The sequence below is a fragment of the Pan troglodytes genome, chromosome 22 (assembly GCF_028858775.2).
Source record: "Pan troglodytes isolate AG18354 chromosome 22, NHGRI_mPanTro3-v2.0_pri, whole genome shotgun sequence".
Classification (NCBI taxonomy): domain Eukaryota; kingdom Metazoa; phylum Chordata; class Mammalia; order Primates; family Hominidae; genus Pan; species Pan troglodytes.
Genome location: NC_072420.2, coordinates 42,689,182 through 42,832,698, shown reverse-complemented (window position 1 = coordinate 42,832,698; position 143,517 = coordinate 42,689,182). Strand labels below are relative to the sequence as shown.

The 143,517-nt window shown below is 51.3% G+C and overlaps 1 protein-coding gene across 3 annotated transcripts; it reads right to left on the bottom strand.

Moving 5' to 3' along the window:
• Positions 1 to 24,737: 24,737 nt before the first annotated feature.
• UMODL1 (uromodulin like 1) lies at positions 24,738 to 97,227 on the bottom strand. Of its 3 annotated transcripts, XM_016938574.4 has the most exons (22): positions 97,049 to 97,227; positions 92,169 to 92,411; positions 84,497 to 84,658; positions 83,325 to 83,446; positions 80,278 to 80,464; positions 78,323 to 78,463; positions 69,519 to 69,773; positions 66,140 to 66,252; positions 64,318 to 64,537; positions 58,752 to 58,889; positions 56,740 to 57,570; positions 54,621 to 54,878; positions 52,325 to 52,437; positions 49,013 to 49,226; positions 47,098 to 47,235; positions 45,170 to 45,489; positions 41,836 to 41,981; positions 41,082 to 41,318; positions 40,437 to 40,596; positions 38,461 to 38,545; positions 30,897 to 31,099; positions 24,738 to 25,851 (listed from the first exon to the last, which is right to left on the bottom strand). In XM_016938574.4, exons 1-21 carry the CDS (start codon positions 97,122 to 97,124, stop codon positions 30,918 to 30,920), a joined length of 4,341 nt encoding a protein of 1,446 aa, XP_016794063.3. In that variant the 5' UTR covers positions 97,125 to 97,227; the 3' UTR covers positions 24,738 to 25,851; positions 30,897 to 30,917. The 3 variants fall into 3 exon arrangements, with proteins under 3 accessions (XP_016794063.3, XP_063659767.1, XP_054531296.1); XM_063803697.1 differs by lacking the exon at positions 97,049 to 97,227 and having other exon boundaries at positions 24,739 to 25,851; positions 92,169 to 92,539; XM_054675321.2 differs by lacking the exons at positions 78,323 to 78,463; positions 80,278 to 80,464; positions 83,325 to 83,446; ... (1 more) ...; positions 92,169 to 92,411; positions 97,049 to 97,227 and adding an exon at positions 76,716 to 76,916 and having other exon boundaries at positions 25,768 to 25,851.
• Positions 97,228 to 143,517: the final 46,290 nt, after the last annotated feature.

Sequence of the window (143,517 nt, the reverse complement as noted above, 5' to 3'; positions counted from 1 at the left end):
GCTGGCTAGGAAGGCACCGTGCAGAATCCAAAGCTCGGGAAAACTTGGTCCCCAACCTCGAGTTGACAGGCTAATTAATGGAGCTAAGTTCTGTGCACTTGCACACACACGCTCAGACACACGAACACGCATGGCCACTCGAGCATCCAAAACATGGCCAACATTTAAGCAGCGTTTGATCAAATGTCCATGTTTTGCAGAAGCCCAAAGGAGACAGAACTTGCTGTCAGATGGAGCAGGACGCCTTCTGGATGGAAGAGAGGAGTGTGTCATGTCTATATTGGGGTTAAATCTTTAGAGTCAGGGAACCTAACCTTGCTCCTTTGCTCACTTGGCCATCCGCTTGCAGATGTATGTAGGGAAGAAGCCACTCAGCCGATGGCCAAGTGAGCAAAGGAGCAAGGTTAGGTTCCCTGACTCTAAAGATCTAAAGTGGTTTGTTAGTGCTTCATAAAGCCAACTTCAATACTGTGGTCTGAGGTCATTTCTTAGTAAAATAATCATATTTTAAAAATCCACATGGTAGCCAAGAGAAAGCATGTGGAGCCAAGAAGTTGAGAAGCTTCGAAGGGAAGTTGGAGTGATCGGGAGGCTTCTGTGCAGGCAAGTGGCTTGGGTGAAGGGGTGCAGAGAAGTGCTTGAGGGCCACTGGGAAAATGGTTTGACATTTTTAAGGCCATTGCCAGGAAGAGTAAGGACATCCATGGAACTCCTCTGCAGGAGGCATTCCTGGCAGGTTGAAGTTCAGTCTGTTAAGCAATTCAAATAGCCAAGGACAGTACGTGGAACAGTAGAAATTGCCAAGACGTTCCAGTGTTAAAAAACTCACTAGAGGCATTGAGGGATGACTTGGCTAAATCTCTCGGAACTTTCCTTCCTTCCTTCCTTCTTTCTTTCTTTTTTCTTTCTTTTCTTTTCTTTTTTTTTGACAGAGTCTTGCTCTGTCGCCCAGGCTGGAGTGCAGTGGCGCGATCTCGGCTCACTGCAACTTCCACCTCCTGGGTTCAAGCAATTCTCTTGCCTCAGACTCCCAAGTAGCTGCGATTACAAGCACTTGCCACCACATCCAGCTAACTTTTGTATTTTTAGTAGAGATGGGATTTCACTATGTCGGCGAGGCTGGTCTTGAACTCCTGACCTTGGGTGATCCACCCACCTCAGCCTCCCAAAGTGCTGGGATTACAGACGTAAGCCACTGTGCCTGGTCTCTCAGAATTCTTGAAATCGAGTTTGAAATGTATATTGCTAGAACAAATGGCCTATATATGAAGAAATAAAGCCAGACTAAAAGCTAAACACAATCAAGGCAGTAACTACAGAGACAGCAGGCAACGAGGTTTTAAAATAAAACAGTATATAGTTATACATTTATGTATTGAGACCCAGCCTTGTTCCAGGGAGGATTAGGAGGGTATCATTGGCGCTATTCGTAGGGCTGTCAAGATTAAGGTCATTTAAGACATTAACTAAGGGCCAGAAAAACAGGGGCTGGTGAGTTTTGTGTGTACAGTACCCTTTCGTGCCTTTCTGATGTCAACCAACCCCTTTTCCCAAGAGGGATCGTTTCCACCTGGCCCAGATGGGGCTGGCATCTTGCCAACCATATGGTCCAGACCTGACCAATCAGAGCACCCCACCTCCTGGCTATGGTATTGGTTTAAGCCCACTCACGTGACTCAGGCTGGACCAATCAGACTCTCTCCTGACCAGCACTGAGCCAATGGGAAAAGCTCTCTCCCTTCATTGATGTGTTGCACCAAGGAGAATGTGAAACCCAAGGGTCCACCTGCCTCCTCTCCAGCCTGGCCCAGAAAGCACCTTTGAAAGGTAAGAGGATCGGAAGGGGCTGGGGGAGACTAATGACATCATTAAAGCCTGGCCAAGGGCCGCTTGGGTGCACTCTGGGCTTTCCATTTGTGTCAGCCAAGGGGCTCCCTGTTTTGCTTAGGCCGGTTTGAGGCGGCTGCTTCTCAGACTAATACAACCTTTAACCATAATGGGGTGATAAACGGCATTTTAAAGAAACTACAGCTAATAATTCCCCAAAATAGAAACAGAACTGGCTGTTAATTCAGGCCACCGAGAGAGGAATGAGCTGCATTTTAGAGGTGTAGAGAAACCTTTGCATTTATACATTATTTCTCCAAATTAGCTCTCTGTGTCTCTCCTTCTCTCTCCCACCCACACACATTTTAGCGAGTGTTATGAGATGAAACCAATGTTCTCAGGTGCTGGAATGTCATTAAATACTCCAGAGTAGTCATTAACTAAATGGTACCTGATCATTTTGGAAGAGTTCATGGAACTTCTAAAACAATACCTGGTTTGCTTTCTTAGAGTAGTTTTTGAATTGGTTGAATCAGGCTGAACACTTCTAGAAAACTCTAAGCTCTGGGGTGATGACCTCTTTAAAGGCAAAGGAGATACTGACCCTATCTTCTGTGATAGAGTCATTGGGGGTCTTAAATGATGATCTGGAATGTTCTGGAACAGATGGGTTGCCTCTCCTCTTTGATGAGCCACATGGGGTGTTTTCTGCGGAAAAAGTCCTGTCCCGATTCCCCTTGGAGGATCTCCTGGGCTCACTGCCATTCCCTGGGCAACCTCTAAACGAGAGGTCCCCTCTCCCGTGCCATCACACCTGGCAGGTCTCCACACTGGCCAGGGCCCAGATGGACCGAGAACAGGCTTACTCGCGGGATCCTAGCCTTAGCCTTCAAGCTCAGAGAGGTTCTGGGTCCCAACACCCCCTGGATGCTGGCAGCCCTGGCCACTAATTCAGCGGGTCACCACTGCTCAGCTGGCCGGGGTGTCACCCACGTGCTCAGAGGTGCTGGCGCTTCTCAAGGCATGCCCTCTCCTCCACACCGCCACTGCTGCCCTCTCCGAGAATGCGGGTGCAAGGGAGACCACACTGGCCCAGGAGTCAGAAGACCCCTATCGAGGCCAGCTCTGTCTCGGCAAGGGTCGAGGGAGGGGTGCATGGGACCTTGGCAGGCCACAGAAGCTCACAGAGCCACAGTTTCCCCTTGTTTAAATGAAGGCAGTAGCCGAGGTCAGTGGTTCTCCACCGCCCACCGCCCGAGTCTCGGGAGAACAATGGGGAGGTGGTAAGAGGCAGAGCCATGAGCCCTGCCCCACTGCTACTACCTGCGGCTCCACTTGGATCACTGCGCAGCAGGCCCCCGGGCTACAAAAGAACGCCTGAACCGCCGTGGCGCGTGGCCTTCAAGGGCTTGCTGGTTCCGTGATGCAGTGGCAGCAGGCATTTCTACATGAGTCCGATCCATACATGTGTGGGAAACACAGAAGCACGTTGAGAGCAAATGCTGATCACTTGGCGGAGACTTTCCTGCCTCCCTTCAAGCAAGTCACCCCATCGGTCTTCTATCAGAGTCACGGATGACAAAACCCACCTCTCCCCATCAAAAATGCAAAAGAAATCCGTGCTCAATAAATGAAACAGGAAGGCTGTTGAACTTAATTTTAATTTTACATTTGAAAGAAAATTCTTTAGCTTTTTAAATAATGTTATATATACCTTAAAGATCCCTCTATGAAATAAGTCATCTTCAATAGAAAGTTAAAACTAGCTGGGGGCTGGGCACAGTGGCTTACACCTGTAATCCCAGCACTTTGGGAGGCCGAGGCAGGCGGATCACCTGAGGTCAGGAAATCGAGGTCATCCTGGCTAACTCGGTGAAACCCCGTCTCTATTAAAAATGCAAAAATTAGCCGGACCTGGTGGCGGGCGCCTGTAGTCCTAGCTACACGGGAGGATGAGGCAGGAGAATCTCTTGAACCCGTGAGGGGGAGGTTGCAGTGACCCGAGATCAGGCCATTGCACTCCAGCCTGGGCGACAGAGTGATGCTCTGTCTCAAAAAAAAAAAAAAAAAAAAAAAAACTAGCTGGGGAGGGGGAGAGTATTATTTTATTATTTTTGGTTTTTTGTTTATTTATGGAGAAACATTTATTAAAGCACATTGTGAACATTTTTCTAATCATTCCAACATTCAAGGATTAAAAAATTAGAGAAAGGTCAGTAAAGCAGAGTGAAGTATAACATAATGCTATCATTGTTCTGAACTCAAAATGCTAGAAGAGAAATACTTCCACATCCTCATTTTTAGAACTGAGAACACTGTTGTACACTGTGAGGCAGCTTTAACTATTCCTGAGGCACACAACCGCTTTAGAAAGCGTTTGGGGTACGACTTTAAAGCTCTAGGCATGAAATTTTTATATCCCAAACAATTAACACCCACATTATTAAGCAGTCAATGCTCCGCTTTAGTTGCAGAGAATTATTTGCAGTTGGGGCTGCTGCTGAGATGTCTCAGTTTGCCCAATGAGATCAGGAGCAAGCATGGGCTCTGGGACAGTTTCCAGGCCCAGCTAGAACACGGATCCAGAGTGACCCACTCTCTGTTTCCAGACCTCACCCACAGTCACATTTGTTCACAATACAGACACACCCAAGGCCTCCAGACACAATGACGCACCCAACAGGGCCACGTTCAGCAGCTCCTGGCAGGCAGCCAAACTTAGGGTCCGCCTGAGTCCTATTTGTGCGTTTTAAAAGTCCATTCTCTTTAAGGCACTCTTTGATGGTCCATGATTTCCTCTTTCCTCTTGCCAAATTTTAAATGAGAAGCTGAACATTGAGAGGTGAGGACAGAGGGGAGGAGGCGCACATAAAAGTTATCAAGGGGGCGGGTGCTTATCTGGTTGCGTGTGCTAGAGCCTGCCCAACCTGCGTGTGGTATGTGTGTTTCCGCAGGCTCATCATTCCTTCGTTCAGTCAGTCAGTCACTTGGACAGTCAGGAAATCAGTGATGGTACAACATTTGTTGACCTCCTGCCGAGTGCCAAGCATTGTGCTAAAGTTATGAGATGAATAGATATTGTTTCTACTCTCAAGGGCCTTATTGTCTAATGCAAGAGAAAGACAAATAAATAATAACAGCATAAAAATGCTGCAACTGAAGTACAAACAGTACATTCTAGAAGCAAGAGGAAGAAGCCGTGTAGTTGCTGTGTTATTTTGACATCTTATGTTAATGATATTTGTATTTAAAAATTACTTTTCTGTTAAGTTGTGATCGTAAAAGAAGTGCTTAAAAATGATGTGGAATGTATTGTAGGGCTCATGTGTATCCTACATGTGTAAAAGTAAAATGTATGAAAACAATAATACAAAGGGAGGGTGGGGAAATGAAAGTACACAGTTATAGTTGTAAGGTTCTTATACTACATGGGGAAGAGGTGTCCTGTGATTTGGAGATGGCCTGTGACAAATGAAGATGCCCTAGAGCCTGATACTAAAAAGCAACAGAGCGACCACTAAATAACAAAAAAAGTACAACCAACGAGCCAGTTTTGGCGATAAAATGAAACACTAAAAAACAATTTAAATTTTAGGTTATGGGTATTTTACCATGATTTAAAAAAAATACTGAATATTCAATTGATCAAAATAGGAGAGGAAAAAAGGAAAAAGAAACAAGTAAATGATGGGACAAATGAAGCAAATTACAAGATAGTAGACTTAAACTCAACCACACCCAAATTATCTCACATATAAACGGGCTAAGCACTGCAATTAAAAGACAAAGACTGTCAAACTGGACAAGAAAGCAGGGCCCAAATTTATGCTGTCTACAAGAAACTGACTTTAAATCCACATAATGACACAGATAGATTAAAGATTAAAAACATGAGAAAAAATATGCCATGCATATACTAGGCATGAAATTAGCTGGCATAGCTATGTTAACATCAGGCAAAGTAGACTTTAGAACAAGGAATATTACCAGGGATAGGGAGGGACATTTCAGAATGATAAAGGAAGAAATGTATTATGAGGATATAACAATTCTAAATGTGAATGTACCTAATTATAGAACTCCAAAAATACATAAAGGAAAAGCTGACAGATCTCAAAGAAGGAACAGACAAATCAGCAATTAGAGTTGGCAATTAAACATTCTTCTCAGTAATGGATAGAACAAGTAGACAGGAAGTTAGTAAGAATATGTTCCTTACTCAGGAACAAAGTACTAGCCACTATCAACCTGCTTGCCCAGTTCACAATTACTGACACTCCACCCAACTACTGACAAATAAATACACATTCTTTCCAAGTACATGTAGCATGCTTACCAAGATAGACCATATTCCAGGCCATTAAACAAATCATAATAAAGGTAAAGTGGTTCGAATTATGTAGTATTTGTTTTTTAACCATAAGATAATTAAACTAGGAATCAATAAGAGAAAAATATGTGAAAAATCTTTCAAGTATTTGGAAATTATAACACACATTTAAATAGCCCATAGGCTAAAGAACAAATTACAAAGGCAATTAGAAAATATTTTGAATTGAATGAAAATAAAATCACACCATATCAAAATTTGTGAAATGCAGCTAAAGTAGCACTTAATGGGAAGTTGATAGCATTAAATGTTTATGTAAAAAAAAGAACAAAGGCCTCAAATCAATTATCCATATTTGCAACACAAGAAGGAAGAAAAAAGCAAATTAAACTCAAATTATGAAAGGAAGAAAATGATAAACCTGAGGGTGGAAATCAACGAAACAGAAGAGAAAAAAGGAATAGAAAAATCAATGAAAATAAAACCAAGTTATTTGACAAGATCAACACAATTAATACATCTCTAGATAGGAAAATAAAAAAATTTTTAAAAAGGAGAAAAGACAGAAGTCACCAATATCAGAAATTATAAAGAGGACATTACTATAAATACTACAAACTTTAAAAGAATGATTAATAAGGGAATATTATGAATAACTTTATGCCAATAAATTTGACAAGTTAATTGAAAAACATTTCTTGAAAAACACAAACTACCATAGCTCACTCAAGAAAAAAATCAATAACCTGAATATTCCTGTATCAATTAAAGAAATTGAATTTGTAGTTAAAAGCTTTCCTCAAAGAAAACTGTAGCCCCAGATGGCTTCATTGGTGAATTCTACTAAACATTTTAGGCAGAAATAACATTAATTCTGCAAAACTCTTTAAAAAGCTTAGCATTCTTTTTTTGTAGAAATTGATAAGCTGACTCAAAAATTTAATATGGAAATGCAGAGGATCTAGAACAGCCAAAAGTTTTTTGGAAAATGAATAAAATTAGAAGACTTCCACTACATACTTTTAAGGCTTATATCAGGACATTGTAGTATGGATATAAACATAGACATAAAGATTCATGGGACAGGACAGAGAGTCCAGAAATATACCCTCAATTAATTGTTGACAAAAAATGCTAAGGTAATTGAATGGGGGAAGGAGGGATAGTCTTTCCAACAAATGGTACTGGAACAACAGGGTGTCCATATGAGAACAAGAAAACGGAACCTCAAACCTTCCATCAGGACATATGCATTGAACTGTATACTTACAATGGGTGCATTGTTGAATGTGCAAATTACATCTCAATAAAGTTAATTTTTAAAAAAGAGCTGTTTATTTTTAACCAATTCACTGATTATTCCAGTATTGTTTTTTGTGTATTTGCTCACAGATGAATGTTTCAAGACTATTATTCTTAGTCTTACTCATCTGTGAGCAAATACACAAATGTTCACAGTGAGCAAATACACAAATATTGATACACAAATGTTCACAAGAACATTTAGATGACAAGAATCCATCTAATCTTTTTTTTTTTTTTTTTTTTGAGATGGAGTCTTGCTCTGTCGCTCAGGCAGTAGCACGATCTCAGGTCACTGCAACCTCCACCTCCCAGGTTCAAGAGATTCTCCTGCCTCAGCCTCCCAAGTAGCTGGGATCACAGGCGTGTGCCACCACGCCCAGCTAATTTTTGCATTTTTAGTAGAGATGGGGTTTCACCATGTTGGCCAGTCTGGTCTCAAACTCCTGACCTCAGGTGATCCACCCACCTCGGCCTCCTAAAGTGCAGGGATTACAGGCATGAGCCCATCTAACTTTTTACTTTACGAAGGAAGATACATGATGTCCAAAAAGCACATGCAAAAATCATCAACATCAGGAAAATACCCATAAGCCACAAAGAGATCACAACAGAATGGCTAAAATTAGAAAGAATGGCAACACCAATTGTTGGGAATGATGTAGTATGATGAGAACTCTCACACGTTGGAAGGCAAAATGGCACAGCCACTTTGGAAAAATGTCCAGCAGGATCTTATAAAATTAAATATGCAACAGCCCCATGAGTTAACCTCCCACTCTTAGATATTTACCCAAGACAAGTCAAAGCAAATCCTGGACTCAGCTTGTGTGTCTGTCACCAGGAGAGCGAATTGACAAGCCATGGTGCATTTGTACAGTGGAACAATACTCATCCATCAAAGGCTTGGCCTACCTACCATTGCATGCAACAGTGTGATCCTCAGAACACCATGCCATGTGAGAGAAATCTTACACAAAGGAGTACAGACTGTGCAACTCCATTTATATGAAGGTCTAGAGCCAGCAAAGCTCATCCCCAGGGAAGAAAATTCAACACTGTGGTTGCCTTAGTGGTTCCATAGTGCCTGGGAAAGGTCACAGGCATCTACTATGTAGGAAATGTGCTAGATTCTGGGGCACAAAAGGAGAGTTTTATGGCCCCACCAACGAGGCAGCCAGGGGCCAGTCCTAAACACAGAGAAGCAAGCACGATTCCCGCAGGGTGCAATGGGGGAAAACCCGGGACCCCCAGAACACAGAAGGACACTGACCCAACCCAGAAGCCAGGACAGCCTCCTGGAGAGAACAGCCTCCTGGAGAGAATAACTGCTGGGCCGTGCCTGGGGGACCAGTAGGATGGGCCAGGCAAGGGGAGAGGATGGTTGGGATGGGTCATCCCATGCTGGGCAGAGGGCATCGGTGCAGCAGGAAAGCTCTGGAAAGTGCTCGTGGCTCAGAGGACGAGAGCACAAAGTGTGGGGCCGGGAAGGTGAGGCTGGCGGGGTGGGGGTTGCGGGGGGGAGGCAGTGCTGTGCTGGCAAATGTTTAACAACAAGCTCTCTGCAGAAAAGATGTGTGTGTAAACATCTGTACATCAGTCCACTCTAAATTTTATTCATGCAAAGGAAGCACGCAATTTACAAATAATAAATATACAGGACTTTTTATCATAAATTCCATAGAGCCAACTGGTCCACACGGATGCTTTTGTCGATTTTGGCCAAACTCTCATATTTGTAGCCAGCCTACAGCTGCAATTCAACTACGATTTGACAACGTTTTATGCTATTTACAGTGTAACAGTTATAAGCATAGCACACTTGTAGATTAATCTGCATTCATCGAAGATTTTCATCATTTCCTTGAGTCTAGATAATCAATAAGACGATAAAATCAAGCCTCGATTTGTAGCACATGCTGATTTCTGTGACGTAAATGCTCTTGCAATGGTGGGTTCAAGCTGTGGACACGACGAAGCTCAATGCAGAGACCGGTGTGCCCTAGCAAACCTCCTGTTACACAGGATTTCTGCCATACAGATGCAACAGAGGTAATAACTGCCACAGCATGATGATCGTAAAATTATATCACAATAAAATTATATCATAATAATACCATAAAATGTACAATTAATAAATTGTATTAAAACAAAGGTAACAAATGCTCAAAACTCAAGTTACCTTTGTTTTAGTGCAATTTATTAATTGTACATTTCAGCCGTTCCCCACTGGGCTCTCAGAAGCCGGCGTGAGCTGACTCCAGCACCTGTCCCTGCCAGCAGGGACGACTCCAGGACTGCCAGGCCAAGACACAGAAAGGCCATAGAGAGCACACATCTGAATGCGTCAACCCCGGCTGAAGCCCTTTCTGCCTCCTAATCCTGGAACCTGTGACTCGGTTGCCTTACCTGGCAAAGTGAATTAAGGTATCAGGTGGAATGAAAATTGCTAATCTACTGACCTTAACATCAGGAGTTTATTTTGGATTATCCTGGTAGGCCCAAAGTGATCACCAAGATCCTTAAATGTGAAAGAGCAGGCGGAAGAGGAGCTCAGGGGATGAGATGTGAGAAGGCCTCCACGCCAGTGCTGCCTTTGAAGAGGGAGGAGGGGCCGAGGGTCAAGGCCTCAGGGCGGCTCTAGAAGCCGGGAAAGGCAAGAAGTGGACCCTCCCTAAACCCAGCCTCTGGGAGGAACCAGCCCTGCAGTACCTTGATTTTAGCTCAAGGAGACCTGTGTAGGACTTCAATCTCTAGACCTTTAAGAGAATAAATGTGCATTGTTTTAAATTACCAATTGTGTGGTCCTCTGTGACAGCACCTAGAGGACCCTAGAGCAGGAGCCCTCTGCATTTGTATGTCCCGTTCTTTTACCGCTGTGACCCCAGGCTCTGTGGGCTAAGGGCTGGGAGTCTCAGGCTGACCCTGCCCCATGCCAATCTATCCTGGGGCCCTGGGCAGTTCCTCAGCTTCCTGAAGGGGAGCGGTGACGGTGATATTGACCTTGCCCGATTGTTACGAGGATTAAATGAGATTATAAATGTGTAGGGCTCAGTACAGGATGGAGCGCTATGAAGCTCTCCACGGCCGTGAGCTGTGATTATCATGAGTACAGAAGGGTTGTGTCCTTATTAAGCCCGCTTCTCTGGGAAGACTGGGCTCTCTTTTTCCAGAAACAGCAGTGATCGAAAGGCAGCCTGCGTCCTCGGGACAAGGGCCACTGTGCATTGTTTCCCAACAGATGCAGCAGAAGTCTGCTCAGCCCCGCAGGCTTCATGGCCCAGAGCCAGCCAGGCTGATGGTGTTTTCGTGTTTGCCTTTGTCTGTCCATGACTTGGGAGAAAGCCATCTTTGGGTGTTATTCCCTTCAAATAGATCAGCAAAGTGGAAAATGCCCCTTTTCTCGGCCACAGCTGGACTGTGGGTATCAGGACTCCCACATCTGGAGTCCCCAGCTGCCCGCATTCTAGGAGGATCTGCAGGTGTCTGCCTCCAGCCTGACCTGCATTCTCACCTGGAAGAAGGTTGGGGAGGCAGGGCTGGTGCCCTCAGGACCCAGGGGCAGAGGGGAGCACCTGAAGAGCAGACCTGTCTTCACAAAACATCTGCGGAGACAATAAGGGATAAAGACCCAAAATCCAGTCTTCTGTGTCCAGGGCACCCCACACCCCGCCTTGACAGACTCCACCCTTTACCCTCTAGTCCCTGCTAAGTTGGCGATCCCAGGTCCTTCCAGATCAAAGATTTGGGCCTCAAAGTCTGAAAAAACTATGGACTGGACTTGCTGCCAGCAGTGTAGACCGAGGGCAGCCACAGCTGGGGGTCTCAGGTTCCCCTTTTAGTTTGTTTGTTTGCGTTTTGAGATGGAGTCTCCCTCTGTCCCCCAGCCTGGAGTGCAATGGCGCAATCTCAGCTCACTGCAACCTCCATCTCCCGGGTTCAAGCAATTCTCCTGCCCCAGCCTCCCGAGTAGCTGGGGTTACAGGAGACTGCCACCACGCCCAGCTAATTTTTGTATTTTTAGTAGAGACAGGGTTTTGCCATGTTGGCCAGGCTGGTCTCGAACTCCTGACCTCAAGTGATCTGCCCACCTCGGCGTCCCAAAGTGCTGGGATTACAGGCATGAACCACTGCGCCTGGCAGGCTCCCCTTTTTGCATCTGCCTCCTGGCCCCTCCTCCGCCCACCCTGGGCTAGTGTCTCTGATCTGTTCCTCTCTCCAGTCTAATCAGCGTCCAGGCAGATCCGAAGTGAAGGTGGTTTGGGAGGGAGGACAAGCTCCGTGACCCTGTGTGTGAGAATCTGGGGGCCACCTCTCCCTCGCCAGCAGGTGGATGAATGGCCTTTTCTCCAGGGGGAGGCTGGGCCTTAGGAAGAAGGTGAAAGCTTTGCCTGGGGAGGCCATGCGGATGGACCTTATGTGAAATTTTCTGCATGTTAATTTATTTCTTCACACCGTTACTTCCTTAGAGTTTCGTTGCTGTTGTTTCTCTCTCGCTCTCGCTCTCCCAAAATCCACAGAGAGAATTTTGGTGTGCACTGGTGAATGTTGGAATATTTGATGCTTCTCTGGAAAGACTCACAGACCACAGAAGTCACAGTTTCTTACAGCAAAAGGAGGCAGATTAAAATCAGCAAATGAGAAAGTCACACAGGGTGGGGAGGGACCGGGCGCAAGCTTTCAGCTCCTCTCGCAGTGGGGTCACCAGTCAGCACCCGTTCCCTCAGCGTCGATGTGTGGTGGTATGCACTGGTGAACGCTGGAATATGTGGGCTTCCTGGCATCATCGCTGTGCAACAGAAGCCCAGGCAGATAGTGGGTCCGGGCCCGAGGAAGGAAGCCTGGCTGAGCGGTGCCCAGGTCTGCGGCCCTGGGTCCTAGTTGGGTAAAGCCCCTCCCTAGGAAGCTAGTGGTGGCCTCAGGAGACCAGCCCGGGCACCAGCAGCTACAGCCCCTGTCACTGTTGAGGCTTCCCAGGGGAAGGGCAGACACCTGCAGGGAGCCTGGAATTCCAACCACCAGCAGCTGTGAAGAGTTTCAATCAGATCTAGTCCACCTTCAATAGAACCCAGCGTTTAGAACCACGCCTGCACCCCTCTGTGTCCGCCTGAGATCATTTCTGCCCAGGGCTGGAAGGCTGAAGTCACCATGGTTACTGATATGTTTATTTTTGCTGGGTTGATGGCGATTTCTGCTACTTGAAAAAAAAAATTATAAACACCTTCGGAGATGCGTAAAATATGATGCATCCAAAACCAATGAGGGGCGTCTCCTCTCAGCTGCGCGCCGTCAGCTGCACGCACCAGTTGTCCCTCCAGCAGGCGCTCATCGTTTCTGCACAGCTGAAGTCAAGGAGCTCTGAGCTTGAGCTAATCCCCCCTTGACCTTTAGTCCAGCTGCACCTGAGTGCCTGGGGTGGGGCAATTTCCCCACCCTGCAGGGAAATCAGAGCCAGACACAGGAGGGGCTGACCCCCAACAGCCGGGACACGTCTTTATGAGACGTCAGTGCTCAGAGGGCGGCTCCATGGACACAGGCACCCTCAGACACTCATGCCCCTCCCTTCCAGACCACCTGTCCCTTGTGCGGGGAAGGGCTCACTCAGTGGGGCTGGGTGTCCAGACCCTGCACATTCCACAGGACTGGCTCCTGCTTGGCCTGGTGATGACCTCTAAGCCCTTGGAATATCCCCCCCGACAAGCATGTCTTTGTAGACCTGGGACCTGGGGCCCTGCTGGACGGTTTACCCTAACCAGGGGATTTAGGGTAAAGGTTTGGCTTGGTCTTCTGGGGTCCTGGGTCACAGTTTTGACCTCTTGGGGGCTGGGGGCTGAGAAGCCGTGGGCAACCATGTGGGTGCTCCATGCTTTCATGGCTGACCCCTAATAAAAATGTGGACACCAAGGCTCAGGGCTCCCAGGGTGGTGGCAAGGCACCGTGAGTGTTGTCACACATCAACGCTGAGGTAACGGGTGCTGACTGGTGACCCCACTGCGAGGGGAGCTGAAAGCTCGCACCCGGTTCCTCCCCACCCTGTGTGACTTTCTCATTTGCTGATTTTAATCTGCCTCCTTTTGCTGTAACAAACTGTGACTTCTGTGGTCTGTGAGTCTTTCCAGAGAAGCATCAAGCCTAAGCGTGGTCCTGGGGGCCCCCAGCACATCCTTCTTCCCCCATAAACTGCCCCTGACTACAGCCTCTGTTGGAACAAACAGGATGGAGATGATCCTGCCCCTTTATGAGAGAAGGATTTGCTGTCTGAGATTTGACACATTGTATCCTAATGGGGTTTGGGAGGAGGTAGCCATGAGGTGATGAATAAAAGGACGCACTGGTCCCCAGTCCCCACGACCTCCTTCCCCTGCCACTGAGACCTGAGAGAGGGCCACACACACTCAGCCCAGCTCGGGTCCCAGGGCTCAGAGAATCAGGGCATCAGCTCTCCTGTCCCATGTTCCAGGGCTTAGTCCCACACAGCCTGATGCTGCTCCTGCTGCTGGGCCGGGGCTCCCCAGCCTGGTTCCTGAAGCACAGAGCCTTGGTGACCTGCCCAGGTGTGGCGTGCTAGGTCAGGCCTGACACCGCTCACGGACGACCTTGGCCAAGCTCCCTTCGCTCTGCGCTCAGTTTCTCTGGCTGAAGAATAAGGAAAACGCTTCCTGCCGCCAAGAGCACATTCAAGGGCATCATCTCTGTGAAGTACATGGTTCACCACCCAGCACATAATAAAAGTTCAACAAACATTCATGTTAGAAACCTTGCCTCTGCCCAAGCCAGGGAATAGAGTCTCACTCCTGCATCCCAATCAGCCAGCCTGGCAGTGGACAGTGCTGCCCCTGGACAGGTGTCCCCAGCTGCCTGCCTGCCTGGAAAGCTGTGCTGCTGCCCCCTCCAGCTGCAGCCTGGGTGCTGAGTGTTGGACACACTCCTTTCTTGCAGTGCCACCCTGCGCACTCTGACTTGACGTGGCCTTCTGTACAGTGGCCACTCTGCTGAGGACCGAGTCCTGCCTGCAGCTGGGGCCACCCCCAGGATTTGTCCTGATAGAGCTCACCCACCCTGCCTCCTCCAGGTGCAGTTAAGCAGGGCACCTATAACTGTGTCCAAAGTCACTGCAGGCAGCGATGCCGGGGCTGACGTCAGGGGAAACGCAGCGCTGCAGAGGCTAAGCTCAAGCTCTGGGGTCAGGGTGCCTCAGCTGGAATCTCAGCCTCACCGAGCTGCTCATCCTCTGTGAGGTCCTGAGTGCCCATTTGTGAGACGGGGGTGGTAACAGTTCCCAAACCGTGCTATTCTTGGGGGGCATCATTGAGATCATGTATGTAAACTTCTTAGTACAGCATCCAGCTCTAAGAACAGAACCAATCAATATCCGCTCTTGCTATCGAGGTTCTAAGGGTACTGGTTATGCAGTTTGATGAGGCCCCTTCACGTGCCTTGGCATCAATTCCCCACCTATGAACCTGGGAGGATGCCTGCTAATTGCACAGCCTTTGTGAGGATCAATGATCAAATGTGTATGAAGGTCTCTAAAGCCCACAGTCCTATACAGCCAACCAGTTGTGCCACACTCTCTAAGTACACGTGGACAGACTGGGTGGTAGGGTTTGGTTTTGAATAGGCCAAACGCTCCTTGCAAGAGCACAGGTAGGGCCAGGGCCACAGTGGAGGAGCTAGAGCCAGATGCTAAATCAGAAGCAGATCAAGGGGCAGCCCAGAGCACCAGGCAGCATCACAGCCCAGAAACCACCTAGCTGGGCAGAGCACAAAAGACATGGAGACTCTGCCTGTGAGAGTTGTACCCCTGCAGTTCAGAAGAGCTTGAAAATAACTTGAAAGAGAAGCAGAGAAGTTGAATCTAATCAGTTGTACTTCTCCAGTTCAGAAGAGCTTGAAAATAACTCGAGAAGAAGCAGAAACATTGAATCTAATCAGTGGTGAAGTCACCGGGCAATGGGCACAGACTAATCTGATGGAAGGATCCGGGAATGATTTATCTGAACCAGGTCATGCCTGGGAGACTGGCCCCTCTGGAGGATGTGGAGGTCTGTGTCAGGGCAGCTTCCAAAGTTCTCATCAGTGGCATCACAGAATCATCCAGAAGGCCTATGATCCCAGGTCTCAAGCCCAGACCGAAATCACGCACACTTAGAGAAAGTAACCCCATTCTTGCTACAGGAAATTGCTTCCACAGTGGAGAAAGCACTTCAACTCCAGGAATGTTTACCATTGTTTGCAGATGATGAAGTAAATCAAACCTATCATATTAATACTTTCCTGCTGTGTTCTGGAACAGTCTGTGTATGTGTTTGAAAGTGTTTACAGTGTGTAAGAGAATGAGGCATACTAGCGGCTCCCACAGCACACACTTTCCTAGTTTATTCCCCAGAACAGCTGATTCTAGTTTAAAATGCGCCATTCTCTACAGACTAGTGATTCTAAATTGAAAGGTGTGAGCAAAACAAACTAGATATATAAGTAGAATTGGAATGTTTCCTGGACTCTGGGAGCTGCCTGTTTACAAAGGTGTCAGTGGTTTTCTCAGAGTCCTCTGAAGTACTTGGGTCAGGCAGCTGAAGTGTCTTAAAAAGAAAATCAAATAAATTTCTAAGTTCAGTGTAAATGTCTGAGGGAATTTAATTAACAGAATTGACTGTTCATGAGGGTTTTTTTCAACTGAGTTGGTCAAACATTAATCAAAAGTCCCTCTGAAAGAGATTGCCAAAAGCTCCCAGATGAATATAAAACAAATAAATAAGATTCATGAATTGAGTTTACTTAAGGAAAACTAATTGTTTTTTTAAATTAACCTCAATAAATTATATATTAAATGTTCAAGCAGCCATGAAGGTGTTTTCTGTGTACAACAGCCTCCTGGAACAACTAAGCCCCTGACGGCCCTGGGTAGCCCCAGGCAGGAGGCTGGAGCCAGGAAGCCATGGAACTGAGGGCCAAGGAGAAGCCCAGGAGCCAGTGCAGGGCAGCGGGGAGGCCGGGATGGCGACAGGGATCCTGGGGCCACCTCCTCCCCCAGCAGATCTCACCTGCTCAACTGCAGAGGGGCAAGTATGGGAGGCACCCGGCAGAGGGACCCAGCGGGCTTGGAGGGTGTAGCCGTCACTTTCATGCCCCATGGATGACCCAGCGCCTGCCTCTCCCCAGCAAGGAGGGGAGGTCAATGAGGGATCTGTGGCTGGGAAGCCAAGGCATCTGGGCTGTGGGGCTGTCCAGAGGGGGAACCGGAAGAATCCCTGCAGATGAACAGGCCGCCAAGGAGGGCTCGCCTGGGTGTGTGGGGTCCTGTCTGCCTGCACAGGGATGCAGCCAGCCGTTGTGAAACCTCAGAGTTTAATGTACCTTCCAGGAAGGAAGAGGATTGCCCAGGAGGGGCCTGATGGGGCAGATATTAGAAATTAGACTCAGTCCCAGGAAATGCTGTGCGTGATCAATAGGAGGAGGTCACATCATTGTGACGCCGATAAAGTGAAAGCGGGCCGCATGAGAGGGGCCTGCCCCTGGGGAAGAGCGGACCTGCTCTGAATGAGGCCAATGTCTGCATTGGCGTGGGGGAGCTGCAGGAGCCGAAACCTTCCCAAGGCAGCTCCAGGGCACAGCGTGCAGACAGTGGAGGCCAGAAGCCACCCCAGCCACCTGGTGATGCTGGCTTCCTGGAGGGTTGAACAGAGAGTGCCTGCTCCATCCTCAGCCAGAGCTCCAGCGCTGGCTTCCCCCTAGGTTACCAGCCTCCCTGACCAGGGCTCCCGCTGTGTTTGGGGGACTGGCGGTCCTGGGAAGGGGAAGTCCCAGCAAGGACCCCCCCCCCCCCCGCCGGAACTGTTGCCAGGCAGGCTCCATCCCTCTGCCCAGCCCCTGGCGGATCATGGCTGTTGCCAGGCAGGCTCCATCCCTCTGCCCCAGCCCCTGGCGGATCATGCCAGGTAGTGACCCCCTCCCCACCTGTCCTAGCTCTATCCTGGGTAGGAGGGTCCCAGAGCCAGGGCAGGCATGGATCCAACCTGTACCAACCTGTACCAAGGCCCCACATTGTGCACGCCCCTGTGTTATGTCTTTAATATTCTCAGCCACTGCCCCAAGCACTCAAAACATGTCTTTACAGAGACTGAGAGTGAAGGTGGAGGCGCAGCGTAGCCAGGTGGGAGGGAGGCCCTGGCCTACCATGCGGTACAGGGGCAGAAAATGCCGTCATCAAAACCAGTGTGGTCTTGTTTAGCCCAGACTCCCACTCAACGATGCCCATGAGAAATGGTGCCTAGGACATGACCGCGGGCAGCCTGGGCTCTGGTCTGGCCCCAGCTGTGTGATCTGAGGCAGGTTACTAATGTCTCAAGGCCTCTGTCTTTGTCCTACCATGTGGGGGTGCCAGCACTTGTCCCCCAAGATGGTCTCATGGAGAAACGTACATGTGTGCAGCTCAGCAGCTTTGGGCCCTGGAGAGTGTGACCTAAGCGTCATTGACCCCTTTGAGGATGAGCACAGGTGCTTGACGCTGAGAGGAAGTGACTTCCTTGGTATCGCTCAGCTGCCAAATGCAGAGTTCAAAGAGGACTCAAGTAGATGACACCAGGTGCCCCCAGACCCTAGACATACCTGCCTCTGCCATCGTCAGGGGCTCCCACCTTCATTCAGGGCTTCTAAGTAGGAATCAGAATGCTCCTCACAAGAACAACCCAATAAGAAGGCACCGCTCGCCCGCCCAGTGCATTCTCAAAGCACTACGTGACTAGGCTCTGCTATCCTGCTTTCCCTGGCTCCTGGAAAACGTCCTAGGAGATGGAGCCTTCGGAGGTCAGAGAAGCAAATATCAGTGTAGACCCATTCAAAAGACACTCAAGTCCCCTCCTCCATGTTTGGGTGCAGGCTTGGGTGCCGTGAACCCAAAACACAGAGCCTAGTCTCTTTCCCTGGCATGTCACCTTCCTGTGGCTTCTCACTAATGAACCAACAGCATGAGGCCTTTCCCTTTGAAACTGCAAATAGCCCAGGCCTCAGCCTATCAGGAGCACCCAACATCCTCCTGGCCAGAGCGACAGGTTCGGAGTTGGGGACATCACGTAAGACATTTCAATCAAGAGATGATGCTAACCTTTTTAAATTTTATTTATTTATTTATTTATTTATTTATTTATTTATTTATTTTGAGACGAGTCTCGTCTCACTCTGTGGCCCAGGCTGGAGTGCAATGGCATGATCTCGGCTCACTGCAACCTCTGCCTCCCAGGTTCAAGCGATTCTCCTGCCTCAGCCTCCAGAGTAGCTGGGATTATACGCACGTGCCACCACGCCCAGCTAATTTTTGTATTATTAGTAGAGATGGGGTTTCACCAATTGGCCAGACTGGTCTGGAACTCCTGACCTCGTGATCCGCCCGCCTCGGCCTCCCAAAGTGCTGGGATTATAGGCGTGAGCCACCGCACCTGGCCTAACCCAGCCTTTTAATCAGTAGTTGGGGGAAGACCTGTTCTGTCTTCAGCTGGACATGCACAAATGAGCAATTAGTCCTGATTACTGCTCGCAGCCATTTGGGAGCTAAGAGGGAGCTTTGGGTTAAACTAATACCATGGAACGCAGAGCAAAAGGCAGACAAAATCTGGGCCATTGAGAGCTGCAGGAGCAAGCCACACCTGAGCTCCACCCTGGCCTGGACTTCTCACTTGCAAGGGGTCATAAATTGACTTTATCCTTAAAGACTGTTGGAGTTGACATTTCCATTGCTTGTTGCCCAAAGTTCCCTAACCAATGCTAGCAACAGCTTCAATTCACAGGTGGGGTAAATATGAGGAAACAGGGGCTCAGAGAGATTGGGTGACATGCCCCACATAGGAGGGCTGAGATTCAACCTCCAAACTCTCACAACCACAAAGCCCATGCCCTTAGCCTCCCACAGTCTCACACTAGTTTGTGGGATGCAAACTCTAGCTATTCCCTGGGTTAGGAACCTCCAGGTCATCTGTCACTTTCTTTCCATCAGAACTGAGACAGGAGAATAGGGATTAGGGTGACCAAGGGTTAAGGGATAAGCAAAAGAACAGCAGGTGCAGCCAGTTCTAGGCAAGATTAGGCAGCACACGGGCCACATCCTCACTCCAGCGATAATAAGACAGAAGTTTCCACTTCAGCTTCTGATTGGTCACAGGCCAATCCTTCATAGGGTCTGACTAATTGGAGGCTTCTAAAGGGTGCCTAGGGGTGTCACCAGATTATTTGAGCTTTATAAAAACCCTAAAGAGCATTGTAATGGGGGCTCTTGAGCCACCTGCTCCAGCTTGCTCCCACTCTGTGAAGTGTACTTTAGCTTCAATATACCTGCACTTTATTTACTGTTATTTTGTTGCTTTGTCTTTCGTCGCTTCCTTCTTTTTTGCTTTGTTTATGCATTCTGTTCAATTTTTTGTTCAACACAAAGAGCCTGGATGACACACAGTCAAGACCTTTTATCCAGTAACAGAAGTGCTTTGGTGTCCTGGGTGTCGCAAGTGAGGATCTACAGTCCTTGATGAGGGGAACAATTTCTGCCCACCCAAGACTCAACAGTCCAGTCCCAGGCCACCCCCAGGACCCATGGCTCCCCTCGGTGTCCACACCGTGGTGCTTGCCCCTCTGGTGTCCACTCCACTCCTTGCACGTCTCCCCTGCCTGACCTTGATGCCAGGGCACATGGATCTCTGTCGACTCAGAGGGGCATCCAGGCCAGAAGCATGTCCATGCTGTGTCCCTTGTGAGAGCCTGTGGAGTCATGCTGCCCCTTCCCTCTAGTCCTCATTGCTCCTTCCCAGGAGTCCCACTTCGCACAGGCCATCTCCTGCTATAGGGACAAGCCTCGCAGAATCAGCCTGCCTGGGTGATTGTCCCTACACCCTAAAGCTCTTGGGAATCCCCAGGGCTCTCCTTGGCTCCTTCTCCCTTGACAGGCATCTGCTGTGTGTCCACAGCCGGGCATTCACCAGCAACAGTTTACAGACCCTCCAGCATCTGCCAGCCAAGGGCCTTTGCTCTGCCCGGGTGAGGTGGGGTGAGCTCCAGGCCAGCACAGACACCAGCAGTAGCAGGGGATGGAGAAAAGATCAAGCCTCATTAGCTGAATGATGACTTCCACTTCAGCCAGTTGCCCAGTCCAGCTATGTTTCTGACCACACTTTGAAATCTGCCAGGAGATGAGGGGCCAGACTCTCGCCCCTTGCCCACCCCCGTGCTGGAGCCCATGGGCTCCTGGGGGCATGCAGGGCCGCAGATGCGTAATGTCCTTCTCCCGGAAGGCTGCTGGGCCCGGCCTGCCGCGAGCTTCCCGTGAAACCTGGGCAACTTTGGCAGTGCTGGACGCGAAGCCCAGAGCCCACAAGAGGCACTCGGCACCCGACACCGTACGCAGGAGAGGCCCACGGGCCCGTCTGAGGGCACCGCTGCTGCTGTGACTTTGGCAGCAGGATGTGTGCTTCATCACCTTAGGAGCCTGTGTGCTGGGCCCTCGGTGGGCAACACTGATCCTTACAAGAGCCTGCAACACGGCCCCATTCCACAGATCGCAGAGCCTCAGCACAGGTGAGCAGAGAGCTGGGAGGAGCCTGCATCGTGGGACTCCCACTGCAGCCCTCCTCCCCAGGAGGGACAGAGACGGTGTGCGGGGGGTGACTCCAACCTCAGCCCTCCTCCCCAGGAGGGACAGAGACAGGGCGTAGTGGGTGACTCCAACCTCAGCCCTCCTCCCCAGGAGGGACAGAGACAGGGCGCAGTGGGTGACTCCAACCTCAGCCCTCCTCCCCAGGAGGGACAGAGACGGGATGCGGGGACTGACTCCCACTGCAGCCCTCCTCCCCAGGAGGGACAGAGACGGGATGCGGGGACTGACTCCCACTGCAGCCCTCCTACCCAGGAGGGACAGAGACAGGGCACAGGGGGTGACTCCAACCTCAGCCCTCCTCCCCAGGAGGGACAGAGACAGGGCACAGGGGGTGACTCCAACCTCAGCCCTCCTCCCCAAGAGGGACAGAGATGGGATGCGAGGGTTGACTCCCACCACAGCCCTCCTCCCTAGGAGGGACAGAGACGGGGCTTGGGGGGTGAACAGCAGACATTTAATACTCCCTCTCTGGGACAAAGCAGGTGCTCAAGCTAAAGAGGGTTGCTAGCCACCTGGTCACAGCTGAGGACAGGCTTGGGGAGCCCCTGTCCAGCCCCTCTTATCTGATGACTTATAGCATGCAGGGCCGTTTTGCATACTCACTTCTGGTTTAGGTGCTTATGTGGCTACCTCAGCAGACTCCGTCACCCTCCACAATAGACAGAGGTGTCACTGGGCATTGCGGGCATCCCTTCCACATGCACAGGTCCTCTCCTGGGCCACAGGGATCTCACCTGGGCCTCCCCAGCACGAGCTCCTGGGGCTGCTGGCTCTCTGTCACCTGTCTTACTCACCTGTCCATCTGCCCCTTTCCTCCCAGAAATGGGAAGGGAGGGAAAAGTGTCTCCCATTCTTGGGAAATCCAGATGGGAGGGTGGACGTCTGTGCTGTGGCCCCCACATAGACTCATTTGTCCTGCACTTCGCAATCACTCAGTCTCTGAAGAAGACCAGCCTCACTTTCTGAGCTATTTACAGGGCCTCCAGGGGACCACCTTTGCACACATGTGCCCCGGAGCCTGCAGGTCTGCAGAACAATTTCAGACACGCAAGAGGCTCAAATCCAGTGAAAGAGAACAAACAAGAGAACCCAGGGATGTGGTTGCTGCGGAAACTCGGGACACTCGGTTTCCAGCGTGGACTCCAGCTAATGTCGCCATCTAGTGGCCAGCATGGAGAGATGCAACCTCGGCCAGAGGGCCCATGGAAAGCCCCAGTAATTCTCCAGTTCCATCAGACCCTCCCCCGCCATCAGACCCTCCTCCATCAGAGCCTTCACCTCCATCAGACCCTCCTCCATCAGATTCTCTTCCATCAGACCCTCCACCTCCATCAGATCTTCCACTTTCCAGTGATTCACAGCTTGGGATCCTGGGCCAGGAAGATTGAGATCCCAATAGTGTCTGAACATGAGAACCTCCAGGGACCCAGAACCCCAGGAGCCCAAGGCCCACTGGCCTTGGGGAACCCCTAAGCCCTCTTCCCACATCTCAGAGGTACTCTGAGTTCTAAAGTCTGCAAAGACCCTCCTTCCCATCCCCCACAGAAAGCAGAGGGTGGCATGAACTTTACACCCAATGAGCTTGGTTTAAATTGCAGTTCCTTCACTGGCCAGCTGTTTGGCTCCAGAAAAGTTGCTAACTGTCTCCATTTCCTCAACTGCACAGTGAGAACAATCATTTGTGGAGGGCTTATAATGAGGCTTGTATAGAATATGTCTGTGTCAGTCTCCCCGCTTCCACAGACAGGAGGATTTGAGTTGCTCACTCAGTCTGTTAAGAGATCTTCTGGGAAGTCTCCAAGGCCCTGAAGTCTGGCCTCACAGGTTGTGCACTGCACAACCCTGGGGTGACATCTGCACTGGAGAGCAGTGAACAACTTCTACAGACATCCAAGGGCCACCCAGGGGCCCTCCCTTCCTCCTTCTGTTTCCATACACTTTGGATTTAATCCCTTAAGCCATGCCAGTGGAAACAGTCTAGGATTGGAGGGTTTAAGCTGCAAGCAATATGCATGCTGATAATATTCTTAAACAGCAGTCATGACACAGCAGCATCCCAAAGCCCTTCCAATGAAGTAATGGGAACAGGTGCACAAGTCCATATGCATAGACGTGCATTTTTCTGTTTCTCTCTCTTCCTTCCACCAGAGGCCTCCCTGTATTTACTGCATGTATTATAGTATCCACAGGGGTTTTTCTTCAGATGGATTGTGAATACTTGAGGGCAAAAACTCTGCCTCATTTTTCTTGTCTTCCTCATGTCAGTATATAAACTGGGACTCAATACACATTCCTTGGTTGGATGGATGGATGGATGGATGGATGGGTGAATGGATGGGTGGGTGGATGGATGGATGGATGGATGGTTGAGTGGATGGTCAGTCAGATGGTTGGGTGGATGGGTGGGTGGGTGGATGGAGGTGGATGGATGGATGGAGGGGTGGATGAGTGGGTGAATGCATGGGTGAGTGGTTGGATGAACGGATCGATAAATGGTTGAGTGGATGAATGGATGGATGGTTGAATAGATGAATGGATGGTTGGATGGATGAACAGACAGATGGATGGGTGAATGGGTGGATGGGTGGGTGGGTGGATGGATGGACAGACCAGCGGATGTGTGAACAGGTGGACAAATGGGTGGGTGGGTGGGTGGGTGAATGGATGGGTAGATGGTTAGATGGTTAGATGGGTGGATGAAGGGACCAGGTCAGGGGCATCTCACAGCACACATGCAATCATCACTTTCAGTACTTACCATGGCTGTCATCATCTGACTTCAGCGTCTCCCTCCCCCACAAGACCGTGTGCTCTGTGAGGGCAGGGCTTGGTCTGTCCCTCTCATCACTTCGCCCAGAGCACTAAGCTCAGGGCCTGGAGCACTGTGAGTGCTCAGGAAGTGTTTGTCGAAGAATAGACTTGGATGGGGGAGGTAGGATGACAGGAAACCAAGTTTTCATTATTACAGAAAACACAAATGAACAGACGTGGCACATGTATTAAGATTACATGAGGCCAGGCGCAGCGGCTCATGCCTGTAATCCCAGCACTTTGAGAGGCTGAGGCAGGTGAATCACCTGAGGTCAGAAGTTCGAGACCAGCCTGGCCAACATGGTGAAACCCCATCTCTACTAAAAATACAAAAATTAGCCAGGCGTGTTGGCAGGAGCCTGTAATCCCAACTACTCAGGAGGCTGAGGCAGGAGAATTGCTTGAACACGGGAGGCGGAGGTTGCAGTGAGCCGAGGTCATGCCATTGCACTCCAGCCTGGGCAACAAGAGCGAGACTTTGTCTCAAAAAAAAAAAAATTACTTGAAAACTGTAGATGAAGTTTGAAAGACAGGGTTTTTAAATATATGTCAATGACTTTATCTGAAATCCAAAGAGCCACACAGTCATGGGGCTCAACAGCTGGTTTTACTGAATATGTGTCATGCTCTTCCAAGAAAGGCAAGTGAAAGCTCCTCAGCTGACATCAGAACAGCGGGACATGACTTGGGAAGAACCAGAGATGCGTTTCTGGCCTCCCCAGCGTGCCCAACACAGCACCGGCCCTCGTTGGATGCTCAGCGAGCCTGTGATGGACCATCCCAAATGGAGCATCCAGCACAACCAGCCACATTTCAGTGTCTTATGCGATTGATTCTACTTGATCAGAATCTGTGATCCACACATATTACCCACTGTCATTCTTTACTGACTCTGAGAATATCCAGTAAATCAAAATACTCCTTTCCCCAAATGTTCTGTATGAATGACAATTAATTATATTCAACAAAATTAGTATCATGGGTTGAAAACTAAGGCCATGTTATAATTCTAAGTTCATTGAGGAAAAACACTCTACTTTCAGGTGTGAGCTATCTAATACAATTCTAGTTTATTTCAAATGAAGTACAGAGCATTATCTCTTAGGATGATATAATGGAGAAAATTCTAGACTAAAATACTTAGATTTTAGAACCATTTTCTTGCTAATTCATTCTGTGACCTCAATTAAGTAACTCATCAGCTCCTCTGGTTTCTCATTGTGTAATGGGTAAATCACACCTCCCACTGTGGTCAGATTATATGAAGAAACGGCTGTGAAAATGCTTAGAAAAATGTAAAGAGTGATGTGTACCTACGTTATTTCTACTTATTGAAAAGGTTGTCACATTAATCGAGTGCCTTTTGAGTCGCTGTCGTGTAAATAAAAGCAATACCTTGGTACACAGGAGAAAAGTCAAAGAGCATAAACATCCACTAAAAATAACATTAGCAGTATATTTCTAAGACTGACCTATTTTCAAAAGCATCAAGAGCACGGTCGGGTCTCTCTGAGAATGTGAAATATTCTATATTTGCCAAAGGGTGACGGACGCCAAGGGAGGGCAAGCCCAGGAGGGTTCTGAGGGCTGGTGTGGAGGGTCACAGGCCTGGGAGGTCTGGGCTGTGGGGGCCGCGCGGGTGGTGGTGTAGCCGCAGCACCCCCAGGACTACCCCCGTCTTCCGCAGCCCCTTCATCTGCCCGTGGGCTGTGGCTCCTCTAGGACCTACAGGACGGCCTGCCTCTTCGGGGCAGACGGTGGCTGCTGTCTTCCTTTCTGGGCTCACCCGGGCTCTGGCAGAGCCCACCCGTCAGAGCAGACCTCCGTTAAGGCTTGAAGAGTTAAGAACCGAGGGATGGGTGGAGGCGCAGAGAGACACTGGGGATCCCGGGGGAGCCCACCAGGGAAGCTCTGAGGTTCTGGAGGCAGGTTGACTCACGGCGACCTGTGTGGAGAAAGAGGTCACCTGGGTCAGCTTGCACGCGGGAAAGGTAAAGTTAATACAGAAAACCCCAGGAGGATGGGTAGTGGAGGAAACACCAACCCGAGGACATGGCGTCTATGTTTACTGGAGACGGACAGATCAAGCCCCTAATGAAAAGGCAGCCACTCCCAGAGTGCCCAGTGGAACGGGGACCATGGGGCTGTGCCTGCCCTCAGGCGAGCGATGCTCCTGACACGCCAACTGGTGGGGGTGGCTGGTGCCGATACCTGAGCCGGACGAGCATAGCTGGGGCCCCTGCACCTTTGCACCATCCGTGGAGAACCCACCAGGACTCTGGGAACATCTCTGAGTGGGGCTGCCCAAGGGTCGACCTGGTGGGGGTGGGTGGGTTGGCTGATGGTTTTCAAAGAGCAGATGTCTGCAGGAACTTTAGAACTGGTGAGACAGTTCTCACTTCGAAAGACAGCAGCCCCAGGAGAACAAGGAAAGACGAGAGGCCAATTTTCCCTCGGATGTTTTAATTTCGAGGAGGGGACATCCAGCATGACCCAGCACCAACCCACCAGATTTCCTTAGAAAGCTAGAGGGATAGTGTTGGCCTCATCGCTGGGATTCACATCTTAAATACTAAGTAAAAGGCACTGACATTTCCTCGTAACTCTATCTAGGGAGGTGACTGGTCTCTAGCACTGGTCCCGTCTATGCTGTAAGGGTTCTGAGACCCCAGAATACTGCACACATTAGTTACCAGGAGTCCTGGCAGGAGAGACGGGAAAGACAAAGCTAACACAAGCATCCCCCTCACATGGGCAGAATCACTTCCACAAGCGGGTGGCATTTTCTTTGAAGTTGCCCAGCAAGGGCAGCATGGAGGTTGCCTTTTGGAAACGTGTGCTGTAGTCTGGGCTTTGCTGGTGACCTGGTAGGATTGGCTTGAGTTCTCTGGGCCCCATTTCCTCATTTTAAGATTGGAGCCAGTGTCTACTACACTTTGCTGAGTTGTTTCCAAAATCTGTTATCTCAAGAAAATAAGGACCTGAGCACAAGAAAGATGGGCTGGGCTGGAGAAGCTGCCTGCCTGACGAAGAGGGGGTGGGCTGATGTTGACAATGTCTGTTGTTTCCCAACATCCCCGTGAGGTTGTGCTGTTATTAGCATCCTGTGTTATAGATGGGAATCCAGGGCAGAAAGGGATAGGTGTCCCAGGTCACGTGGTTGGGAGGTCCAGAGCAAGAAGGGATGGACGTCCCAGGTCACGTGGCTAGGAGGTCCAGGGCAAGAAGGGATAGGTGTCCCAGGTCACGTGGTTGGGAGGTCCAGGGCAAGAAGGGATAGGTGTCCCAGGTCACGTGGTTGGGAGGTCCAGGGCAAGAAGGGATAGACGTTCCAGGTCATGTGGCTGGGAGGTCCAGGGCAAGAAGGGATAGGTGTCCCAGGTCACGTGGTTGGGAGGTCCAGGGCAAGAAGGGATAGACGTTCCAGGTCATGTGGCTGGGAGGTCCAGGGCAAGAAGGGATAGGTGTCCCAGGTCACGTGGTTGGGAGGTCCAGGGCAAGAAGGGATAGGTGTCCCAGGTCACGTGGCTGGGAGGTCCAGGGCAGGAAGGGATAGGTGTCCCAGGTCACGTGGCTGGGAGGTCCAGAGCAGGAAGGGATGGACGTCCCAGGTCACGTGGTTGGGAGGTCCAGGGCAGGAAGGGATAGGTGTCCCAGGTCACGTGGTTGGGAGGTCCAGGGCAGGAAGGGATAGGTGTCCCAGGTCACGTGGCTGGGAGGTCCAGGGCAAGAAGGGATAGGTGTCCCAGGTCACGTGGTTGGGAGGTCCAGGGCAGGAAGGGATAGGCGTCCCAGGTCACATGGCTGGGAGGTGGCCGAGCTGGGGCTGCATGGGATTTCCGTTTGGCTCTGGGGTCAGCTCTCTTAGCTACCAAGCTTACAGCCTTTCTTACACTAGTGTTCACATGACTGATGGACCCTTAGAACCATGCCCCTTGCCTTTCCCCTTCATCAGAGACCCGGAGAATTTGTATTTTAGCAGCTGTGCAAGGGGATCCACAATTCTTAATTCTTGCAGTGGGGACACCAGCTGTCCCAGTTGAGAGGCAGCAACTGTTGTGGTTACAGGGAAGGAGCCTTCCCAGGACCCCTGAGCCTCCCCGGGAGGCAGGCGCTGCTGCTCAGTTGTGGTCTGCGTCCTCAGCTACCCCCGGGGATCCCAAAGGGGCAGGGAACAACAGCGAAGTTTCAGTTCAACTTTACACTCTAATAGTGAAAAATAAGGAAGCTTCCTCAGTTTGGTAGCTTTTGGCCTCTGGTTTGGGGCCCATGGGGTTTGGGCCATGAAGACCCCCTCCTCACCAACCCCATTGCCTCCCATCCTGGGCAGGAGACATTGTCAATACCAGCCCGCCCCCTCTTCGTCAGGCAGGCAGCGTCCCCAGCCAAGCCCGTCTTCCCTGTGCTCAGGTCCTTATTTTCTTGAGATAACAGATTTTGGAAACAACTCAGCAAAGTGTAGTAGACACTGGCTCCAATCTTAAAATGAGGAAATGGGGCCCAGAGAACTCAAGCCAATCCTCCCAGGTCACCAGCAAAGCCCAGACTACAGCACACGTTTCCAAAAGGCAACCTCCATGCTGCCCTTGCTGGGCAACTTCAAAGAAAACGCCACCCATTTGTGGACGTGATTCTGCCCATGTGAGGGGGATGCTTGTGTTAGCTTTGTCTTTCCCGTCTCTCCTGCCAGGACTCCTGGTAACTAACATGCGCACGATTCTGGGGTCTCAGGACCCTTACAGCATAGACAGGGCCAGTGCTAGAGACCAGTCACCTCCCTAGATAGAGTTACGAGGAAGTGTCAGTGCCTTTTACTTAATATTTAAGATGTGAATCCTAGCGATGAGGCCAACACTATCCCGCTAGCTTTCTAAGGACATCTGGTGGGTTGGTGCTAGGTCATGCTGGATGTCCCCCTTCCTCGAAATTAAAACATCCAAGGGAAAATTGGCCTCTCGTCTTTCCTTGTTCTCCTGTTGGCTGAGAGGGTGGGCAGTTGATATGGTGTGGATCTGTGTCCCCACCCAAATTTCATGTTCAATGTGATCCCCATATTAAAGGTGGGGCCTGGTGGGAGGTGGTTGGATCATGGGGTGGATCCTTCATAAATGATTTAGCACCATCCCCTTGGTGCTGTCTCATGATAGAGCTCTCATAAGATCTGGTTGATTAAACATCTGTAGCACCTGCCCCAACCCCTTCCTCCTGCTCCAGCCATGGAAGATGTGCCTGCTTACCCTTGGTCTTCTGCCATGATTGTAAGTTTCCTGAGGCCTCCCCAGAAGCCGAAGCCGCCATGCTTCCCTTACAGCATTTGGAGTCAGCAGTCTCACACGCTGCCAGATAAGCCTCATGATTGCTTCTCTTCTTCTTTTATTAGTATTTATTTATTTTTGAGGCAGGGTTTCCCTCTGGAGTGCAGTGAGGCAGTCTCGGCTCACTGCAACCTCCACCTCTTGAGCTCAAGGGATCCTTCCACCTCAGCCTCCCAAGTAGCTGGGACCACAGGTGTGTGCCACCACACCCGGCTTATGTTTGTATTTTTTGTAGAGATAGAGTCTTTCTATCTTGCCCAGGCTGGTCTGGAACTCCTAAGCTTAAGTGATCCTCCTGCCTTGGCCTCCAAAAGTGCTAGGATTACAGGCATGTTCTTTTTTTTAGAAAAATCTCAAAATTTGGCCGGGCACGGTGGCTCACGACTGTAATCCCAGCACTTTGAGAGGCCGAGACGGGTGGATCACCTGAGGTCAGGAGTTGGAGACCAGCCTGACCAACATGGAGAAACCCTGTATCTACTAAAAATACAAAACTAGCTGGGTGTGGTGGCGCATGCCTGTAATCCCAGCTACTCAGGAGGCTGAGACAGGAGAATCGCTTTAACCTGGGAGGTGGAGGTTGTGGTGAGCCAAGATCGCACCACTGCACTCCAACCTGGGCAACAAGAGCAAAACTCCATCTCAAAAAAAAAAAAATCTGAAAATCTTTACAAAAGTCCCAGTCTTGGCGTTTCCCACTGAAGGTTTATACTAACCATACTGCCCTCCATAATGCTTGTCATTCGTTTGTGGTGAACTATGTGCAGGCCCAGGAAAAACAAAAGTCCACAGGGCAGATCAGAGAAGTATCTTCAGCCTCAAAAGGTCATACGTAAGTCGGGGCTGCGGGCAGGAGCAGCAAGGTGTGGGGGGTCCACTGTGGCATCCACACCACACGTGACAATCCCTACGAGCACCAGGTTTCAGAGACACTCGGCCGAGGACCATCGTTAGGATCCACCAGCAATTGAGGGCGTCAGACCCCATAGCGGGGCCTCTTGGGCATCTTCCCATTTAAATCTCACACCCTCCACGCGGCTGGAAATGTTACCATGGTTTCTTTTACAAATGATGAAACTGAGGCACCAAGAGGCTCAGGACCTTGCCCGGGTGGTCAAGAGAGTGGGTGGCAGAGATGGGATTTGTGGTGGGCCCCTGGGTCCTGTGGTCACCCACATAGCACTGCCACTGGTATCGTGGAGCCAGTCCAGTGGGTATGTGAAGCGATCGAACCTTCACCAACCTACCTGTAGTTTCCCCTCTCTGCCTGCTCCTGGTTGCTTTTTCAGAAGGGAGGCTGCACGCTCCGTAAAGGGCCACAAAACACAGACACACACATATCCACCCTTGGCTGAATCCTGCTGGCCGTCCCCATCACCATGGATGGCAAGGCAGGACATGCACATCAGATGCCCCCACTCCGCACCCACCTTCTTGTCAGCCTGCACCTCCTACCCCACTCTGCACCCACCTTCCTGTCAGCCTACACCTCCCACCCCACTCCGCACCCACCCTCCTGTCAGCCTGCACCTCCCACCCCACTCCACACCCACCTTCCTGTAGCCTGCACCTCCCACCCCACTCTGCACCCACCTTCCTGTCAGCCTGCACCTCCCACCCCACTCCGCACCCACCTTCCTGTCAGCCTGCACCTCCCACCCCACTCCGCACCCACCTTCCTGTCAGCCTGCGCCTCCTATTCATAGAACACCTGGTAGCTGAAGTTGTTGGACTGGATTTTAAAGTTGTATCTCCCATTCATTCTCTGGTAGCGCATGATCAGAAGGGTGGCTGTTCCCGCCACCAGCACGAAGATGGCCACCATAATAAGGACCACATAACCGGCACCCAGGCCTGCTTCTGCATGTGGAGGCTCACCTCGGGGAGGAGACAGGCACAGGTGAGAGATCTGCGCAAACGGGAGGAAGGCGATAGAGCAAGCCCTCCACCCAGATCCGGGGCTGATGGATCTGAAGCACGGGGAATGCAAGGCCCACGTGTGCACCCGTGTGCCTGTGGGTTACCAAAGCCGAGGAAGGTGTCCAAGCCCAGGACAGCATTGCAGTAAGGACAGTGCAGCCTGGGGAGGCCTGGGCCATGAGGGTGGGGCTGCGTGGGACCAGCAGGTCCTCCTGGTGGGAGGGGGAGAGCCCAGTCAGATTCCCTGCATGGACACACGGGTTGGGCCTACACAGGCTCCACAACACAGAGGAATGAGCCATCCCCAGACCCAGAGGAGCAATTAAAAAATAGAGAGTGCGGGCTGGGCGCAGTGGCTGACGACTGTAATCTCAGCACTTTGGGGGGCTGAGGCGGGCGGGTCACAAGGTCAAGAGATTGAGACCATCCCGGCCCACATGGTGAAACCCCGTCTCTACTAAAAATACAAAAATTAGCCGGGCATGGTGGTGCATGTCTGTAGTCCCAGCTACTCGGGAGGCTGAGGCAGGAGAATCACTTGAACACAGGAGGCGGAGGTTACAGTGAGCTGAGATCGTGCCACTATACTCCAGACTGGTTACAGGGCAAGACTCGGTCTCAAAAAAGAAAGAAAAAACAAAACAAAACAAAACAAAAAAACAAGAAACAAACAAAAAAAAAGAAAAACAGAGTGCGGACCCTAAAAGATGTGAAAACTGATTCAAACAGCTATTTGCACACCCCTGTTCACAGCACCAGCCAAAGGGTGGCAACAACTTAAGTGTCCACCAACAGGTGAATGAATCCATACATTGTGGCCCCACCGTGCAATGGAACATGACCCAACCATGAAAGGAGTAAAGCGCTGACCCACTGCAACGTAAATGAACCTTGAAGATGTCACGCTGAGTGAAAGCACTGAGTGAAGGAAGCCAGGCCCAAGAGGCACCGATAACATGACACTGTTCATAGGAACTACCCGGAACTGAACAGAAAGCAAATGAGTGACTTTCAGGGACAGGGGGAAGGTGGATGGGGAGGGACTCGTGCGTATGAAGTTGCATTTAGGGTGAGGAAAATGTTTTGAAACTACATGGAGTTGGTGGCTATACAACACTCTCAATGTACTAAACACCACTGAGTCGTTTACTCTAACACAGTTAGCTTGAGGTTACGTGAATTTCATCTCAGTTTAATTTTTTAAAAACTGTGCTGCCTGAGAAAGATGCCAGCTGCCTGCTGGCTCTCTGGCTGGCCCCTATGAGCCCAGGGGGAGATGTGACCCTCTGCCCACCGTGTGTGGGTATAATTCGTTGTCAAGGGCGTCTATAGCCAGGTCACAGCCACATCCTGCACCACCCAGTCCCCTCCATCTCAGGGTGTTCATCCCCACATATCAGGGAGGTCTGCATTGGAAACAGCCTTTCTGTGCAACCAGGAGCATCTGAGATCCCATTTTCATTCCCTGTATTGATTTCCGGGCAGTCTGCCCAGAGTGGACGCTGCTGTGTGTCCCCCAGGGAACAGCATGGAGCGTCACCATCAGCAAAGCCATCCAACAACGGCACTGTGGGATCCCTGGGGTGGAGCCAGCTAGAACCACACCATCCCTCCTCCAGAGAGAGGGACAGGGAACACCTCCCACCCTCCAGCCAAAGTGACTCCACCCTCCCCAAGCAACCGAGGCCCCCAGATCCCGGCCGGCCACTTCCCCAGACAACTCCTAAATCACGATGGACACTAAATCCAGCCCCCAGGGGCTCTGTAGTGGACCTTCCTCCTGGGCCTCGAGTGACGGGCCACCTTGCCAGCACAAGGGGGGGTGCCGCCCTGAGGATGCGGAGCAGAAAGACCAAGGAGACCCACTCTTGCTGGCCCTTTGCAGCCCGGAATGGCCCTGGATTCTCAGCCCTGGGAAAGACCCATCCCTGTTCAGTTGCCACCTCTCCAGCTAGGTTTCTGTGTGCTCCGAACTGAACCACTAGCTCAGGGCTGGCCACAGGGGGTCCACAGGCCAGTGCTGCCCACTGACTGACACCAAAGTCCAGGAATGGTACTCCCCATGGCCAGATTAGCTAGAAGTGGAGAGCAAGCTCTGAAAACTGTGGATGGTAATTTCCCACAGCCACTGGTGAGGCATCCTGCCAAACAGGGCATCTATCTCCCTGTTCAGGGAGGCTCCATGCATGTGGCGTGAGCTGTGTATGCATCGTGACCGTCGGACCACATGTCAGTCCACGATGCGGGGGAAGTTTAAATGACGGCTGAGACTCAGCAATGGCTGCTTTTGTAAAGGGGGATATAACCCAGTGAGGGAAAGGGAAGAAGGCGTGTGAGGCTTAAAACCTAGATGATGGGTTGATGGGTGCAGCAAACCACCGTGGCACATGTACACCTATGTAACAACCTGCACGTTCTGCACATGTATCCCAGAACTTAAAGTAAAATAAAAAATTGCCAGGCAAGGTGGCTCATGCCTATAATCTCAGAACCTTGGGAGGCTGAGGCGGGCGGATCACAAGGTCAGGAGATCAAGACCATCCTGGCCAACATGGTAAAACCCCCGTCTCTACTAAAAAAAAAAAAAAAAAAAAAAAAAAAGCCAGACTTGGTAGTGCGCGCCTGTAATCCCAGCTACTCAGGAGGCTGAGGCAGGAGAATCACTTGAACCCGGGAGGCAGAGGCTGCAGTGAGCCGAGATTGCACCACTGCACTCCAGCCTGGGCAACAGAGCGAGACTCAGTCTCAAAAATAAATAAATTAACTAATTTTAAAAATTAAAAAATTAAAAAAGAACCCAGGTTCAGAGGAAACAGGGCCTTTCCAGGGGTTTGAGTTCCAGCTCAGCCACCGCCTCAGTCTCCTCACTGCTGAGCAGCTACAGTAATTGCTCCAGGCCCTTCCTGCTGGGACACTGAGCACTCCCTGGACACTATCCTTGAAATTTCCTGGCCTTTTGGCACAGGGACATGCTCATGAATGTGAAATAAGTGGGCCAGCTGGGAAAAGAAAGGCCATGGAGGAGTTCCAAAATCTGAATATGCAAAAATTATCATGCTGATGTACTATTTGTTGGTGGCAGACGTTCAGGGAAGATGCCCAAATGGATTCTTTCTTAAATTGTCAATATACAGGGTTACCTATGTGTTGAATTGTGAACCCCTCACCCCCTGCAAAAACAGATATGTTGACACTTTGGGAGGCTGAGGTGGGTAGATCATGAGGTCAGGAGATCGAGACCATCCTGGCCAACATGGTGAAACTCCATCTCTACTGAAAATACAAAAATTAGCTTGGCGTGGTGGCCCACAACACCTGTAGCCCCAGCTACTCTGGAGGCTGAGACAGGAGAATCGCTTGAACCTAGGAGGCAGATGTTGCAGTGAGCCGAGATCATGCCACTGCACTCCAGCCTGGCAATAGAGTGAGACTCTGTCTCAAAAACAAAACAAAACAAAACAAAAAACAGATATATTGAAATCCTAACCCTTAGTACTGTGGGGCATGGCCTTATTTGGAAATGGAACTGTTGCAGGTGCAAGTAGTTAAGCAGGTAGATAGGCCCCTAGTCCAACATGACTGGTGTCCTTATAAAAAGAAGGCCATGTGCAGACGGGGGCAGAGACTGGAGGGAGGCAGCTGCAAGCCAAGGTCCACCAAAGATTGGGCACATCCAGCAGAAACGAGGAAGGGGCAAGGGAGGACTCGGCCCTACAATGTTGTGAGGGACTGTGGCTTTGCCAGCACCTTGATTTTGGACTTCTGGCCTCCAGAACTGAGAGAGAACAGATTTCTGTTGTTCAAGCCACCCAGGCTGTGGGACTTTGTTGTGGTGGTGCCAAGACATCGTGAGTGTGATGTGAGGGCTGGGGTGGAGGGAAGCCTCAAAATGAAGCCAGCTCAGTCCCCAGGAGACAGAGAGAGGAGAGTGGGTTATGAGCAGCCTGGATCTGCACTCGCAGGCCCAGCTCGTGCAGGTACCAGCTGTGTGAGCTTAGGCACATTCCCTAAAATCTCTGAGTTGTTCTCATTTCTTCCCTGAAATGGAGGTGATGGTGATGGCAGGGACAGAGCGTGGGAGCTCAGAGGCCGCGGATAGCGGTGAGGTCCTGAGGAACCTGTCTGCCAGCCTCCTCTCATCTCTGCAGTCTCCAACAGTGTTTCTGTTAATATACACTATTAAAATGCAGCCGAGTCCCCACCAACTGGGAGATTCCATGTGTCTAAATGATTTTGCTGTGTATTTGTATGATAGTCATAGATCAAACAAAAGCTACTAACACAATGAGAAAGAATGTTGAACAACATGAATATTTACAGTCCTTGTTCTTGAACCTGAGCAATTACACCCTTATTACATTCGGTGCTTCCTGCTTTGGTTATGCCAGTGTAGTGCTCTACTGGTTACAAGTGAAAAGTAGCACTTATTCAATAACTTCTATGGGCCAGGCTCTTTATGAAGTAGGAATTATTATTATTCCCTTTTCACAGATGAGGAAAATAAGGCACAATTCATATGCAGCATGCACAAAGCCACAAAATTATTAGGTGTCAGAGCCAAGTTGTGAATCCAGGGAGCCTAGTTTCAACCTCACAAATCTTAGCCTCACAAAGAATTCTTAGTTACCATTAGACACTCACAACAACCTTATGAGGTAGGCAGGGCATGTTGCAAAGAAAAATCAGAGTATCTGAAACATAGTAGATGAATGAATTAATGAATAAGTGGGTGGATGGATAGATGGATGGATGGGTGGGTGGATGGATTAATGAACAGATGGATGGATGATGGAGGATGGATGGATGAATAGATGGATGGATGGATGAATGAAGGGATGACAGAAGGATGAATGATAGATGGATGAATGGATGATGACAGATGGATGATGGATGGATAGATGGATGATAGTTGAATGGATGGATGGATGACAGATGAATGTATGGTTGGATGAATGGATGGATGGATGATGGATGGTTGATGGATGAATGAATGGGTGGATGGATGGATGAACAATGGATACATGGATGGATGGATGATAGATGAATAGATGAATGAATGGGTGGATAGATGGATGACCAATGGCTAGATGGATGGGTGGATGATAGATGAGTGGAGGGATGAATGGATGGATGGATGATAGATGGATAGATGAATGAATGGGTAGATGGATGGATGGATGGATGGAAAAATGATAGATGGAAAGATGAGATAGATGTATGGGTGGATGATGGATGAACCATACAGCTCATAAGTGTCAGAACCTATAATCAAATTCAGGTGTCCCAAGTCCAAGTCTAGTGCTTTTCACCCCCTAGTCATGACATTCCCTATGATATCAATGAATGAAGGAGGAAGTTTAATTTCTATTCATGAAAGAACACATTACCTATTAATGAGAACATATTTCACACATATGCTATTTCTTATAGGGTGAAAGAAATAGGCTGACCCGTTCTTCCCAGGAAATTAAGAAAATGAAGAGTGAGGAGAAGCAGGTTGTCCCAGCACCTTGACCAACAGTCACCTGATGACCAGCTCAGGGGCCTGGGACCCAACTCTAGAGATTCTGAGTGTGTAGGCCTGGGGTGTGGCCTGGGACCTGTGTCTACTCTTTTAGTTTCCCAAATGCTTTAAATGAGAACCAGCAGTTGAGTCACTGGCCAAGACCTCCCTCCTCCTGTTCCCCAGCTTCATGGCCAAGACCTCCCTCCTCCTGTTCCCCAGCTTCATGGCCAAGACCTCCCTCCTCCTGTTCCCCAGCTTCATGGCCAAGAGCTGAGCAGCATTCAGATTCTGGCTCACACCCTGAATCCAAACGCCAGAAGTTCTCATACAGGGAAAGACAGAGAAGGGAGAGGGTCATCAAGATTAGGGAAAAAAACAACAAAAAAAGGAAAAACAACTAGGATTAGGCTCAGCAGCAAGCAAGAGAAAAAAATCAAAATAGCAGTGGCTTAAAGGACATGGAAGTTTCTTTCCTTCTGTCATAAAAGTGGGGGTCAGTCCGGGAGCAGTGGCTCATGCCTGTAATCCCAGCACTTTGGGAGGCCGAGGCGGGCAAATCATGAGGTCAGGAGATTGAGACCATCCTGGCTAACACAGTGAAACTCCGTCTCTACTAAAGATACAAAAAATTAGCCGGGCGTGGCGGTGGGTGCCCATAGTCCCTGTTACTCGGGACTGAGTAGGAAGCAGGAGAATGGCGTGAACCCAGGAGGCAGAGCTTGCAGTGAGCTGAGATCACGCCACTGCACTCCAGCCTGGGCAACAGAGAAAAACTCCGTCTCAAAAAAAAAAAAAAAGTGGAGGTCAGAACCCAGGCCTGCCTTGGCCACTTGCCCAGTGTCCTGGGGAAGCCAGATCCCTCCAAGGACTGGGCCCCACAGCCCTAAAGAAGAAAGAGGCAGAGGGTAGGCACAGACGTCTTTTAAGGAGGGTGCACCTCTAAAAGTTGTCACATGACTTTCCCACTTACATGTCATTGGTCAGAACTTACTCACATGGCCACACTTAGCTGCCAGGAGGTTGGAATTACAGTTTTTATTCCTGGCAGCCATGTACCAGCAAAACCTGGGGACGCTATTTCTATGAAAGGGGAGGAGAAGAGATACTACAGGACAACTAGCGGTTTCTCTCTTAATACCCAAAGCACACAATTTTCCCCAAACCAATGTATTTTTTTTTTCAAAATAAGATGATGGACCATATAGAAAATAAAATGTTTTTCTGGAAAGTTGATGTGGGGTTTTGAAAATACATGCAATGTAATTGGCTAATGGAAGTTTTAAACTGAGGGGGAACAGACATGCCATTTTTTGCATCTTTTGAATAAAATAGCTTTTCCTTGTGCATGAACATTCGTGTGCACACACACACACACACACACACACACAAGTTGACATGGCCTGATTATAGCTTGAGTTCTTATCTCTTAACAGCCCACTGGATGTATTTACCCAGTGTCAGAAAACTTCACCAGCTTGATATTATGCAGCTCAAAACACTTCATTATGTAACTTTGTGCCTGGCCTCTTGAAGCCTCAGTCTTTTCATCTGTAGCATGGGTATGGTAATAGCTCATGCTCCATAGGGTTGCTGAAAGGAGCATATTACATTCTGCATGTAAAGAACTTAGTGCCAGGCTGACACGTAGCAGCTCTCAGTGAATACTAACTATTAGTATTTCTGTTATGATAAGCCTCTTAGAAGTCTCTCAAGAGTTCTGCATTTCACAACAGTTGCTTTTTGGTTTACATGCTGGTGAAAAGGAATCGGTTGCATCTTTTCTTTCATTGTCTAAACCAAGTCATCAACTCACCTTCAGACCGGATGAGGGGTCCCCAGGACATCTGGTGTGTGGCAGAGGTTTCACTATTTTGCAGCAACCGAAAGTTATTGCAATTCTGTTTTTTTTTTTCCAAGAAGAGAAACGTCAAATTAATTGAACAACATTTATGAGAAAGGAGCTACTATCAAGGATGCTAACGTGATGTATGCGATTTTATCCTGCTAGAAGTTGCAAGGCAAGGGGGCTGAGTTTAGACAGAGGAGTGGGAGACCTGGTGAGACCAGGGTGGTGGGTCCCGGTGCAACTAGAGGCAGGCCCAGGCGTCAGCGGGGAAGGAGGTGAGGTCTTCAAGAGCAGCAGGCTGGAGAAGACCCCTTGAGCTGCTTTTGGTTGCTAGAGCTGCTTCCTTGGGTCCCTTGAGGACTGTGTCTTGGTCACAGCCCTCAGAGTCCCTCTGTGTTCTCCAAAGGTTGCTGCAGCCATTTGTTCCCCTTTACACCTTTGCCTTACAAAAAAGACTGCCTGGCTCAGTGACATGGTGGGATCTGCTCACTAGATGCCTGAGATGGGCTGCAACATGTCCTCCAAAAAGGGATTGAAGTCCTAAATCCCAGCACCTGTGCATGTGACCTTATTTGGAAACAGATCATCAAGCTGAGGTCATCAGGGTGGGCCCTAATCCACTATGGCTGGTGTCCCTCTGTAAAGGGGAAATTTGGACACAAACACAGATGTGTACTGAGGGAAGGCAACACAGAGAGACAGGGCAAATGCCGTCTACCAGCCAAGGAACGCCCGAGGCCACCAGAAGCTGGGAGAGAGGCCTGGGACAGATCCTTCCTTTAGAACTCTCAGAGGGAACCAGCCGGCTGACACCTCCATCTTGGACTTCCTGCCTCCAGAACAGAGACAATAAGTTTCCACTGTTTAAGCCGCTCAGTTTGTGGTACGTTCCTACAGCAGCCTGGAAAGCTCATACACTACCTATCCATCCTAAAGGAGCTTGAAAAACACACTGTGTGCCGCTCCTCTTGTAAAGAATTCTCTTGCAGAGAACTTGAGAGCCAGCCGCTCCCTGCAGAGACGAAGCCTGGCGGTGGCCGTCCGTGCTCCTGTCATCTCTGAGGCTCCAGTGGAACCAGGGGCAGGCTCCTCGTGTGTGGCCCTCAGCCTGCTGTCATTAGGACCTGAGGTTCCTTCTGTCCCATTGCTTAGGAAGATCTAGTGTTTGAGCAAAACAGACACGAACAGAATCAGCCTTCCTTGTGTTGCTTCTCTATCCACGTCCTGCAGACGCTCAGAGCTTGGTCACCCAGGAAAACAGCTGTGTTCTGCGACGCATGCTCAGATGAGAGCAGGAACAAGCATTCCCTCCGAGGAGAGAGAAGCATTCGGTCACTGAGCAAAAAGCAGCGGAGCTCCCTAAGCTGTCCCCTGCCTCAGACAACAGGCGACCAACATGTGGGAACCTCATGTACTTGTCTGTGGTATAAAGCACAGTTTTCAAACCTCAGGATTACAAAGCATATTTCAAATTCAAAAATCTAAGGAAACAGGAATGTAAAATTATCCCTGCATGATTGTTGAAGGGGAAAAAACTTTTATTAAATAACAGAGTGGCTGATATTTAGTATGTTCCATCAATGTTGTTAAAAATAATATTTAAAAAATATTTTTACACCTATAAATCACCTTAGAAGCACTAGGTATCATGGCAAGGCAGTGCCGATGCGACAGCCGGTTGAATATTATGGGCTCAAGAAGGAACTTAGCTCAGCCATTGAGAAATGGGAAATGCCCACCAGTCCACATGAGTCCTCCGTCCAAGGGCTGCCTGCTGTGGAAATACCATTTCAGACGCGGAGTCTGCAGGACAGGCACAGCGACTCCTCCCAGAGGTTGGCCCCGAGCCACTCGAGCCCTAGGCTTTTATTAACAGAGCCTTGAACCGTAACAATAAGGAACGTGAATCCAACCAAACGTTTAGAAAACCAAAAAACACTTACGATTTTGCACGTGGCCCCGGGGGATTCCATGCAGATGCGGAGTTTGCAGTGCAGGTAGACGATGGAGTTGTTGATAAAGGAAAAGACCCTCAGCTTGAACTGGGCCTTATTGGAGTTGCCGTTCTCAATCATGTTGGTGTATGTGTTGGGCACGGGGCAGCTGAGAAGAGAGGAAATGGGACTCCTTGTCAGCGAGCCCCGCTGTCCTTGTTCTCAGGTGAGTTTACTCACGACTACATCTGACGACACTCGCAGATTCCACAGGCTCCGTGGAAGTCGAGGACCGGGCACCTCATTTATTCCCCAAAACCCAGGTCCATGACAGCACTTGCCTGGAAATCCTGCAGAGCCCAGAGCTGGCCACACAGCAAGGCCAGGCAATGGCAGTGCCCGCTGGAGCCCTACCTGTTCTTAATGAAGCCCTGGGCATTGCTGGACAGGGGTGCCTGCACTCCTGAGCCCTACCTATTGTTAATGAAGCCCCAGGCATTGCTGGACAGGGGTGCCTGCACTCCTGAGCCCTACCTATTGTTAATGAAGCCCCAGGCATTGCTGGACAGGGGTGCCTGCACTCCTGAGCCCTACCTATTGTTAATGAAGCCCTGGGCATTGCTGGATGGGGGTGCCTGCACTCCTGAGCCCTACCTGTTGTTAATGAAGCTGAAGGTGACGGGGTCCCGGGCGTTGCTAGACGGGGTTGCCCAGCACTCCGTCAGGACCACCTTGAGGTTGCTTTTCTGCCTGTAGAGCCCCACTTCGATCCTGACGTCGTCACTGGCAGACACGCTATAATTCTGAGGTATGGGAGAGTCTCCGATAAACAACTGCATTTCAGTAACAAAATTCCCAGCACCGTGGAGGTCCTCGATGATGGCGTAAACCCTGCAAGAGGAAGCAGCTTGCAGGAGGCATGTTTCAGGAGGCGCATTATCATGGCCCCTCCCATTCCCACTTCTCCCCTAAAACACAGCTCCAGAGGAACGTGCAAATGAACGAGAAGACCCCCTCAACCCCAAATGAGAGCACTTGGAGGCCATTTATTCAGGGCTGGCTGGTCCAGGGGTTGCCTCCCTCAGTTGTACAGGTGGAGACTCAGTGGAAGGTGAGGGGTCCATTATAGAAAAAGTGGTGCCTGATGGAGGCTTGGGTGGCGGCCTGCCGGGGTGGCTCACTGGAAGTGGGGCCATCCCATGGGATTGGCCACGGGACATATTTGGCCTTCTCTGGCTAGCCCTGAGTGGGAAGAGGGAACAAAATTTGGGGAGCAGCCGGGCCACACCCATTTGTATATTCCGTCTCAAGGAAGGGTCCTTAAGTGGTTGACACCCTAAAGAACTCTCAAAGCGCAGGTGGTCTGGAGGCACGGGGCTGTGGGGCAGCCGGGGCATTTCTCCCTTACCCCCACTCCAGGGTGAAGCCGGAGGATGTCAGCAGGTCATTCTGGAAGGCGCAGTAGATGGGGCTCAGGATCTTCAGGTGGTGGATGATGCCCTCCTGGGACAGGTCGTTCCTCAGCGTGGTCCTCACCACGGTGTTCGTCATGTTCTGAGCACAAAGCGGAGCATGAGGCGCTCCCAGGCCCCAGCCGGCCCCCCACGCCCTGCTGTGGGCCACGGCTCTAGGTGCTGGGGGGACGGGGGACGTTTTTCTCTAAAGCCTCTCCCCAGCAGCATCGAGACCCTGGCGATTCTCCCAACCATAAACTGCCTAAGAGCCTAAGGGCTCGGCCTCTGCTCATTCCCTATTGACCAGAGGAGGAAGCACCTGAACCTGTGTGGATTCCGTGGCAGCTGCACAAGTAAGTCTTTCTGGGAAACTTAGTTTTTGACAAGTGTCAAAACCGTCAAGAGCTCTTGTGGATTTCAGGGACTGGGTGAGTCATCAGAGACAAATTCCCTTTTCTTTCAACATGCCCCAAACCCTGCTGCATTTAATAATCAAGCCAAGCATTGGTCTGGTTCAGAAAAACACAGAGGGAGCTGCCGGCTGCAGGCTCCGCCCAGGGCCCCAGTCCTGGGAGGCGCTGTCTCTCCACTGGAGCTGCCGCTGTGTGGGTGGCGATCTGAGCACCGGGCAGGGTGTCCTGCAGCCTCAGCCCCTCCACTTGGCCCCGCAGCCCTGCAAGAGCCCTGCATAGGCTTGAGGATGCCGCCGTGGCCCGGCCCACGTGCACCTCTCACCCCAGACCTCCGTCACCAGGGAAGCTGCCGAGAAGCCACAGGAGCCCCTGATCACCGCCCATCCCCCTTGCAGACACCCCCCTGCTGCCAATGCTCGGCCTCCAGGTGGCCGTCTGAGAAGCTTTGAGGGAGAAAACTAATTCTGGGCAGTTCTGCTTAAGTTGTGCCGTTTGAGGGGCTGAAGGGTGAGGAAGGTTTTGTAGCTGTTGAAACAGTGCAGGTCACTCCTTCAGCCCAGGAAGGATCCGAAGAGCCCCCGAGGGGGCGGAATAAGCTCGGCAGAGTGAGCTGTGCCTCCCAGGCAAGCTTGTGCTCTGCGATGGCCTCCCACGAGTCCACGTGAATCCCTCAGCTTCCTGGCCACCCTCAGTCCCAGCTCCAGGCTCCAGGCTCCAAGCAGGCTCCACACCATGGTATCACCTTATGCCCCACCTCCCCACCTCATCCCTCAGCCCCTGGGGCTTTCTGGCCTCTGCTCCCCAGGGCTAGCTCCTTACTCAGCCCCAAGGTCCATGTCCCAGCCTCCTGCTCAGGACGTCCACCCGGTTCCCACTTTGTCGGCTCCCAGACATTGACACCCCATGCCAGGACTCTGGGTTTCATCTGACAGCTTTGCCCCATCCAGTGCCAGAGGCCGCCCTGTCCCCACTAAGGAGTGTGTCCAGACCCCCAACCAGAAGCAGCACCCCCTCAAGGCTCCTCAAGAGGCAGAGCCACAGGGACGGGGCTGCTTCTCGGCGTCAGGGTGACTTTGACCCTGAACTCCCATGGACCCTGCCGAGCACCCAGGGCTCAGCCGCAGAGCGTGGATGATGATGCCTGACCCATGCGGTCGCTAAGGGACTAAACATCATCACGCATGTAGAACTCTCAGCCAAGCAGGTCCACGGAGGTTTCAGGGCACCACCCCTCCCAATCCCTTTTTTTAGAATGCAATGCCTTGGACTGCTCAAAGGTCCTGAGGGACAGAAGCCCAGGGCCCAGAGTTCCTGCCAACGACCAGGAACCACCATTCCTGCCTAGCTCCCGATGAGGACAATGTCCCCATTAGGAGAGCCTTCTGGCCCTGGCTCCTAGGCCAGGCACTGCTCCCTGCTCAGCCCCATCCACAGCCCCACCTTTCCCACCAGGCCTCACACCCCACCCTGCCCACGAGTCCACCCTTCCATCCCTGCCCACCTGGCCAGAACCACTCGGGCAGACTCTTAACTCCGCCATGGTTTCCAGCCTCCCTCATCTCGCCACCCCCGGCATGGCCCTTGGATACACTCACAGCTCTCTCACTCACCCTTGGAACGATGCTGGCCTCCTTTCTAGGTCGAGCCCCTTCCCAGAAGGCCACTTCCCCAACCCAGAGCCGGCACGGGCTCCCTCTGAAGCCACCGGCCCCTCCATGCAGCTTCCCTGATCCACCCTGCACTCCCAGGCCCATGCGGCCCAGGCCCCTGTGTCCAGTACCAGGCTGAGCTGGTGGAAGGTGCTGGCTCTCCCCTCCTCTTGTCCCCCAAGCAGGGCCCTGAACACGAAGCCTTTGTGCTCCATGTGGCCAAGTGGGGTTGGAGACGAACAAGGGCCTGCATGGGAGCGTTTGCTGTGACACAGAGGCACCCTGGGAAGAAGCAGGACCTGGAGCCAGGTCAGCTACCTCGTGGGTGCCACACACTAGAGGCTCAGAGTAGACCCAGGACGCACTGGCCCAGAGTCACCTGCAAGGGGAGGTGCCAGAGCCCATCTGTGCACACAGAGGTGCGAAGGCCTCAGGCCAGGAAAACCCACTTTCCCCACCTGGGCTCCCTCTGTCCCGGGAGCCCCACAGCCCATCCAGGACCCTGAAATAGAGAATGTTCGCTAGGAACACAGTCCCTCCGACACAGCAGTTCTGACTAATGCCATCCAATGCCCCCCAAACACACACCCATACGTACACACTCACACATGGACAAACGCATCCACACATGCTCAACTCACGCACACATGCACATAGACACATTCTCACATTCACACACACATTCATACACACATGCACACCCACACGCACACAAGCACGCGATACACATGCACACACACACGCACGTACATATAAGCACAGCCATGCATATACACATACACATTCGCACACAGATTCACACATTTACACACATTCACACACATGCACACCCCCACATACACAGACATATTCAGACACATGCACACATGCACACACGTACACTCACACACACACACTCTCATATCACACACGACTCCTTGGCTTTCCTGCCTCTTCCTGTCCCACTGCCTCTCATCCTGTCTGTGCAGGGAGGAGTTTTAAGCCATGACTCTGAAGCCTGCCCCAGCACTCTGCACCAGAGTCCCTCCTGGGTGGACTCACAGCTCCCTTCCGATTCTGGGGTGCAGGCTGGTCCCTGGTTGAGAACTCAAACCTGTCCTGAACCCCCCTTGCTGGGTTCCCCTCGGGGTGCAGAGTCTTGCCTGGCCCTCCCACATCGAGGCCCATGTAACCTAGAGCCCCTTGCGCCCTAGTGTACATCCTGAGCCTGGCTCTCCTGGTCTTACGCTCTGCATGAGGGTCCCACACTCGCTCCAGCCGGCCTCCAGGAGCACGTGTGTGCCATTGCTGTGGCTCACGTTGCAGGAGGGGTGGCTGAGGTACAACGAGGACTCGGGGATGGATTCCTGCTGCAGGAAGCGCTTCTGGATGGCGACAACCACCTTCTCGATCTCACAGAGCACCCTGACTGCTGCGGTCAGGTTCAGCCGCTGGGGCAGGCCTTGAGGGGTGGGGCTGGTGCCTTGCACAAAGGCAGCCTTGGTCCCTGCTGTGGTGAGAGGCCTCTCTGGGCTGGTGGCCCAGGTTTCATTGCCAGGAGAGTCACCTGCAAGGCACAAGGAGGAAAAGGCAAAGAGTGGCTCTGTGCTTGGGGTTGGCATGGAGGGGCAGGGGTAAGCAGCAGACTGGAGCTGCCCTGCACTCTGCAGCAGCCACACCTGGGAACCGCATGTTCCAGCCACAACTACACACGTGCACACACACACACGCACACATATGCACACACGTACACACACATGCGCACACACACGTGCATGCACATGCACGCAGATATGCACACACATGCACACACGCACGCACACACGTGCAGACACACACACACACACGCACACATGCACATGTTGCACATTTCCACCAGCTCAGGGATCCACGCTCACCATGGGCCCCCGAGGGCCAAGGACTGAGGGACCTGATGCCGGGGATGTGCCAAGCCAGTGGATACAGGGTGAGTCTTCTGCCCTGAGAGCCCTGAGTCTATTCTCTAAGATGGGGTAATGATGCCTCCTCTTGAGGTCCTTGTGCCCAAACTTCCCACTCCAGCTCCCTTCTTGCCCCCAGAGCAGGTTCAGTTTCAATGCCTAGGAGAACAAGGGGCCTGGAAAGGTTTCCAATCCACCCACCTGTTCTCGGGGTGGTCTATATGGAAGCAGACCCCAGACACAGCTCCGCACGTGCCCTCCACCCTCCTTCAGCAGTGGCTCCATCATCTGTGGGCCTGGTTTGTGCCTTCTTTTATCTCAGAGTGGGGCTTGCCCAGCCCCAGCACCCTGCAGCTCCACCCAGCTCACTCCTGTCTCTGGGCCATAGTCCAAACCATTGCTGAGGACTTCACAGTTGGCTGCTGCCTCACCCGCCTCCCTGAGCAGCCTGCTTCTCGCTCTCTGCCACCCATCTCCTGCAGGTCCCTGCACGTGAGATCATGCCCATCACCAGCTCTGTTCTCACCATGGCACCCACCCACCATGCCCTGCCCTCCCTGCTGGGTGCCATCTTAGCTATCCATTAAGACCAGCTTCAAGACACCACTTCCAGGAAGCCCTCCCTGGCCACACTCACTGGACTGAAGCAACTTAGCCTCCTCTGTGCTTCCTGATTCTACCTCAAGCAGGACACGTTCTATAGCCCCCCGGATACCACACTCACTGGTATAAATGTCCACCTCCCTTCACTTGACGCAGATTCCTGGATAGCAGTGGCCAATGTGGGGTCAGTGCTAAATCCACTAAGACCCCGTTTAACAGGAAAAGAGCTGGGTGGAAAGAGTGGCCAAGAGGAAACATTCCCCCGTGTCGCGTGTCCCACGGCTGCGTGTGTCACAAGACGGTCGCTCAGCATCTGCACGTTCACACCTCATGTATGTGTGTATTTTCTCTCCATGGATATCAGAGCTAGCACTCGGAGAGATAAGGCACTGCCCAGAAGCCTGGACACATATGAAAGAATGGGAAGGAACATGCACACACATGTACACACACGTACACATACATCACACACACACACACACACACACGTGCACCCACATCACACACAGGAAACTTCCCCAGGACATAAAAATATGACCTCAGAGGGACAAGAAGCCCTTTGCACGTGAATGTCCTTAAAAAAAACCGATTATGATACAGTATTCCAGAAGAAGAAACTCTGACAACATTACCTTCACAGGGTCTCTCAGAATATTCCACAGGGAAGTCGGGGGCTCCTCCCTCGCAGCTACAAGTGAAAGACCCGAGGGTGTTTCGACAGGATGTCCCCGGCACACAGTCGTCCTCTTTCCTTTCACACTCGTCGTAATCTGCACAACGTTTAGAAGACAAAACAGAAGAACATCCCTGGGGGCTGGTGGGCTCACAGCAGCCTGGTTGGGGGAGAGTGCATCTCACAGACAAAGCTGGAAACTCCAGCCACAGCAGACTGCAGTCAAGCTCACCAGTTCTGGAAAGTACAGGAGGCTTCCTGAAGCTGGGGCTGGGAATGGCTAAGTATGTCTGCAGGGGCTGTTCTGGAAGGAGGATTCTGGCCCAGGGCTGGGAGGGGGATCTGGACAGAGCAGGGCCATCCCCTCAGTTCCTGGGAGTAACCAGGAGATGCACAGGCCCCCAGATCCACCTCAGTCCAGCCCAAGGGACCCAGGCCGCAAGCCCAACCCTGGGCAGAAGGCCCTCAGGCCATTTGCCTTTCGCCATGATGCTGGGTTGATTGTTGACAGCAAAACAGGTTTACTGCAGAACATGGATAAGAACCAGAAAAGCGTGGCCAGGGGCAAGTTAGCATGTGGACGTATTTCCTTCCGGCCTTTTAAAATGCAGGCATGCTCTGAGAGCATAGCTTGCCTCTGCCACCAACTAGCTCCATGCAAATCCACAAACCGCTATTCTCATCATTGCATAACAGCCCGGGGCAGGGACACCTGGTAACTTAGCACCTTCTTTGTTACTGGATGATTGGTGATTTCCAACTCTTTGGCTTTTAAAGTAACACTGAAGATGAACATCTTTGTATTTAAACTATGGTCCAAACAGATCAAATTCATTAGGACAAAGTCGTAGAGGTGATATTTCAGAATCCAAGTGGATGGCCACTTTGAAAGCGCTTGATTTATGTCACCAAACTGGTTTCCAGGAAGCATGAGCAAATCCTTCTGCCACCACCAATCTGTGCAAACACCTGCCTCACTACACTTTCACCAGTATTCATGTCAGCAGTAAAGAGACCTTTTGTTTGCAATTTGATGGGCAAAAAGTGCAATGCATTCTAATGGGGATGTCTTGGGTTACCACATCTTTGTTAGTCATTCATATTTCTTCTTTTATACCTTGTCTGTGTAGAGCTTTCGTGCATTTATCCATCAGGTTCTTAATATTTATCATCTATTTGTACGATCTCTCTATATATTTGGGATACTAACACTTCACCAAATTATTGAAAAATTTTTTGTTTACTTTACTTTAAAATGGTGCCTTTATTTTGATTTATCTCTGCATGTAGTCAGCATCTCATCGTTTTCCTGTAAAAATCGTATTTTCTTTAGGAAGTCCTTCTTATTCTAAAAATCAAAAAATTAATATGAATCTTCAATTTTTAAAAAGTCTTTTGTTTCTGATACATGTAACTATAAGCCATTCATCATTTATGTTCAAGTATGATAGGAAAAAAGAAACTGAATTGTCTTTTTCTCCCTGCTTTTCTCGTTAATTATCTTTACTGGGATCTCCTTGGGAACTATGCTTGGGGGAGAGTCTGGCTGCAGAGAGGGATGCGTCTGCCCTCAGCCCATGGAAACAAGCAGCGGGGGGGGGGGGGGGGGGGCAGTCGACCCGGAAAGAAAGCAGCACCCCTGGGGATCTGCAGGTTCACCCAAAGATGTTTTCAACACTTCAACCTTTACACAATTATAATCACAATAAGAGGGACAGACAGGGTCCTATCTATTCCACATCTTCATCTAATTCTGGGGGAAGAAGGACCACATGGGCACAACACAACATCTTTCAAAAGCGAAGGGTGGTGGCTGCCCTCTGGCTGCCTCTGGTTCCGGAACACGGGAGAGGCTCCGTCCCAGCCTCTCGTACCCTGTATGAAGGTGTCGCCTCTGATCACCTCCAGCAGAGGCGCGGTCTGGAAGGCGGTGAGAAATGCAGCTGACACCTCCTGGACATCCACATCTGCGATTATCAGCAAGTGAAACTCCACCACGACGCTGCCGTTGGTGACGCCAATGACTTCCATCCTGACCCCGCCAGCGTCCATGTGCTGACACATGGTGGCTGGCAGGGAGCCCCGCACCTGCGGGGAAAGAGGCCATGTGAGGAGGTCCCCACGCTGAGAGGAAACAGATGCCCGTCTCAAGGCGTTTCCTCCTGCCAGTCTGCCCAGCAGCAGGGCTGGCCCGTGGCACAAAGTAAAAGCCACAGGTTGGTTCTGGGCCCCTTTCCTGTCTGCCGTGTTTTCAAGCCCAGCACAAATGCCTGGGAGTGTCTGTGATATGAGAAGAGCCCTTGTTTCCCCCCCAAACCAGTAAACGGCTTCAGAAAGATGCCTGTGGGGCGAGGGTGGGACTTGGGGCACAGGCAGAGACCCTACCTCATGGGGCTTAAAATTTGCTGGGGGCTCACAAGGGCTTCTAGAACCTAATACTCCTGGTTTGCAGCCACCGAGGGCAGGGGGCTGAGTGCAGGGTCGTGGGGAGGGAGACCACTCCCCGCTGCCTTCTCTGGAACAGCCCTTTTGCTCCTGGCACTGCAGAACATGCCCCCTTTCATTCTTCCTCCCTACCTCTCCCCAGACTGCTTCCTGTGAGCATTTCCAACATCCCCATTAGGACAGGGGGTTCCTGCCCCCGAACGCCCTGCTTTCTACTCTGTCTCTTTGGACAGAGTCACACACCACACACTATATGATTGATTCCATGCTAACCCATCATGGTCAAAGCACCCAGAAAGGCAAACAATCTTATAATGAGCTTCAATCATCCTCAATGCAAACCTCCTATGGGTACTTCCAGGGTTTGTCCTCACAGGTGCGATGGCTCAAGGCCTGGGTCATGGACTCACTTCCCGGCTTCTGGGCCACCAAGGTGAACAGATCCATTGTCCCTCTCAGAGCCTGTGGACCCCAGGGAGACCACAGCTGCCCTTGGTTGGTTCAGTAGATGACTGTTGTCGTGACCATCTTCACAATCAGTTCTTCCTCTTTCTCTCAGAGGAATCTGGCACAGTCTTGGATTAATGTGACTTTTAGCTGCATTTCAAACCAACCTCTAAGCAAACTTCCAGGCCCCTTGCTAGGAAGCGGTGAAGAGCCAGGGACCGAGGCCTGCAGCCAACACCTCCTGACATCCACGTGTGCGGTTATCAGCAAGTGAAACCCCCGAAATTTCTCTTAACATCCTACTTCTGTGATTAAGTTGTATAATTATTTGCTGTCCTGAAATTCTGGGCAAACAGAAAAACAATACCCCAAAAATGGGCAAAGGAAGAAATGGTTCAAAGAGGAAAGATTAATCAAGAAACTCGGGAAGGAAACGGAGCTGCCTCTTTTGACCACTACAGCCAGGTGGAAGGATTCAGTGTTTGTTGTTTAATATTCTAACTACTATTTAACCTTATCAATGAAATCACATTATTAATCAAACCGTCAACAACTGTTGAATGCACAAACCAGGAGCAGGGAATGAGCTAGGCCGTTCCCAAAGGCTGTAGAATCTTCTCATCTGTGGGTGAAGCGCTGGGGTTTGCAGCCCTGCTACGGTATTACCACGACAGGCCACTAGGTGGCAATGTCAAACCCTCTCTGTGCTGAGCTCAGACTCAGGAAATCTACAATGTGAGATTCCGTGCAAACAAAATCACTAGATTATGACAAGGGCACTCCCTATACCTCAAAAAGTCCACAAGAAGCCACGTCACTAAATGGTAACAGATAGCGTCCTGGAGAATGCTGAGGGGATGGCAGGGAGGAATGCAGGAAAGAGCAGGAAAAGAACTTTCTCTGAGGCAGGGGCATCGCAGCACTATTTATAACAGACAGAAGCGGGGAGCCGCCCAGTGCGCTCGGTGAATGAATGGATGAGACTGCATGGGTTATGCCCCAGCCATAACAAGGAATCCAGTGCTGACACATGCTGCCACGTGGATGAAACCCGCAAACCTCATTTTAACTGAAAGAAGCCAGACACAGAAAGTCACATATTATATGATTCTATTTCTGTGAAATGTCCACAATGGGCAAATCTATAGAGATAAAAAGCAGATTAGTGATTACCAGGAGCTGGAGGAAGTGGCGAGAGGGAGTGACTTTTTTTTTTCTGTTTTTGAGATGCGGTCTTGCTCTGTCACCTAGGCTGGAGTGCAGTGGCAAGATCTCAGCTCACTGCAACCTCTGCCTCCTGGTTTCAAGCGATTCTCCTGCCTCAGCCTCCTGAGTACCTCGGATTACAGGCACCCGCCACCACATCCGGCTAATTTTTGTATTTTTAGTAGAGATGGGGTTTCGCCACGTTGGCCAGGCTAGTCTAGAACTCCTGACCTCAGGCGATCCACCCACCTCAGCCTCCCAAAGTGCTAGGATTATAGACATGAGCCACCATGCCCAGCTGGGAGTGACTTCTAATGGGTATAAGGTTTCTTTTTGGGTGATGAAAATGTTCTGGAATTAGTAGTGATGGTTGCACAATTTTGAAAAATAGTCTAAACCACTGAATTGTACAGTTTAAAAGTAGATTTTATGGTCTATGAAATAAATCTCATTTTTTACAGGTTTAAAAAAAAAAACCGTGGAGGGACTTTCTGCTTCATAGGTTCCACAACTGAAAAACAGGTTTCACTGGACAGAAAGTGAAGTGTGAAGTAAGGATGCAGCAGAGGAAGAGTTGTGCCTCCTGTCTGCTAACCATGTCTTCGCCGGGGCAGATCCAGGGACACTCAGGGAGTCAGGCCAGAGCTTAACGTCCTGGCTTCCTTCAGAAATGAGGAGCTCATAGGACCTACAGGTCAAATTCCTAGTTGGATGAGACTAGAATTCTTTTTTTTTTCCCCCACACGGTTTCACTCTGTTGTCCAGGCTGGAGTGCAGTGGCACGATCTCGGCTTACTGCAACCTCTGCCTCCTGGGTTCAAGAGATTCTCCTGCCTTAGCCTGCTGAGTAGCTGAGGTCACAAACATGTGCCACCATGACAGGCTAATTTTTTTTTTTTTTGGTGGAGATGGGGTTTTGCCATGTTGCCCAGGCTGGTCTTGAACTCCTGAGCTCAGGCAATCTGCCCGCCTCTGCCTCCCAAAGTGCTAGGATTACAGGGGTGAGCCACCGTGCCTAACCTAGAATTCTATCAGCCTTCCATCCTTTCCCTCCTGAAAGGAATTAAGGGCTGATATCACCAACTCACCGTCCTGAAGAATAGTTCTAGGAAATCTCGACACTCCTGGCTGCTTGCGTTGCGAAAGGATTCTGAGTACCTGACATTTTTGATTCTGACCTTTCCAATGAGCTTCCGGGCTGCTGCAGGATGGAGGATAAGCACATTTGGAACTGGTGCTGTATTAGATAACAGACTAACATTTCAATATTAATAAATGTATTTTCATGTCCAGGAAGAGCATCACACCAAAGCCAACCCATGTTCTAGAAAGAAGGAATAGTGCCAGGGCTCAGGGACACAGCCCATCAGATTCCAGAGGACACAGAACAAAGCCTGAACACAGTGGGAGAACCTTCCAGAGGCCACAGAGCCAGCTTGGCCCCTGCAACTGTCTCCCCACCACACACAGCCTTCCTTCCTTGCTGCCGTTGCCCCATGCTGGGGTTCAGACAATTTCCCAGCAAGCTGGCATGACTTGAAGCATGTGGAAGCACCATTAAATAACTTTGCCAGGGCTACGGGTGCAAACTGGGCTGTCCCAGGTATACCAGGACTTAGGGCCCTGGCCAGGCCTCTGCTCAGAGTCCACGTGGCCGCAGGGTGCCCAGGGGTCTTGTTTAGGGCCAGCCCTTCTTCCTCCCCGAGCAGCCCCACCTCCCCTGGTCTATGGGCAGTCCCTGTTTTGGCATCATCTGTTCCATCTGAATCTTTTCCCTCCGCAGAGGGCTTCTAGGAGTATGTGGCACATAAATGTGGTCCAGGAATGTCGCCACCCCATCCTGGCCCTGGCATGGCAGCCACCCCAGTGTTCAGTCAGTCCCTCACCAGATATTTGCGAAGCGCCTGCCATGTGCCAGAGGCATTCTAGACAGTGAAGGAGAAAGACACAGCTCTCCCCTCAGGGGGCTTAGAGTCCATCTCCCCAGAGCTTCTCACTAAGTTTAAGACAAACCACAGAGCCATTCTGCTATGCATTCCTGGGCGAACCCCAAACTCTACGTCCTTGAGATCATTGTTGTTGCTGCCCCTGAGGGCCTCTGGTTCAGTCTCCATGGCTGGCATGAGCAACCCAGTCTGAAAGCCATCAGTAGCAGGACAGGTGCACAGGTGAGAGCAGGTATAAGTGCACCCACAGGTTTGGGGTCCCCCATGCAGCCTGTCCCGTCCAGAGCAGCTGAGACCTTCAGAGGCCCAACTCTGGCTCTCAGACCCCAGAGCCACCCTGTCTGACTGTCCAGCCAGCACTGATCTCCCTCCTCTCCAGCTGCTCGTGAACGTGCACAATTCATGTCATGCACTCCATCTGTTCTCTAATTTCTCAGGCCATGGCTGATTAGTACTTTAAAGCACATACATAGTTCTCAACTTCTATTATTGCATCCCAATAGAACATCTTATGCCTCTCTCAAGGGGTGTGCGCTCCACTGTGCAGACCACTGCTATCAATGCTGCCCACAGTGTGAAACCATCCTACACCTCCCTCAAGGGGTGTGCGCCCCACCGTGCAGACCATTGCTATCAACGCTGCCCACAGTGTGAACACCCTCAAGGGCTGTGCGTCCCACTGTGCAGACCACTGCTATCAACGCTGCCCATGGTGTGAAACTATCTTACACCTCCCTCAAGGGGTGTGTGCCTCACCGTGCAGACCACTGCTATCAACGCTTGGGAAGCTGCCCATGGCGTGAAAACCAGCCTGCAACATCAGACACGCTCTTGACTACCCAGGTAAGGTACACATAAGAAAATACCCAGGTAGCGATGCTAATGAAAAGAAAAGAGGAATTTCATCCAAATATGTGTAATATTGTCACTGTCCAGCTGGAACGCAGTGGAGTCTATGTTTGATTCATTATTGCTCAATTCTTTACTTTGTGGCCCCAGGCTCTGGCAGGCTGCTCACAGATCATCCATGTGACTGCCGATTATCTGTTGATGTCCTTCCTGAAAGCCAAGTCCTCTGTAGGACTGTTGAGATCAGAGGGAGTGGATGCAGCTCAACAGATGAGCACCGCGTGCATTTTCCATGCTGCCTCCCCCGGAGGACATGGGTGAGCCACACCTGCAGCCTCCCAGGCGCAGTCTATGGCACTCTGCTGCCACCTCCGTACCCGTGGGCTGCCTAATGCCTTTTCCTGAATAAGCCACCTCCTGTCTGGCCATCATTGCACGCCTGCTGAAGCCAGCCGGATGTCCCTAAGCTGAGAAGAACAATGACACCTAGCAGCCCATAAACAAATCCAGCTCTCTTAAGCCTTAACCCACAGAAAGTCTTTTTCATACTTTTTGTTCCTCTCTTTAAAAACAAATGGAAGCCCATTACCTGTCCTCACTTTCAGATGAGCTCTGGCACCTTCTTTCCCACATGCTTTGGCCATGATCTCAACCAGGTGCAAGACCCCAGGCTCCAGCCCCGACAGTGTCACACTCGTGTTCCAGGTCTCTAGGACCACAGCAGGGCTCCAGGTGGAAGTCAGAGTGAGCTGGAAGGTGGAGTCCATAGCAAGATCCGCCTCCCATGCCAGGTGGAAGCCGGTGCTGGTCACATTGGAGACCATGATCCTCCCAATGGAGACAGGAACTGGGAAGTGGAAATATAAACACCAAAATTACAATCAAGCCATTTCTAGGAGAAAAGAAGCCTCGCCCAACGCCAAAAATCAAATTCATCACCATGGGGACATGAGCAATTTGCAGGTGATGGCCGCCAAGGTGATGGGTGAGTAGGATCCTGTACAAACCTCCCAAGCCCGGGCTTCCTGGGCCTGCATCCTTGCCCCTCCTTGGGATGATAGCAAATGGCTTCTGATTTTGTTTTGTTTCAGCAGATGGTTCATATACATCCCTGAGGCCCCTGGACTCCCCAAAATGAAGGCCTCTTGAGCAGGTTCTTGGTGGCGCCTCAGATGGACTGTCTACTCTTGACCCCTGGGTGGATTTACCCAGGGTCCAACTAGGAGTTGACATTGGTGACAATGCTGGCTAGAGAGCCATTCTTACAGGAAGACCCCAGGTCCCTCGGTAATACTGACTTACATGGGCTAAGAGTTTAGTCTTAGAGCCTGTGCTGCTTAGCAGAGGAAATGCATTGAGGAAGATCACATTTAACAGCTCATTTGGATGAAATCCAGAGGCAGGCTAGCTCTGCAAGCTCACAGGGCTGTCACGGCCGAGATCCAACTCCTGCACAGATTCCTGCTGTGAATCTCCTGAGATGTCACCTGGGGGTTTGGTGATGGCTAAATCTTCTACAAGTAACATGGAATTGCTGGGGGTTACGGTATGACCAGAGGTGCATAACAGCTGGGGGGTGCAGGAACTCTGGATGTGTAGAGTAGATGGGGATACAGAACACTTAGGGGGTAAAAAAAACAACTGGGGGTGCGGAACAGCTGACAATCCAGAGCATCTGTGGAGGTTCAATATCTGGGGTGAAGAACGGCTGGGGAACTACAGAACTGTGGGTGCAGAACAGCTGAGGGGGCACAAAACAGCTGGGGAGGTGCAGAACACCTATGGAGGTGCAGAACAGTGGGGAGATACAGAAGAGCTGGGAAGTACAAAACAGCTGGGGTTGCAGAACAGCTGGGGGTGCAGAACAGCTGGGGAGATACAGAACAGCTGGGGCAATGCAGAATCTCTGGGGCATATAGAACAGCTGGACAGATACAGAGCAGCTGGGGAGATACAGAGCAGCTGGGCAGATACAGAGCAGCTGAGGATGCAGAACAGCTGGGGGTGCAGAAGAACTGGGGAGGTGCAGAACAGCTGGGGGTGCAGAACAGCTGGGGAAATGCAGAATCTCTGGGGCATATAGAACAGCTAGGCAGATACAGAGCAGCTGGGGAGATACAGAACAGCTGGGGAGGTGCAGAACAGCTGGGAGTACAGAAGAGCCGGGGGTGCAGAAAAGCTGGGGTGCAGCACACCTTGGTGTGCAGAGCAGCTGCAGGGCTGCAGAACGCTTGGCAGGGTGACGGAACAGCTGAGGGGTGCAGAACAGCTATGGGAGTCCAGCATTACTGGGGGGGTGCAGAGTTGTGGGGGTGTCATCACACCGATCGGGGCTGGGACACAGTTCTGCTAGGAGGCAGGACAGCGGGGGTGGGCAACACCTCAGGGGATGGCTCCAGCACCTAACGCGACAAGTAAGGCCCAAAGCCTGCTCCTGAAGGCAGACCTCCGCCCCAGCTGCTGCAGACAGGGAGCCCTAAGAGATGGGGAAGAGAGATCTGGGACAGGCAAGGGGACCAAGCTGTCTTCCTAACTCAACTAGAAACCAGCTGCTGGGTGCCTCCGTTTCCTCACGCACAAGATGAGGATGCCGCCTGAGCATTGCTAGCAGCCTGCGACTCCACGGCTGCGGGCGCTTTGCCCCAGAGGCTCACACAGGCTGTGGGTCCTATTAGTCCTAGTCCCCATGCACCATTCGAGGAACTCACCACAGGCGGGGGTCTTCAGAGCTGTGAGGGTGGAGGTCAATGGCAGGTCTACAGAACCGGAGAGTCCACTGTCCTCATTTCGCAGCCACGTGGGATTCAGAAGTGTTTCCCGGGTGGAACGGGTGGCATGCCACATGACGTGGCCGGTGGGGTCCTCAGTACGGGAAGGCCAGGAGGGTGGCTCCATGGTGGAGTTTCCCTGTAGCTGTCCAGGGAGGGCCAGTGGGCCATCTGTGGCCCCAGGAGGGAAGCTGTGGGTTGACCCAGGAGCCTTTGGGGAGGAGGTGGTGCCTATCACCCCAATAGTGTTCCTATGGCTGGGGCTTGCCTGGCTGGGGCTCTCCTGGCTGGGGCTCCCCTGGCTGGTGCTCCCCTGGCTGGAGTTCGCGTGGCTGGGGCTCCCCTGGCTGGGGCTCTCCTGGCTGGGGCTCCCCTGGCTGGAGTTCGCGTGGCTGGTGCTCCCCTGGCTGGTGCTCCTCTGGCTGGGGCTCGCCTGGCTGGTGCTCTCCTGTCTGAGTCTCCCCTGGCTGGGGTTCACCTGGCTGGGGCTCCCCTGGTCCATCCCCAGACCCGGGGCAGCGCTGGGCACCTCCTGCTCCACGCCTTTTCCTGTGTTGTTCCTGTCATACACGACCACACTGCTGCCCCCTCTTCTGGGTGAGGGCTCTGGGGTCCAGGCCTGGCCTGCTGCCGGGGTGCCCTGAGGGTGCCCACGGCTGGGTGACAGGGTGAAGTTCTCTAGGCCGGGGGCTGCTGTTCCCGTGCCAAGACCTGGGACCGTTACCCCTGTTGCCGCAGACAGTCCACCGCCCGTGGGGCTCACCAGGTCACCTGCCAAGACACATCCACTGTCAGAGCCTGCTGGATCCCACCCATGAGTAAGAGCTCTCCCAGGAGGGCAGCATGGCCGTCCAGCAGGACCGCTCTGCATCCCGGAGTGGACCTGGCCAGGGACGCAGGCGGGCTCAGCCAGCGTTCAGGAGTGTTTCATGGGCCCATGTTTGCAGGCTCCCCGGGGCTCTCTGAAGGCAAATCACGCCTCTCCACTGGATAAATGAGGAAACTGAAGTTGAGGGTGAGGGATCCACCTGGGGGGCTACAAAACCCGGGCTTGAATGCAGGGCTTGGTTCTCATAGGCCTCAGATTAATCCATCAGGACTCTGGGAAAATGGGACAATTTCCCCCAGATTTGTGCTCAATGTGGGACTTGGTGCTGGATGCTGTCATCGACTTGCAGGACATTAGGCAAATGAGAAAAACAGAAGACAAAGTGTGGGATGTTAGGAAGCAGGACAGCACACGCAGTGTCTAAGGAATATTCTCCCCAGGGAACTGGTCTCGGCTGCTCCTTCCAGCTAGAAAGCCCTCAGCGGGGGCTGGCAAGCCAGTGGCTGGGCACCTCTGCCACGCCTGTGTCCGGGCCGACATTGCTAATCAGTCACTGCATTTTAGGTCCCTACGTGGCCTCCTCCTGCTGCTCAATTCAGCATCCCAGGTATCCCCGACCCACTCATCAGAACTGGTCCACAGAAAAGACTGGGGGCCGATACAGCAGGACTAGAGCTCAGCGGCCCCCATCGGGCCTCTCTGCAGCTTCTCTGGGCTTCCACACTCTCTCGGGCTCCAGGCCACACCCTCTCGGGCTCCAGGCCACCTGGGAAGGAATCCCCCGACCCCGGGCTGCATCCTGATTTCTGTGGGCCCAAGGAACTTGGCCTTCATGGATCCCCTGCACCCCTCCACTTAAAAATCTATCAAAAATTACATTTTATAATGGCATTTGGATAGAGATGAGTGTAATCCAAGCTAGATTCATTGTTTTATGTATATTTACTATCTATTAATTTCTTTCTTCTGATTTTAAAATAAATTGAAATGAAAACATTTCTGTAGGCCCCTAACATTACCATAGGTCCTCAGCGCTGTGCCTATGGACAATTGGACCTTGCCCCACCCCCAGATTCTCGGGCAGGGGGTCTTCCCAGAGTCGGCAGGGGGGGTCGACACGTACCCTCACAGGCCCGGCCTGCGCGGGAGGGGGTGGCGTCCCTGGTGGTACGGCACTGGCAGGTGTAGGAGCCCTCCAGGTTGATGCACCAGGCAGCCGGTGAGCAGTCGTGTTCCGCGCTGTCCACACACTCGTCCCAGTCTGCCAGGGGGAGACACAAGTCAAAACCCATGAGAAAACAGCCCAAGAGTGATCAGAAGACAGACCCATGCTGGAAGGAGTCCTTCCTAGCCGTCTTTGCAGTGAACGGCCGGGAGCAGGGGCACTTTTGGGGCATCCATCCAACACTCTCATGACAAGCTTACGGCCTGCCTGTGCCCACCTTCACATTGGTTGGCTTATTTGGGGGCAAAGATTAGGAAATGTTCATTCCTTAAATATTAGCACCCACGGGTGTGCATCTAGCCCTCTCTTCTTTATTCTGTTTCCACACCCAAAACTTAAAATGTTTTCTCCTCTCTCTTTGATGTGCCAACATTCTCCAATACTTAGTGTCTCAACCAAGAAACAGGAAAGTAACTGAGCCAGGGGTGGGGACACAGCTGAGTATAACGTGAACTTTCCGCATGGGGGGTGGGGGTCCAGCGGAGTATAACATGAGTTTTCCACGCCGGGGGTGGGGGTCCAGCGGAGCATAACACCAGCTTTACACGCCAGGAGTGGGGATCCGCCTAACATGGACTTCTCTTGTGGGGGGGTGGGGGTCAGCCTGAGTATAATATGAACTTCCCGCGCGGGGGGTGGGAGTCCAGCGGAGTATAACATGAACTTCCCGCGCGGTGGGGGTGGGAGTCCAGCTGAGTATAACATGAACTTCCCACGCCATATTCTAGAGCACCCGGGTGTCTCCACAGGTATGTCCCTCCTCCTGTGTCCAAAGACTTGTGATGTCATGTCACCGGGGGGCCCGCCTAAGGGGAATGAAGGTGAGGACAAGGACAATGTAGCTCCCATGGGGTGGCTGAGCTGAGGTCGTCGGGGCCAGGCCCTGCTGGAGGTGACAGTGCCTTCTGCGCGTGCTTCTGCAGAGCTGCGGGTGGAGGTGCTCGGGAACGAACCCACACCCGGCATGCCAGAGAAGTTCCAATTCAGTTGGAATTTAAGCCACGATGCAGGACCAGTTCAGTTCTGGGCAAAGAAAACCCTGCTGCTGAGTGCTCTGAGGCTCGTTTTGTGGGTTTTTTTCTGTTGTGCTTCCTGCGGTCTCCACAGAAGCAGCTTCCCTGGAGAACAGCAAGCTCGTCAGCTGCCACAACAGCTATGCCACCACCCTAGCATGGCCTGGGGGCTGCCTTGCCATCAGAACACTGCTGTTGCCAACCCACACCTCTTCCTGGGGTGCTACTCAACCTCCAGCCTACAGGTAACTCCCCTGGGGGTGCTCCAGGTTGGGGATGGAGCCTAGGCTGGCTGGGCTGCAGTCCACGGAGGACAGCAGAGGCACCAGGCAAGACGCTGGCTCAAACCACCAAGCACCTGATGTCTATTTTGGGGCGTGGTGATTCACCTAATCTTCACTCCTCCGTCCCCCCAGACAGCTCCCAAGCGAGCTCAGAGGAAGGCGCTGACAGCTGTATTTAGTCTTGCATTAAGCCTTGAGGCTTGCCGGCCCTCCAGTTCAGAGGAAGAGGCAGGTGTGGGAGCAGGAAGAGCTGCCAGTGAGCCTCTGCACCCTCCCGGGATGGCCAGGCGAGGGCACAGAGCCAGTGAGAGCCCAGGGCAGGACGCTGCACACTGCTCCCGCTGGCCCCGCAGCTGGGACAAGGGCTGAGCCCTCTCCTGGAGCAATGGGGGCAGCTACTTCAGAGACTCCCAGCCCAGGTGCCCCTCCTGAGCTGGCCCCACCCAGAACAACAAGCTGGAGAGGGTCCAGGAGCAGGTACAGACCCCAGATCTCCTGGGCCACCCTGTCCCAGCAAGGTGCAGGCTCCTCAGTTGGACCATGAGCTGTCTTTCAGGGCCCAGGGTGTCCTCCAGAAGTGATGCCCCTCGGACTCTCCTGGGGGCGTGTGTCAGATTCACACTGGGAGAAAGAGGGCACAGAGCACCTCATCCTAATGCCACCGCAAATGGACGCTGGACAAATAGTGGTACCCGTGAACCCAAGGAAAGGAAGCAGCCTGCAGTAGGTTAGCCTGGCCAGCAGGTGAGGGGGATGGTGACAGCCCCAGGCCAGGATCCTTACTCAGGGCCCTTCTCTCACTCTGCAGAGGGGATGGAAAGGGCTCGCGCAGTGGCGAGGCGGGTGGGAGCAGGCAGCCAACTGGAAGCTTTGGGGAGCTCAGCTCCACCTACTCTGGCCCCAGGAAAAGCGGCGTTGATTCCAGATTCCCAGAAGACTCACAAGGCCTCTGACGCAGAAGGACGCCGGTGGGAGTCCTGCTCCTCCGGCTGAGGTCGGTGCAGAGGGTTCACAGTGGTGCCTCGTAGAAGCCCAGTGATGACCCTCACTCTAGAACAAATGCACACTGTATGAGAATCTCTCCTGAGAGCAGATGTTGGGAAGAGAAGGAATAGGGGCCGTGCTGTTAGGAGCAAGAGATTGAATGGAAGTGATGTGAGGGGTTCAAAAAGGAGCCCCGTGAGGAGGAAGGACCAGTGGGAACCCAGGGGTTGCTAGGAGACCTTCCTAGATGAGCTCTCATCCAAGATATGAAAGTTAATCCTGGAAGAGTTAGCCCTGAACGCTGGAGGGGCCATCAGAAATGCACTGTCGCCATGCACAGGCACTGGGCTAAACCCACACAGGCATTGTGCCTTAATTTACTCCATCGCCATAGGAGGTGGGATGTTGCTGTAATCTCATTCCACAGATGAGTATACTGAGGCCCAGGGAGAGGAAGTCATTTGTGCAGCATCCCACAGTGAGTGAGTGTCAGAGCTGGGATTCCAACCCGTTCCGCCTCACTCTAACCTCTTCCTATGGGGCAAAGTGAGCAGGAGGTTTGGCCGCCGCTGTGAGGGTGCAACTCGTAGGCGCAAGGGGCAGCTCAGCCTCCAGGCCTCCCAGCACATGGTACATACCTCCTGGGGAAAGACCGAACACATGGCCACCTACACAGCCCACCGTGACTGGCGCAGGAAACCCCAGGCCCCAGGATGGATGGCCTAAGGGTAAAGATAAGGTCACGACAACCTGACCCCTCCACGGGCTGCTGTTCGCCTCATCTATCGGGGTTGGGACATGTTGACGCACAGGGAGGGAGTGCTCCTGAATGACTGAGGAATGCTCTAGTTGTGCCAACAACATTATTTCTACGTGGACCACAGCGCAAATACCTTTTCTTCTTCAGAGGAGCTCTTTTTGTGTTTTCGTTTCTTGTTTTTTTTGCTGAGTAGTATCAAATGTCTTCTTCTGCAGATCCTCGCCATGAAGGTGGGGCTCTCTGTGGGGGTGGATGTCCCCCCAGAAGCTGGGCTCAGGCCTCGTGCTGCCTCCCCAGGCAGGGGCAGTGCCCCATGGTTGCTCCCCCGACTCTGGCGTCTGAAGACACCAATAGTCATGGAGTCAAAAGAGTGCAGAGGCAGGGCCGCCTCCCCAGCCATGCACGGCCTGAGGCATCACCATCACTGGCCACAGAGCTGACCCCCCAGCTCAGGAGACCTGCCCGCACCAGCACCTCAGCTCTGAAATGTGGAGGAAGCAGCCCACAGCCTGCCCGGGACCCTGCCGGGCAAGAGCCTGCAGAAGGAGCTTAACAACTTCTGCAGGACCACTGGAACAGCGTGGGGAGTGGGGTGCTGCGAATGCTTACAATGTATTCATCCAGTCCTAGAAGTGCAAGACACGGGTCTCCTGTGGCTGCCATCACAAACACACCAGCTGGGGGGCCTGAAACAGCACAGATGTATTCCTGCCGTTCCGGAGGCGAAGTCCAAACTCCAGGTGTCAGCAGGGCTGCCCTCCCTCTGGGGCTCCAGGAAAGGGGCTTTCCCAGGCCTCTTCCAGTGTCTTATCTTGTGGCTCCAGGAGTCCTTTGGCTTGTGGCTGCATCACTCCAATCTTGGCCTCTGTGTCTGTGTCTCTCCTCTTGTCTCGTATAAGAACACTTGTCACTGAACTTCAGGCCCACCCAAATCCAACGGCAGGAGGACCTCATCTTGACACCCTTAACTTAATCGTGTCTGCAAACACCCTTATTCTAAATAAGGTCACATTCTGAAGTCCCAGGTGAACATATCTTTTTGGAGGGGGCCACCATTCTACCCACGACATCCCTGCTGCCAAGGTTCTCATTTGGCAGGGATCTGGAATCGCCTGAGCCCTAGTCCCAGAGGATGGGAGGAGGGAGGCAGGGAGGTGTGGAGGGCAGGCTGGGTGGCATCCACCTGAAGGCTGGATCCACCTGAAGGTTGGATCACGGGGTCACACACTGAGGACCCTGCTGGGGGCATACCCTGTGGACCCCAACCTCAGGCCCTACCCTGCAGCCCAGCTAGGCGGGATCTTACCAGGTACAGGGGCCACTGTAGTATCTCCATCCTTAGGGAGTGCCAAGTGAACAGAGTAACCCCAGGCTGAGGTTTCCAGGCATGACTTCAAAGAGTAGAAGTCCCCACACCCAACCCAGTTCTTCCCGGCACCTCCTGCTGGGGGAAGGTTGGGACAGGAAGCCAGCATGTGGCTGAGCTCCAAGACCCAGCACCCCAGGAGACGACCAGAGAGGTGCCCACTCCACAGATTGAGCCCAAAACTGGAGCTTGTGGATCTAGAGACTGTGTGTGCCCTCACAGCCAGGAGAGAAGTCCGTGCCTGCTGTAGGACAGCAAGAACCTGGTCTCCGTGCCTTTCTGTCTCTCTCTTTATCTCTCTGTCTCTGTCTTTGTGTCTGTCCTGTGTCCATGACCTCCTGCTTCAAGGCAACACCAAGTAAAATGAAATAACACACAGCATAATGAAATAGACCCACAGAGGCCGGGCACGGTGGCTCACGCCTGTAATTCCAGCACCTTGGGAGGCTGAGGCAGGTGGATCACCTGAGGTCAGGAGTTCGAGACCAGCCTGACCAACACGGTAAAACCCTGTCTCTACTTAAAATACAAAAATTAGCCAGGCGTGGTGGCAGGCGCCTATAATCCCAGCTACTGGAGAGGCTGAGGCAGGAGAATCACTTTAACCTAGGAGGCGGAGGTTGCAGTGAGCCGAGATTGTGCCATTGCACTCCAGCCTGGGCAACAAGAGCGAAACTCTGTCTTAAAAAAAAAAGAAAAGAAAAGAAAAAGAAAAAAAAGAAAAAAAGAAAAGAAATAGACCCACAGGTGGGCAGTTGTCCCGCTGCCCAGAAGTGCTGGGGGGCCCTGACGACAGACACAGTGAACTCCTGTCCCTTTCCCCCGAGAGGACCTTCCAGCCCCGTTTCACTCAGTGTCCTGGGCTGACCAATGAGACACAGGTGAGCTAGTTATTCAGGGCTACTGCCCTGGCCCCTGGTTCCGGTGGAGGAAGATAGAATAAGGATTTGCATTTCTTTACCCTTTGAAATAAAGGAAAGACTGACTCAAATAAAGTCACCAAGAGGATTTCTGAGCTGGAGGACACCAGGCAGCAGGGCGGGTGGCCGGGCCATACCTTGCACGCGTGTCCCCTGCCAGTCAATCTGGAACACTGTGCTTGCCAACAGGGGCTGGAGTAAGGGAGCCAGCGTGGAGATGCCCATGGGAAACCCGGGGTCCTGCACGGTGAGCTTGAGCCTCACGACCACGCTTCCCGCCTGGAGAGACACAATCTGCATTCTCAGCTTCCCACTCCGGTACAAGTCAGACACCGCCGGTGGGAAGGAGCTCTCGACCTAGCCAAGAAGAGGCAACAGCAGACATCCATCAACGTCTTAATGACCATTAAGCAGGGTTCCAGGTGTGACCAATGGATGGTGCTTGGAGCCATTTCTCTCCTCTACAATCAAGAGGAGGCACCTGACGACCGACCTCTCAGAGCACGCAGAGAAGTCTGTTCACAGCACCTTAGCTGGGCTTTCCCTGGGACAGCCAGGCCTGGCCTGGTGTGTGCTGGGGACTCACAGTGACCACTGCAATCAAGCTCCCAGTTGTGGAGCATCAGATGGACAATCCCCTCTGAGTGTCCTGAAAACTGGTGCGAAGGTCATTTGTGTGAGTGTGTGAGAAAGACTGATTGATTGATAGATGGATTGATAGATGGAGAGGCCCCACCAAGGAACAATGCCTATGGCTATTTGGAGCTGTCCCCCCTCTTACTAGGCTGTATCCCACACAAAACACGCACACAGAGCCAGGTGCTTAGGGCTACCCATGCCCAAGCAAGGGAGATACCAGCCTGGTTCCCCGCCTTTGTGCCAACCCATACTTGCACACACAAGTGAGTTAACATTTAAAAAGGGAGGGAATTCTCTGAAAACATTGAAAACCAGATTCCCCCTCCAGGCGAATGTTGGGAAGCAACACTCTGTGGGTCTCTGGCATTTCTACACATCTTGCAAGTAGATGCACTAACTGCCCTTTTGTTCCAGAATATCTTTCCAAGGATGTTTGCATAGTGAACAGCCTTGGGAGGGAGAGATAGTGGCTCCCTCCAGAGCAAAGGGCAGGTTTGTTACTGTCTGATGTAACAGATAATGTCTCCTTCTGGAGCCAGTGCTTGCACCCATTATAAAAGATTCAGGTTCCCTAGAGTTGGGGTTCCTCAGCTCAGGTGCAGACCCACTTTGTGTGCTTCATGCCCCTGGTCCCCTCTGCATCACCTCTGTGGGACTTGGGTGCAGGAAGGGGAACCGGCACAGCAGCACACGCATGCTGCCTGCTGTGCTGTGAGTAATACAGTCTTCTGTCTCTGGCCCAGGAGTCTCGTGTCTTCTGCCAGCATCCATGAAACTGTGGCAGACTCACTTGTTAGTTTGCAGGGAGGGTAAAACCTCAGACTTTATGTGATTCTTGGCAGTTTAGGAAGTCACTTCTCCCTCCAATACACCATCTGTGGATAGATGGTGCTTCCCACTGGCTTGCTTCTCCCTGGCTGTCTGCTGATGTCTCCCTTTAGTCACGAGGGAGAAATGGATGCCATGATTGTTGGTAAATGCTTCACTAATGAAGCTACCCCATAGCTGGAAGCCAGGGCCCTCAGACAGAAGGTTCCACAGAAAATCCAACAGTAGGATTAAGTGGTGTACACCATTTGAATAAAGGCACATATTTTAAAGATGGATTGGCCCAGTATCTGGATTAAGTACCCCATAAAAGCAGGGGGAAAGCTTTTGACTAATCACTGTGCGATTTGGGTTTGGCCTCCCCTGAAGCTGCAGTAACATGTATTTTTGCCACAATCCCAGAGGAAGAGCTGGGCAGGAATTAACTGCTTGTGTTTGATGTCTTCACTCAGAACACCCAAGAAAAGATTTCTGTCTGCATTGTGGCTTTACCTCGTGAAGCAGTTGTCTAGAAAAGTCCTGGTACTCCACGCTGCTGCGGTTGAGTAACTTCTCCGTCAGGTTGTGGTTTACAATCTTTATTGTGACTTCAAATACCTGGGCATCTGAGACAGACAGTGAAACAAATTAGCCTGTGGTCAAAAGTCACACACTTGTCTGTTAATGTTTTCCATGAAGCCTACTCTTTGGTGGATAATTTTTTTTAATAGATTGAGGCATGAATCTTAGATTGAGGTATCCTAATTGGGGGAAATAAATGTAAGAAATGAGAGAATAAACAAACACTTTTATGTCCAGGGCAGAGACATCCCAGGAAGGAGGTACAAACGTCACACACAGCCCGTACCCACGGGAACTGGGATTCAACCAGAGCATGGAGGGTCCTTTCCCGTGGGGTGGCTGCTGCTTTCCTTTGCCCTATTCACAACCACAGGGCCCAGCAGGTACTCACACGAGGCTCTTACTCAGGCCCCCAACATCAGGGTGACCAATGGGTTCCAACCTGCCCGGGAGGTTCCAGAATTTAGCTCTGAAAGTCCAACTTCTCAAGAACGTACTCTGCCAGTCAAAATGGTAGGGTTGCTTACTTACAAGGGAGGTTGCGTTATTTTGGGGCATAAGCAAAGATGGAAAAAAGCTTCAAGATGGGACACGGGAATATTCATCTTTCATTACTGAAAGGAAACCCAACATGCACAACCCAAGCGTCGGCGGGCACAGGAGCAGGTCGGCGGCAATTCTGCACGTTTCTCTAGTTATCTAACAGCCACCCGCAGCTGTGCCACACCCTGGCTCTCTCCCAGCTGGCAAGCTACGGGCCATCAGAGTGTGTCACCTATGCACACCACACTTAAGGCCACAGAAATGCCACCAATGTTATATATTGTATATTTCCCAATTGGGGCCCCTGTGAATCTCCCATCTTAGCAAGAGGGAGGAGCACTCCATGTGGCCTCCGATTCTCAGGCCCCGACGTATCACAGAGCCCCGTGGACTGGCGGCTTCCTCCAGGGCCCTGGGAATTGGACTCCCTGGAGGCTCTGGGCATCAGCTGCCACCGTAACAGCTGCCCTGCTGCCTCCCGGCGTCACAGGCTCATGACAAGGTGGAATTAGACAAGGCCTTTAAAGCAAATTGGGCTCCTTAAAAAAGGGCTCTACAAAAAAAGGGCATTTTTATAATCTGGAAAAGGAAAGAAAATCAAGGCTGGGAAGTGGAATAGGTTGGTAATTCAAGAGTCTTCTAGAGTCTTCCAAATTATCTGTGCCTGACATTGGAATGCAGGTATTTTTTTTCCTGAAGGCACGGGGTTGGTGGGTGGGGAGGGTGAGGGCATGGGGTTGGTGGGTGGGGAGGGTGAGGAGCGCACGGGGTTGGTGGGGTGGGAAGGGTTAGGAGGGCACAGGGTTGCTGGGGTGGGGAGGGTGAGGAGGGCACGGGGTTGGTGGGGTGGGGAGAGTGAGGAGGGCACGGGGCTGGTGGGTGGGGAGGGTGAGGGCACGGGGTTGGTGGGGAGGGTGAGGGCACGGGGTTGGTGGGGTGGGGAGGGTGAGGGCACGGGGTTGCTGGGGTGGGGAGGGTGAGGGCACGGGGTTGCTGGGGTGGGGAGGGTGAGGAGGGCACGGGGTTGCTGGGGTGGGGAGGGTGAGGAGGGCACGGGGTTGCTGGGGTGGGGAGGGTGAGGAGGGCACGGGGCTGGTGGGTGGGGAGGGTGAGGAGGGCACGGGGTTGGTGGGGTGGGGAGGGTGAGGAGGGCACGGGGTTGGTGGGGTGGGGATGGTGAGGAGGGCACGGGGTTGGTGGGTGGGGAGGGTGAGGAGGGCACGGGGTTGCTGGGGTGGGGAGGGAGCTGCAAGTTCCTATTGCATTTCCCAATAGAGATCAATTTTGCACCCTGGAGGATGGTTCTGTAATGGAACTGCCTCTCAGGCCTCAGTTTCCAAAAAGGGAAAAGAGTGTTCCTCCCCTCAGTCCTGGCTACTTTGGAAATGAAATGAGCAGATGAGGTGGAGTCGGCTTGGAACGGGATGCCGCGTGCACAGTGCAGGGCTTGTGTCGAGGGTGGCCGGGGTGCTTGAGGGCTTTCTGGATGCCCGTGCTGGCTGCTATGAGGACTTAGCTTGAGGTCCGCCCCAAATCAGTTTGAAAAGGGTGTAGGGCTGAGCCACAGAAGGTCGCTCATTCCGCCATTCATTCTCCACCACCACTCACTGTCACTAGCATTAACCCCTGTGAGTGAGAAAGGCCCCAGTATGGTCTTCATGCAGCAACTTGTATGCTCTGTACGCTCTGCTGAGACATGAAGCCCAAAGCCCACAGCCCAGGGCTCCCACTGGCTCTACGTCAGGGACACACATCGGAACCCAGAACCAGAATGGAGCTCCAGCAACCCCACATTCACACCCCACAGCCACAGATGCCAGCCTGGGGGAAAACTTCCACCAGCCAGGCCTCATCTGACCAAGTCTAGGCACCACTGGGCACCAGGCAAGTGGGGAGCAAGACACGGGCAGAGCCAAGCGGGCTGCCCGGGACAGACCCAGATGGGCCACACCGGCTGCCTTCCTGACACAAGTCCCAAGTTCATGTGTGCGTCGTGTGTGTTTTGGAGACAAAAGTTGCCTCCTGAGATCACTTGAGCCCAGGAGTTTGACACCAGCCTGAGCAACATGGAAGACTCCATCCGTATGAAAAATAAAAAATGTAGCCTGGTGTGGTGGTGTGTGCCTGTGGTCCCAGCTACTAGGGAGGCTGAGGTGGCAGGATCACTTGAGTCCAGGGGGTCGAGGCTGCAGCGAGCTGTGATCATACCACTACACTCCAGCCTGGGTGACAGAGCGAGACCCTGTCTCAAAAAGAAAAAACGTTTTGTCCCAGCACCAATGTGGTGGGCATGGCATTCGCTTTACATGCATCATGAGGGAAGCAAGGCGTGAAAACGTCAGCGATGCCCCCCTCTCAGGGAGGGAACTTAGACGGCTTCAGTGCTGCTGGGTAAGCGGGCAGGGTCCGGATCTGCCTGCCAGGAGCTGCCGCCTTCTGCTTTATTATTATTATTTTATTCCTTTGCTTCACCCTAGCTGATGCTTTATTGGTGCTTCTGAGTCCACATGTTGTCCCCTCACACGGCAGAGTGAACCCCTAACAGGACGACATGTAGGGAAGCGAGGGAGCCAGTGAAGGCACCAGCGGGCCGGTGCAATGCCGGGCAGGCAGTGGGATGACTGGGAGGGGAGGGAGGAAGTGCAGGGCGGTCAGTGACTTCTGGTGCCCTGGTTATAGGAAGAAGAACGTGACATGCTAGGGCCACGGACCTGGGATAGAAAGACAAGCTCGCAAGCTAACGTGGGTCTCTGACTGGGGGCCTTACTGGTTTTGACGGTCAGCGTGGTGGAGACGTCGGCCCCGCACCCCTGGTAGCTGGTCTTCACCCTGTACAGCACTCCAGCCTCCAGCCCAGCCACCGCCAGTGCCTGGCTCTGTGTCCTGGCGCTCCTGAGCAACTCCATACCCCGGTAAACCCGGACATGGAAAGTGTGGTTCTGTGTAGAATTTAAACGCCAGGATACTTGAAAACTGTCACTGGTGACGTTGAGGACCACGTAGTCACTGACTGGAGGACAATCTACGAAAGCACAGACAGAGAAGATGAGCAAAGGGTCAGTGAGGGCGGCTTTATCTTCTGAAGCAGGTAACACAGCCTCATCTCAACTTGGTTCTCACCGATGTATTGATCAAGTTGACCCATCCAGGACAGCACTGGCTATTTTTTGTTTTTTGTTTTGAGACAGAGTCTCACTCTGTCACCCAGGCTGGAGTGCAGTGGTGCGATCTCGGCTCACTGCAACCTCTGCCTCCCGGGTTCAAGCAATTCTCTGCCTCAGCCTCCCGAGTAGCTGGGATTACAGGCACTCGCCACCACGCCCGGCTAATTTTTTGTATTTTTAGTAGAGACGGGGTTTCACCATGTTGGCCAGGATGGTCTTGAACTCCTGACCTCGTGATCCACCCGCCTCAGCCTCCCAAAGTGCTGGGATTACAGGTGTGCACCACCATGCCTGACCCACTTGCTGTTTTTTTTTCCAATAATAAACGAAACCCATTCATTCAAAACAGAGGTATCAATCTTCTCTCTCTCTAGGCTTCTGAGTAATTTTGGAAGGTAGCTCAGGATTGCATTAGGTGATGGGGATATTTGAGATGAAATGGAGAAGCAAGAGGTCTGAAGTTGAAATCCCAGCCTCTCTATCACTGAGCCAAGTTAGAGGGTGGGAGTCATCCAAGTGTGCCTCTGTCTACACAGTGAACAGCATTGAGTCGTGGGGCTCTCTGGGATCCAGAATTGGTGGTTACTAGAAAGTCAGAACAGTCTCTCTGGGGACCTGTATACAGTCATTGTACAGAAAACATTTGTAGCAATGGCCACGACAGTGTAAGGTTTCTGTGCCACATCTACAAATACTGCCTTGCCAGCCTCTCCTGAGGCCCTGGGCTGCTCTGATTCATGATGAGCACTTGATCATTTGCACGAGAACTTCTGCACTGGGCTGACTCATCACGCCGTAAACAATGGCCTCATCAGGAAGCCGGACTCAGAAATCAGGCTGAGCTTCCTTTATTGCCCTTTTTATGCTTTCCTATTGAAATCCATGCCTCAGAGAGCAAAGCTCTGATGTACCAACCTATATATATTCTAGTGCTCAAATAGCATTGAAGCTCTTTTTTGGTTAAAAACATTCTGGCTGTACAGCAAGTGTCTGGGCAGTAAGAATTATATAAAAAGTAGACGGCCCCCAGTCTACGCACCAAAATTTTCACATCAGAATTTAAGCTCTATAAAAATAAGCAACAAAGAACTTTTAAAAATATATTTTGCAAAACCATGGTAAAGAAAATAATAATTTTATAATGTGTGGCTTCCCAAAGCCTTTTCTGTAAGGACTGGTAGGATATATGCTTTCTAGTATCATGAAAAGAATTCTGTTTTTAGACACATGTGCCTGCTTTCTCCCAATAACAAAAAACAAAACAACCCAAAACAAAAAAACCCAACACTATCCAACTCATTTCCCTTTTCGCCTTGGCTGCTGAGAGGCTCAGAATCCAATTTAGTGCCCAGTCACCACCACGCGACATAGCCCTGCTATCTCCTCCTTCCAATCTGAGACTGAGCTGCCTCTTTTCAATCTTGGTCCCTGTGTAGGTGAGCTCCCTCACTGAGAACCTGCCGCTCCACCTCCCAGCAGATGAGCATCTGTTACTGGAATCTGGACAGGCTTCACTCGGACAGGACCAGTGACATCCATCCAAATTCTGATGTGTCCTAATAACACTTCTAGGATGTGGGGTAGAATGTAGTTTTTTAAAAGACGCATCTATACTTTTTACAGGTTTGTCCAGTGATTTTCGGCATACTGGTCAGAGAAACAGACATGGATTCATTCTTTATGATATTTTCTTTAGTGGCAAGAAAAGCAGAAATGCTTCAACTGAGGGTGGCCCAAAGCTTGGGACCTGAGATTGTGGGTGGCACCCCCGTCTCCAGGGTCACCAGAACCCTGGAATCAAAAAGACCCCCCACTCACTGCCTGGCCTTCTAACAACCACCCAGCTTCTTAAAGTCTGTTCCTTGGGAACATATGTCTCACTGAAAAAGGAAGGAAGGGCTACAATTTCTTTTCCAAAAAGTCTGCTAAAAGCACTGACTGTTCTATTTTTGTACAGTCAGGACACAGCCCCAAGCATTTTTTTAATCCACGTTGGTGGAGGATGGTGTGACAGCAAAACGCCCTGCAAACAGGAAAGTGGGGCGGCCACGAGCAGGCGCAGCAGCTATAACAGCAGCCTCCAACCCACACCCAGGGCTCCAACCTTGCCTCCTTGTTGCCATTCAGATATCAAACTTGACGCAGAGCGAGAGAGCACATGGGTGGGACAACAGATGGCCCACCCAGATTACAGGCCATTTAAAAACGCATTCTATAAGGAGTGCTTCTGAACGGAGCGGAGTTAAAATTAAAAGGGCACCCGTACTTATTAGAAAAGAACGCAGAGGAATGGTGTTTGGAAAGAAGTCTCAAAGGGTACGGGGCTGGCAATGCATGCTTTACCTCTTTTAATAAGTATATTTACTCTTTAAATTAAGATGCCAGGGGGTTTTTGGATCACTGGATGGGGGACCTGCAAACCTGGCATTTCAAATGCTATGAAACCCTCCGAGGCATCTGCAGAAGCTGCCGTCAGTGACTTTTGCAACTAAGAGAGATTGTGAGCATTTGGGGAAAAAGAATCTAATCTAATCCAAAGAAATGCATTATCCCTGAGGACAATGTTCCCATCCAATATCTGTGTGGCCCTTTCTCCAGTGTGTTACCTTGAAGCATTTGGAATTGTCCATATTTGACCAATAAGGGCACCAATTTCTTATGGCTCAATTTTTTTTTAATTGAGCATCTACTATGCACCCAGCATCGCCATAAACACTGAGGGAACAATGATGAGTTAAGGTCCACAGTGTCCAAGCTAACACAGCATGCATTATGCAACGGTAGGAACTTGCAGGGAGCTATAAATTAACTCCCTGGTGTGAGCCCCTTGCACTACTCCCTCCCATGACATCCATGTCACAAACCAGCCAAGCTATCAGCGACATGGTTACAGGTAATGTTTCCTGGGTGCTGTGTGCACCAGCCATGTTATCCTATTTAGTCCTTACAGCAATCCCAGGTAATAGGTTCTTCTAGGATCCCCATTTTACAGAGGACAAAACTGAGGCCTAGAAAGGTCAAGTAGGTAGTAAATGGCAAAGCTGAACAATAGGAAATAGCAAAATTCACTTGCCTTACTACTAAGCTTTCCTATCACCAGTAGTAGGCTGAATAATGAGCTTCAAAGATATCAAGTCCTAATCCCTGCAACCTAGCACTGTGACCTTATTTGGAAAAGGAATCTTTGCAGATGTGATTCAGTGAAGTATCTTCAGATGGAAAGATAATCCTGGATTTCCCAGGTACACCCTAAATGCAATCAGAAGTGTCCTTATAAAAGAGAATCAGGGGAGATTTGTACACAGACACACACACACACACACACACAAAGGAGAAGGCGGTATGAAGCTGGAATAGAGAAAAAACAAAGATGTTGACCTTGAAGATGGAGTAGGGCTGGGCGTGGTGGCTCACATCTGTAATCCCAGAACTTTGGGAGGCCAAAGTGGGCGGATGGCTTGAGCCCAGGAGTTTGAAACCAGCCTGGGCAATATAGCAAGACCCTATCTTTACAAAAAACACAAACATTAGCCAGACGTAGTGATGTGTGCCTATAGTCCCAGCTACTTGGGGGGCTGAGCTAGGAGGATCAATTGAACCCGGGAGGTGGAGGCTGCAGTGAGCCGAGACTGTGCTACTGTACTTCAGCCTGAGTGACAGAGCAAGACCCTGTCTCAAAAAAAAAAAAAAACAAAACAAAAAAAAACAAACAGCAGAAGAAAACAAAGGAGTGATGCAGCCACAAGCCAAGGAATGCCGGCAGCCACCAGAGGGCAGAGAGGCAAGGAATGGATTCTCCCAGAGCCTCCTGGGAGCACAGCCCTGCTGGCAACCTGATTTAGGCCCAGTGGTAACTATTTCAAATTTCTGGTCCTCAGAACTGTGAGAGGATACATTTCTCTTGTTTGAAGCCACCCAGTTCACGGGCCTTTGTTAGGGAAACCCGGGAAACTTACATATCTCCCAACCCTTCTTTAACGAAATTTCACAGCAGCTGTTCCCGTGGCTGGACAGCACAGCTTGGAGAGTTTTCTTTGTGTTGTAAAACCAACCAACCAACTTCTAACGTGCTAAGGCCAATCTCTCTTCTGTTGGACAGACCTTGGGGGTATTTTAAAACTAGAAATCTTCCTTCTACCCCTGACTCCTCTCTTCCAGGGTAGGCCCCTATAACTTGGTTTTTGGTTTTTCATTAGACAGGATACCCTCCTTTGGTTACCCTTAAATGGGGACCCTTTTCAGTGTCCCCCTTAAATGTGGCCCTAGAAAATGATGCTCTTGACTCTGGGTTTGTATGACCCAAGGCCACGGCAATGCGGATAATCTTAACTTCAGGCCCCAGAGCCCTTGCTCCACAGCCCTCCCCATCCACAGCTAGGAACACAAGTTCAGAACTTTGCCTCCATCTGGCTAAAGCACCCTGGGTTCTCCACGTCTGACAGTCTGGCCCTTGTTTCTTCCCGGGCAGCCGTGACTCATCTCTGGTTCAGCAGGGAAGGTGCCGGGGATGCTGTTTCCCTTAGCAATATGCAATTGGAATTCACTCTAAACTGCTGATCTGGAAACACTGGATTAATGTGTCCTGCCCTATTAGAAGTGAAGCTGGGGCCGCACAGCCTCCCCTGTTTGTGTTTGGCGGTCGCTCGAGCGGCCCTGTATCCTGACGCAATCTGGCAGTTCACTGTGCCAAGCAACACGGCAGAGTGTGACTGCCAACAAACCTAACCGTAAATAGAATCTAATATTTTTCCAGATGACTGACCAGGGTAAAAATAACTATTCGGAAAATACCTGTTTTCCAACCTTCTGTGCTCACGAAAGGGACAGGATTCTCACCCTGGAAGCCACAGAGCAGGAATCTATAGACAGTTCACTGCAGAGCTTAGTGGGGTGCCGTGGGGTGTGGACGCGGCGCGAAGTTCTAAGTGGATCTCAAGGCCACGTGCTGCAGGGTACAGGAGAGTTCTCAGTGTTTTGCTGGCAGAGCTGGGCTGGAAATTTTTAATACCTGGAGACCCCGGGGATGACCACTGTGAAAACCTCTCTTTCCGTGATTGATCCAGGAAACGTTTGTGGAGTGCCTGCTCTTTGCGGGGCACCAGGGATTCATCTGCCAGTGGGTGGAAGGCAAGTCCGCTCTCCCCACACAGCCTCATTCTGATAGGAGGGGAATGTTCCTGGTGATGGGGGGAAGATCTGACCCTGGAGCCCGCCACATCCACAGCTGGCTCTGGGAACTGGTCCACTCCCCCCACTCCTCGCCCACAGGACAACGAGAAGAGCCAATCGGAATCTTAGGCTGAACACGGGGTCTCCTGCCTGCAATCCCAGCGCTTTGAGAGGCCAAGGAGGAAGGATCTCTTGAGGCTGGGAGCTTGAGAACAGCCTGGGCTACTCAGTGAGACCTCGTCTCTACAAAAAAATTTTAAAATGAGCCAGCTGTGGTGGCGCATGGCTGTGGTGGTGCATGCCTGTGGTCTCAGCTACTCCAGAGGCTGAGATTGGAGCCTGGGAGCTGGAGGCTGCAGTGACCGGTGATCACGCCACTGCACTCCAGCCTGGGTGACAGAGTAAGACCCTGTCTCTATAAAAAACAAAAAATAAAATTAATTAAATAAATAAATAAACCAGAACCTTAGACTCCTTTTCCTAGTTGGGTTCTAGAACGCCAAATAAAATAATTCAACTCTTCTGGAGCTCTACCCAACTCTTGGTCCTAAGCACTCATGAAGGTTGGAAAGGGCATGGCGGTCTTCCTGAGTGCACTGGGACAAAAGGCAGCCCCCGAGGGCAGGGGAGAGGCCATCACACTCTCAGGCAGGTCCCCGCCAGAGGGCTCCTAGGGAAGACGGCCTTGGGACACGGGGGCGGCAGGGAGTCGTGAACAGCTGGTTCATGTGCGTCTTCAGAGCACCAGCCTTGGGATCTTATGCAAGAAAATCACCTTCGTCTCCCTCAATTTCCTCTTCTGAAAAAAAATGAGCTTAAGGAGAGTAGTTGCCTCTTGGGGTTATTCTAAGAATTTAAACGAAGCAATACCCACAGAGTGCTCAGAGCAGAGCCCAGAGCGCGTGAAGTGCGGGCAACTGCCAGCTGTGGTGTTATTGTGAACAAAGGGACGGTCCTCACTGTTGAGTCCCTTTTAAGGAAAAAGAACATGCAAATTAAATGACTAACGAATTCAAATTGGATATAAAGAGATTCCCTGTAACCCCTGTCACAAGGTTACAGTTCCAGACTCTTGAAAGCAACAGAAGTGCTCCCGTGAGGGGAAAGAATATTATATGATTGCTTTAGAAAGCCACTAGTTTTCAACCACCAATAATTATCATGGTGAAAACCAGGCTTCTTCTTGGAAACTTTATACACATTATAGGAACTGAAGAAAGCAGCTTATAAAATTATACATGTAGCAGGATTTAAATAAGGTTTAAAAAAAACAAAAAAAACAAAAAAAAAAACCTCAACCCTGCATTCAATAAGGTCAAAACCTGGAAAGGAACAGGGAATAGAAAGAGCCGGGATCAGCTTCGCCTGTCTTTTGAGAGACCCCCTGGGAGTCCACAGCCTCCTCCACATCAGGCTTTCCTTCCCTCAGCCTCTTCATAGTCAAGCTTCCCTGCAGGATTCTCGGCTATTCTCGCTTCTTTCTCTCCTCCAGCTGTCTTCCTAACCCGGGCTGCTGGCTGCTTCCCTTCTGCGCTCCTGAAGTCTGCACCGGATCCCCGTAGTTCCCACAGGCACTTTCCTGCCCTGCTGTTACCCATGCGTGTACCCTCCCTGCTTGCCGGCCAGCTTACCACTTGCTCGCTTGGGGCTTGCTGAGCCTTCCTTGCTGACCTTGCTGCGCACGCCCTTCCAGCTGTTTTCCTGCCTTACCCAGGTCCTCTGCAGCCTCTCCTCCTGCACTGACCTGGCACTGTTGGGGTTCTCTGGCCACAGGCCCCAGGCCTCTTCCCTTCTCTCAGCCATACCATGGTTTAAGTGTCACCTGGAGGTGACCCTGGACTCACGTGTGCAGCCGAGCCCCGCCTCTGTGCTCCAGCACCACGCGTCCAACTCAATCAGCAGCCTGGCACCGCCACTCACTCCATCTCAGCTATAACTATTATTGACAATAATAACAACAGCTCGGGTCTTCCCCATCCCCTCCAATGGAAACACCTTCTACTCCACTGTTCAATCAAGATATCTGGATTCCGTCTTCTTTCCTTTTTCCTCTTCTTCACTGAATTAATCAATAAGTTCCAGAGGTTCTATCTCTAAAATGTTGCCGGAATCCCTTTCTCCACCACCTTCCACACCCTAGACTCCTGCACTCAGAGTATCGTCTTTATAGCACCTTCCTACATTTCAGATTACACAGTTACTTCTTCTTCCAAGCTGCTTGATGGCAGAGCCAATCCCGTGTGCCAGTCCTGGCTGGTACATCCCTCCCCACTCCCAACAGGGACAGACCTGGGCACATTTATCTACATGCTTCCCCCCACACCCCGTCCGCTCTTCTGCTCTCCAGGCTGATCCCGCGATGTTAGGGATGGTCCCAGCTTATCCTCGTGGTTCCAGTGCAGACTTCAGTCCTGCCCTTTCATGCGCCAAAATGTCTCCATTTCCACAATCCACTAGACAGGCAGAGATTAGGACCTGCTTCTGCATGCTTCCATTACCAGCACCTAGCACAGTGAATAGCACCTAAATCAACATTTCCTAAGCCAAAGAAGATGCGAGGGTGGCCCACTAGAAGATCAATAATGGCTGAAAGAACTAAGTGTATTCTGTGCCGGTTAGCCAGCCGTTCCCTCTTGGCAAGAAGAGTCCCTGTGGTCTGAAGACCATCCAGCCTTTAAAAAATGCCTTCACCCTTTTCCCGTTTCGAAGAAAAAAAGGGCAGCTCACTGCCGGCACTCATTTAATTTTACATAAACAAGCTCTTTGGGGCTGAAGCAAATCTAACTGATTTTCAATATGGAAACAAAATATAAAAATTGTTCTTGGAATTACTTCTAAACAGAACTAACATCAGAACTGTCTGAATCATCAGAATCATCTATTTCAGAAAAACAGGTTCAGCAAATGAATCGTCGGCCAACAACTTGTTCGAGAACAATGTTAACAACACACGTGGGACTGCTGTTTTCTAGGATTTGACATTTTCAGTGATTGAGAATCACTATATTTTGTAAATGGAAATACCACTACTAAAAGCAGAATGCTATAAGTAGAATTGTGTCCTTTGTTTCCAAAGTCAATATACCAGAGTGATGCGAAAATAATAATAAAAGCAAGATATTTCATGGCAGAGTTATCTCGGGGTGAATGCTGCAGCTGTAAGCACTGCTGGTGAGTATTCCGGGGGCAAACAGGAATTAAGCCATTCCCATGCCATCTGAGAGAGCCTAGCCGTTACCTTCCCACTCCAGGTTCAGCTTCCGTGGAGATGTGGCTGGAGCTTCCTGGTGACAGACGCACCGGTACGAGCCCTCCAGGTTTGCGCACAGTTCCCTTCCAGAGCAGGCATTGAGCTCCTCGTAGAAACACTCATTGACATCTACAGGGAAGGAGAGCAGGACCCACACTCAGCAGTCGCAGCTACCTCGTCATCTTCATCTACCTGCACACACACGGCCTCTGTGGACTCGTGCCACGGATTTGTGCCACGTCGGTTGAGGGGTGCCTTGGGCAGTGATCCCAAGGGGGACTATGGAAGTCTCGTCTTAGAGGGCCCTGTGCAGCTGCTGGCCATCTTCATCCAAGCAGCAGCCCACGTTCAGGCAGGGCTCGCGGCTGGCTCACCGGGCAGCCTCATGTGAGCAAATCACTCTGGGCTGGACTGAGTCTGAGTGGTCATGAAAAGACGGGGCCAAAACATCCCACCCCAAGCGTAAAGCAAATCAGTGGGTGTTTTCTGCGCCAACAAGGAAACCCAGAGCCACCCCTGACGTTCTGAGGCTGGCCCAGGCCTCCCAAACAGAACCATCTCACAGCAACCAGCCTCAGACAGGGCCTCTTCATAATGCTGTCTAAGTACAGACAGCGTGATAAGCTCATGTGTCACCCACAAAATACTAATGCCCCTCCCTTGGCCCAAATAAGTGATTATTAGTTCTTTACAAACTATGGCTTATCTTTATGCAATTGTTCCCATCTCTTTTGCTTAGATGTATTGAGATTCCCAGTCGTGGAGTTGCCTCCATTTTCTGACGGCATTCAATTCAGAACAAAATCACGCTTCCCTAGACCCTCCCCAAACCACCCAATCAAAACCCACATCCTATAACAGGTTCTTTCTAACAATCTTTTACTGAGAGACCTCATGGTTCTCCATGGTGTGGGTTCTCCCTTGCTGCCTCGAATAATAAACTCAACTGGTCCACCCACAGGTGTGCTCCTGCAACCTCTGGCCAAAGGTCATTGACAGAGCAGATGACAGAACGAGCACTTTGCTTAATGGCACTAGAGCAATGCAGCTTGGTTCTGAAGAACATGTGCGGATCTGAAGGGAGATCAATGCAATCACTAGAGCTTTCACACGGCTCTGAGCCCTGGCATTGTCACGTGCCTCCTCAGTGTCATAGAAGAGGCTTCACCGAGGCAGCCACCCTCCTGCAAAGCCCTGGGAGCAGCAGACTAGCCTGGCTGCCTCCTGCTTGGGTACAGGAAGCCATACAGGAGCCCAGGGGTTTGCTTGCAGACTGTCTGTGACTACTACAGCAGCAGGGCTGAGTCGTTGAGACAGAGAGCACGTGGGCCCGCAAAGCCAAAGATATTTACTATCTGATCCCTTTTAGATGAGGCTTGCCAATTCCTGACATAGAACAACAACAAAGAATAGGTAATTTCTCCCAGAAACAAGGCCACGTCTATGTGCTTTGCCAGATACAAATTCAACTTTAGACAAATTGTGCTGAAGGAGCCTTTGGAGTACAAGGATGTCCTTGGCAAGGGTGGGAAAGAGGCGAGAGGGAAATTTAGGAAACCAAAGAACTGAAGAAACAAGTTCTTTGTGTGTGGCTCTCGGATTTGCACTCCAGTGTCCACTAGGATGGAAGGAGAAGCCTGCCGAGGGGGCAGGAGGCCAGAGGGATCCGAGGAGAGATGGAGGGAAGAGGAGAGGGGCGGGAAATGGGGGGCAAAATAAGTTCTCGAGGTCTGCACTTGGGGACTTGGAATTTACAGGGTGAGCTGAAGATGGGTCCCACACCTGTGGGATGAACACACTTGAACCAGTTATTCTTTTGCTCCTGAACTTAAACCTCCTTTAAAAGACAAAGGACTGGTCTGGCTTTAGCGTCCACCTTGCATTTTGGCTGTTCAGGCACCGCCCTGCAGCCTCCCCAGAGGGAGGATTGAGGGAAGCCCAACCTTGCACCTGGACGCTGATCACTTCATAGACACGCTTCGCAATGGCGCCCAGCAGGGTGGAGACGTTGGCCACAGGCAGTGGCCGCGGCAGGCCCAGTAGCAGCCGCGACACTGTGGTGGAGGCGTCCCCAGGGGCTGAGTGCAGGTGGTGGACGGTGGAGGCCATTGGTTGCAGGGCACTGGTGACCTGTGAAGGCAGAATCAGAGTGTCACACAGCAGAAGGACACCCCGTCAGACAGACGAGGAGACTGAGGCCCGCAGAGCTGAAATGAACTGTCCACACACACGCACCATTCTGCTCTTCAGCAAAGAACCTCTACAGTACTTATCTATCCATCACTATCCCAGTAAAAGTCCTACAAACCGGAACTATCAGTACCTTTCAGTACCAGTTGTGATAAGCTGAATTCTGTCCCCTAAAATCCATATGTTGAAGTCCTAACCTCCAGTACCTCAGATGTGACCTTATTTGGAAATAGGGTTACTGCAGATATAATTAGTGAAGGTGGGTTCTAATCCAATATGGCTGGTGCCCTCACAAAAAGGGGAAATTTGAACACAGAAACAGACATGAATGGGGGAAGACAGTGTGAAGAGACAGAGAAGACAGCGGTCTGCAGGCCAAGGAGAGAGGCCTGGAGGCCTCAGGAGGAACCAGCCCTACCGACACCTTGATTTCAGACTCTTCAGCCCCCAGAACTGTGACAGAATAAGTTTCTGTTGTTTGAAGCCCCCAGTCTGTGGTCCTTGGTTACAGTGGCCCCAGGACACTAATACAGCAGCCAGACCTAGGACCCTCGGTCTTCTGCCCTTGCCAAGACTGCAGGTCTCTTGCAGCTGACAACAGAGAATTAGAACTAGAATTAGGCAATTCGAGATCAAAAGCCACGGTCTCCTGTTGTACATATCCAATTATTTTTTTGAGGTTTAATGATCACTTTCCTCATTTCATATGCAGTATTTTTATTTCAGCTTAATATCTTGAAATCTCAACCCTTGGGAAGCCAGGTGAACCAGCAGCTGCACAGCCAGGCCAGTGATCACCAGAACAGACTTCGCCAGCAAACCCCCAAGCCTCCACTGGGAGCTCCAAAGGAGGTTTGGGGAGAGCAGGAGTCCTCCAATACACACTTGAAGCCCCTTCCTGGGAGGAGATGCAGCTCATAATTTAGCATACAGAACTGGGAACCAGCCCTGACCTCATCGGAACCCCTTATTCAGCAGCAGAAGCAGGCCTCAGAGACCAGCCCCTGCTGGTGCCTGACCCCTGTGCAAGGCAGGCGCTTCTGCAGGGCGTAATGGGCTGGTTGGAGACATGAAACCTACATGCACGAGGAGACAGCAGGTGGCACGCAGCAATATTGAAAACACAACAACCACAACATCTCAGGCCCCACACACATCAGGAATCTCAGGAACCATCTCAAGCTCTTTACATGTATGATTTAAACTCATGGCCCTGTCTCAGGCAGGGTTATGATTATTTCTATTTATTTACTTATTTATTTATTTAGAGACAGAGTCTCGCTCTGTAGCCCAGGCTGGAGTGCAGTGGCACGATCTTAGCTCACTGCAACCTCCATCTCCTGGGTTCAAGCAATTCTCCTGCCTCAGCCTCCCCAGTAGCTGGGATTACAGGCACGTGCCACCACGCCTGGCTAATTACTGGATTTCTAGTAGAGATGGGGTTTTGCCATGTTGGCCAGGCTGGTCTTGAACTCCTGATCTCAAGTGATCCGCCTGCCTTGGCCTCCCAAAGTGCTGGGATTACAAGCTTGAGCCACCACTCCTGGCCGATTATTTATGTTTAATGGAGGAGGTATCTCAGGCACAGAGAGGTTAAGTGACTTACCCAAGGTCACACAGCTGATGAGTGGCAACACTAGGGCCAGGCAGTGTGGCTTCAGAGCTAGTTTCTTACTGGCCAATTGGGCAGTCCCCTTAACAAGCTAAGAGGAAACAGGAATCACTCCTAGCCCGGGCTGTTAAGGCCGAGGCTGCAGACCACCTGTCTAGCAGCTCACTGGCCAGCAGCCCAGAACAACATGAGGTGTGCACCATCTGATCTGGGCTCCCAGCCAGCTTAGTCTAACGGCCAAGGAGCGACCCAACCCTGGGTTTGACACCAAGACACCCAGGGACATATGGGACACACAAAAGATCTGAAGCACAGAACAGCTACACAGATGCCGAAGGAAAATGCGGGGCCCCTTGTCTGAAAAGTGTTCGGCATTTCCAGAGGCAACAGCAGCACATTAGACCAAGCTGAGGCCCCTCTGAGCACAGGCCCCTGTCAGCAGCCGGCCCTGAAGCCAGACCATCCCCCAGGAGGGCGGCCTTGGGGACACGCAGCGCCCTGTCCACACTGGGATTCCCGAGACTGATGGTGGCCTGAGCTGGAGAAGACATCCTGGTTGGTAATCACTGCTGATGGGCCAGAAAGCATGACCTGTGTCATCAGCAAGGGTCAGCCAGGGTGTTTGTTTTTATCCCCAGGGGACAGTGGGCGACGTCTGGAGACAGTTTTGGATGTCACCCTGGGGTGTGCTTCTGACTTGTGTGGAGAGGCCAGGGGCGCTGCTAACCATCGGACCCCAGGGTGCTCTCCAGCCCCGGGCTACGGTTCCCATCTCGGCACTCCCAGGTTGGTGCTGGCTTCCACGAAGCAGGAGCCAGAACTTGAAGAAATTGGGACTGAGGGTGGTGAGGGAAGAGCTCGGGGCTTAGGCTGTCTTTGCTGGGACTGCAGACCCCTGCAAGCTTAGGGATCTGCGTTCTCCACCACGACAGGCGGGCCTATGAGGGTACACACATAACAACTCAGCCAACTACACGCTTCAGTTGTGTGCATTTTGTTGCATGTAAATCATACCTCTTTGAAGCTGATTTTTTAAGAACTAGAATTTCGTTCAGAGTCAGTCATTTGGGGCCATTTGTGGAACATCACCCTCCCCAACCCCCAGGTCCCTTCCACGGCCCCATACCTGGGTCTGCCTGAGCAGCTGCCACAAGGAGGGTGCAGGCAGCCCCCGTCTGTCTCACCTACCAAGGAATGCAGAAGGCGCATGTGGTTCAGGAGCCTGGGGTCCACTTGCTGGAGTTCCTTGAAGTCCATTTTCACCAGTATGGTGACGTTGTACCAGGAGCCCACAGGGTCCCTCTCTGGAGCTGCACGAGGGAAAACACTGATGATTATGGACCCAGGACAGGTTGAAGTCACAAAAGCCGCTGGGGTGGGAGAGGGGGCAGGAGAGGGAACCAGAGGCCATGAGAGGCCCTGCTCTGCATTTACCTCCCTGCAAAAAGACATCTGCCACAGGAGACGGGGGATGTCCTCACTGCCCGCCCCTCGCTCCTCTCCATCCTAATGTCCCTGAAGACCACCGATCCCTGCTCAGAGGTGAGCTGGGCCTAGGACCCACAGCAGCAGGCCTTCCCTTGAAGAGATCTGCTTAGGAGGTAAATAGGGCCTATCAGCCTCATTATACTGTCATAGTATGTTGATATAGAAAATTACTTTATATTTTGTCATTATTTTATTGATACTACAAATATTGGATAGTATAATCATATGTAATATGATATATACTATATAATAGCATGTAGTATAATGATATAGTATTATCATATAATAATATCTGATATTATGTATACTATTGCTTTATTACTGCATACCATACTAACGCTATAATATATAATATTTTAAATATTAAATAATATGTAACATTATACATATATATATATGTATAGGCCATCCCATTCTCCCATTCTCCTGGATGCAGACCCCAATCAAAAGAGAACTTTCCAGACCAGCAGGCGCACATCTGAGGTGGCAGGGCCTGCCTACGGGTGCTGTGGTGCTCGTCAGGCCCCTGTGGCACTGCAGGCACAGCCAGCTCCACACCTGCAACTAATCTACCTGGAGCTCCTGGCCTCTCCAGGCAAACTGGGAAATCCGGGTCTCTGCTCCACCAGAAGTGTCTTCCCATTTCAGGGCCCCTAAGAGCGCCATGAGATTTCTCCCCCGAGAGTTCAGTGGCCAGATTTTGACTAAGAAATTATCTAAGAGCAGGCGCTGCCTGTGCACACGGTGGGGGTTCCTGATGAAATCGGTCACTGCTCCTAGAAACACACTCCTCCCCACACCTTCACACAGATCAGGCCTCACCGAGACCCGCCTTTGCTGCCTGTCCATAAGCATGGCCCGCAGCAGCCTACCTTGGGGTGCAGGGGCCATGCAGCAGCGCCCCCCTGACCAGGGGCAGCACTTCTCAAGTCCAGGACAGTCGGTGTCCAAGCTGCAGGGGGAGGTGGATGGTTCAGGCCCCTCTGCGGGGCAGACCCCGGGTCTTGACGTGAACTGCCTGGACTGATTCAGGGCTGGGAGAAAATGATACAATTAATGATGCTGGCAATAAAAGACAAACCTGATTTGCTGCACGGGGACCTCACGTCGGTGCTTCCTGGTGCTGAATTCTGCCTGTAGGTCTGTGGCCTGTTCGGGGCCCATCCCCATGCCTGGGCAGACACCCACCCCATTGGAGGGCCATTGGCTTTGGCTTTCATATCCTCTGCCCATCTGTCCTTCCAGGGCAGCTTCAGCTGGGGTCCTAGGTGTCTCTGTTTCCTCTAGGCCTCAGAAGTCCAGGTCCAGGGGGCTCCACCACCCCCTGAAAGGGCCCCTTCCTGCTTCAAGTCCTGATAGCTCATTCATTCATTCATTCATTCATTCAATATTTGTTGAGCACCTGCTATGTGCCGGGCACAATGCCAGGTGCCCAGGGCCCAGCCTTCAGGGAACTTATATTCCAGTGGGGGAACAATAGTGCAAGGAGATCTACAGATATTCAGATGGGGTGAGAGCCTCAGGGAATGAAGCAGTGTGGGGGATTGGAAGGACACTCTGGAGAGGGGCTCATGCCTAGGCTGGGCAGAGGGGAGCTCGGAGCAGCTCTGCAGACATCAGCCCTGGCGCCCACAAGGCGAGGTACAGGCCTGGTGTGGGGTGTGGTGGGGGCCGACCTAGGTGACAGTGCAGGTGAGTGCAGCATGGGACCCTGGGGAGATCAGGTGGGGGCGTCCACAGGATGTGCTGACAGACGGGATGGGGTGTAAGAGAAGAAGAAGCTTCAGGAAGGCTCCCAGGCTTCGGGTCTGGCATCCCTGGGGCTTCATTCCTGAGCTGGGGAAAGCTGCGGGAAGAACGGCCTGGTGTAGACCAGGAGTGTGGCAGTGCAAATGTGAAGTCGGACATGTCCACTGCTCGCCCATGTGGAGACGCATGGCAGAGTGGCACTGGAGGCGGCCACTGAGGCCAGCCCGCTGGCTGTTGGCTGCACAGCTCCCCAGCCCTTCACAGTGTGAGTGTAGCTCGGATGCAGCTCTAGACACAGAAACGCGGCCAGCCTCTGCAGGAGGCAAAGATGAGGAAGGCAAGAGGCCAACCCGGTGGGGTCCCCATGGGAGGTGTGCTGGTCCTGGGGACCAGACCTCAGCCAAGGCTGCAGGGGGAGGCCATGGTGGGCTTTCCAGAAAAGGGGCTTATAGAGGTCTCAGAAAGCACTGCAGGAGTCTGAGAATCCACCCAAAGGGAAGCTGTCAGGAGTCCGGGGGCTGATGCTCAGGGCTCCAAGAAGCACAAGAGGAGGGCAAGGAGAAGAAACCGAACCCCAGGGGTCAGGAGACAGCAGAGCGTGTGCCCGATGCCGCAGAGCCTGCTTTTGCCAAGATGGCAGAGGTGGGCCCAGGGCAGGAGATGACCCCATCTCCCAGGACGGAAGGAAGCTGAGAAGATGGGAGCTCCAGGACGAGGCTGAGGGCAGCCATGAGGAGGACACAGAGGGAGGAGGGACCCCAGTGCTGGGCCCCAGAGAAGGCTTGCCCCGCTCTGTGGCCTCCATAGCCAGCCACCCTGACAGTGGGTGCCATGCCCCCCTGGGGCTTTACTCAGAGCTGTCCAGTTCCTGCCCAGATGCATGGCAAGCTTTGTGTGTCTATGGCCCGGGGATGTTTAGACGCACAGCTGAAGACCTCTCAGAGCCCAGAAGACTAGAGGAGGCCAGCTGGTAACTGGGTCCTGGACTCACCCCCGCGAGGGTGGGGACAACTCGTGGGCTTGGCCAAGCGGAAGGGCAGCCTCAGCAGGCTGCAGTCCCAGGGACTGGCCTCTCGGGTCCCCCAAGTTCTCTGCAGAGCACTCTGCAATGAAGAAAGAGGTGGCGGCCCTGGCTTCTGTTGGGACCACATCACCAAGGACACTGCTCAGCTGGCCAGAGCAGGGGCAGCCAGGGTCACGGAATATGCAGATAGCCTGCATCCCCGCTCTCCTCACACAGCCCTGTCTGCCTGGCGCCCGGCCTTGCTGTGGGCATTCCTCTCAGCCGCACTCTCTTTCCTGCATTGTCCCTGACTCACTCTTCATCTCCTCATCATCTAGCCAGCTCTACCAATGGCCGTGCATGAAAAATGAACGTTGGGTGCAGCTCGAGGAGGGCAACGCCAGGAGCCTGGTGGAGGCTTGCTGAGAATCCGAAGGTCTCTGCTTTGTCTCCCAGCGCAAAAAGCAAAGGCCTCAGGGTTAAGCAGACATGTGGACTAAATGGAAGGTGGGCTCCTGGGACAGAAAAAGACATTCAGGGGAAAACAGGGGAATCCAAATAAACTATGGAGTTTCCTGACACTGCCCAGTGTTGGTTCCTTAGGACAAGTAGTCCCGAGAGCTGTAAGATGCTAACGTTAGGGGAAGCTGGGTTGGGGGGTACAGGACCTTTCTGCATTATCTTTGCAACTTCCCTGCAAATCTAAAACTATTCTAAACTAAAAGCCTATTTAAATAGAAACAATCCCCCCAAAACTGGCTTCTAAAAATAGTTGCCTAATCACCAGAGGCGTGTTTTTAAGTGAAAGCTTTGCATCTTAACTGGCTACTGCCGGGAAGCCCCTCCGTCCCTTGGAGCTGGCCAGCTGACTGAGTGCCCTGAGAACGCTGAACAAGTCCAACTTGGTAGAAAGTCACAAATCTCCTTCTTCCCTAACTCAATGCAAACAATAAAACAGAACTGCTCAGCTCCTGGCAACACTGTTAGTCATGGTCCAGTGAGGCAACAGGGGAGTTTTGTGTTTGAGCAACAAAACCCAAGGCTCCCAGGGCTGAGGACTGGGTGGGCTGGGGAGGAGTCGCTCCTGTCTCCCTCCTCCTTCCTCGGGGCCTCTTTGCCTGGTCGGGACAGGACGTTCTCACCAAAGGGCCCCTGGTCATCAGCATGCGGGGACAGGAAGTTTTGGGGAGTCTCCTGGTCCTCTGGGGGTCCTGGACTTGCCTAACGAGGCTGAGTTTGCCAGGAGGTTGATCCTGCGCAGAACTGGGGTGTCACTGGAGTTACGGAGCACAGCTAAGATGCTGGGTTCCACTTCTCAGAATTCATCCTCAGCGCATAATCCAACTTGTGCACAGTCGTGTTTGTACTGTATGATGTTCATCACAGCATTATGTATGATAATGAGTAATTGGAAACAACTGACTGTTAAGTGGCAAGAGCTTGCTCAATGAATGCTGATGTGTGTATGAGGTAATGCCATGTGGCCGTAAAAGCATGCAGTGGAGTCATGTTCATGGGCATGAAAGCTGCTGTGGATACATTGCTGAGTGGTAAAATCGTGCTACAAATGTCTTGGACACAGTGGCCATCCTCTTGTGAAATGTCTGCCCTGGATAAACAACATGTGAAAGGTGGTTATCCGTGAGCAGCAGGCTTGGGATCGTTTCCTCCTCCTGTTCTTTTCTGTGTTGCCAAATTTTCTGTACGGCTCGTGTGTTCATTTCTGTAATTATATTTTTAAAAACTTAAAATAATGCACCAGTTGTCATCGCATTCCAAATGCTGGACTGAAAAAGTTGAAAAAGTCACTGAAAGTCATATCACGTGTGTGTCCATGCTTCCCTTCCCTTTTTTGCATAAGTCATTATTGAGTGGGAGGAGAAAGGAGGAAACATGGCTGGCATTTTACCACTGTCTGGGGGATAGGACTCCGAGGCGCAGACCCCCGGGCAGCTGAGGTGTGAGTCACCCACACTCGGGCGACCTGGAGGCCCTGCCGCAGAGGAAGGAGCATCTCCTGCCCTTCACGCCTCGCAGTATTTCCAGGGGCCTCCAACATCTGCCAGGTCCAGCTTCGGGCCCTGCTTCATTCTGTACAAATCAGAGTCACGGTGCTCAACAGGTCACTTACTGAAACCATCTCACATCCAGCTCCAAGGAGCCAACCTGCTGTGCGGCATCCCGGAAAAAGGCGGCTTTGATCAAAAGAGCTGTGCAAGCATGGAGAAGTTCGCGCTGCCAAAATCCGGGGTGTAAATCCGCCCACCACAGGCGCCTTCACACCACCAGCATGGTGTCTCTGACCGTGGGGCTGGGAAGAAATGGGATACAGGCCCTCCAGCGGCAGGAGTTGCAGAAGCCTCGTGGGCTGTGCCCTTCACCAGGCCCCGGCACAGGCAGGGGCCTTTCTGAGAAAGAACTCCGTGTCCTCAGTGCCCTGAAATGTTCCTCCTCCCACAGTCGCCACAGCCACAACACTCAAATGCCACAAACCCCCTTACACTAAAGTGCAGCTTGGTAAACCCCCAAAAATCTGTCTGGGGGTCAGAGAGCCCCGGTCCACGTCCCCAGCCTGCCTTCCCGGAACTGTGCCACGGTGGTGGAGGCGCGGGCCTCCCCTAGCCTGGATCCCCACCTGCAGAGCCAGGGATACTCATTCCTTTGGTGCCTGAGGGATTGAAGAGTCTCCTGCCCTGGCCTCTTAGAAAGAATGCACTCAGGCAGTGCCTGTTTCCCTCCCTCTTCTCTTCCTTCCTCCTTCTAGGTCTGCCCCCTCTTCACTGTGCCAGAGTGAGTCTTCTAGAACCTGAGGGGCCATTACTGAGGGGCTCAGGGCCCACAGGTTGAGTCCACCTCCCCTCATGCCCCACGTCCCTCCCTGTGGCCTCGCTCTCCACTCCCTGCAGCTCCCCAGGGCAGCCCACTCTCACCCACGGGACTCCCTGACTGCAAGGGCATTGCCCTGGTGAGTCCCTAATTAAAGGTGTTAACACTCTAAAAGTGCGGCTGATTCCAACAAGAGGCGCTTCCTGGAGGCTGGTCTGTGAAGGAGGATGCAGGGCAGGTGGTGGGGAGGGGCCTCCCTATCTTCTGGGAGGGAATTAACTTGTTTGTTGCAGCAGGCCAGGGTCTCTTACAGAAGGTGATGGTGGGCATGGGTGGGGCTGGTGTGGCCCTGCAGAGCGGGGGCAGGAAGGGGCTGCTGATCAGCCTCCCCCAGGGCCTCCTCCCCTCACTAGTCCTGACAATGCCAACAGGTAGGAAGAGGTGTGGCCTTCACAGGTAAGACTGGACAGGACAGGGCATGTCCTGACTGCAAAGCCCACATGCTCTAAACCGAGTTGCCGTGGCACCAGCACCTGTGTCCTAATGGCCCCCCGCTATCCCCTAGGAGTGGAGTTGTTGCACAGCAGCAACTGTAGCTCAGCAGGCCCCTCTGTGTGTGTGGCCCTCGAAGAAAGTGGAAATGGGGCCAGGCATCAGGACAGGAAGGGTCTCCTTAGACCAGCACCTGAGCAGCATGGCCAAGGCATAGCCTTGTCCTGCCAGTGGCCCTCTAGGGAACCAATGAGAGTACAGAAGGGCCATTGCTCTGGGGTCAGCTGGCCCCGCCTGGTTCCTATTGGTGATGGAGGTGTTGCTCTGGGATCAGCTGGCCCCACCTGGTTTCTATTGGTGATGGAGGTGTTGCTCTGGGATCAGCTGGCCCCGCCTGGTTTCTATTGGTGATGGAGGTGTTGCTCTGGGATCAGCTGGCCCCGCCTGGTTTCTATTGGTGATGGAGGTGTTGCTCTGGGATCAGCTGGCCCTGCCTGGTTTCTGTTGGTGATGGAGGTGTTGCTCTGGGGTCAGCTGGCCCTGCCTGGTTTCTATTGGTGATGGAGGTGTTGATCTGGGATCAGCTGGCCCTGCCTGGTTTCTGTTGGTGATGGAGGTGTTGGTTATGGTGGTATTGTTTTAACACTCCTGAAAGAGGAACATGCCTGTTAACAGCACACCCGAAACCATCAGGCCCTCTCTCTGCCTGGCCCTCTGAACAGGGCAACAGAAACGCATCAACTCTCCCTGTCATCAGTGAAATAGCACTGGGGTCTGAGGGAGGGCCCACTCAGGATGGCCCAGCATGCAGATCTATGCAGACCCCAGACTCTACAATCTGGGGCCCTTGGTTTCTGGAGGAGGCAGACACCCTGGTTTGTGGAGTCCACGCTCCATTCTGCTGTTGTCCTGGTCTTGTAATGCCCAACCTTGTTTTTACTAACCCTGTTTTTAGGCGTGTTTCCACCTGAATGGACTCTCCCTTAGCTAAGAGAGCCAGACAGACTCCATCTTGGCTCTTTCCCTGGCAGCCCCTTCCTCAAGGACTTAACTCGTGCAAGCTGACTCCCAGCACATCCAAGAAGGCAATTAACTGATAAGATACTGTGGCGAGCTATATCCGCAGTTCCCAGGAATTCGTCTGATTGATAACGCCCAAAGCCTCGTGTCTTGTAATAGTCTTAAAGCCCCTGCACCTGGAACTGTTTACTTTTCTGTAACCATTTATCCTTTTAACTTTTTACCTACTTTATTTCTGTAAAATTGTTTTAACTAGACCCCCCCTCCCCTTTCTAAACCAAAGTATAAAAGAAAATCTAGCCCCTTCTTCGGGGCCGAGAGAATTTTGAGCGTTAGCCGTCTCTCCATCGCTGGCTAATAAAAGACTCTTAATTCGTCTCAAAGTATGGCGTTTTCTCTAACTCGCCTGGGTACAACAGTCTCAGGCCACAAGGATGGGTCCTGCAGGATCCCCTTTGGGGCACCCAGGAGCTGGTGGCTTCTGCACTCTGGAGGTCACAGCCCTTATGTCTCAGTGACCCTGGCCAACACCAAGCTGGAGCCACACATCCCCACATCCCTCCACAGTGGGGGTGCGAGGCAGGACCTTCTGACTGTACAGAAACTCATTGCAGATCTGGTATTGACTCAAAATTAGCAGCCACCACACACACACACACACACACACCCCTCCCCTGGAAGAGATCACCTGCGTGTCAGTAGGCTGAGCCCTGAGTCCCTGCCCTATCCCAACAGCTCAGACCCTGGCCTGGCATAACCACACAGGTCACCCTGGTAACTGACCCCAAGCATCCTACACGATAGCAGCTTCCAAACTGCACTGAGGAACCGGGAGGACTTGGGGGCCTCTGAGCACTTAGGGTGGTAGGCTCGGGGCTCCTTCCAGCTCTTTCACATATTGGAGTTCAGAATAGGATTTTGGCTACGAAAGCATTTCACTGCAGCTTTTAGAAAGAAAAGGCTGCTGTAGAAGAGAGTTCAGTGCTGGCTCTCACACTCAGCGGTGTATGAGAATCACTCAGGGAGCTTTGAAAACTTCCGACACCCATGCCACGCCCCGGACCAATTCCCTGACACTCTCTCAACGCCCTGGGCCAATTCCCTCACATTCTCTCAGGAAGAGACCCAGGCATCTGCATTTTTAAAGCCATCCAGGAGCCCTCTGAGAACAGCAGAGGTTCTCAAAGTGGGGTCTCTGGGCCAGCAGCATCAGTGTCACCCAGGAACTTGTCAGGAGGGCAAATTCTTGTACTTCACCCCCACCCACGGACTCAGAAACCTGAGAGTGGGGCCAGGGAAAGCCCTGCCGATGACCTGCTGCCTGGTCAAGGCTGGGAGCCGTGCTCCTCGAAGATCTAGCAAGTTCGGGGCCAATGGATGCCAATGGTGACTGTCCCATCAGGCGTCTCGACAGCAAGGGTGGCCCCGCCCCAGCCCAGCAGCCCTGGACTCACGCAAGACACAGTAGAGGCCGAGCTGTTCATAGCCCTCACAGCAGTCAGTCATGTTCCTGGACTCGGGGACCTCCACTACCAGGTACTGGGTCCGGTAAACCATCTTAGGGCACCGCCTCCAGGGGATCCAGCCGCCGCAGGACACATAGGACGTGTAGGACGTCTGCACGGCCTCCACCTTCTGTACAGTGTGGGTCACACGGTGGCTGCACAGCTGGTAGCCCAACAGGGAGAGGCCTTTTTCTAAAAGAGGCAAGCAAGAAGGCGACTGAGAACACCAGGATCAGATCCGTGCGAGCGGTTATCCGCAAGGCGTCCCTCTGCAACAGCAAGTGAGACCACACCTCCCGCACTCGGGCAGGCCTCTCAGAAGCTGCCCACCAGCCCTCTCCACCGGCCTTTGCCTGCTAGTGCACCAGGAAGGCTGTTGCATGAGTGAGCACAGAAGAATAAAGCATAAACGTAGCCTGGCCTGCTAAGAAAGCCGCTGTGACCGAGGAGGAGGTGCCACCTGGGCCCCACGCATGCTTCCTGAAGCACAGGGGTCTCACGGTCCATATACGAAGGAGAGAGCACAGCGCTGGAATCAACGCTTAGAGATCACGTCCCTTTGTTCTGCTCCATGTGAGCTGATTCCACAGGCTGTAGAATCTCGTGCACATCTATCTCTTAGTCCCCCTGAGCCTCAAGGTTGCCACATGGGAAGTGAATGTGCAGCAGTTCCCTTCACAGTGCAAACTGAAGGCCTGCTGTGGCCAGGACATGACAATGACGGCTTTCTTTTCAATGAGGTGGAAGATAAGTAAGCAGGTACTTAAAGCACCTGTGGAGTGGGGTCGCTCTGTGGCAAGTGTGTGAGAAGTTTGTTGATGATAAAAGACCAGCTCAGGCCGGGCTTGGTGGCTCACACCTGTAATCCCAGCACTTTGGGAGGCCGAGGCAGGCGGATCACTCAAGCTCAGGAGTTCGAGACCAGCCTGGCCAACATGGTGAAACCCCCATCTCCAGCAAAAATATTTTTTAAAAATTAGCCAGGTGTGGGCTGGGCGCGGTGGCTCATGCCTGTAATCAATCCCAGCACTTTGGGAGGCCGAGGTGGGCGGATCACGAGGTCAGGAGATCGAGACCATCCTGGCTAACACGGTGAAAGCCCCTCTCTACTAAAAATACAAAAAATTAGCCGGGAGTGGTGGTGGGCGCCTGTAGTCCCAGCTACTTGGGAGGCTGAGGCAGAATGGCGTGAACCCAGGAGGCAGAGGTTGCAGTGAGCCAAGATTGCGCCACTGCACTCCACCCTGGGTGACAGAGTGAAGACTCCCTCTGAAAAAAAATAAAAAATAAAAAATAAAAAATAAAATAAAAAATTGTGGTGGCTGGTGCCTGTAATCCCAGCTACAGGAGGCTGAGGCAGGAGAATTGCTTGAACCCAGGAGGCGGAGGTTGCAGTGAGCCTAGATCATGTGACTGCACTCCAGCCTGGGTGACAGAGCGAGACTCCATCTCAAAAAAAAGACCAGTTCAACTTTTCAGCCGTTACCACTGTGATCAGGAGGAGGCACAGTCACCCCCGCTGCAGGACAAGCATCAGGTTTACCCTGTCGGGCCCCACACAGCTCTCACTGGAGCCCGGTTCCCTTACACAAGGCCCATCGCCCCCCCATCAACGTGATTACTCCGTTCTCGAGACCCCTGGCCCCATGACGTTCTCGAGACCCCTGGCCCCATGACGTTCACCACGAGACTCTTTGGTCATGGACATCCCCTGACGTGGTGCCTGGGTTTCCCATCTCCCCGGGAGCCCCTACTGCCTAGTTTGAATTGATTGTGTTCCTCCAAAAATTAGTGTGTTAAAGTCCTAAACCCCAGTAACTCAGAATATGACCTTATCTGCAGTAATGTCTTACGGAGGGTATCAAGTTAAAGTGGAGACATTAGGGTGGGCCCTAATACAATATGACTGGCCCTTATACTAAAGGGAAATGTGGAGACAGACAGGCACACAGGGAGAAGGTAGAGACCAGGGTGATGCTTCTACCTGTCAAGGAACACCAAAGATTGCCAGCAGCTCCAGAAGCTGGAGGCCCGGAGCAGAGACTCCTGCAGGGGCTCGGGAGGAGCCAGCCCTGCCCGCAACTTCATCTTAGACTTCCGGCCTCCAGACCTGTGACCGAATCCATTTCTGCTGTTTAAGCCACCCAGGCTGTGTTTCTTTGTTATAGCAGCCCTAGCCAGTGCACGCAGGGATGGTGAAGGGTCCCCTCCAGCTCCCCCGTGGCACCTAGCAGGGGGCCCTGAGTACATGGACTCTCAGTGCAGGATGAACGGAGGATTTGACATACAGTGCTTGCATTTCAGACACTCAACCCCTGAGCTCTAAGCTTTACTAGACTGTACCCCCAAGAGGTGGGGGCTCAGTATTACAGTTGATTTCCCTCAATGAGTAGCTGGATTGATTTCTGGGGAGGAACACAGAGATGGGAGCAGAAATGATCACAAAACCACTGCTGTCCTTATTCGCTCCACTGGGGCAGCATCTCTGAAGATTCCCTCCTTGGACCTCACAGCAACCTACAAGTGTGCAGAAAGCAGGACTCCAGGGGCTTGTTACTCACCCCAGGAAGAAACAGGGCAGAGCCAGCCCTCAGACACGGTGAGGGAAGAGGCTGCAGATTTGCTCTGGGCAGAACACAGGTGCTGGACCACACACTTGCTGCACAGCGACCCCACTCCACAAGCAACAGGGACTGGAGCTGCAACCTCCTCTGGGGGCTGAACCCCAAATCACCCTGCGGGCTCAGCAGGGCCTCTGGGGATGGGGACCACCTGCTGCTTGCCATCACCAGTGGGGTAGTTACTGGGAGCTCTGCAAAGGAACGGGAGGTCCTCATCGTACGGGGTGGAACAGGACAAATCAGCTTCTGGGACCAGGGCAGCTTGGCTGAGAGCCTAGAGGTGACTTGCATGAAGAACGGTGGAATATGGCCGGAAGGAACGCGCTCACCTACTCAGTGACCACGCCGAGCTAGGCAAAGGCCGAGGACTTCCTGCACCAAGAACTCAGCAGAGTGGATCTAGCTTGCGTTTTTCATCGTAACCTGAGCAGAGATGCCAACCACATTAAGGACACTTACAGCTCCTGGTCTCTAGAGAGGTGCCAGGGCCCCACCTGATCGTTACATGGCCCCAGCTGGTCCGCAGCAGAGCCGTCCTGCACACACGTGCACACGCACACACACGCGCGCGCGTGCACACACACACTCATCTCCTGTGGAACCCGGGAGATGTTTGCCCTGTTTTGTTTTGAACATTTTATCCGAGGTCACGTGCCATCCCAAGCCTGGCTTCTTGGCCAAGCCCAGAGAAGAAAGCAGTTAGCAGATCCTGCCATTCCGCAAAGACCCACAAGGGCCATCAGAGCAGGAGTCGGGGGTCTTGGATTCCGGTCTCAGAGATGGGAAAGCCTAATGCTCTGGGGCCAACAAGAGTCCTGGGGTCAGATGGACCTGCGCTCACACCCAGGCTCACAAACCCCTGTTGCATGATTGCGCCCATGTCATGCCCTCCCAGTGCCCCTCTCTTGTCATCTGTGAAATAACAGCCATGTCCTGTGGCTGCAAAAGGCTGAAGTGGGGTCATGCCTGTGAAGGCAGTGCTGGCACACAGGGAAAATTCGGGGCGAGCACGTGTGGGGTTGCTGAGGTTCTGCCCCGTGTCCTCATATACAATGAGGGGTTCTGGAAACACCTCCTAAGACCTTCTCCAGCTTCCCAGGATACCCACCCATTATGCATCTGAACTGTGGGGTCTACACATTACCTGTTCCAATGGGAAAATCCATTTCACAAATCACAAAGCAAAATCCTGCTTCTGGGTGAAAAACGTTAAAGTAGTACAAAAACATAGTTGATTTTAGAAACAGAATGGATTCCTTTAAATTTGTAACTGAATATGACAGATTTTAAGAGGAAAATGATTTTAAAATTCCGCAGTCCCATTTCCCTGGATTCTGGGGTTTCAGAACTCCCGTGTGTTTTTTAGAAGCTGCTCTGCTCTCCGCATGCCTGGGAAAACTCCGGACAGAGCCCTGGTGCAGCCTCTGGCTCCTGTGGTGACTCTGCCCTGTGAGCTGTGTGGCCTGGGCAAGTCCCTGCTCCATTCTGGGTCTCCCTTTCTTTTTTGTTTTTGTATTGTGGCTTTTTTTGTTTGTTTGTTTGTTTGGGGGCTTTTGCTCTGCCGCCCAGGCTGCAGTGCAGTGGAGCAATCTTAGCTCACTGCAGCCTGGACCTCCCAAGCTCAAGTGATCCTCCCATCCCAGCCTCCTGTGTAGCTGGGACCACAAGTGTGCACCACCATGGCTGGCTAATTTTTTTTTTTTTTTTTTTTTTTTTGGTACAGATGGGGTCTCATGATGTTGGCCAGGCTAGGTCTCCTTTTTTTTTTTAAATCTATAAGCGAGGACTTGAATGCACCAAGGTTCAGGAGACCTTTCTTCTGTGTCTGTAGGAGCTCACTGTTCTCAGTGGGATCTGAGGACCCACAGCATCTGCATCACCCACAGACATGTAGAGTTCCAGGCCCTGCACCCCAGACCTGCTGGCTAAGAATCTGCATTTTACCCCCACGAACGCCCAGGTGATTCAGCAACAGGTTCCCACTGGGGGAGTCCTCTTCCCAAAACCCCACCCGGCACTCCTGCCCCACCTCCACAGCTGCTACCATGTGCGCTTACCGAAAAGCTTGTCCACAAAAGAACAGATGTCGCCTCTCCAAGCAGAGGCGTCCTTGCCTGCCCAGGTCTCCGCAGGGGGCTGTCCTCATGAGACCCATGCCAGGGAGCCCCTGTCCTTAAGAACTGCCCATGCCAAGCCCAGACCCCTCACCTGTGAAGCCGCTGGCCTGGCTTGGGCCCACAGCACTGACCAGAGCCAGCAGTGCTAGCCCCGAGGTCCTGAGCATCGTCCGGCAGTGGTGGCAGTACAGGGCTCTGGGCCTCTACCAAGAAGCCTGGGTCTCTGCTACACCAGGGCTCATAGGGGCCCGAGCTGCCTGGACCTGGAGAAACGGCCTTTCTGTCCCCTGTGCTGCTGCAGGTGGCAATGACTTCAGAGGAAGCACCGCTGGGAGCAGTCCCTTATGCCTGCTCGTTAACACCCACCATTGCCATGGCCGTTTCCCTGGGGGCTCCTGCGTGTCACAGCCTATTCTGCTCCAAGCAGATGGCATCTTTTAGGAAAGGTGAGTACCCAAAAGCCCAGACCGCATCGCTGGATCCCATCTCGTTGTTACGCAGAAAACACATTTGAGACTCAAATCTGAGTCTCTCCATCAACACGGAGTATTCTCTTACCCTATCGTTCTGAACTGGCAGAAGAAAACAGCGTCAAATCAAAGTGGTACATCACGTTCAGAAAAGCGTCCTTCACACGGTTCCACAATGCACTTCAAAAGTCACAAAAATGTCCAGGTGCTTTGACCCAGTCCTCTCCTCCCGGAGCTTGGGCTGAGAGCACGAAGCGGTGGTCACAGGGATGTGCATTACTTATTATGACTTAAAGTGGGAAATTACATAATTGGACAGCCACAGGAGAGTGGGAGAGTAATTATTACAGAGCATCTGGATGCAGCATTACACGGGCATTGAAATGCTCACCATGAAGTTTTAGTAGCATAAACAAATACTTAACAATGTGAAGTCAAAACAGCAATGCATGCAATTTCATCTCCATGAAAGTGACAACTCTATACAGTTATATAAGCATGGAGAAAACTCCAGAAAGGGCCCTGGGACAGGAAGAAAACATTTTGAGGAGTGATAAGAATACAGGTGATTAATGTTTTATTTCAGTAGTCATCATGGTATATGTGAAGTAGATTTCTAAATCTCATGTTAAGTTCTTTCTAGCTCATGATGTTTTCATACCGCACCGTTGATTGCCTCTCACTTCTTAGTGTTGACTGCTGAAGCCCAATTTTTAACATTGGATGAAGAAGATCTTGTTGATTTTACTGAGGAAACATTCAGATGAATTAACAAAGATTCACGTTGGCTGCATGGTTCGGGAGCATAATTCCCTGGTGTTCTAGATACAAAACGATTCCTCCAGAAGGGACCTTCTCGCCTACCTCCCGCACCAACGTTGCTACCTCTTTTATTCTCTGTAGATTAATCTCTGAGATGATGAACTGCTGCATTTGCTTGGCTAATGACTAAACGTCAGATGCCATGACAAGAATACAAAAAGGAGGCTGGAAATGATATCACAGCAAAGGGGCTGCGTACAACGGGTGTCCTTGGAACACAGCAGCTTTTATAGAAAACCAAAAGCTTCACGCAGAATTGGCTCATTAAAAAACGTTTTCATAGGAAAAGAATAAATGTTAAAGCTATTATATAATACTCAAGAAAGTGAAATTTTATTAACACTAAAAGAATAAAAAGTATTATGATTTAAGTAAATCTGAACATTTTAAAATGCAAGATGAATTTGTATTATCTTGTATATATCATCTCAAAATGTTTGCTACTATAATGTATGAATGTCTATAAAATATCAAGGTAAATCAGGGATAATATTACAGGTTAAAACTCAAAATTCGTCTGGTGGACCATTGTCTCTCATCTTCATGATTGCCCTATGAAATAGGTCCTTTGTCCCTATCATACAGGTGAGAAAACAGGTTCAGAAAGGCCACACAGCCAGTAAACAAGAGATTAAACCCAGGCTTGTCTAAGCCTCAAGCCGCAGTTCTTCACACTCCACTCCACTGCTGGTCTGTCATGATTTAACCACAGACCCCAAGACAGGGGAACAAAATCAAGACATTTTACCAGTTGAGGACTTCATAATAATTTACAATCATCCATAAAATGTCATTGTAACATGCTGTCTCTTTATATTAAAATGATTAAAGAAAAAAATCCCAAAATTAACAGTCTGTTTCTAGCTTGGTCTCTCCTTCAACCTCTGTTTTATTGAGGCACAATGAAAGATACCCCTGCTGTTTGTGTGTGTGTGTGTGTGTGTGTGTTTCTGTCTGTGTTTTGTCCATGGAAGGCATTTTTCTCCAGTTATCCTTTATACATATTTTCCTGCATGACAGCCGGAGGGATTTTTCACATTTGCCCTGTCCGTGTAAACACTCTGAGGAGAAAAACAACCCCATACTGTAACCCAACAGGGAGAGAATTCTCCAGCACTTGGTGTCCGACAATGCCGGGGTGTGTCTTCCACAGTCCATCCAGCAGAGAGCCCCAAATTCGCTCAGGGCCTCTGTGCAGAAAGGCCAGCATCCCCCACACAGCATCCAAGGGCTGGAGAGACAATGGAGGCCACTGGTGCGCCATGCTGGCTTTCAGGGCACACATGCCCAGGCATTCACACCCACTCACACTCACATACATGCGCTCACACTGGGCGTAAACACAGACACATCCTCACTCACATGTGCACCGACACATACAGACACACTCACACAAGTCCACACACATACTGACACACGTTCACACTTACAAACACAAACTCATATGCCACATCACTCACTCATCATGCTCATTCACACATGCCCACACTAACACATGTACACATATTCACTCATATGTATATGGGCATGCATGGTAACGGCTGCCAGGCAGGTGCAGGCAGAAAGAGGCAGGGTGGGAGAAGCCCTTATCTCCAAGGGGTGGCCAGCTGGGTTTATTTTCAGGGAAAGCTGGTTGTGACGGAGAATGTAAGGACGAGCTAGGGAGGAGAGTCATGCAACCAAAAAATGGTTTGGACTTGGAAGGGACCTTGAGTCATCCGGCCCAGCATCCAGCCCATCCAGGTGGCTCTCCGACAGCGGTGCTGACTTAACACCCTGTTTCTCGGGGTGTGGGTGGGGACAACCTGCATGGGGAGGGAACATATAGAAAATGCAGGCTCCCAGCCTCGCCCCTCTCTCACTCAGGCACTGGAGGATAGGCCCCCCGGCATCCGGGTGACTCAGGTGCTCACACGACCTGGGGGACGGGACCCTGTCCTCCTGAACACCAGGCCACGAATCCAGTGGGATGGTCCCTTCTGTGGACAGATGGCTCTGCCTGAAAATTCCTCACGATATGGAATCACGGTTGGCCTTCCTGCTGGAATGACCACACCCGAGAAGCCTGGTCCACCTTCACACTGGACAGTGAGTGCCACTCCTCCATGTGGCAGCCTTCGGACCCTTCTGGAGAGTTCTCCGGGCCGCCTCTGTTTTGCTCCCCTCCCCCATCTCTCTCTCCGTCACTCACACAGACACGTGCCCTCGTCTTTGTCTCTGTTTCCGTTTGCCTTTGCAGAAGCTCGGCTTTCTTATCACAGCCCAAATGACTTTTCCTTTTCCACATTCCACTTCGGAGACTGTGGCCCTCCACGGGCAGCAGCTGCCGGGTTGGATGGAAAGCGAGGGTGCGGCCTGGGGTTGGGACATTGTCTCCAGGCCCCAAGGAGCAGCATGGGCCTGTCGCTTTCTCGTGGCAAGGCCAGAGCAGATCGGAAGGCGAAGAGACACGAGAAACTCCCAGAAGAGGCGTCCAGGCCTTCAGAGGTGCTTCCGTAACACAGCAAAGGCATAGCTAAGGCCAGGGGCCGGTGGACACGCACGTGCCGGTGTGTTTTCAGACCCTGCATGCCTCACAGTGGAACATGGGGAAAGCCCTGGATTAGGAGCCAAATACCCTCAGTCCAGTCCTCATTCTGCCAACGGCTGGACAGGGTCCCCTGGGTGGCATTTATCCACTCAGTGCCTCGGTTTCCTAAATGGGAAATTACCAAAAGGGAATAGTGATGCCTTCTAATTTAATGGTGTTTTAATGCCTCCTGATTTTATGAAAACCAAATTAATTAATGTATGGGAATGCCTTCTAGAACTAGAGTGTATTTTAAGTATCCATCACTTATTGTCATTGAATGTAGGTAAGGCCATTACTGGGGAAATATAATTAAAAATAAAATGTGCTGGCCAGGCACAATGGCTCATGCCTGTAATCCCAACACTTTGGGAGGGGTTGGGGGGTGGATCACGAAGTCAGGAGTTCAAGACCAGCCTGGCCAAGATGGTGAAACTCCATCTCTACTAAAAATACAAAAATTAGCCAGGTGTGGTGGCACATGCCTATAATCTTAGCTACTTGGGAGGTTGAGGCAGAGAATTGCTTGAACCCAGGAGGCGGAGGTTGCAGTGAGCCAAGATTGCGCCACTGCACTCCAGCCTGGAGGACAGAGCGAGACTCCATCTCAAAAAAAAAAAAAAAAAGAAAGAAAAAAGACGTGTGCTCTCAACTCAGAAAACCTCTCCACAAAGGTGGAAAAGAAAGAAAAGTTTCATTATTGAATAACCATTAAGCCAGAAGATGATATGCATCACAAGCAATGGCTAAGAGACTGCAAAGAAAGGATCTTATCCTTTTAAAGACTCAAACAGGTACAACTCACTGCATGCGTGTTTTCAACATAAACAATAACTAGTCCTTAAGGAAGAGGCCCTGACAGTGCCATTTGTCACACACCGTTGACCCCAGAACCACCTGGTCACTGGGGTTACCATCTGTGTTTGTTAATTGTCTGTATCTAGAAGAAGAATGAACTCCTATCTTCATGACAGGAGGTAGTTTTGCGGCTTGGAGCAAGATCGACTAAGTTAGGCTTTTGGCGTCCCTAGGAAACCAGAGAGGCCAGGAGACAGTTTGGGAGGCTGAGCTGGGCAGATCGCCTGAGGTCAGGAGTTCAAGACCAGCCTGGTCAACATGGTGAAACCCTGCCTCTACTAAAAATACAAAACAGATTAGCCAAACATAGTGACACACACCTGTAATCCCAGCTACTCGGAAGGCTGAGGCAGGAGAATTGCTTGAACCCAGGAGGTGGAGGTTGCAGTGAGCCGAGATTGCGCCACTGCACTCCAGCCTGGGCGACAGAGCGAGACTCCGTCTCAAAAAATAAATAAATAAATAAAGAGTAATGCTCAGAGAAAAAGGAGAGAAAAATCTCTTCCCTTCTTTTCAATCAGGAGAATTAAGCCTCTATTTTTAATTTGTCTCTGTCCTTGAAATCCTGAGGTGGTTTTAAGGGCATAGGGCACTTACCAGAGAAGACTGGCCTGGGTGCTTGCCAGGGCCTCTTCCAACTCTGAGATCGTGAGCATCAAGGATAAGCTTTGGAGCTTATTGATAACAGCACTAGCACCACCATCAGGAATGCTGTCGGTCCTAACAAGTAACGTTAGGACAAAGAATTCACGGTTCATGTAAAAGAGCGAATGCAAGTCAGAAGCAAAAATCCACCTATGTCTGGGTCCTGGGACCTGGCCACAGAGGGCAGCATGGTCTGGAGAATAGGGTGCCAGCCAGGCCTGGTGTCCTGACTTCTAGACAGGACTCCAGCCTGTCTGTAAAAGTTGGTGCAGGCTGAGTGCAGTGGCTCACTCCTGAAATCCCAACACTTTGGGAGGCTGAGGCGGCCGGATCAGAAGGTCAGCAGATCGAGGCCCTCCTGGCCAACATGGTGAAACCACCTCTCCGCTAAAAATACAAAATCTGGGCATGGGGGTGCATGCCTGTAATCCCAGCTACTCGGGAGGCTGAGGCAGGAGAATCGCTTGAACCAGGGAGTCGGAGGTTGCAGTGAGCCAAGATCATGCCACTGCACTCCAGTCAGGGTGACAGAGCGAGACTCCGCCTCAAAAAGAAAAAGATCTGGTGCAGTCCTTGGCCACCTGGACTTCAGGGTCTTGTTTCCAGATGGTGAAGATAACTGGCTCGATCCACACCTGCACCAGCATTTCATGACTGGATCATCTCTTAGGACGGGTCAGACCATGGTGCTTCTAGACCCATCAGGGCCATTCTGCACCCAGTAATGGATATCATCATGTGGCTTTGAAACAATGAAGCAACAGCAATAGAATCTGAACTGAAACGCAATAACTGCATGAATGAGTTTATAGTGTGGCATCTTAGAAAGCTTTCTGCTGGAGGGTTCCAAATAAGTGACGCCAAACTCAGAGGGGATAGTTCCCTGCCAGCCCTCATCGCAACAGGCAGCTGCCCCAGCACAGTCACTCCTGGAAAACACCAATGTCCCAAGGCGCGGAGTCTTTCTGCCGGGGCTGAGGTTGGGATAAAAGGACATCACAAGAGTGAGTTGCCTCTACCTCGAATCAGGCTTTAATGTTTAAGAGGAAAAGAGAGAAGGTGTACATTCCCCCAGCCGCAAGGATTTTCAAAAGTAAAAACAGAATACAACAGATTCAATAGTTCCAATAAATGATTTTAAAATTCTCAGATATGCACTCTTTGTCAGGATTCTCCAGAGAAACAGAAAACTGATTTTAAAAAAAGAAAAGAAAAGAAAGAAATCTGTGGGCCGGGCATGTTGGCGCACGCCTGTAATCCCAGCACTCTGGGAGGCTGAGGCGGGCAGATCACCTGAGGTCAGGAGTTAGAGACCAGTCTGGCCAACATGGCAAAAACCCGTCTCTACTAAAAATACAAAAATTAGCCAGGTGTGGTGGTGGGCGCCTGTAGTCCCAGCTACTCAGGAGGCTTAGGCAGGGGACTCGCTTGAACCTGGAGGCAGAGGTTGCAGTGCGCCGAGATCACGCCTTTGCACTCCAGCCTGGGCAACTAAAGCGAAACTCTGTCTCAAAAGAAAAAAAGAAAAGAAAGAAAGAAATTTGTGATTATAAGAAATTGGCTCACACAGTTATGGAGCTGACAAGTCCAACACCACCTGCAGGGTGAGTCCTGCAGGTGAGCAAGCTGGGGCCCAAGAGAGCCGACGTGTAGTTCCCGTGCCGACGTAGGCAGACTCAAGACCCAGGGAGAGGTAATGTTTCAGTTCAAGTCCAAAGGCAGCAAAAAGCTGATGTTCCAGTTTGGAGGCCGTCCGGCAGGAGGGGTTCTCTCCTCCTCGGGGGAAGGGGCAGCCCTTTTGCTCTTTTCAGGGCTTCGGCTGATTGCATGAGGCCCACCCACATTCTGCTCGACTCAGTCTATTGATTCAAATATTAATCCGATCAGATCAGAGGAGGGACCTGCAGAGGCACGGCCGGCAGAGAAACTGTTGGGCTGAACGGCCAACTGAGAACGCCAGGGATCTGATTCACCAGCAGCCTTGGGGACATTCACCTCGGGCTCCACAAACTGCCAGAAACCCCCCAAGCCCAAAGGCATCCATATAATGGCCAGGTTATTTCAGATTGACACACGTCCTAATGTACGAGTCAGCCCACACATCCCACAGGCACTGAGTGTCTCTTGTTTTTCACCCCAAATAAACTCTGCTGAAACTGGGGGGCCGCAGGGTGTCGAGAAGAGGGAAGAAGGGCAGAGGGCAGAAGTGGGTGGTTTGCTCTGCTCCACCCGTGGGAGGCTGGTGCACACGGCTGCTTCCGAAAGGGCTTCCTGCTTTAATTGCGGGGCTGAGGCACAGGTGGTTCTCACGCCCTCTAATTCAGGCAAAGCCGCCACTGGGGCCAAGGGGAGCCGGGGGACAAGCAAGCGGCCAGTTGGGAGCAATGTTCACGATAGCTCCTTGCGTGCACCAGTCCCAGAGTCTTAGAGGGAGGGATTCCTCCAGGGGGACTGAGGCCAGAGGTTTCCGCTGCTCCTGTCCTAACGATCAGGTGAGCAGCCTCCCTGGGTCTAAGGCATCGCTCAGGAGGAAGGACCTTCACCACATTTGCCAGGAAGGTCTCCTGATACCCATGAAAGGCTGCTCACCTGCTGGGAAGCTCTTTAAAAAATCCCAATGCCTGGCCTCCAGCCCCAGGAAAGCAGCTTAGAATCTGTTTGGGGGACACCAGGGGGGACTCCGAGGGGCAGCAAGCTTGACAGCCTCGACCCAGTCCAAACACAGGGCAGCTTGCCAATGAGGAAGTGAAAGTGAAGGGCCCTTGGCCAAGGTCACCCTGTGCAGCGGGCTGAGTGGCACAAGGTCACCCTGTGCAGCGGGCTGAGTGGCACAAGGTCACCCTGTGCAGCGGGCTGAATGGCACAAGGTCACCCTGTGCAGTGGGCTGAATGGCTGCCCCCTGCACCCCTGCAAAAGATATGTCCAATCCTAACCCCAGGTACCTGTGAATGTCAACTGACTTGGAAAAAGGGTCTTTTTGCAGATGTAATTTAGATGACATCATCCAGGATTTAAGGTGAACCTAAATCCAACGGCTGGCATCCTTACAAAAGGAAGGAGAGGGAGATTTGAGGCGCATGGAGGGAAGCCCTGAGAAGCCATGGAGATTGGAGTGATCCATCTACAATGAGCCCGGGATGCCAGGAAGGGCTCACCCCAGAGCCTGGGAGAGGCAGGGGACGGTTTCTCCCTCGCAGCCTCCAGAGGAAACCAGCGCTGACAGCCCCTCGATTTCAGACCTGCAGCCTCCGAGCTGCGAGAGAGTGCAGGTCTGTGGTTCAGCCTCCCAGCCTGTGGTTCTTTGTTTGTACAGTAGCCCCAGGACATCGGTTAGGGGTGCAGCATTGCTCACTCTCATGGGGCCCCTCCATTGGCTCTTCTCACCATCCACTTCTGCCCTCTGCCCGTCTCCCCACTTCTCCGCCCCTGCGAGTCCCGCCCCAGTTCCGGCAGAGTTTATTTGGGGTGAACAACAAGAGACGCTCAGTGCACGTGGGGTGTGTGGGCTGACTCGTACGTTAGGATATGTGTCAATCTGAAACAACCTGGCCATTCTCTCGATGCCTATGGGCTTGGGGGCATTTCTGACAGGTTGTGGAGCCCAAGGTGAATGTCCCCAAGGCTGTCGGTGAACTGATTCAGATCCCTGGTGGTCGCGACTGACAGTTCAGCCCCTCCCTGGTTTCTCTGCCAGCTGCACCTCTGCAGGCCCCTCCCTTAGATCTAACGCATCTGTAATGCTTTCATCTCACTGAGAACCCTCCGCCTCTGGCAGGTTAGAGTAGCGCTCAGGGTTGGATGTATTATCTCACCACATCTGCTTCGGTTTCCCCTGCAGAGGCGGCTCGGCGTTGGCACTGGCGCTGGCCGGGCACAGCCCTAACTAACTTGCTTCTTTGCGATCCTTCCCCCACTTTCATTTGGAAACGTTCTCACACTCTCTGCTTCTTGTAACCTCAACAGTGGGTGATGTTGAGAAAGTGTCATTTTTGTCCCAAGGCCTTTCTCCCTGTTGGACGGTCCCAGAGCTCGGCACAGCAGCCTTAGCAGGGCGGAGAGGGAAAAGGCCAGGAGCCCAGCACCGGGTGCAGTCCAGGGTCCCAACCTAGATTCTCTGCCTGCCACAAGTTCATGTGGGGAAGGCCAATTTGTCCTGAGGAAACCACAGCTCAAGTGCTCACCATGATGCTGATGACAGTGGCCATCAGTCCCCACTGTCCCGCTGCGGATCTTGCTGATTTTCTGATACAGAGATGACCTCAGAGCCTCTTGGGTGGAGAAGAAAGCACCCAAGATCAAAGTCAGGGCTGGCCACTGGGTGCCACTGTGTAGGATTTTGCCCTGGAGACAAGTTGAGGGAAATGAGGGCGCGAGAAGACGCTGCCTCACCTGCCCCTGAGAGAGCCCCACGGGGCAGTGTTCAAGACCCCACTTCCCGCAGGGCAGGGGCTGGGGCTTGCTGGGGACGTGTGTGGGATCTGAGCACAGGGACAGCCTCCAGCCTGTAACCTGTTGCCGCTTCCTCCTTCCAGAAAAAAACACGCCTCGCGGGGGCAGGCCCAGCCCTGTGGGGTTTCAACTTCTGAAGCAGTTCAGGCGAAAGGCCGAAAACAGGAAGTGAGACTTGGGTGGTGGGAGGAGGGTGTGGGCAAGCAGGAGGGATGCTGATACGGAAAATTCACATTTGAGAAGAGCCCAACGTATAAGAAAGGAGAGGAAAAGAGAGAGAAGACACCAGCACGAACTCCCCGTGGATGTGCCGGGTTTTTCTTCAGCTGCCTATCTGAGAGCCGGCCTCTGCCCTGCCCCACTCCTTCCACACACATTCGCCGGCCCTGCCTGCTGCAGGCCAGCCTGGGGCCTCAGTGGGACCCGCTCACGGCCTCCAAAAGCCTTAAAGTCTCTTGGGGGCCAAATTGTGTCCCTCAAAAAGATATGTTGAAGTCCTACCCCTCCGAACTGGTGAATGTGACTGTATTTGGGAACAGGATTTTTGCAAGTGTAGTTAAAATGAGGTCAAATTGGAGTAGGGTGGGCCCTAAATCTAATATGTCCTTTTAAAAAGAGAGACATTTGGATGCAAATGAATGGAGAAGGGAGTACCATGAGACAACAGAGGTGGAGGGGGAGCGAGGCGGCTGCAGCCAGGGCACACCAGGGACCACTGCCCCCGCCCACACCAGCACAGGCCAGGAGGGCTCTGTCCAGACACCTGGATCTTGACCTTCCGGCCTCCAGAGCTGTGAGGGAATCAACGTCGGTTGTTTAAGCTCCCAGTTTGCACTGCTTTGTTCCCAGCCCAAGCCGACTCACACAGAGTCTAAAGGGGAAGATGTTAAACAGGTTAAACATAATCCTCCCGCCTCAGCCTCCCAAAGTGCTGGGATTACAGGCATGAGCCACCATGTCCGACCCTCACTGCTTTTTTGTTTGTTTAGTAATTGGCTGGTTTTTTTGTTTGTTTGTTTCTTTAGACAGGGTCTCTCTCTGTCACTCAGGCTGGAGTGCATGACAGGATCTGGGCTCACTGCAGCCTCGACCTCCTGGGCACCAATCCTCCCACCTCAGCCTCCCGAGTAGCTGGGACTACAGGTGTGCACCTGTAGGTTAAACATAATCCCACGCACAATTATGCCCAGACAACAGGGTCCGTGGCACCAACACTGAAGCCTGAAGGGAGACTGGTCAGTTGGGCCCTCCAGAGAGGCTGGGGCCGGGAGCTGGCCTCACCCAGGAACCCATGCAGAGGGCAGGGACGCTGGAGCACAGGGCACAAGATGCATTTCCACTGCCCTATCACTCCACCCTTCCAGCCACACGCCAGGTCCCGGCCTGCCCGGCCCCCAGGACAATGTAGGTGCTGAGAGCTCTGCCTCTCTAGAAGTGGGCATCAAGGCAGGGCACCAGCGAACGTGGCCCTGGTCACCATCAGTTTCCGTGCACAGGGTGTGACCCCTCACAGGGGCATGGTGACCGAGGCCTCCAGATCACTTGGGGCAGAATCAGAAGAGGCCGACTTCAATTTCAGCAGGAATTTAGGTCAGATAATGAGGGCTGTTAAGTGTCAGGCTGCCTTGTCTGAGGTGCTGTGATGAGAAATGCTGGCATTGGGTGAATCTGCCAGGCAGGCAGCACTCCCCTACCCACCCTGTCCGTCCCCTATGGGGCCCTCCAGCCTCTGTACCTGAGTGGCAGCTTCAGAGCAAGGGAGGCTCCTTCCCGAGTGGGCAGCGTCAGTGGAGGGTAGATAAGAAGCTCAGCTCTGAGGCACAAGTATGCAGCGATTGGGGAACAGAGACATCAGAAGCCGCTGACCGCTGAGGACGACGAGGAGGAAGAGGGCTGCCATGACCTTTGCGTCCTTGCAGAGCCAGGTCTAACCCCAGATCCATTGGCGTTTGCTTTCTAGGTGGCCTTTGGAAGACACTTGGCCTGGCATCTAATCTGCAAGTGGAAGAATAGTGCATGCCCACAGGTGGCAACTGAGCCAGCTTGCTCAGAGACCCCAGGATGCAATCAGCGATTTGGAGAGGCTGGCTTCCTTGCTTCCTCCTTAGGAAGATCAAGTGCAAGAGTGACCCTGAAATCAACCTTCCCTGCAAGACAGGGCTGTGTCATGTCCACCGCAGTCACTGTCCAACCTGCTGTCACTGTCCACAGTCCACTGTCCATGGGACCACTGGCCAGATGGACTCCTTGCCATTGGTGGTCTCTAGGGACAGACAGGCAGGCAGTGAGGGTCTAGCCTAGAAGTGGCCCCCAATGGACCCCGATGAGAGCCAGCCAGTGCTGGAGGAGCTGTCCCCACAAATGGCCAGGGGAGGGGACACTCAGCCTGGGCCAGGTCAGGGCTTCCAAGGGTGTTCAGCAGTAGCTGGCCAGCGTTGAGGCAAGCAGGTGACAGCGTGGTGGGCAGGACAGTGTGGATCACAACGACACAAGGCCACAGACAGGGGATCGGGGCTGGGGATTAGGCAGCTGGCCTCGGGAAGGTCCTCCAGAGAGTGGCAGGGCTGACTCCAGGACCAGAAACTCCTGACACTGGGACTAAACATGGCAAGAGCCATCCCCAGAGGGGCTGAGCCACTGAGCAGATGACCAGAACCGGAATGCAACAGAAGCAGAGCCGAGCGGCAGCAGCTAAACCCACGAGCGGCAGCAGCTAAACCCAGGGTCCACGTCAGCCTGGGGTCAGAGGCCAAGTTCAAGCAACACAATTGGGGCCCTGCCTGGGGGATGCTAGGGCCACAAATCAGCATCAACCCAAAAGGGGAGAACCAATATTGACCCATTCAGTGCCAATCCAAATACTCATTCCAATCAGTGCCAATTCAAACACTCATCCTACTCAGCGCCAATTCAAATTCTCATTCCTCCCTGCTGCCCTTCAGTCCTCGGCCCACTGCCATCCCACTTCCCGACACCTAAAACACCACTTCGCTGTCGCTTCTCTGAGGTCATTGGTCCCTTTATTCTGTGACAATGTGAGTGAAGGTCTCCCCTGCCCTGATAGGTGATGGGCAGCACAAAGGGAGGAGTCAGGGCCTGGCGCGGTTACTCACGCCTGTAATCCCAGCACTTTAGGAGGCTGAGGCAGGAGGATCACTTCACACCAAGAGCTTGAGATCAGCGTGGGCAACATAGTGAGACCCCTGTCTCTACAAAACAATACAAAAGAAAAAATTTGCCAGGCGTGGTGGTGTGTGCCTGTAGACCCAGCTATGCGGGAGGCTGAGGCAGGAGGATCACTTGGGCCCGGGAGGTCTAAGCTACAATGAGCCATGTTCAGGTCACTGCACTCCAGCCTGGGCAGCAGAACCAGGCCCTATCTTGAAAACAAAAACAAAACAAAACAAAAACAAAAGGAGGAATCAGGACCTAAGAATACTTCCTCCTGGGGCCCAGCCCATGTCTGGCATACAGTAGGTACTCAATAAGTGCTTGTTGAATGGCCTGGGGTCAGCCCACATACACATTACGGTAGGACCAGGAAGCAGCAGGCAGAAGAGGGCTCCCCACAGCCGCTCATCGCTCCCAACTCCCGGGCGTGCATCTTATTTTAAGGACCTCTTCTATGGCCTCACAGACCCACAGCCGTGCTTCCCAGAATAGCCGTGACCAGCAGCAAAACACTTCATTCCGACATTCAAGGCTCAGACGGGTCGCATGTTCTTTCCCGTGGAGATCACAAACCAGGAAAGTCACTTTTTCAGCAGCTCTCTTCATCTGCCTCCTGCCGAGGGAATCCAGGAGTGTGAGGAAGTCACTCCCAGCTGAGAAACTGATGCCCTTGGTCTTGGTAATATATTTAAATGCCATGTGATTATATAGTTACAATTCTTAGAAGGGTGGTGGTTCCCTCTAAAGCTGGCCATTTTACAAACCACTGACCTAGAAAAAGACTCTCACTATTGCGCTGTAAAGATGAGGAGGGACTCAGAAGCTGACGGCCATTCATCCTCCCAGCTGCTCCACATTTCCAGGCGTGCAGAATGCTCAGGCGTTGCGAGAACCACGATGCAGGGCTGGCACTGCACAGGGACTCTTTCACGGAGGGTAGGGAGACCCACCAGAAAATCCTGGCCGGGAATTCAAATACATAACCCAGACATAACATGTTGCAGAAATCGCTGGCAGAAACCCAGCCCTGTGGCAAGACAATGCCTTCTTAGCATGCTGGCAGGCGAGGTGACCGCAGTCACTCAGGGGTTTGGTAGAGCTCCTAAAAACTTGGAGTTTCCTTCCAGATGAGTAACTTCTTTTCCATTTTCCAAAGGTTAGGAGGTTTTTGTTAAGAAATACATTTGAAGTGACGTTAGGAAAAACATACCCTTTCCGAAAACCCCAAAGAATGTGAAGAAAGTCCATCCGCATTCAGCACTCAGTGGCTTTCCTGGGGAAGGGCGGGCGTGGGCCCCCGTGCTAGCATTTGCATAGTAAATGAGGGAATGTTTACCAAGCAGTGTTCAGTGGTTTGAGGCTTGTATAAATAAAAGATAAACAGATGAGGAAGCCCAAGTGGAAAGACCGGTTTGGAACGTCTCACTGACTGACTGGTGGAGCCATCGGGAGCATTTTTCCATCCCAGAAGGAAAAAGGGAGAGCAGCATTTCCAGCCAGACTTCCAGAGAGTCTGCGGAACTCGTTAGGGAGGAGAGATCTGTGTGGTGTCTGGGGAAACCACCTCGTGTAAGGGTCTCAACAGAGTGTTTGAAGGGAAAAAGAATAAGCTGTGAGGGGTAGGACACACCCTGAGAAGGAAGAGATACAAAGATATGTTCGAATGGTGTCTCCTCAAAATTCATGTCCACCCACAATCTTAGGATGGGACCTTATTTGGAAAGGGCTGTTGCAGATGTAAGGTCAGAGATGAGATCATCCTGCCCTAGCATTGCCCCGAATCCAGGGACAGCGTCCTTCTAAGTGACAGAAAAGGACTCCGAGGAGGCAGAGGTTGGAGAGATGTGGCTGTGAGCCAAGGCGCACCACGGTTTGCCGGTAACACCTGCAGCTGGAAGATGCAAGGAGGGTGTCTCCTCAAGAGCTTCCAGAGGAGAAGCACTCTCACTAAGAATGAGATCTGTTTGCTCACGAATGCTGACGCCTCTGAGATCTGTTTGCTCACGAACACTGATGCCTCTGAGATCTGTTTGCTCACGAACGCTGACAACTCTGGTTGCTAGACTGGGTACAGATATTTAATGGGATTTGCCCTCAAGATCGCCCAAACTATTTTGAGAAAATCAGATGAGGACATTGTCGGGCTAGCTTGTGGTGAGGACAGAGGTTGGAGATCAGGTGTTCTGAAACCCTGACTTGACTTGTAAGTTGAAGTAGGCCCTTCTTGTTTGGCCTATCCTTCCCGTGGTCTATTAGACGAAATGGAGGGACAGCACTTAATCAATCAATTCCAGGAGGGAGACAGATGACCCGGGGGAGGGAATAGGACCAGAGATACCCGGCAAAGTTCTGCTTGGCCATCATAGCTTTACAGGTGTCAACCAGCCATGTGACCTGCATGACCTCCATGTCTACCTGTGAAGGCTGGGCTACAGGCACACCCTCCAGGGACTTCCAGAACCCAAACCCAGTGATGTAAGAGGCAAAATAATTTCAAGTCTCCTTTCATCTATTTTTATGAAGTAGAAATAAAATGGCCTTTTGGTCAACCAATCTGTCCTCTTGGAAATACCCTTTCTTGGAAGAAAGAAGCACAGGGAGGGAAACACCGAGAGTGATGGTGTCTCCTGGAGGTCGGGCTATCTTCCTGCACTTCCGTTCTGTTCCTCACATTCGGCACCCCACACCCCCCACCACCTTTAATCCTGGTCCAACTCTGGGTCTTGGTCCTGCAGACGGTTCCCAGCGCCTGCGTCTTGGAGTTCCAGCAGAGAATTTCTGTGACTTTGCCCTCCTACTGTATCCCCATCTATTGCTGAGAACCCCCCAAAATGAGACCTTCTGACCGCCTGCAGCCCAAAATCCCAGTGAATCAGGAGAGGGAGCAGGCAGCATGCCTCCCACCACCGCATCTCACCTGCTCAGCCCTGCATTCCTCATGTATGGAAAGTCCTGGGTAATGAGGTCCTGCGTGACTTCCTGCTCCAGCACATTTCAAGGTTGTGCTTGTGGTATAATGGACACCCTCTGCCCAGAAGCAAGCAGGGAGAGACCCCAGATGGGCTGTGAAGTAGGCACTAAGGTTTCACTCCACTGTTTCTTGGAGGGGGTCCTTCCTCCTCCTCCCTGCTATTCCGTGGGGTCTGGTTGCCAGGCTCACAATGCCCACCCACCCCACCATTCTTCCCACCCAGGGAGCCAGAACCACCACGTGTGCATGTCGAGCTGGGTCGGGGGCACAGCAAGGCTTGGTCCACCATCTGCAGCCTGTCATGCCTCCTGTCCACCCGAAGGCCACTCCTAATCCTCCCTCCACTCCGGTTAACACCAGCTAAAATGCAGGTCCTCCTCGCCCTGGATTCGGCTACACCACTGATGAACAACACACAGGCAGAGGAAAGTGTTTGGAGGTCTGTCACAGGGAAGCAATTCATGTTTATTTGGTAGAGCCAAAAATTCAACAAGGGAGTAAAGAAGTTCCTCCAAGGTGAGTTTTGCTCAGGACAGGCAGATATTTCTTGTGGCTAGAAGTAAGTGGCAACAGGTCCTCCGGCAGTGATGGGCTACCTGGCCTCAGGAGCATTCAAGTAGACCGAAGGCCATGGGAGGTTCCAGAAGCTGGAGCAACAGGCCAGGCTTGGATCATTGTGAAGGCCTTGCTGGGGCAGCAGGTGTATACTCTGCTACATGAGAGAAGTCCCTGAGGGGAGAAGTGAGTTTGTCCAAGGAGTAGGAGAGAAGCTTCAGGGACAGAGGACAGCAACAGTATACTCTGAACTTGGATCGCTTGAGAACATTCAAAGGCCAAAGCCATCCTCTTACTGCCACCTCTGCTTTCAGGAAGAAGGGGCTGTGTGGGCCCAGAACCGGGTCTGAGAGAGAGGCTGGGCCTGTTTGACATCACACACCCCCACTCCTGCTGGAGAAGGGAGCCAAGGTGGGCTGAGACATTCCCAGACTCAGTGCCCACAGCTCCATCCATCTGGAAGACTTTGGGCCAAATCCATAAAGAACGTGAGAGGGGCCGGGGAGCCAGCCCAGGATGACTGAAAGTGCAGTGAGTTCTCTGTCTGAGCCTCCAAGGGTCTTCTGCCTGGGCGTTCTCTGTACCACAGGCAGGAGTGGCCATCTCTTGGAGGTTTTCTAAGGGCTGAGCGAGAGACAGAAGCAAGGAGTTTCCGTACAAGCCTCCAACACCTGAGGAAGAATTGGAATAACTGCCGGTGGAGCTGCAGGGTCCCAGGGGAGAAGCCCAGGCTCTGAGTCCACAGGGACTGAGACCTTTGCTTATCAACTCTGCAACCTCAGGCAACGATGCTTCCTGGGCCTCAGTTTACTTGTCTGTGGGGAATTGACACACTAGGTAAAGTGGGGCTGTTAGGAGGCACTGAGCATGTTAGTTCTTGTTCCTACATCCCCAGGGCAAGACTTCCTCCCAAGGGAGGTGATCCAATGACAAACTCATTCGTACCAAGATGCGAACAGCTGACCCCTGATCCTTCCTTGAAAACGATGGAAGAGGGCTAGACGCAGTAGCTCACACCTGTAATCCCAGCACTTTGGGTGGCCAAGGCAGGTGGATTGCTTGAACTCAGGAGTATGAGACCAGCCTGGGGAACATGATGAAACCTCATCTGTAGAAAAAAATACAAAAAAAAAAAAAATTAGTTGAGTGTGGTGGCGTGCACCTGAAGTCCCAGCTACTTGAGAAGCTGAGGTGGACGGATGACCTGAGCCCAGGAGGTTGAGGCTGCAGTGAGCTATGATGGCACCACTGCACTCCAGCCTGGGTGACAGAGTGAGACCCTGTCTCCAACAAAACAAAACAATGGAAGAGATGAGAAAACAGGTTACCAAATTCCTGGTGCCTAAGAGCACAGAAGTGCCAAGAGGGGGCAGCCAGCAGTAGTAAAGATAAATTTTAGATTTTCCACACAATTTTTGGAGAACTGACTCTGGGTTTACTGATTTGGATTTGGATAAATTCTAACAGGCTTCAGATGGATGGAAACACAGCGGAAGATGATGTTGAATTTTTTGGAAGGTTATACATGCTGCGCTCGGGAATTGCTAACATTTTAAAAAGACTTTAGTGGTGCTGCTGTGGAGCAACTGGAACGCACAAGCATTGCTGGTGGATGTAAAGTGGTGCAACCATCTGGAAAAGGGCCTGGAAGTCTCTTATAAAACCAAAAATACACCTACCCCAGACCCAACCATTTCAATCCGATATTTACTCAAGATAAAAGAAAATTTATGTCCACAAAAATATTTGTTCACACCAGTTTTATGAATAATAGCCAAAACCCAGAAACAGCCCATTAAGAGGAGAATGTAAAAACAAATTATATCTTCTTAAAATGGAATACTACTCACTAACAAAAAGAAATGAATCCTCAGCACGTCACAAATGACATGAATATAGCACAAAACACACTGAATGGAAGGAGCCAGACAGAACTGACTACATGCGACATGACTTCATTTCTATAAAGTTCTAGAACAGGCAAAACAAATCTATGGTGAAGAAAAAATAAGAGCAGTGCTTGCTTCTGAAGATTGAAGGGGGTATTGCTTGGAAAGGGCATTAGAGAAACTTCTAGGGTTCTGGGGATGTTCTAAGCCTTGAAAGAAGTTTATGCACTTGTCGGAACTCAATGAATGTACACTTAGCATTTGCACATTACACTGTATCTAAATTTTACCTCAAAAAAGGACTGTAAACAAATATGAAGCTCTAATTAATGATACGCCAGGTGAAATATTTAGGGAAACAAATGGAGGTCCGCAAGTTACTTTGAAATGCATTAAACACAAGATGCCAAGGGTTGATGGATGAGAGATAAACGGGTGGGTAGATATGTGATAAAGTACCGCAAATATTGACTGTAGAACCTACAGTGTCTACTTTACAATTGTTTCCACTTTTCTGTGTGTTTGAAAATTTTCATAATACAATGATGGAATACTACGCAGCCATAAAAAGAAATGAATTAACAGCATTTGCAGTGACCTGGATGAGATTGGAGACTATTATTCTATGTAATGTAACTCAGGAATGGAAAACCGAACATCATATGTTCTCACTGATACGTGGGAGCTAAGCTATGAGGACGCAAAGGCATAAGAATGATACAATGGCCTTTGGGGACTTAGGGGGAAGAGTTGGAGGGGGGCGAGGGATAAAATATTACAAATATGGTGCAGTATATACTGCACGGGTGATGGATGCTCCGAAGTCTTACAAAGCACCACTAAAGAACTTACTCTTGTAACCAAATACCACCTGCCCCCCAATAACTTATGGAAAAAAAATTTTAAGTTGGGGTTTTTAACATAAAAGCCAGCCTGAAAATGTATCTTAATTTTGCATGTGTCCTCAGCCTGCTGGAGAAGCTCTCCCGCTGGAAGCAGAGCCTGGAAGTCAGGTCAGGATGCTACGGTCTAAGTCCCACCGCTGGCTCCGGATGTAAGAGTAGGGCCAAGGGCGATCACATCATCTCCTCTCACTCCCCTTATCTGCACCACACAGGCCCTCAGAGAGATAAAGGCACCCCACAAAAGGGCTTTGATGTTGAGGGTGACCAACATCGCATCGGGACAAAGAATGATTATTTGGTTACAGAAAGACAGGCTGATCAAGTCAAAATCTAGCAACTTGCAGCTTTCATTTAGCTGGTAAGTTTTCATTCCTTTGAGGTTAGAGCAAATTTTGTAATTAAATTTGTGATCAAAGAGCGTGGCCAGAAATCTGCTTTTTGATCCAAGAGCAGCATCTGAAACCAGAGTCAAGACTGGAGAACCAGGGGCTGCCTTCTCAGTCATACAGACTCGGAGGAGGCCAGTATCCAGATGGTGTCGCCTCATACACTGCAAACCTGAAAACAGGCCACCGTGCCCACCTGCTCCCTGGAGGTCAGCCACATGCGGAGACCCACCCAGCGGATAGGTTTTTGGATTTTGCTGATCAATGGGAAGGATTTGTGGATTCCAAGCCTTTCAATAAAAGCGACTTTGATGTTGTTGGTTCTAGTTTTGCACTTTCTTTACTAAAGAAAATGAAAATAATCCTTCCCTCAGTATCATCAAGATCATGAAGGCAAATACAGCATGAATTTGAGAAAAGATCCTAAACTGGAAAAAAAGTGGTTGCAAAGGGCATTCTATTTGAATAAGGATGATGGGTTCAGGGGTAGGATATAACAATGTCAGTGATATAAGAGAATGAATATTCCTAGCAATACACACCAAAGCACTTGGGAAAAGAAACCTGATGTCCACAACCTCATTAAATAGTTCTTGCCCTAAAATCTATGTGTGTGTACATATATACAAACATACATATACATACATATATTTACATACACATATGTATCCGCACATATAAACACACATATACATACACATATATTTACACACACATATGTATATGCACATATACACACATACACACATATATTTACATACACACGTACACACATACATACACACATATATTTGCATACACATCTATGTATATGCACATATATACACACATATATATGAAAAGATATGTACATGGACAGAGATGATACTATATACATGTAAGAAAAGATATATACATAGAGATTATACTAGAGAAAGGATATTAAGCAAATGAGACAAAATGCTCACAATTAATGAATTGGTTGAAGTGTACAAACGTTTCTTTGTACTATTCTTGCAACTTTTTTCTAAGGCTAAAATTGTATATCACAATGGCTAATATGTGAATCATGATAGAAACACACTGCCTAATCTCAGTGGAGGTGGCCTGGGGACCCCTGGCGTGTGGCTGGAAGAATAAAGGCAGGAGTGAGGTGCCCTGGGACGCATCCATATCTGTGAGTGAAGACTTCTTGCAGCTGAAGCAGCTGCCCAGAGCTCCTGGGGAGTACACGGGTTTCAAGAGCACTCGCAAAGCCAAAAGCAGTCAGCAGGCCTTCATCAGCTGCTCCTTGCTGGGTTCCGGAGAAAATGCTCCCTTCTTGGAGACATCGGTGACCCACAGAATGCACAGGTATGCTGCAGGCCACACACCTGCGGACAGAGGGTCTAAGGACTGGGCACATCATGCTGCAAATTCTTTCCTCCAGGGCCCCTCTCAGAGCGCTCAGCCTGGTCGTGCTCTGTAGCCTGTGCAGGCTCCTCTGCGATGAGAAATACCCAGTGTCCAGTGGATGAAATGCTCAGGGTGAGGCAGTGCCCTGGACCACATGAACAGCAACTCACACAGCGTGTGTGGAGTAGAACACCCGGGCGGGGCCAGCTGCCTGGTTCTGAGCCTCACAGTCTGACCCCACAAAGCTATGGTGGTTTCCCCTGGACCACACAGCTGAATGCCCTCAGGGCTTGCACCACGCCCCCAATTTCTCTCTTCTAAGACCCAGACTCTGAGCTGGGCATATTCTGAGTTCCTTCTCCCCACGATAGGTCCACAGCTACTCAGCTCAGAAGCAGGACCACAGAGCAAGGGAAACCAGGCCCAAGGTCCCCTCTAAACAAGCACTGCTCACCTGCCCACGGGTCTGACCCAGCATTACACACAGCGTCAGGCCCTTGTCTCATATTTGTACCTGACTTCCACTCCATTCATTCAAAACATGTTGTCTGCACGTCCTGGGCTCTGCAGTAGGGGGTGACAGTTCACTGAAGGCTCCTTGGTCCCCAGGAGGCAGGGTCAACTCTGCCTGGGTCTCCAGGGCTTAGCCTGAACTTCAGCCTGAATCTGTCACCACCCCGCCCTGGACATGCCAACAGGTGAGCACCCCACTTCTGCCCCCTCCCCGCCAGGTCTCTTTGCAGAGGCCCAGGCCCCGTTCGGCTTCCCCACTGGACCCTGGTGTCCACCTCCATGCCCAGAGCTCCTCATTCTCTTCCTGACTCTCGTTTCTCTGCACGGCTCTCTCGTCTCCCTAGATCTGAGGGTCTCCTACCCACACCTTCATAGATGATGAATAAGTGGGTCTTTCCTTAGGTTCCCGCAAACATGGACTTATCGCACATCCACATTGATGTCAGAAAGGTCACAGCTATATGCTGACCATAATAATGATGGGGACGTGGACCCCAGCACCCAGAGTGGGCACCGCACCATGCTAAGGAGAAGCAATGAGCAAGCCAGCCCTGGATGTCTCCTGGAGTCGAGAGAGGCTTGGGGCCTGGCTGTTCAAAGTGTGGCCCCAGACCAGCAACATCAGTGTCACCTGGGAGCTTGCAAGACTCCTATGCCCTGTCCCAGACTTACTGAATCCGAATCTGCAGCTCTACAAGATCTACAGGTGGTTCTTGGGCCTATTCATATTTGAGGAAAAATTGGTGTAGGATATGCCTTTTATGAGGGGGGTAAAAAGAAGCCCTTTTTTTGTTTTTGTTTTTGTTTTTGTTTTGAGACAGAGTCTTGCTCTGTCACCCAGGCTGGAGTGCAGTTGTGCAATCATAGCTCATTGCAGCCTCAACCTCCTGGTTGGGCTTAACCAGGTGGGAGGATCCAGTGATCTTCCCATCTCAGCTTCTCCAGGAACTGGGCTACAGACGTAGGCCACCACACCTGGCTAATTTATTTTTATTTTTGTAGAGATGGGGTTTCTGCCTTGTTTCCTAGGCTGGTCTCGAACTCCTGGGCTCCAGCAATCCTCCTGCCTCAGTCTCCCAAAATGCTAGGATTAGAGAGCCACTACACCCAGCCAGGAGACAAACATTTTAATCAAGGTTTTTAAGCCCAGGAAGCAGTAAAGGAAGGTCGGACACAGATTTCCGATACAGATTCCTACTACCGTCCACTCCATCTGTCCCTGACCCGTGACAAGCGGCTAATACGCCTGTCGTAGAAGAGGTCGGTTAGACGCCCCCGGCAAGTGGTCCGAGCAACCTGCTCATTGTTACTGGGGAAGAAAGAAACATTCAAATGTTTTCCTGAAGCCCCAGGGGAAGCAGACCAGCCCCTATCTACCTGTGCGTTGGCGTAGCCCCTGTTCCCCGAACCTCCGCCCCTTAACAGCCCAGCACCTTGTAGGCTAAAAAGCATCGTGCGGGAGCTGGGCATGTGCATCAGCCAGCCTGGTGGCGGGGCTGCGGGGAAGGCATCCACTGCATGGTCATAAACCTGCCCTTGGCAGCAGCCAGTCAGTGACCTCACACGTGGTCTTTGCTTTGGCCTTGTGGTAATGACCTAAATAAAGCTGGAGTGAAGCATTTCCTCCCGAGAGTCTACAAGACAGGCACATTACTCAGAAAATAAAGTGCAGTGGTAATGACTTCAGAATCTTAAAATAAATCCCATTCAGCCAAAATAAATTTCCCCAAGGCCTAATATTCTAGCTTGGTGTTGGACATTACTTACCCTCTAAATTCTCAGATGCGCAATGGGTATTTTTCCTATAGGTAAGAAATGGTGAGACTCTCTCCCTCGAAGCCGAAAGCCCCCTGCCGCACAGTCACCCCGGATTCAGCCCAGTGATGTCATTCAATTACCCGACAGACGTGGAAACCGATGGCTCCCCAGCTGTTTGGACTAGAGATGCTAAGCCCAACTGTGGCTTCCTGGAATTCTTCCTCCCCCAGCACAGTCTCTGGGAAACCAAATATTTTTTTCTCACTGAGACAGGTTTTGAATAAATACTGCCACTAAAATTCCATGGTACTTCAAATAAACACGGGATAGTCAGTTACCAATGTCTAAATCCTGCCTTATTGTTTTAAAAACAATATTTTTTTTGAGACAGAGTCTTGCTCTGTGCAATGGCACGATCTTGGCTGCAACCTCTACCTCCTGGGTTCAAGCGATTCTCCTGCCTCAGCCTCCCAAGTAGCTGGGACTACAGGTGTGTGCCACCACACCCAGCTAATTTTTGTATTTTTAGTACATACAGGGTTTCACTATGTTGGCCAGACTGGTCTTGAACTCCTAACCTTGTGACCCGCCCGCCTCAGCCTCCCAAAATGCTGGGATTACAGGCCTGAGCCACCATACCCGGCCAAAACAAATTTTAAAAACTATGATTCTCCCACCCTCTCCTTGGCTTGAATCTGTTGAAATGTCCCATCTTTGGCCTTTGCATTTAGAGACACAGAGAAAGGACAAGAGTCGTGGATGCTGCTCCTTGCCCTGCAACAATGCTGCCACTGGGGAAGCAGGTGTTTCTTCCTGAGCAAGCCATCTTGTCTTGGGCAGAGGAAGTCAGGTGGGCACTGAGCAGAGGTTTTGAATAACTACCTTGGCTCGCTGCACTTCACTTTAGGGGAATGATCAGCAGAAAACTCATAAGGTGCTGCTCTCAAACTTGCTGGGCAGCCAGCCTCCGTGTGGTTTAAGCAGAGGTGGACGTGGAGATTGCAGTTGTGTAAAAGTTAAAGGACTCCCATAGCGACCTAAAGTCACCTGCCAGATCACCTGCCAGGTCCAGATCCTTTAAGAAACAAAGACTATGGTTTGGATATTTGTCCCCTCCAAACTCATGCTGAAATTTGGTCTCCTAGGCTGGGTGTGGTGGCTCACGCCTGTAATCCCAGCACTTTGGGGGGCCAACGTAGGTGGATTGCTTGAGCCCAGGAGTTCAAGACCAGACTGGGCTACATAGAAAGACCCCCCTCTACAAAAAAGTATAGAAATTAGCCAGACATGGTGGAGGGCACCTGTAGTTCCAGCTACTAAGGAGGCTGAGGTGGGAGGATCACCTGAGCCTGGGAGGTTGAGGCTGCAGTGAAAAAAGAAATTCGAGGAAAAAAAAAATGTGGTCTCCGTGTTGGAGGTGGAGCCTAATGGGAAGCATTTGGATAAGGAGGGGAGATTCCTCATAAATGGACTAACGCCCCTCCCTGAGGGTGAGTGGGTTCTCACTCAATTAGTTCCCAAGAAAGCTGGTTGCTGAAAAGGACCTGGCACTTCCCCTCCTTCCCGCTGGGTCCCTCTCGCCCTGTGGTCTCTGCACACCCAGCTCCCCTTTGCCCTCCCCCATAAGTGGAAGCAGCCTGAGGCCCTCCCCAGATGCAGATGCCCAACCATGGACTTTTGCAGCCATCTGGAATCATGAGCCAAATAAACTATACATGTATACATACACATACGTACATACATATGTGTATATATAAATTACCCAGCCTCAGCACTCCTTTATAGTGGCACAATGAACAAACTAAGCCAGGCGGGGATGGGAAGTAATAACTAACTATGATTAAGTTCAACATGGAAAGCAAGCGCCTCTAATTCCACTTGATATTATGTAGCTAGCTCACGTAGCAGCTTCCCCACTCCGTTGGGGAAAGGGATTTCTGATGGCCAAGGACACCAGTGGTTGTGGTGTGATTCAGTCATGAAGCTGTTAGAGGTAACTGTCCCCATCTGCTTCCAAATGAGCTTGTGCGGCCCTGGTCCTCCATGTCGCTCTTGAGCAGCCAGCAACCCCCCCCCCACCTCCCCTCGCCCATGCACACCTCCCTCTTGGGGGTTGTCTGGGGAGGGTAATATGGGTCATATGAGCTTAAGTCAGATAGAGTTAGATGTGCAGAACCACTGGGACGGAGTGGAGGGGTGACATTCAAACACACATCATTATTGTACCTCCAACACACCCTCTACCACTAATTCCAATACTCAAGAAGAGCTGACTGTATTTGAATTCCATTTTCAACTCAAAGCCAATTTTGAATTCTCCGTCCTTCCAACTTTTCAGACTCAAGGTGCCTCAGCTGCATTCTGTGCCCTGACAGACACCAGGGACACGCAGCCAACTACAAGGGACCATTGGAATGTAGCTGTTCTAAGTAGGACAGGAAGGGAAGGGGACTATCCCAAGATGGGCTTCCAGTGATCTGGGAAGGGAAGGGCAGTAAAAACATGAGATTGGTGGGGTGTGGTGGCTCACACCTGTAATCCCAGCACTTCGGGAGGCTGAGACGGGTGGATCACCTGAAGTCAGGAATTCCAGACCAGACTGGCCAACATAGGAAACCCCATCTCTACTAAAAAAAAAAACAAAAAACAAAAAATTGAGCTACGGCACTCCTGTCCAGGTGACAGAACAAGAATCTGTCTCAAAAAACAAACAAACATGGGAATCATGGCTCTTGAAAGTCTGAAGGTGGGAAAATTTGTACTAATGCCCCATCCACCCCCACCCACACAGCCTCAGGAGACGAGAGGCAGGAAGAGTGGAAGGAGCTGGCATGTGTCCGGCCTAGCCGTTCAGGGTCCTGGAGGAGGGCATGGTCAGGACTGAGGGTCTGCTTCTACAGGGTACATCCTTCACTCCATCCCCAGCCACCTCCCTGGGCTCATCCTAGCCAGCCCCCAGGGAGACCTCCACACCCCCCAAACCCTAAAACAGGTCTGCCTGAGAGTTTCAGGGACAATGGGGAGGAGGGAGTCTGTGTGACCCAGCCTTCACCTCCTCTGGTGGCCACTGGCTGACAGAGGCCCGGACAAGACTAAACAGAACCAGAGGAGCAGGTCGGGTGGGGCTGAGGTGCGGGAGATGGCCCATGAGGACAAGTGAAAGCCGGTGACTGGGCCAGAGGAGGGTTGGGCTTAGTGTTCATGTAAAGTCCAGGATGTGGCTCACACCTGTCATCCCTGCACTTTGGGAAGCCAAGGCAGGTGGATCAATTGAGGTCAGGAGTTCAAGACCAGCCTGGCCAACATGGTGAAAAGCCATCTCTACTAAAAATACAAAAAATTAGCCAGGCGTGATGGCGGGCACATGTAATCCCAGCTACTCAGGAGGCTGAGGCATGAGAATCACTAGAACTCAGGAGGCTGAGGTTGCAGTGAGCCAAGATCATGCCACTGTTCTCCAGCCTAGGCGACAGAGCGAGACTCTGCTTCAAAAATAAAGTAAAATAAAATAAAATAAAATAGCCCAGGATCTGTGACCAAGAAGATCCTCTTAAAGTTAGAAAGAGTAAAATAAGAAAATCATACACATTTAATTATCAACTTTTGAAATCAATTTCTCTCTTCTCCCTTCAACCAAACCCACGCTGTGGCTGCCCAGCTGAAGATATAAACAGCTACGTCGAGTCCATCTGATGATGGAAGTTGGGGGTCCAGCTTCTGCAGGATTTACCTCCAATGCTGGAGACCACCAGCTCCCAAAGAAACCCATTCTGGGGGCTCAAAGCCACAATGAACAGGAGGCAGGCATGGGGCTGCAGGGAGGTGCCCCGAGCCTGGAATGAGGAGCCCAGAAGACACCGAGCTGAGGCAGGCTGGGTGGTGAGGAGCATGGAACGGGATACGTGAGGTGGGCTGGAAGCCTCAGGCCAAAACTGTGAGACATGCGGGATATCTTTGAGCTTCTAAAGGGACACCAGCGAAGGCCCACGGTTTCACGTGGCTCTCGGTCGGTCGTCTGACAAGTGATGCCCTTGGCTCTTGGGGACTGGACAGGAACTCACAGACGGAGCTGCTACAGCCAGGCCCACGGGGCCACCTTTCTGTGTACCCACAACTGTCCAGAGAAAGAGCCATTGTCACCAAACCCAGCCAGAGCCCAGCCACGAGGCTCGGAAGGTCCCCTGGGCCCCGGCACTATCCTTTACTGGCTGGTAGGGCCGCACTTAGCTTCTCTGAGCCCCAGCTTCCTCCTGGGTGAAATGAGGCTTTATAAAGAAAACCTCACTCACAAGCTATCGTCAGGATCAAACAAAACCATGGATGTGAAACACTTTGTAAAATGGAGCGTGCTTTTAGTTTCCATTGTCACTGTTAATGTCATTGGAAACACTATTCATGGTATTAAAGTAGATCCCGTGCTGACCACCCACTGCTGGGAGGTTAGAATTCCCTGTGCCTCACCCCTCGGCGTTGGTGGGCGTCCTGCGGCTCGCACATTCCCCTCCCCACCCTTTAGGCAGAGACCACCAACCCTTGTGCTTCACAATTATCAGCGTGTGATTATCACAGCCCTCCTGTTCTGACTTCTTAAACCAAGCAAGTTCCAAGCACTGAGACGAGGGATCTGTGGGAGGATCAGGGGATGGGACAACCGTTCCATAACAAAAGGGTAAAAAGATGCTCCAAAATATTGTGCTTTTTTAAATCTGTGGTCCTCGGAGTCCTGCTGCCTCCCCCAAGCATCACACCTGGGCCCCGTAGCGGGATGGGCCTCTGTCACATCCTCAGGCAGCACAGATGAGCATCAGGGGGCCAGCAGAGACTGACCTGCCGTCCACCAGAGCAGGCCCGACAAGTATGGACCAGTTAGTCACTGTTACAGGTGAAATATAATTAATTAAGTCATATTGGACAACTTGGCTTGATTCTGCTTTTGGTGGTAATTACATCACAGACCTGGAGTCTTAGAAGGAAGAGTGACTGTCAACAGAGCCTCCGCTTGTCCTTGGCCCTGGGTGGGGCCACAGCAAAGCATCTGCCTTCTTGATTCACCCCTGCTATCAATTTAAAAACCTGTAGCTGCCACAGGCTCAAGAGCGCAGGGTGCTTTAGACACCTGCTATCTGACATCTGCAGTATTTCTGTTTATTTCAGATCTCACCCTGCAGGAGAGACTAGCGGGATGGAATGGAGGGAAGAGGTGTGTGTAGGGGGGGGCGGATGTGGGAATCGGAACTGACCTCAGATGCAGGCACAGCTGAAGGTGCCTCCACGGTGTAAGTTAAAACATGTTAGGAAGGTCACCCCGCCCCCAAATCCATGCCTGTGGGATTGCTCCCCTCCTCCTGCTCATACCTAACCTGGGTGGGACGGCAGTGTGCAGCCACGTGTTGTTTTTACACGGCAAATTAATTGAGACACAAGCTTTTAAATGTCAGAAAAATCTAGCTCCAAATAAGTAAATTAGAACCTTTATGACTCAATAAAATGTTTCACCAAGCATTATTCCTAAGATATTTTCTCATTAAAAAAAATTATGCAGCCGGTGGAGTGGGTCACACCTGTAATCCCAGCACTTTGGGAAGCCAGGGCAGGTGGATCACTTGAGCTCAGGAGTTTGAGACCAGCCTGGGAAACACGGCAAAATCTCGTCTGTACAAAAAAATTAGCCAGGTGTGGTGGCATGTGCCGGTAGTCCCAGCTACTTGGGAGGCTGAGATGGGAGGATTGCTTGGGCCCGGGAGGTTGAGGTTGCAGTGAGCTGATACTGCACCACTGCACTCCAGCCTGGGTGACAGAGTAAGACCCTGTCTCAAAATAATAATAATAATTAATAATAATAATGCAGCATTACCAACTTTTCCATTAAACTGACAGAGCCAATCATAGTACATACAAAGAACTTTCATGAGTATCTTTGCTTCACGTCCCTCTCTTGAAAACCCTACGACAAAGATTTGGGGGCAAGCAGTTAATTTTGGGGGTGATCTCAGGAAGCATAGTGAAGGCAGGAGTGCAGGTACCCTAGAGAGAGGGTCCCTGCCAGAGGGAACTTCGGTTCATCCCACCGGGACTGCATTGAGGTCTCAGCAGAACATGCCCCAGAACTGCCCCATGGAGGGAGGAGGGAGCTGGGACATTTATCCAACAACTCTCATCCTCCACACTGGGGGTCACTCCTGGGACCTTAACTTCCTGTCCTTTGTCCTTCAGCCTGCCCTGGGAACAGGGCCAGAGAGAGAACGTCTTCAGGAAAGACAGGCAGGGGGCAGCCCCGGGGGGTGTGGCAGACATCCTGGCCTCCAGCAGGATGAATGACAGTTGGTTTCATCCCCTGCACACAGCAAAGCTTCCATCTGAGTGTGGCTCTGAAGAATGTGGGTGCCACAGAACAGTCGATCAGGGCCACAGAACAGTTACATCAGAGCTGCAGAAGAGTCACTTCAGAGCCGCAGAAGAGTCACTTCAGAGCCACAGAAGAGTCACATCAGAGCCGCAGAGCAGTCACATCAGAGCTGCAGAACAGTCACATCAGAGCTGCAGAACAGTCTCATAGAGCCGCAGAACAGTCTCATAGAGCTGCAGAACAGTCTCATAGAGCTGCAGAACAGTCTCATCAGGGCTGCAGAACAGCCGCATCAGAGCCACAGAACAGTCACAACAGAGCTGCAGAACAGTGGCATCAGGGCCGCAGAACAGTTGCATTGGAGCTGCAGAACATTCACATCAGGGCCACAGAACAGTCACATCAGAGCCACAGAAGAGTCTCATCAGAGCCACAGAGCAGTCACATCAGAGCCGCAGAAGAGTTGCATCAGGGCCGCAGAACAGTCACAACAGAGCCACAGAACAGTCACAACAGAGCCACAACAGTCTCATCAGAGCTGCAGAACAGTCATATCAGAACTGCAGAACAGTCGCATCAGGGCCACAGAACAGTCACATGGGGTTCTCTGAGGCGTCCCCCTTCTTTCTGCTGCACTCCCTGCTTCCCCACCATCACTCACCCCAGGAGAAGCGGGAATAGGAGCTCACAGCCCCTTGACCCCACAACTCACTTCTCTGTGCCTGCCTCTCTCCTTCAAGGGACCCCAAGGTCTCCCAGTTGTTCATGCTGGAGACTAGAGGCCCCTGGGGCCCGCCCTGTGCCTCTTCCAGCACTTTCAATCAGCCTCTGGCCCTGGGGCACCCAGGACCTTCTGACCATTCTCCGTTCTTTCTCCATTCAGCCTCCCTGCTCTCCTGGCCATCGCTCTTGCCCAAGCTGCTACCTTCCTTCCCTCCAGAGAGAAGGCAGTGACCACTCGCTGGCGTCCACTCCCCATTTCAGTCCACACTGCTTCATGCCCCAGCCTGGGGCCTGGCATTGTGGTGCTCCAGGAGCAGTTCCCAGACAGATAAGTGAACAAGCAGTCGGACGTCCTTTCAAACGTATCTGGAATGTGGCGTCCTGCCCTGTGGTAAGCAAAAGCACACACACATCCGCACACACACAGACACAGTCCATTCCCTGCCGCTCAGGTGTCTACTCTCAGCCTACACATCACACTCATGGATGGCCTCACTGGCCCTGAAACCATATGGGCCCTGCCGCACTGCCCTGAACGTTCTCATCACACCCCTCATCACAATGGAATTAGATGTTTGTATAGTTCTGTATTTGGTAGTCTCCATGACACCGTAAACTCCTAGTGGGCCGGAATAACCACAGAATCCCTAGCCCCTGCTACCAAGCAAGGACTCAACCACGCATCCAGTGATGACGCAAGAATGAGTCAAAAGGAATTTGAAGAGGTGGCTGCAGCTGGTCCTCTGAGCATGGAGGGCTCCCTCCGGCATCATTAGGGTCGGGGTTTCAAAGGAGTGGAGAGCTCAAAGCTACCATTGTGGAAAACAGGGACTTGGAAGCAAAAGGGACAGAAGCCCGCTGGGCATGGCAGAAGGGGCTCAAGGCCACCAGACACAGGGAGCTTGGCCCCTGCTCTGTCACTCACGACCAAGGAGGGGGTCTTTGTCAAGACATCAACTCAGAACATAGACGGCAAAGCACATGAGGCAGAGAGCCTCAGTGAAGAAGCACCGCCTCCTCTTCCAGCTGCTGAACACACTCCAGGCAACTGAGCCCCTCAGAGGGAGGGGCCTCTCAGCACCAGAGCCCCAGGGAACAGTGCGGCAGGCTGAAACCCAGCAATGAGGCCCCAGGGCTGCTGGGGAAGTTTCCAGGGCTCGGCCAACCTCCAGGGCCTGGAGTTGTGAAGGCTCCTGTGAGACATCCAGAGACAACTTGCAGAGATAAGCAGGGCCGCCTGACAAGGGGGGCCACGGCATTCGCCCTCCTCCCCAGCAGACTCTGAAATGGCGGCAAAAAGAAAACATGGGCATCCAGCATCTCAGGATGGGGAGGGGCAGGTCATGTGAGCAGGTCTCCTCACCTGCTCCTGACAGGTGAGGAGAGGCTGGAGCTCCATCAGAACTAGTGGCCAGGACACCCCCAGCAGCCGCCCTGCCGCCAGCCCAGGGCACCTGGCCCAAGCTCCAACCTGGCCAGGGTTGGGCAAGATGACCCCCCCACACACACAAGAATTGGGAAACTCCCTGGATAAGTTTCAACCAGAGAGTCAGAGAAGAACCGTGGAAAACAGACCTGGGTCTGTTGATACTGGGGGAAGGACAGTGTCCTCCAGAACTAGTGACTTTCGGGATCTTACAGCTTCCTTTCTTGTGAAACCTTGCCTGTTTCCCTGCCTTTGCCAAGGGTAAAACCCATGTGTCAGTTTCCCGTCAATGCTGTAACAAAGCACACAAGCTCAAGGGCTTGCAGGACATATGCTTATTACCTGCTACAGACTGAGTGTGTCCCACCCAAATTCACGTGTTGAAATCTTAACCCCCAAGGTGCTGGTATTAGGAGATGGAGCCTTTGGGAGGTGATTAGTTCATAGGGATGAGGCTCTCATGAACGGCATTAATGCCCTTATAAAAGGGACCCTAGAAAGAGACCTTTCACCCCCTCCACCATGTGGGGACACAGTGAGAAGATGCCAGCTATAAACCAGGAAGTGGCCCTCGCCAGACATTAAATCTGCCAGCGCCTTGATCTCAGACTTCCCAGCCTCCAGAACTGTGAGAAATAAACATCTGTTGTTTATAAACTGCCCAGTCTATGGTGTTTTGTTACAGCAGCCCAGGCAGAATAACATGTTACCCTGCAGTTCCCGATGTCAGAAGTCTAAAATCAAGGTGTCAGAAGTCTAAAATCAAGGTGTCAGCAGCGCCGTGTTCCTTTTGGAGTTTCAGGGGAGGATCCATTTCCTGCTTTTTTGGCTCCTAGACGCTGCCTGCATCCCTTGGCTCGTGGCCCCTCCTCCATCTTCAAGGCCAGAGGGCAGCCAGCCTCTTCAAACTTCTCTCCAGCTCTGATCTCCACTTCCTTCAATGACCCTCCTGCCCTCCTTCTTTCCCTACATGGACCCTTGTGATGACATTTGGGGCCCACCTGGATATCCAGGAAAATCTCTCCAGCTCAAGATCCTTCACTTAGTCACCTCTCCCAAGTGCCTTTGCCTTCTGGGGTCACATATCTGGGGATGAGGATGCAGACATCTTGGGGGGCCTTTATTCAGTCTACCACAGAATGAACAGTCATTTGTGTGCTTGTTCTCAAGACGTCAGAGTGTAGAAGGCCGTGAGGGGCTTGAATGCAGCTCCGGGATTGTGGGGCTGAGGGCAGGGGCTGGGGACCCAAGGAAGGGAGAGCCACAGGCCAATGGGAAGGAAAACAACAGCAAGCTAGGAGCTGGGTGGAATTGAGAATGACCCCATCATTCAGCCGGCAGGCAGCCAGGGTTCACCAGCTTGGATATAGGCAGGATTCAGGCAATACACTCTGGAAGGCCATCTCTACCTGCAGGGTCACCGTCATCTTCCTAACGCCATGGCGAAAGGAATGACTTCTCATTTATCCTAAGTCCATCTGACAGGCTTTCGGGCCTGTTTCCATTCTCTAAGACCCAGAGTACATGGCTCCAAATAGAAAGAACAAGATTCATGCAAAGAATGAAAGTGATGGATGGAGTTTAACATCGGCTTAGGAAGACGAAGCTGGCTGTCAAGCCATGTTCCTAACCAAGCTCGATGCTGAAAGGTGGAGTCTGTTTATATTCCTGCCACGCATTTGTTCAGTTGCACAATGGTCACTGCCAGCACAGCTCAGACCTTTGATCAGCTCCCGGGGACTCGGGCCTCTTTTTTCTCCCCTTCTGCTGGGAAGAGCCGTTGCAACGGGGCATTTGTGGCAGACTCTTCCTGAGATTAAGTGACAACTGGTGGGAGGGGCCGTGGCAGCATGTCTTCCGGGGAACAGGAGAGCTCCCAGTTGGGCCCTGGGGACTGTGACCCTCCCTGCGACCTCCAGACCCGTCCTCCCAACCCTGCCACTTTTGTTTGTTTCTTGATTCTTTCTGTTGTAACGGCTTTATTGGGATATACCGCACATGCTATTCAATTCACCCAAAGGGTACAATTCACTTTTTAGCACGGAGTTGTGTGACCATCCCCGCCGTCCATTTTATAACATTTTCATCACCCCCAAAAAGAAGCCCCTTTAGCTGTCACTTCCTCAATCCTCCTAATCTCCTTGTCACCCTGCACCCTAAGCAACCACTCATCTGCTTTCTGTTTCCATGAATTTGCATATTCTGGACATGTCATGTAAATTGAGCCATACAATTTTGGGTCTTTTGTATCTGTTTCTTTTACTTAGCCCAATATTTTCTTTTCTTTTTTAATTTAATTTTTTTTTATTTTACTTAAAGTTCCGGGTTACGTGTGCAGAACGTGCAGGTTTGTTACATAGGTATACATGTGACATGGTGGTTTGCTGCACCTATCAACCTGTCATCTAGGTTTTAAGCCCCACATGCATTAGGTATTTGTCCTAATGCTCTCCCTCCCCTTCCCCCCACCTTACAACAGGCCCCAGTGTGTGATGTTCCCCTCCTGTGCCCACGTGTTCTCATTGTTCAACTCCCATTTATGAGTGAGAATATGCGGTGTCTGGTTTTCTGTTCCTGTGCTGATTTGCTGAGAAAGATGGCTTCCACCTTCATCCACGTCCCTGCAAAGGACATGAACTCATTCTTTTTTATGGCTATATAGTATTCCATGGTGTATATGTGCCACATTTTCTTTATCCAGTCTATCATTAATGGGCATTTGGGTTGGTTCCAAGTCTTTGCTATTGTAAATAGTGCTGCCATAAACATATGTGTGCATGTGTCTTTATAGTAGAATGATTTATAATCCTTTGAGTATATACCCAGTAATGGAATTGCTGGGTCAAATGATATTTCTGGTTCTAGATCCTTGAGAAATCTCCACACTGTTTTCCACAATGGTTGAACTAATTTACATTCCCACCAACAGTGTAAAAGTGTTCCTATTTCTCCACAGCCTCGCCAGCACCTGTTGTTTCCTAACTTTTTAATAATCACCATTCTAACTGGCATGAGATGGTATCTCATTGTGGTTTCAATTTGCATCTCTCTAATGACCAGTGATGATGAGTTGTTTTTCATATGTTTGTTTGCTACATAAATGTCTTCTTTTGAGAGCTGTCTGTTCATATCCTTTGCCCACTTTTTGATGGGGTTGTTTGTTTTTTTCTTGTAAGTTTGCATAAGTTCCTTCTAGATTATGGATATTTGACTTTTGTCAGATGGGTAGCTTGCAAAAAGTTTCTTCCATTCTGTAGGTTGTCTGTTTACTCTGATGATAGTTTCTTTTGCTGTTAGCACAATTTTTCCAAGGTTCACCCATGCTGTAGCATGTACCTGTACTCCATTCCTTTTCATGGCTGAATACTATTTCACTCTATGGACGTCCTGCATTTTGCCTACCCATGCATCTGTTATTGGACTTTTGGATTGTTTCTACCTCTTCACTACTGTGTTGCAGGCCTGGTTTCTTGACTTCTGATTCATCAAAAAAGAATTGTGTTTGTTTGCAGTGGAGACAGTGCCTTTGTCTGACCTGACACCAGCTGAAAGGTGCTGACATGAGTGCCTTCTCTGCCTTCCTAGAAAGGAGCTGCAGGGGCACCACAGTTCCTGATGAGGCACCCCAGCACTCTCAACTCTTGGAGCCTGTGGCTAGCGCCTTGCTTCACATACTATCTAAGGACGTGCACAAGAGTGGGGGAAGCTGCACCCAGGTCCTGCCCCCGATCGTGCTGTGCATCAGTTCAAATCCTGGAGGAGGGTGTCTAGCAGCCCCTGTGGGGTTGAAGGCAGCCACCCTGGGCCTCCACAGCCCCATGACTATGTGATATGGTTTGGCTCTGTGTCCCCACCCAAATCTCATCTTGTAGCTCCCGTAATTCCCACATGTTGTGGAAGCAACCCAGTGGGAGATGATTGAATCATGGGGGCAGGTCTTTCCTGTGCTGTTCTCCTGATAGTGAATGAGTCTCACAAGATCTGATGGTTTTATTTTATTGTATTGAGACAGAGTCTCACTCTGTTGCCCAGGCTGGAGTGAAGTGGCACTATCTCAGCTCACTCCAACCTCCACCTCCCAGGTCCAAGTGATTCTTGTGCCTCAGCCTCCCCAGTAGTTGGGATTACAGATGTGTGCCAACATGCCCAGATAATTTTTGGTATTTTGTAGTAGAGATGGGGTTTCACCATGTTGGCCAGGCTGGTCTCGAACTCTTGAGAAAAATTCTCGCTCTGTCAACCAGGCTGGAGTGCACTGGTGCCATCTCAGCTCACTGCAACCTCTGCCTCCCAGGTTCAAGTGATTCTCATGCCTCAGCCTCCTGAGTAGCTGGAATTATAAATGTGTGCCACCACACCCAGCTAACTTTTGCATTTTTAATAGAGACAGGGTTTCACCATGTTGCCCAGGCTGGTCTTGAACTCCTGAGCTCAGGCAATCCGCCCACCTTGGCCTCCCAAAGTGCTAGGATTACAGGTGTGAGCCACCGCCCCCAGCCCTGACGGTTTTAAAAATGGGAGTTTCTCTGCACAAGCTCTCGCTTTGCTGCCACCAACCACGTAAGATATGACTTGCTCCTCCTTGCCTTCTGCCATGATTATGAAGCCTCCTCAGCCACGTGGAACTGTCAGTCTAGTGAAACCCCTTTCTTTTGTAAATTGCTCAGCCTCAGGTATGTCTTTATCAGCAATGTGAAAATGAACTAATACACTGTGTTTCACTTAAACCAAGATGGTAAGGTCCTTCTGTCACCGTACCATGGAATCTGGCAATTCATGAATGCTAGTGTCTACACATCCAAGAATCAGTTTTCATAACCCCTCATCAAAACATCATGTTTTCCCATTGCTGGGCACAATATCCACACCCAAACACGGTCATTATAAAATTCTTGGACCAAAACCTTTCCCCAAAGGGTGATGTAAAATTCTCACTTGTGCTTTCTTCACTTAGACCAAATCCCACGGAGATCAATTGATTACTTCTTCTGCTCTCTCACTGGGAAATGAGCGGGAATTCCACCAAGCAACTGTGCAACATCAGGCCCAAGGGAATGAAGGAAACAACGACCAGCGGAAGGGGAGAAGCAACTCGCTGTGTGTAAATTACGGACTATGATGCATGCACGTGCATACGCGTCACACATACATGCACACACCAGCACACGCTGCATTGACTTGTCTGCCTGGGCCGTCAAAGGCCCCCTGGGGTTAGGAGGACAAGAGGGAACCATGGGCAGGGTACTCAGTGAACTGACCCAGCCAAGCAAGAGGGGATTTCCGTGTCCACAGACCAAACCACTCAGAAAACCATGGTCAGATTAGCCCAAGGTTTAGAACCAGAGGAAGAAAAGTTCTGCTGATTAGAGAACACCCTGGGAGGAAATAGCGACAAAACAGAGGGTTATTATTATAATTAACCCACAACTTCACCTGGACAGAGCATAGAGTGGGGGAAGGACCTAAAGAAAGCAGAAAGGCCAGGTTGAGGAAATGTGAAATGTCAGTGGAAGGGGAAAAAAGCAGAGAAGGGGCTGGGCACGGTGCCTCACGCCTGTAATCCCAGCACTTTGGGAGGCCGAGGTGGGCAGTCACAAGGTCAGGAGATCGAGACCATCCTGGCTAACACAGTGAAACCCCGTCTGTACTAAAAATACAAAAAAATTAGCCAGGTGTGGTGGCGGGCACCTGTAGTCCCAGCTACTCAGGAGGCTGAGGCAGAAGAATGGCGTGAACCCAGGAGGTGGAGCTTGCAGTGAGCTGAGATCATGCCACTGCACTCCAGCCTGGGCAACAGAGCCAGACTCCATCTCAAAAAAAAAAAAAAAAAAAAGCAGAGAAGGAAAAAACCACAGGCACCTGCTGGTCTCTAATATAAGCAAACCACAGTACATGGGGAAAGGCAGCGACCTTCCCTGACAGGCTAACAGCTCCCAAAGGAACTGGACAGAGAAAATAGTGAAAATCTCTTTTTTTATTTTATTTATTTTTTGAGACAGAGTCTCGATCTGTCACCCAGGCTGGAGTGCAGTGGCGCGATCTTGGCTCGCTGCAACCTCCACCTCCGGGGTTCAAGCGACTCTCCTGCCTCAGCCTCCTGAGTAACTGCCATTACAGGCACCTGCCACCATGCCCAGCTAATTTTTGTATTTTTAGTAAAGACAGGGTTTTGTCATGTTGGTCAGGTTGGTCTCAAACTCCTGACCTCAGGTGATCCACCTGCCTCAGCCTCCCAAAGTGCTGGGATTACAGGCGCAAGGCACCGCACCCGGCCAAAAATCTCTTGAAGAAGAAGGAGAAAACATACTTTAGGAGCTAGGGAAGTCTGTCAGAAGATCAGCAGATAAAGGAGGAGGCCAGCCCAGGGAGCGTCCAGATTTGAGTGTGCATATTGTTCAAGCGGAAGAGACTCAGGGCAGTGTGGGTCCAGTACTGTGCAAGGCCCCCACTGCTCTTGCCTCCACCTTCACAGTGAGCCTGCAAGGGGCTGCTGTCATCCCTGGGTACACAGGAGGGCCCTATAGCTCAGAGCAAGGATGTACCCAAGGCTGCTAATCAGTGAAGACCCACCCTTGCCCAGGTCTCTAACTGCAGCCTGGGCCACAGCAACCTGAGTTTCAGAGGCTGAAGCTCACTTGCCCTTGGCAAGGCTGGGCCCCTCAAAAGGTCAGGCTTCCTGAGCTGACAGCAGGGCCTTGCTCCAGCACCCACCTGCCCCTGGCTGTGCCCTGTGTCCACATCTGGCAACAACCCTCAGCCCCGGCAAACACTGGGATGGCAGGGAGCACCCACACCCTCCCCAGGAGAACAGACCAGAGTGGCCTGGGGTGCGGCCTGGCACTGGGCTTTTGGAAAGCTCCCAGGGGAACCCTGATCTAAAGCCAAGATGAGACAGACCTTGGGCCAGAGGGGGCCTTCTGCAGGGCAGAGGGGTTTCTGGGTCTTCATCCTTGTTCAAGAGAATGCTCAGTGGACCAATGATAACCTGGGCATATAATTTAAAAAATTTTTAAAACTCTGCAACCTGGCCGGGCACGGTGACTCACACCTGTAATCCCAGCACTTCGGGAGGCCAAGGTGGGCAGATGACCCGAGGTTAGGAGTTCGAGACTAGCCTGGCCAACATGGTGAAACCCCGTTTCTACTAAAAATACAAAAATTAGCCAGGCGTGGTGGCACATGCCTATAATCCCAGCTACTTGGGAGGCTGAGGCAGGAGAATCACTTGAACCTGGGAGGTGGAGGTTGCAGTGAGCCGAGATTGCACCACTGCACTCTAGCCTGGGTGACAAGAGGGAAAATCCTGTCTCAAAAAAAAACAAAAAAAAAAAAAACTCTGTAACCAGTGACATCTCATGATTCATGGAACTCTATGTTTCAACATGAGCTTTCAAAGGCCAAGTCTAGAGCAGTGTAGGTAAAAACACAGCAGCAGAGAAGAGGCTGCAATGAGGTGGGCTTGTACCTGCTTCCCTCAAAGGCAGGCTCCTCTGTCTGAGCCCCTCTGAGGACAGCGTGGCACCTCCAACATGGGCCAGAACTCCAGAGAGTTGTGGGGTCCAGCTTGTCATGGGCTGCATATGAAGGGAAATTCCAGGATGGCTGGAGATGGAGTCAGCCTTCCCCTGCAGTGTTGAGCCTCAGCCAGTGCAGGGACCCCAAAAGGCCAGACTGAGACCAAGGACTGCCTCCTGGGACCACCTCTTAAACTCCTGCCCTTGGGGCATGGACCAGAGCAGCCTCTGGAAGTGACTGGATTGGCCCCGCCTCTAGGTCCTCACAACATCTGTAAGGAAAGGAGAGCCCAGTTGCGCCTGGTCAGGTTGCTATTTTGAAATAGGCCACCTGGTTCAACCACAAACACCTTCAATCAGCCAACAATGCTATTTCCAGAGTGCTCGCTGCCTCCTTGCTGGGCTCTGCCCTTGTTTGTGCCCACGGATCCCATTTGTAACTGGGCCAGGTTCCCCATTGTTTCCTGCAGTTTGTCTCTGCACTGTGGCTGCCAGGAACCACACAGCTGCTTCTCCAGGGTGTCTTCAGGGTCTCTTCCATGAACCCAATCCCCAACCCCGGGCTTGTACCTGCCTGGGGGACGGGCAGTCCATGCTGAGGGCCTGGATCCTGGACCCCCGGGTCTGGGCTCACCCAGGTCTCACCCTTCCTTCACCCTACTTATTTTTCCAATCTGCAAAGCTCCAAAGTCGCTCCTTTTACAGAGAAAACACATGGAAATGCTAACATGGATTAAGATCAAGCTAAAGCCAAGAAAAGAAAACACAAGTGAAAAGAAAGGAAAAAGCTACGCATTATCTTTGCCAGCTGCAGCCCTCTTACCTGTTTCTAATGGTATGTGGCTGTCTGGGCTTTCAAAGCATTTTCTCTGAGTGGCAAGTGCGGTGCTGCAGAGTTGCTGATAGAGGCGTGCGTTCGGGCTTCCTCTTCCATCACGGACCAAGAGAAAGCAGAGTCGTCAATCTGGGAACAAGAAGGACACCCCATGTATCTGAGTGCACCAGATTCATGTAACCCAGAGGTTCTCACATCCCTTCAGGGCCAGAAAAGAGGGAGGCGTTTCTAGTCACCAAATGTACACTCAGGTACTTTTTTTAACCTCTTTGGACTAAGATGCCTTCATTCATCTTGAACTACAGACAATGTTAGGATTATGCTCAGCTGGATGTAGCAAAGCTCTTACTGCGGTGGCTTAAACACAGAAAGGTTTCATTCTCATACATAAAACGAGTGTGAAAGCAGGTGTTTCGGGGAAAATATGGAAGCCACCAGACTCCCAGGCTGCTCCTGGTTTTGTGTTCTACCACATGTGGCTTCCCTTCTCAGAGGCAACTCAAGGAACAATATGGCTGCTGGAGCACCAGCTATGACATACATATTCCAGGCAACAGAGGGAAAGAAGCAGAGGGATCCAAGAGAAATGTCCCCTCCCCTTGACGAAGACTTCCCAGAATCCCCACAGCACGTTTCCGTGGACATATTTTTGGCAGAACATCATATGAGGGCCAAAAGGAACAAGAGGCTGGGAAAAGTGGTCTTTTAGCTGGGCACATTAAACACTCCAGATAAAGCAGAGTTCTGTTGCTAAGAAGGAAGGGAAGGTGGAGGGTGGATGTGGGGGTGGCAACCAGCGATCTCTGCCACAGAGATTTATCCTGTTCAAAAGAAAGTCCTTATAGGCCATCATTATCAAAGTTATCTTCCTCTATTTACAAAGTTAACATGTGAAGAGAGGCAGAGTTGTAGTTGGTGATGATGGCATTGTTTCCTAGGTCTATGAGGGTGTTGCTAAAAACAACAGCAGTTTCTGCACCCACGGCCCCATGTGTGGACCAATCAGTAGTGACCAGGCGTTTATTTAGCACTTCTCGAGTGCACACAGCCTCCCACCTTGACCCTGGGCTTGGAGGCTACAGCATTTGTAAGACTTCTAATTGGAAGTCAAATGCCACTTCTGACTGCCTTGTCCCTTGCATCAATTTACTAGGGCTTCCATAACAAGATACCACAGACTGGGTGGTTTTAAATGACAGACATTTATTTCATAACAGTTCTGGGGGCTGGAAGTCCGAGATCAAGGCATCGGCAGGGTTGGTTCCCCAGGAGGCCTCTCTCCTTGGCTTGCAGATGGTGACTTCTCCGTGTCCTTACGTGGCCGTCCCTCTGTGAGTGTCTGGGTCCTCATCTCCTCTTTCGATAAGGGCACAGTCAGATTGAATTAGGGCCCACACTAGTGAATCTGATTTATTCACTTACTTAAAGACTCTACCTCCAAATAGAGTCACATCAGGAGGTATTGGGGGTTCGGACTTTAACGTATGAGTTTGGGGTGGATGAAATTCAGCCCTTAACACCCCTCAAGGCCTGACTGCTGCCACAAACACTATTTAAGACAGAGCTGAATGGAGCTACACTTCAATATTTCTGCAAACTCTTTCTTCAACTAGTCTTCATTTCACCAGAGCAGGAAACATTACCTTCTGCTTCAAATGATTGGCTCCCAGAAGTTGTAATAAACGGAGCTTATAATAATCTTAGGACTACCTGTCTGGGGTCAAAGGGTCTGAGTTCTGATCCTGATGCTGCCCCAGCCTCGGTGAGCTAAGCTATGCATCTGAAAAGTGAGCAAATTGACCTAGAAGGCCTCCTGGTTCTTCTCCATCTCCAAAGTCCTCTGACTTTTTTCGAGCCACAAGGAAAGGAGAGTTTGCCTTAGAGGAACTGACTTGCTCATCAGCCTTGTAGGGTGTGGTGGTGCCCTTCTTAATCAAAAGTCTGTCACTCACTGTGCTCAATCGAAGGCCACAGTCACTGTCAAGCTGTGTCTCAAAGGTGACTGCGTTCCACTCCCAGGTTTTTGGTGATTTTGGAAAAATAAATGGACTTATTTTAGGGACTGTCATTTTCTGAGATCCCATGCAACAGTTCCCATCTAGGACCACCTGTCTGGAAATAGGTTCACTCAGCACCTTGAATTCCAGCTTCCTCTCAAGGAAAGGAAAGTTGGTTCCACAGCAGTTTGGACAGCTCTTGTTTGTTCTCGTTATGCAAAGCCAGCCCAGGATGAGGCCCCTCCAAATCTACAGAAACAGACACGCAGCTGACCCAGGCAGCCTAGAGTGGAAGGGCGGCAACCCAGAATCAGGCAATCTCTGTCTGCATTGTAAATACTGAGGAGGAAACAGATGGAAGTCATATTTGAGGGCAGAGAACACGGTACTGGCTCACAACCTCTGGGACAGGTGGCACCAGGAACAGCATAGTAGAGTTCCTGAGCTAGAGAAGGGCCACAGAGGAAAAGCCAAGGGCACAGCAGGGTCCCGCTGACTCCCAGAGACTTGCAACCCAGGCTCCTTACCCCAGGTCACCTTCCCAGAGAGTCCCCGCCTTCACTTCTCTTTGAGTATTTCACCGCCGCACAGAGAAGGACTTTCCCAAGACTGGGGACAGGCAGAGGGCCCTCTCCAGCCTCCCTATGCTGCAGGCAAAGAGCCCTGGGGTCAAAGGGTCTGGGTTCTGATCCTGATGCTGCCCCAGCCTCAGTGAACTGAACTCTGCATCTGAAAAGTGAGCAAGTTGAACTAGAAGACCTCCTGGTTCCTCTCCATCTCCTAAGTCCTCTGACCTTTTTGGGGAGCCACAAGGAATGCAGAGTTTGTGTTAGAGGAACTGACTTGCTCATCGGCCCCACAGGGTGTGGCGGTGCCCTTCTTATTCACAAGGCCCTCACCCACTGTGCTCGATCGAAGGCCACGGTCACAGCCAAGATGCAAGGGCTCTAGGCCCCGTGTCACCCAGAGGCAACCCAACGCTTCTCATGCCCCAGCCACCTGCAGGGTGTATGGGCTGTAATGGGGCACTGGCAGAGCGGGCCTTTCCTTCCCTCCTCATAAAACAAATCTGAATTTATACGTATTTAAAAACATCTTCCTTTCTCTATCTCAGTTTGGAAAAAACTAAGAAATATGTGTGTCCTACGCTTTCTGGTTGATTAAAGAACAGCTTGACCTGGAAAATGGAAATTTTAAGCTGCTTACAGGGCCTGGAAAGAAATGAGGAAGCCAATTTGAGCACAGAATAAAAATACCATCTGGACTTCGGTGACAGTGAGTAACGCTGCTGGCTTTTCTGAGCTCAGACAATTATTATATGAAAAAAGAGTTTCTAAATGCCTGCATGTTAAAATGGTGAAAGATGTTTAATGGGGAATAGAGACGAAAGGGACCCCAGCACCCCTGCGTGACACACACTTGGGTACAGGGCGCTCACTGTGTCTGAAAGCACGGGAGAAGCAGACGGCGTCACCAAGGGCATCTCCGGTCTGTGCAGGCACAGAGCAAAACCAGCCATGTGCCAGGTCTGGGGTCTCCCTGCACGTCCAGCTCATCAAGGAGGCGGAGGACAGGAGGAGCACGGGGGAGGAAGTCCCATGTCCCATGTGCGTTGTCTTGGAATACGTGAACTCTTAGCTCAAGACTCTGCAGCACTGGGAAGGGCCCCATCGTCCATGTGGGCTGCTTCAGCGAAGTACAGAGGCCGAGTGATGACAAACAGCACCTGGTTCAGATTCCAATATACGTGTGACACACCCCCCCACACACACACACCACACAACACACAACATACGCCACATCACACCACACACACACCACAAACACACATGCACACACCATAATCGCACACACAAAACCACACACACGCCACACATACACACACATATACCCCCACACCCCCCGCATAACACACCCCACACAACACACACACCCTAAATACACCACACACACCCCCCACACCACACACACACACCACACATCACACACACAAAAAAAACCACACAGATGCCACACACACACACCCCACACAACACACACACCCTACACACACACCACAACCACACACACTCCACACCACACACACACCCCACACCACACACACACACCACACACACAAAACCACACACATGCCACACATACACACACATATACCACACACACACCCCACACAACACAACCCACACAACACACACACCCTACACACACACCACACACACACCACACACACCACACACCCACACACACACACACCACAGACATACCCATCACACACCCACACACACACCTCACACACATGCACCACACATACACATGAATGCACCACACACCACACACACCCACACACCACACACACACCACACATACACACACACACCCCACACCACATATACACACCCTACACACACACCACACAACACACACACACCCTATACACACACCACACATACACACCACACATACACATGCACACACCACACCCCACACATACCCTACACACACCACACACACACCTCCCATACCACACACATCCCCCACACACACCACACATACACACACACCCCACACCACACACACACACCCTACACCACACACACCCCACACCATACACACATCACACATACATACCCACACACACATACACACTCCACACCACACACACACCCTACACACACACCTCACACACACACCCTACACCACACACACCCATTTCCCACACAAACATATAGCACACACACAACACACACACACGCCACACACACACACACACACACACCCCACACATACGCACACCCCACACACCCTACACTACACACACAGCCAAGATGCAAGGGCTCTAGGCCCCTTGTCACCCAGAGGCAACTCAACGCTTCTCATGCCCCAGCCACCTGCAGGGTGTATGGGCTGTAATGGGGCACTGGCAGAGCGGGCCTTTCCTTCTCTCTTCATAAAATGAATACGAATTTATACATACTTAAAAACATCTTCCTTTCTCTATCTCAGTTTGGAAAAAAACTAAGAAATATGTGTGTCCTACGCTTTCTGGTTGATTAAAGAACAGCTTGACCTTTAAACGTGTATACGTATGTACATATACACATATACACATTCCACCCCACACGCATACCCCACACCACAGACACATACACACCACACCCCACACACATACACATGTACACACATACACACCACACAGCCCTCCACACACACACCCCCCACACACATACACACACGCTATTTTGTAAATATTAATTTTTTTCTAATTTGGCCTGAGGTCTCTCTTGAGAGTGGCTGTAAATTCTAGCCCTGACCAGGAGCGAGTTGGGCTGAGATCAGGAGGCGGCACTGCAGCGCTCATGAGCTCAGAAGCAGCTGATGTCTCCCAGGGCCGCAAGAGGAGAGGGCAGCCCACCTCGCAGGGCTGGCGGGAGTGGGGAGCCACTGGGGACATGCACACTCAACCATCGGGCAGGGGGAAAGATAGGGAGACCCAGGGGCCAACACCTTTATGGGGACCAAGGAGTTAGCCAAGCAGGTTTACCACGGGAGTTCTAATCGGTGGGTCTGGAGCAAGCAGGCAAGAGCTCCGTGGGGTCACACTGTGACTGAAGGGTCACTGGGGCATAGGTCTGCACAGTCCATGTGGGGTGTGGGGTCTGAGGGCGAGTCAGGCAGGTTGTGTCCAGCTGTCCCATGAGGAGGGGTCACCAGGAGGCAGTGGTGCAAGGCAGATGTCTGGACTGGCCACATTGAGAACCTGGGAGGAAGAGGACTGGAAACTGTGTCGGGGTGAGACAGTCCGGCTTACGTTCAAAATGGATCTGGCACAGTGGGGACATTGGCTGTGTGACGAACATGTCCAGGGCACCAATTTGTCATTAATCCTTGTGGCACTTTAGGTTATGAACTGTGGTTTTATCATTACTTCCATTTTATTTTTATCTTCAGCAAGGAAAAAAATAATAAGGAAAAAGGCAAAGATCAAAGAAAAAGGCATGAGTAATAGCTACACTCCACAGTGATCTGGACGTCGGCAGGGCTGAGGACATGAGACTGTCTGCTGCTGATGCCACCCCTCTGCGGCTGCCACGTCATAGCAGGCCAGCCCTGTGTGGTCCCCACCTCCTGAAAAAATCCATCTGCTATTTGTTCAACAGGAAAGTTTATGGATTCTCCTTCTCACATCGTTAATCTCAACTTGGAGGCTTACAAAAACTTTACTTGTTTTCAAAGTAAAAGCAAATTAAAAAGTAGATTAAGCAAAAGGTGACGGTTAATTTGATGTGTCAACCTGGCTAAGCCACAGTACCCAGATATTTGGTCAAACGTTGTTCTAGATGTTTTTGTGAAGGTACTTTTTGTAGATGAGATTAACGTTTAAAT

Excerpts from the sequence above, each read along its gene's own strand:
- UMODL1 (XM_016938574.4), bottom strand. The coding sequence starts at position 97,124 with ATGCTCAGGACCTCGGGGCTAGCACTGCTGGCTCTGGTCAGTGCTGTG. Across the intron at positions 92,412-97,048 it reads CCAGGCCAGCGGCTTCACAG|AAAAAGGCCTCTCCCTGTTG; the intron begins GTGAGGGGTCTG and ends TGCCTCTTTTAG. Across the intron at positions 41,982-45,169 it reads GTGGGACCCTCATGCAGAGC|AACATGACGAACACCGTGGT; the intron begins GTAAGACCAGGA and ends CTTTGTGCTCAG.